The following is a 128446-nucleotide window of genomic DNA, read 5'->3' as shown; positions in this document are numbered from 1 at the left end:
CTCTCCTCCGTCCACTCCATGTCCTTCATCTGCCGCAGGGAGATCGCTGTCGACTCCCTCTACAAGGCCAAGACCCGGTTCGTCTTGCTCGCGCACAGCGATCTCTCCGGCCCCGTCCCCAACTCGATGGGAAACTGCTCCAATCTCGTGGGATTCGACTCCTACAACAATCTCACCGGAGAGTTCCCGTCCTAGATTTGCGAGCCCCCGGACGTCACCTATTTTAACTCCTCTTCGAACGATTTCGTCGGGGGGCTTGGATTCCGGTGGATTAGAGGGTCTTCGGACGATCTCTCCGCCCTCGGCCCCGGGCATTGATGGTCTAATTCCAGTGCAGCTTGGAAATATTGAGCTACTTCAGGTACTGGACCTCATTTAGTAATTTAGCTTGGCTATCTAGATATTAGCTTCAAACTGAGAGAATATTACCATTTATAATAATATATGAGAGTTCTTTGGAGTCCATTTTGGTAGCTTCATCAAAAGAGGTCTCCTCTGTCACATTAGATCCATTAGCTTCATTTTGTGTTCTAGTCACTGATGGAGTAACTGCTTCAGCGATGATGTCCTGCTGAACTTCTGTAAGAAGAATGCAATAGTAATCACTTATTGTTTAAATCTTAATCAAGACCATACTTTCTATATGCCTAATGTTTCTGAACAATAACTTCAAATGATAAGAATGGTTACCACTTGAAGTAACGGGGTTTCAATTCTTCAATGTGTCTTCTTGTTTATTTATATTATTGTTGTCTCTTTCTTTGTTTGGTCTTGTTGATTTCGGTGCAAAATCCCTCTTTTCTTGGTGTAGATTTCAGTTGAAGTTCTTTTTCTTTGATAAATCTGCCAAGTGGGTATTGTAGATCTTCTATGTGATATATCTTGCTTTATGGAAAAGATTCGATTATTATGATTCTTTTTGCAGGTTAGAGAATGAAGATATGAGAGAAGATATTGACATGGAGAAGAAGGCTGCAGAGATAAGTTCAATGCATTTGTTGTTTCCATTTCTTTCTTGTGAAAGAACTTAGGAGAAGAGGTGCCTCAAGGATCGAAGGTGACCATCTGAAGAAGAAGAAGAAGAAGAAGAAAAAAAGGCAGACAAAATGTTTGAAGTGTCTGATCTTTTTAATGTAATGTTTGAAGTTTCTGATCTGTCTAATTACTGTTTATTATTTAATCACTTGTTTTACTACATTATTGTTTAATTACTTATTAGATCTGTTTAATTACTTAGCATCAAATATTTACTATAGTGTTTTTAGTTTAATTACTTAGCATCAAATGTTAAATATACTTTAGTATCTTTTTTCTGAATATTTAAACTTTAAATTTAAATATTATGATTAGTTAGAATTTTTTATTGTCTTCACATTTTAAGATAATACAAAAGTATTTTTTTCAAATTCTAGATCAAAAATATCTATCATCAGATATACCAAGTAAAACTACAACAAGGGTAATTTGCACCAAAACATTTTATAATTTATATTTAATTTTAAACTCATTTCTTATCTTTCTCTCAAATAAGAAGAAGAAATAACAAAATAACAAATATGCATTTATATTCAACAAAGAAAAGACAATAAGGTCAATCTGATCATAGGTTTCCCTTATTCCAACTATCACAACCAAAAATTGTTTTATCCCATACTTTTATTCCAATACTTATTCCTCCTTTTACAACCAAACACCAAGTTAGAATTAGAATAAAATTTTTCTATATTCCATAATAAGTCCTCATTTTATTCCAATTCCACTTTTTCTTTATTCCGCAACCAAATAAGCCCTATACGAAAATGAAAATAAGAGAACATGATTGCTGTTGGAACTATTGCACCCTGCTTAGAGACATGAGATTTTTCCCAAGAGATATGAAGCCAAAGGAAGCAAAATTTATTATAACAGAAATAAAGTCAAAGATTTTAATTCAAAAAAATAATCTAACTAAAATAATATCTAGATCATTTATAAGGTTCAACAAATACTAATCTGACATGAAAAAAAAAATCTAAATAACTAGAACTAATTCATAAACTCTTAATGTGGAGGATTTCCGTTGTGTCAATCTATTTTAGGATTTGATTACTATTTGTGCTTTCGTGTTTTCTCAAGGTTTATCTTAGAGATTCGCAGCCTTCATGTTTCTAAATTGGGGCGTGATAGAAACCTTCGCACACTTCTGTCCATCACATATTGCTCATCGTAGTAGAATGATAGCTCCTAAGATAGTCACTCCTCAGCCTGCGAAGGAGTGAGGCAGCTAGGATACCCTTGATTTAATAGAGGCTACTGCTAGTCTCGGCTAAAATCAAGACCCAGTAGAGTGCGACGTACTGAGAACACTACTCATGGTTGAGGTTAAGACCTTGAGTCTGCATTGGTCTAATGTGTTTTTGTTAAGATCCAGAACTCTCGAATCTTCTTTATTATTTGTGTGGTAGAGAATGCCTTTAGGAGTGTCAACTATCATGCGGCCTTAACCTCGACTTGAATATCACGCCGAAGCCAATGTTGAAATGCTCTTCAAGGTTTAAGTCTATCTAGCCCCTGACTCGGTTGTAAACGTACTCGAACTCCTCCTGGTAGGCTCGAACCATAGTCTTGGGTTAGTTTAGTGAGGACTACCTAGAAATCTTCATAATGACGTGCTAAACTACACACATTAGGTTTCCACAAATTTGCGCCAAACTAAAATGGACGCACTCATTGTGCCGCATGGTACCAGTAGATGACCGTCTTTCTAAGTAGAAAGAGGCCAATAGGACCTTGTGGGTCTCCGGTGTTCCTTGGTATGTAATAAATTGTTCAACATGGTAGATCCAATCTGTCTTTGATCTTTAGAAAATTTAGCTGCATGGTTCTTCCTTGGATCCCCATCTTGTGATATTCTTCATATAGATCCCCTCAGCCTTTATAATAATCATCTACACCTAGAGGTGAAAACGGGTCAGATTAACTCCGACCCAACCTATTATCCAACCCGTTTAGGATCGAATTCGGAAAAATTTACATCCTACCCTGATACGAATTCAGATATAGATAAAATTTTTGAAAAAAATCTCAAATATGGATTTGAATACAGGTAAACAACTCAATACGGATAAGGATACGGGTTGAATAATTTTTCGAATACAGATATGGATATCGGATATCCATTTACCCATGTATTTTTTGAATAATTTACAATTTGTAGTTATTTAAATAATAAATATTGATATTATTACTAATAATGTGCTCTATATGATCTATAGAGATCGGTTTTGCTAAATTTACATGTATTTGACATGCGAATTTTTTTAACTCTTAATATTTTGTGTTAATTGTCTCCAAAAGAAAGGTTATAATTCGTTTAAAATTCAATCCACATCCGTTTAAAATCCAATCTTTTATTCGAAAACTATTTTATCCGTATCCATTTAATTATGATATGGTTTTAAATTTTAATATCCGCCCAATATCCATATCTGAATACAAATTATGAATATAGATATGGGTTAAGCACTATCCGATCTGTATCTGATCCGTTTTCATCCCTATCTACAACTGTTGTTATGGTCGTCGAGGCATTCGATCCTCTATAATAAAAAGGCACAAATATATTTTATAATAACAAATTAAAAATTGCACTTACAAAGAACTCAATCTTCTACGGTAGAAGTAAACATATCCAAGTTAAATATCATTCCATTCGAGATTTGGTCAAAGATGATGAAATCGAGATTAAGTATTGCAATACTAAAAATCAATTAGCAGACATATTCACCAAAACTCCCAAGATGGATACTTTCACCAAATTGAAGAAAAAACTCGACATGAAAATGGTCTAGTTTAAGAGGAGAATGTTGAAATATTAAGTTAGCCCATATGACTAGTCAATTAGATTAATTGGCTAGTGTAGAATTCAAAAATAATTTAACATTGGTTCTTTGGTTTTGAGATGATTCTTAGCCTTCTCTATGCCTTTGAATTATAGCAATCTTTTCAGTTCTTTAGAAGTTAGAAATCAAAGAGTTATATAGTATAACTAAGAATCATGTAAACTACTACTATATATATATGTTTGTATGTGTGTGTGTGTGTGTGATTTTATTTTATGCCAAGTAAGTGAAGTAAGAAAAGTTTAAAGTTTTTATCCACTTCATCTTGTGTTTAGTATCAAAAGATCAATCTTCTCTTGAATTTTCTAGCACTTTCTCCTAACATAGTCAAGTGCACCGGCCGACCAGCACAATCTCCACCTAACACTTTATATCCTTTTTTTTCTTGAGAAAAGAAGTGGATTAATTAGCCCTCCCAAGTGCAACTAAGAACCATATTTCTACCATAATTTGTGAGTTAGTCAGCTGATTGGTTAACTATATATGGTTGATGAATGAAAAAGAAAAAGAAGATAACAAATATAAACAGTCATCAATGATCGCAGTAGTGGTCAAAGGAACCGAATGTTGACCCTTCAAAATATTCATGAACAATAAAGAGTTGATTTCGATAATTAGGTGGGAGATCCCCATTGACGGATATAAAGGAGGGCCTCCCAGTGGCCGATTGCTTCAATAGCCAAAGTGGAGATAAACGCTATACCGATTGCCGCGCTAATTGGGGAACCAAGTGAGGTGCGCAGCATGAAGCTTGCCCTATTAGATTTGTTGGGACCCGAAAAAGAGACATCGATGTTTAGTTTGAGAAAACCAGATAGAGGGGGTTCCCAGCGGATGAGCCTAGAAGGGGTAGAAGGCCCAGTGTTCAGTGGAGCTAAGATCTCATAACATTCTTATATAAGGACGAACATTCTTTCTTACACTATCATAGGAGGTTCACGGAACGAGTTGTATACAATATTGTTACTGTTACGATGCTTCCATATAAGCCAAAACATGATGCCAATGATAACCATGAGTAAGACATGAGAATTGCTTGACAACAAGCTAGCTCTAGGAGCCAAGAACTATTGGCCCACGCAAGGTCTGATGGGCCAATGGGCCAGATTTCCCTGACATCCCATATTCAACATTAGGAGTTGGTGGTCATTTGGATTTTTGTCATGAAATCATATTTCTTGGTTAAAACCTTCAAACAAATAATGCAAAAGAATGTAAAAGAACTAAATCTAAATATAGATGAGGAAGAATCCAAACAAATAATGCAACATAAGTCCTTACAAGCTTTCCATGTTTTTTTTTTGATTTAAAATGAGCTGATATCTCAGCTAATGGTTACATCACGCTCTTATTTTTCCCACAGCTAGGCCATCCAAGGCTGTGGACCCATTCAATGTCCATCCTATCTGAAACAAAAATGTAGTCTAGCTCCAGGGGCAGCTTATTAGTCCTACCCCAAACAGATTTTGTAGCAGATTTCCTCCCTAACATAGATAACCAATCATTCTCTATATGTATGAAGGAATTTAATCTTTCTAAATGATGACAAAACTGAGTAACAATTTTGGATTATCCCTTTTAACTGCCATGGGCCACTGTCCTCCCCTCTGAATATTCTTATCAAGGTAGCAGCATCAGACTCCACAACCAGCTATCCCACTTTCCATAGGCTTTTCTCAGGCCCGCCTGCATGGCCCAAGCCTCATAATAGTTAGCTGAATTTCTAATCGTCAGAACTACCGTTGCCTGTAGGAATTCACCTTTTTCATCTCTGATGGTGAACCAGACACCTTCCTAATATTCTCTCTTTGAAGGACCCATCAATAATTTTCACCCAACCCAAAGGAGGAGGTTCCCATCGCACCTTTATGGTAATGTTTTTCGGTCGACTCACACCGTCAGGCTTCTTCATATATTCTTGATCTAGCACAAGTGCCCTCCTTACCACCACTTTTGCCCTTGATTTTTATCTTGGAAAATTCTGAAATTTTGTTCCTTTCAAATTTCCCCAAATCGTGGCCGTGATAGTAGCCTTAATCATACTATTAGTCCTCGGGTCCATATTCCACCTGTGTGTGATCCATTCCGGTTCAATGACCAAGCCTTGTACCTTTCTGTCTTGATCAGCTCAGCCAGACAAGCCCAAACCTCAAGTGCAAAATGACACATGTAAAATTGATGCGTCCCTGTTTCAGGGAACAAGCCACACATCTCACAGTTATCATTAGGCCCACATCTCAGTCCATAGAGGTATTCATGGGTTGGGACACTATTCAAGAAAAGTTTCCATAGGAAGGCTCAAGAGGGAAACTGGCCACCCAAGTTTTCCATGTTATCGGATCTTAATCATTCCTTTCATATCTATTAGATATAAGAATACAAGGGATCCTAGGAAAAGCCTTATGTAGCCTTTTCAGTTCTGCCTGAAGGCCAAACTGCCTCTTGGATTGGTCCCTTTAACATAGGATATGAGGGAAGTCATCAGGTTACTATTGATGCTCGACGCAAACCATCCACCAACTACCAATCTCACTGCCATTCTAGAAACTATGTTCCCTCTTCTTCCTTACAACTGGAAGTGTAGAACAAAGAGAATAGCTAGCTCTACTTCTACCTATCTTTAGGAAGCCTCGCTCCCCCTTGTCGTCTTTTGTTTGTATGCTTTGTGGAAATGCACACCCAACATGTTCTTTCAGAATGACTCGCACAAGCCGACGTCCGAGATAGAGTTATTACCTCGCTCCTTCCTCAAAACTCAACAATATGAAAACTAGTAGTTTTTCCTCGATATTTAAAGTGTAACAAATAGATAAAATTGTTGGGTTTTGGCTCGTTCCATATAGGACTTAGTCAAGTCCTGTTATAGATTTCCTATTAGTAGATTGAAGTGGGGCCCATATGAAGTATTATAAAAAGAAAATTAGGTTTTCTTTTTTCAAGGGGAATATGCAAAAAAAAGAGAAAGGAAAAGAAATCTATTTCTTAGTTATAATTTAAGATCAATAAGTGTCTAATCTCAATATTTGATAGTATTCACATTAGCTCAAACTAGTGTACACGATGTTAGCCACACGGACCTAGCGACTTTTGGCCGATATAAATATTGATATTAGATATATGCTCTGCCCCGAGTCTAGACTGAGCGAGTAAATGATCATTGTAGCTATTATAAATGAAGTAACAAAATGTTATCATGCAAAATGAAACAATAAAATGTAGTTATGTTGAATATTAAATAAGCATATGTACATGCATGACTTGAGTACCACAAATCCATAAAATATATTATAACTATAGTGTCCTTACTACTCCTAGACTATGAAGGATTCATTTGCCTAACTTGCAGTTGCATGCACTCCTCAATTATCTAAACCTCATGCTCTAAGATCTTTCTCGTACAGTGGTGAATCTACCAAAGTTATGAAAGTAACCATACATAAGAATAATACCTATATAGAACTAAAACATAAATAAGCGCCAATGTCTTATGAGATTAGGTGGATATACTATAAACTCTTCTATTTATAATCCAAATAACAATGATATTAGTATTGCCGGTCTTAGGTGCCACTAGGACCAATTATAGGTACCCCTAATTCACTGCTATGCAAAAATAAAGTTGACTTATAACAATTATTGTGAGTAGATTATAATTCTTGATAATTAATATTTAATGCATTGATCTAATATGGTCACAACTATACATAGCGACTTGGGATGAAAGATAACAAATAAATCCACTTGGTCTAGTCTTAGGCCCAAAATAATATGTTGGCTCCATTGATGGCTTGATGATCGCACGTTGAATTTGAAGAACCCAATATTTTTTTCGTGCCCTTCATCTTGTGTCAAATCTGGTCTCCCATGCAAGAGTCTCATTTTAGGCCAAATATATTGAAGTTAATTACAACCAAGGGCCCAAGGCCCAACCTAGGCATAACTCGGGTTGTGCTGCCCACAACCCACTCATAGGCAACTGGGTTAGGTTAAGACTCAACCCAAGCTTAACTTACCCCCTTCCTCTCTCTTAGCGAGAGGCAAACCAAGAGAAGATAAAGGAGGTGGTTACTGACAATCACCACCAACAACATATGAGGCTAGCTATGCTGGCAACAACTAGTCAAGGAAGGATGCACAAGGCCGAGAGGGTTGATTGGTGTAGTTGACGGCAAGGGAACATCCACTCCATGGTCAACGACCATGGAGATTTCTATTATAACCAAGCAAGCCATGAGGGCTCTAAAGAAAAGGCACCTATAGCTTCATCTAGAGGAAAATAACACAAAAACCAATACAAATACCCTAACAAATCGGCGATAGGGCACCTATGACACAAGGACATTAAGGGAAAGTTTTTCGAGCAGGTGTGGGGTGAACACAAGGTCACAAGACAATCTCTCTAAAAAAGCCAAAACACCACAAAAAAAAAGCTGGAAGACTACATGCAACCAAGTGAAATTATCTCGAGGAGGAGAAAGAGGACTCGTTGATGGTTCAAGAAAAGGGGTCTACTCACACCTACAATGCTCTAGCGATGGGTTTGGCACAACAAAAAGAAAGGGGAAAATGTGGGTGATTACAAGTGGAGCGAAGAGAAGAAAAAAAAAAGAAAATGAAGGATTATTTGGTAAGGATTGTGGCTAGCACAGATGCATTAGTTTTTTTTATTGGGTGTTACATCCTTTATGCACCTTGCAAAAAAATTTGAGCAATGGCATCACTAAAATGTTGGAGTTTCACTATCACTAAGTCGCCTTTCTTTGAAGTCTCGAGGCTTTTGATTCTTGTCTGCTCACTTTTTTATCTTTTGTGCTACCTTCTCAAGATAGATTTTTATAATCTTTACATTTTGATGCCACTCCTTGGCAAGATGATATGTCGAAGTACTGCTGCATATGTGGTTAACCACCAAAGTATGCGGTATGGAAGATTATTGTCTCGTGATAATTTTGAAAAAGTTTTTTATTTTTTTATGTAGAGCTTTACAACATATTGTATGAGAATTGGACAATGTCAGGTAATTTGACCAAATCTCCCTAATTAGCACTTATAAATTGCCACAAATATTGCTCAAGAAGAGTATCCATTTTTTCAGTTTGGCCATAAGTTTAGGGATGACAGCTTGTGGAAAAGTAGAGTTTTGACCATAAGAGCTTGAACAACTCTATCCTAAATTGACCTAAGAATTGAGGATCCCTATTGCTTACGATGTTTTATAGAACTCCCTAATAGTTGGCCACATGACTTAGAAACAAACTAGCTACTTCCTTAGTGATGTAGTATAGCAAATCTAGTGTAAAGGTCGCATACTTTAAAAATTGATCGATCACAACTAATTTAAGGCAATGTCCTAAGCTTTTAGTAAGATTACGATGAAATTTAAAGAGACATTTTCCCATGGTCATCAAGAACGAGGAGCAACTACGACATTCCACATGGAAGCGTGGCGTATTTTATCCTGTTGGCAAATAAAACAAGTGTGAAGTTAGGGAGAAGTTTCTACTTTCAAACAATATTTGTAGATACACAAGGCCTTATATGGCTTCGAAGAGCAGTTCTCCGCTGTGGTATGCAGTGATATCATTGTGCTCTCAAGTTATCTTCTCCTTTTGGTAATGTTCACCTTATTATTCTAATCTTTTTCTATTGAGCATTTATATAATGTGGTTGCGAGCAGTGTCTTACTTGGTTATGCTTAAATGTATTTATTATCTGTAGATAAAAGTTTTTGGAGTCAACCAGGCTGCAATAAATCAACAAGATCGTGGGGGCTTGTCTAGTTAAGTAGTACAGTAACAGCTATTAGCTCTCTTGTATTTCTTGAACCCTTGAGTTCGATAATCTGGTCTTTTCAAGCTTAATTGGAAAAGAATGAAGCTACAAAAATCTTTTGTTTTACCTAAATTCAAGCCCAAACAGGAGTTAGCTTGTGGAAGTCAGTGCACTGTGAGGATAAACTTGAGAATCTTCTTGCCTTGTAACTGTGCTCATCTTTGACGGGGTTGTATGCTAGTTGAGATCATATTTAGTTCTTTTCCTGTTTCAGTCTGTCAAGTGGTAATGTCTCAAGCCGTGTAACTAGTCTCTCGAGTAATAGAGGCAAGATTGCATATATTCTTCCTTTGCCAGATCCTGCATTTGTGGGAGCTTCGTGCACCTGGAGATGCTTTCTCTTAATCTTCTGTCTGATTAGTACTAATGTTATATCTCTGGCATAATAACAGAATAAGTAAATAATCCTCTGTTAGATTTTCAGTGTTGTCAATTGTATATTATACATATATATGATCATTTATATAAGTCTAGAAAGTATTTGGTTTAAAGAATTGCGAGATTAAAGGAGAAAAGTTTTCGAGTTCACATCGCGATCACACTGCGTTCAGAGCACGTTCGCACAGACAGTAACTAGCATTCACAAGCGCGTTCGAATGTGAGCGCAGACGTTCGCACAGACAAAGAGTAGCGTTCACAAGTGCGTTCAAACGCGAGCGCAGGCGTTTGCACAGATAGAGAGTAGCGGTCACAAGCACATTCCAACGCAAGTGCGGGCGTTTGCACGGACAGAGGGTGTTGTTTCTGCGCGTGTTCGAATGCAGTCATTGGCCGTTCAAATGCACCCTGCTACATTCACAGCGCATTCATACATCCAGAGGAGTGTACTTGCCTGTTCGAACGCACCCTATGAAAATCAAGCCGCCACGTTCGAACGCACTTGGGCCCGTTCGAACGCACCTGAGATCAAGTCAGGCCGTTCGAACGCACCCAAGCCGCGTTCAAACGCACCTACGAAGTTTGTAATTTTAGGACTTTCGTGAGTTTGGATAAGACTTGGATTTGGTTATATCTTGGAGATCTTATATAAGTATTGTGATGTTTTAACTCTAGTGGTGTTGGTGAACCAATTTGAACGAAAATTCTTGAGGCTACATCGCTTCTTCAACGAACAAGGTCCGACTCTTCTACAAAATTTAAACTTTCGTCTTAAGGACTATCTAGATGAAAAATCAATCTTGAGGGCTCCTAAGGTTGGATATCAATCATGAAAAGCAGTGAATCGTGAGTTCTAGCGAGCAAGACTGAGAAGAACAAACTCGTAAGGATCGACGGATTGTTTTGTGAGTCAGTCTTGTAACTATCATTATTCTAGTGATTAGGTTTGATCCGAGTTTGGATCTGTAGTTTTTTTTTCGTTTAGGTTTTTCTACGTTAAAATCTTGACGTTCATCTCTACTTTTGCTTTTTAATATTTCTTTCAATTTTTATTTAAGTAAAGAAGTGATATCATTAACTAGGATTTAGATACATACTGTGTCGGGTGTTGTTTCACCCTCCATCACAATATTGATATCAAATTTACTCAGATTCTGGCATTGGGAAAAAAAAAATCATGCAATGTCTATTTATCTATCTCAAAATATTTTTACTCGTTTCGACTGCACAATCTATTATAGTTTATCACACCCAGTTTCCTAGAATCGATGCATCTACTTCTCACAGTACTTGACAGAACAAACTCAACAAATTCTTGAGATGGTATGTTTTTATTTTAGGCCCATACATGACAAAAGTTTGATGCAGACTGTTTTTCAGCTTTTCTGTACATCATGATACAGCCTCCAACATTTAAAAGCTTTTCAATTCAATACATCCAGATACAGCCCCCAAACATTTATAAGCTTTCAGAATGTGGCAACAAAGATATCGCAGTTCTGGGAATGATGATGCTTTTTCAGTCTCCTTCGACGAGCATTGCTTGCCCTGTCAGCGTGGCATTCTTCTGGCAGGATTCAGTATACATCTTGCATTTCAAGGACAACCTCGAGTGTCCTATGAGGAATCAAGCTCTGTCAACCAATGTTGGTGTAAGTGCTCCCATGCAAGTATCTACTTTCTTTGTTCTGGGATGATTCAAACTTACTGTTCTATTGTCACAATAGGTGTTATAATGATAAGAAGAAAGTTTGGAACATTTAAATGTTGCATTTAAACATAAAACACTGACAAAAGTCCCAAAACTACTCTAGATAGCAACAATAGTTTCTCAATGGCATTAACAAGCAGTATCTTGAGATACAAACTCCTCTCCGGGTATCCAATTTTTGATGTTGTGTAATTGTTTTGTGTCAAATCCAGAAGAAGAAGAAGAAGGAAAAAAAAGAAGAAGTAAATAAAAATAAAATTGGATGATATGAAAATGCAAGAGCCATGCACAGATAATAAAAGGACAATGGGCAGTTTGAGTTCAAAATGACATCCTACTGAAAAAGAAAGATGCAATCAAATGAATTCACTTGCCAATGCATTCTCAAACTCATGTGGGAAAGATTACTTCATTTTCTCTTGAGACTCCTTCGATACTCTTCTCTTATTTCCCATAGCTGTTCTCCAACTACTCTCATGTCAGGTCAATTCAGAGCAATGGAACGCTAAATTAAATATCTTCCACTGCTTCTTCCAACAAAGGATCCAATATATCATGCTATCATTAACCTTAAAGTACCCATGGGTTTATTTCATCAGCAAAGTTACAAAACTAAATTGCGGATCTCAACGGTTTGTGCCATTGGGGTTTTGGATTTAGTGATAGATAGTATGTCTTACATATTAATAGTGAAATTACAATTGGTACCCTATCTTTTATCGATAAAATAAACTACTTTTATTATTGGTGGTTATGAATTGAGCATTTCATTTGCTAAAACTAAACCCCTGTTTTCCTCATCCCTTGATGGTCATCTAAAAACTTACTCCTTCCGTTAGTTCCATTTTCTGAAGGTAAGGAATGCCAAGTCAAGAAATTCTTCGGCAAAAGAGTATCAGGATTCTCTCATGGGGATCCGACGTGTCATGTCATCTGGAAAGAAGGAAAAAAAAATGTATATGAATTCTTGGAATGGATTATAGATTGCACCAAACATTGAATAACTGTTTTATTATATAAATACCCGTCAATTTTGGACTTATATCATAATCCCTCTTGGAACTTACTGACATCCACCTCCTCATCTCGTACACGCCCTCTATCGGAGTGTGATATCTGGGGAAAACGTTGTGAAAAGGCACAGTTTAAAGGAGAGGTAAAACGGTACAAATCAATCTTTATCCAAATTCATAATTGATGGATGGGATTATTTGTGAGAATAAATATTTTGAGGGATTTGGCTGCAACGATTCCTTTTAGAGAAACAATTATCCCTTTAATGTTCTATGTAGTCCATTGTTTGCCAAAGTTGCAGTCTTTGTGAGCTAAGATAAGTACGTGAAAGAAGCATTTACCAGTTGCAAGATTGACAATGATATCAGATATAAAGACCACGATCTTTTACTTTTGAAAGTCATCATGAATTTGGAAGAGGGTAAATAAATACAAGTATCAAATTTCTCACTCGTATTATCTTTAATACAACTTGAAATGTGCCACTCGGAGATGTTGAATAACAAAGTATGTAATAATCATTTCACTCTTGCTTTGATCTTCTCAGAAGACTTACAATTAATTAACTTGAAAAATTCCACAAAACCACTACATGAAAATGGATCGGTACAGTTTCCGTCACTCCAGTTTAACATCTGGAGTTTATTTTTTTTCTAAAGGAAAAACATAAACATTATAACCCCACACCAAATAAATTCAACATCCAAAACAACAATATCACATCATTTCACCATAAAACTGAACAAAATAAAACAAGCAAAATAGTATCACCATCAAAACTAAGACAACAAAAACTACACATAAGCAATCAGGATGGAAGAAAAAAAATTCCAGAGATCAGCAGAATCATTTCTTCTGGTTCTTCTGAATAATTTCTTCTGGTTCTTCTTTCATTCCTCTGCTCTAGAGCGTTCGCATTCTTCATTCCTGCCCAGCAAAGTAACATAGTATTAATCTGATGTAGAAGCTCGACAAGTCCCTTCTAGTTGGGAGATTGAAATTCTTTTATTATCTCTACTAGCACTTGTCTTTTCAGCATCATGAGTTGATGGTCTTTTGGGATTTTGTCATGAAATCACACTACTTGTTTAAAACCTTCAATATAGAGCCATAATCAATATCGGTTTTTCAAACCTAATTAAAACAAAGAAGCAAATCTTTTGATCTGGATCTATCCTATAGTGTCATTCAAATATGGTTTTCGTACTATTCTGAACCGTATTAAGTGAAACTATGAAAGCATGACATCAAGCCAAACTATTTCACTACCATATAAACACGGTAGGAATTGTACAATTCTTTGGAATAGGATCATAAAAATCCACTTTTATTTCAACAAAAATAAGGATGAACTATTGATATCAACTATAAGTAAGTTTCTATATTTTGGAAAAGCATGTGAATCTCATAAAGTTCTCATTAGTGTTACTGAACTTGAAATTAAAATTTGCTACATCATTTCTGAATTGCAAACTGGTTATTGATCAAACAGAAAAATCCAAGTAGTATTGATGTTACTGAAACATCTAATGTGTAACATGTTTCTCAGTAATCTAAAATGACCAACAAGGGAAATAGTTAATGAGAGAGAACGTGCTACGATCTTGCCTATACGAATTTAACTAACTAAAAATTTAAGAAGAATGGGCATCCTGGTGCACTAGACTACAGGGAATGCTATGAAGGCACATGAAAGTTTCATTGGATATAGAAAAAGAAAAGACAATGGAGAAATGTAAATATAAGGACGAATAGAAAAATCATTGTGATATCCCGAGGAATTAAATATTAAGGGGATGGTGAAAGAACTCATACCCGGGTTCGGCGATTGTGTTCTTGTAGAGTAATAGCTGCTAATGTCTCCTTATCGTATTTGCCTATTTGTACCTTAGGGATGTGCTGAATGTTGGGCCAATCCGGACCTGAATCTTGTAGGCACCTCTCCTCCAACTCTGGAGGACAGTCATCCAACCACAGTGTTTTTAGCGATGATGGAAGTTTTGGTAGTGACTGGAGCTCTCTGCAGTGAAATACCTCTAGAACTTGGAGACAACAGAGGCTTTGCAGTTCTTCAAGCGGGAACTGCCAAGAGGATACATCTCTTATATATAGCGCTTGCAGCAAGGTGCGGTTCTTCAACGCCCATTCTTCTAGTGCTGAGGATCGGATTCCCATACAGCATTCAAGATGCAGATTTCGGGCGGAGATGCTTTTTAATGGCACAGTGCATAACAGAGAGGGATCGTCGATGTGAATCTCGTCCAATATTAAGGAAGTTGAGGAAGAGGGATGTTCCGCTAGCGACGTTGACAATGATGATGAAGCATCTGCAACTAAACTGGGGCATTTGATCACTTTCAAATACTTGAGGGATGGGAGTGCTTGCAGACCCCCCAGGGATTCTAGCTGTGAGCAATCCTTAATCGACAGATGTTCCAGAGCTTTCCATCTTTCAAGCACTTCTGCCAAGGGAAGGGATTTGATGTTTGTACAGCCAACGATAATCACTCTAGGGAGAAAGTCGAGGTCTTGCAGAGCTTTGTTAGGTAATGGATCCAGTGCATAGCAATCAAATATATAAAGGTAGTGCAGCGACGAAGGAAGGAACCTTCCTGATGTTGAGCCGTTCCGCAGTTTCGGACAACCCGTTACCATGAGTTCCTTGAGAGAGGTGAATTTCCCGAATCCTCCGATAGGTAAATGTGTCAGCTCACTACAACACCGGATGTCCAACTTCACGAGAGACGTAAAAAGCTGAGGATGCAGTAACAAACCCTCGGCTAAGGACACGAGGTCTCCACAAGAGTAGATTTCCAGTGAGGAAAGAGATGATGATGACGATGATGCCTCTCCTTGGTCGTGCCACAGTTGTGGAAGAGTAACCCAACTCACATTGTTAATAGACAATTTACTTAAGCCACAAGGCAGATTTGGAAACACTCTCAACTTGGGGCAATTAGAAACCTCTAGAGTTTTCAAACATGGAAGCCATTGGGTCGCTCCTCCATAAAACTCTTCTAGTGCCAGCATGTTTTCAATTCTTAGCTCTTTCAGCGATGGGAAAACGCAAACCTCAGTTCCCCTGTCGGGTGCACTGCCAACCGACTTTAATGAACGCATGCCATATAATTGTAGAGACTCAAGGTAGGGTAGCTGTCCAAGAGGTGATAGGTCTTCCCATCCATCGCAATTCTCAAGTTGAATAGATACTAACTTTGATAGAGATTGAAGAGACATCCAATGTGGACTCCTGCGGCCCATATAATATTCTATTATCAATTTCTTGAGATTGGAATGTGGTTCAACAGTGTCAAGTACCTGCTCATCAACCTCAGGGCTTCGACTACATTTATTATATCCCTCAGTCCACTTTAAAGTCAGTTTTTGGATGTGCTCTTTTTCCTTCAAATTGGCTTCAAAGATATCTTCTACCCTTGATACGTTTTTGAGGTTCTCAATACCTAGTTCACGGAGCTCTCGCAAGTTTTTCAACTCCAAAAAGTTATTCCCATTCACTGCAACAATGAACCTTTCCAAAATCTGAAGTGAGGTTAGTCTCCCTATACCTGATGTTTTGCCCCTCCGAGTATTCGGAGTACTTAGGATTCTAAGATTAATAAGGTTGCCGATTGAATCTGCTGTTAAATTTGAGAAATCAGGGGAGAAACTACCATGATAATACAAGAACTGGAGGTGGTAAAGCTTATTCACTGATTTAGGGACATAAGAAATATCATGATTAGCTAAGTAGCGGAGGTGTATTAGGCTACTAATACAGTCATCAATGATATTAAAATTTCTCACTACCAATATGCACAGGCTTTTCAGACCTTTGAGCACCTTAAGAATGTCATCTTCACTGGAATCTGAATTTATCAAAAGTGTGCGCAAGTTTTTGAGTTTGATGATCTCAGGTATTGGAAGAGCAACAGAATTACTGATTGATAAGTGACGAATACTTGTAGGTATACTTTTGGACCCAGAGCTCTCATCAATTCTAAAGCATTCACCCTGGGAAACAAGTTCTGCAAGCTCATGGAGTAGATCATGCATAACATAGTGCTCTCTTGCATAACGGGTTTTTTTATAATCAAAAAATGATTTTTTCACCAGATCATCGAAGTACTCATGTCCTATATCCTCTGGTCGTCTATTTCCTTTCATAGGCTTCCGAACCAGACCTAGAGCCACCCACATGTAGATAATTTGCTCCTTATCAAACTCATAATCTTGATGAAATATGCTACAAAACCTAAAGCAAGGCTTCAAGTGTGAAGAGAGATGCTGATAACTTAGTCTCAGAGCTGGCATTATGTCATTCTGGCTTTGTTCTAGTTCCCAAATTTCACTATTTAAGATATCTTCCCAGTGCTCATCATCTAAATTGTTCCTCAATATCCCTCCCACAGTCTTCGCAGCTAAGGGGGACCCTTTTAACTTTTCTACAATTTTCTTTCCAATGTCTTGCAGTTTGTTATAATTCCTGGGGTCCTCACCACCAAATGCACAGTTCTTAAAGAAATCCCAGTAATTTTCTTCACTCAAACCCCTCAAGAATATAGGTTCCATGGTACCTGTCATCATCTTTGTAATTTTTTCCATTCGTGTTGTTAATAAGACCATGCTTCCACCCTCTACTAAACTGAAAGGTGCTAGTAACTTACCCCAACTTTCTCTATCATCATCATTCCAGACATCATCCAACACAAGCAGAATTTTTTTCGACTTCAAACTTTCTAAAATCTCCCGTTGAAGCAAATCAAGATTATTGATGGTATGATTTTGATGAAGCTTTAAACTTTCATAAATCTTCTTTGTAACTGAGAGAACATCAAAATTATTAGAGACACACACCCATATCCTCGGGCTAAAGTGCTTCTCTATTCTCTCGTCGTTGTACACAAATTGTGCAAGGGTAGTCTTCCCAATCCCTCCAACCCCAACTATAGGTAGAATGGAAAAATTCCTCCTAACAGATGCAGAACTGAAACTTAGCAATTTGTTTATTATGTTGTCTTTCTCATCATCTCGCCCAACCACTTTGTGTTCAACAGGTAAAAGGGAACTAGTATCACGGTTACTCGTGTTCGAAGGTTGCTTGTGCTTTAATTTGCCCACCAAATGAACAAAATGCCCTACATCAGCTGCAACCTCATCTAATCCCTTAACTATATTCTTCAACCTTTCTAAAGTGGTATCCTTACGCACGGCACGTTCAAAAATAGTTTTGAGGCGGGAGGCAGCATGACTCACCTTGCTCTTCTTCCCCTTGATTTCTTCTTCCAGTTGGTAGTAGTCCATCTCATCTATGAAGTCCTCTGCCTCGTTAACCACATCTCTAAACTGCCACAACCAACGCGCCAGCTCTGGGTTCTCCTCCTTGATATGGCCGCTATCGACCACGTCCATCACTGCTTGGATCTTGGGAAGGGCCTTCTCTAGCCTTTTCAGCTCTGCCTTAAGGCCGAGCTGCCTCTTGGACTGGTCCTCTTTAACATAGGATATGAGGGAAGTGATGAGGTTACTAACGATGCTCGACGCGAACCATCCACCGACTACCGATCCCACCGCCATTGTAGAAGCTCTGTTCCTCCTTCTTCCTTACAACTGGAGGAGTAGAACAAAGAGAATAGCTAGCTCTCCTTCTATCATATATTTAGGAAGCCCAGTTCCGGCTTGCCGTCTTCCGTTTGTACGCTTTGTGCAAATGCGCAGCAAATACGTTCTTTCATCAGAACCACTCGTACAAGCCGACGTCAAGGATAGTGTCGTTGAATAAAGCGGCCATTGAGTGGCCCTGCTCCTTCCTCCTAACTCCATGATAGGGAAACTAGTAGTTTTTCCTCGATATTTAAGTGTGACAAATAGAGGAAACTGTTGGGTTTTGGCTCGTTCCACAGCCTCACTTCACTTGTAGCCGCCTCCCACTCCCACTCCCACTCCCACTCTTCTCCTCCTCCGACGAACCCCTCGTCCCCTTTATCGGCCACAAGATCGAGCCCCTTCTTGGTCCGTCAACACCACCCTCGGCGAGCTCCTCTCCTCCGTCCACTCCATGTCCTTCATCTGCCGCAGGGAGATCGCCGTCGACTCCCTCTACAAGGCCAAGACCCGGTTCGTCTTGCTCGCGCACAGCGATCTCTCCGGCCCCGTCCCCAACTCGATGGGAAACTGCTCCAATCTCGTGGGATTCGACTCCTACAACAATCTCACCGGAGAGTTCCCGTCCTAGATTTGCGAGCCCCCGGACGTCACCTATTTTAACTCCTCTTCGAATGATTTCGTCGGGGAGCTTGGATTCCAGTGGATTAGAGGGTCTTCGGACGATCTCTCCGACCTCGGCCCCGGGCATTGATGGTCTAATTCCAGTGCAGCTTGGAAATATTGAGCTACTTCAGGTACTGGACCTCATTTAGTAATTTAGCTTGGTTATCTAGATATTAGCTTCAAACTGAGAGAATATTACCATTTATAATAATATATGAGAGTTCTTTGGAGTCCATTTTGGTAGCTTCATCAAAAGAGGTCTCCTCTGTCACATTAGATCCATTAGCTTCATTTTGTGTTCTAGTCACTGATGGAGTAACTGATTCAGCGATGATGTCCTGCTGAACTTCTGTAAGAAGAATGCAATAGTAATCACTTATTGTTTAAATCTTAATCAAGACCATACTTTCTATATGCCTAATGTTTCTGAACAATAACTTCAAATGATAAGAATGGTTACCACTTGAAGTAACGGGGGGTCAATTCTTCAATGTGTCTTCTTGTTTATTTATATTATTGTTGTCTCTTTCTTTGTTTGGTCTTGTTGATTTCGGTGCAAAATCCCTCTTTTCTTGGTGTAGATTTCAGTTGAAATTCTTTTTCTTTGATAAATCTGCCAAGTGGGTATTGTAGATCTTCTATGTGATATATCTTGCTTTATGGAAAAGATTCGATTATTATGATTCTTTTTGCAGGTTAGAGAATGAAGATATGAGAGAAGATATTGACATGGAGAAGAAGGCTGCAGAGATAAGTTCAATGCATTTGTTGTTTCCATTTCTTTCTTGTGAAAGAACTTAGGAGAAGAGGTGCCTGAAGGATCGAAGGTGACCATCTGAAGAAGAAGAAGAAGAAGAAAAAGGCAGACAAAAGATCTTTTTAATGTAATGTTTGAAGTTTCTGATCTGTCTAATTACTGTTTATTATTTAATCACTTGTTTTACTACATTATTGTTTAATTACTTATTAGATATGTTTAATTACTTAGCATCAAATGTTTACTATAGTGTTTTTAGTTTAATTACTTAGCATCAAATGTTAAATATACTTTAGTATCTTTTTTCTGAATATTTAAACTTTAAATTTAAATATTATGATTAGTTAGAATTTTTTATTGTCTTCACATTTTAAGATAATAAAAAAAGTATTTTTTTCAAATTCTAGATCAAAAATATTTATCATCAGATATACCAAGTAAAACTATAACAAGGGTAATTTGCACCAAAACACACTGTTTTTGTTTTTGGGTCAGATCCATTTTATATTTTCCTTGCTTGAGAGGGTTTTCTTATTATTATCTTCCAACTTTGTTCTCATTTTATAATTTATATTTAATTTTAAACTCATTTCTTATCTTTTTCTCAAATAAGAAGAAGAAATAATAAAATAGCAAATATGCATTTATATTCAACAAAGAAAAGACAATAAGGTCAATCCGATCATATGTTTCCCTTATTCCAACTATCACAACCAAAAATTGTTTTATCCCATATTTTTATTCCAATACTTATTCCCCCTTTTACAACCAAACACCAAGTTAGAATTGGAAAAAAAAATTTCTATATTCCAGAATAAGTCCTCATTTTATTCCAATTCCATTTTTTCTTTATTCCGCAACCAAATAAGCTCTATACGAAAACGAAAATAAGAGAACAAGATTGTTGTTGGAACTATCGCACCCTACCTAGAGACATGATATAACCCGAGAAAACAATCTCAAGAGACATGAAGCCAAAGGAAGCAAAATTAACAGAAATAATTCAAAAAAATAATCTAACTAAAATAATACCTAGATCATTCATAAGGTTCAACAAATACTAATTTGACATAAATAAAAAATCTAAATAACTAGAACTAATTTATAAACTCCTAATGTGGAGGATTTTCGTTGTTCAATCTATTTTAGGATTTGATTACTATTTGGGTTTCCTTGTTTTCTTAAGGTTTTATCCTAGAGATTCGCAGCCATCATATTCCCAGATTGGGGCGTGACAAAAACCTTCGCGCACTTCAATCCATCACATATTGCTCATTGTAGTAGAATGATAGCTCCTAAGATCGTCACTCCTCAGCCTGCAAAGGAGTGAGGCAGCTAGGATACCCTTGATTTAATAGAGGTTACTGCTAGTCTCGGCTAAAATCAAGACACAGTAGAGTGCGACGTACTAAGAACACTACTCATGGTTGAGGTTAAGACCTTGAGTCTGCAGTGGTCCAATGTGTTTTTGTCAAGATCCGGAACTCTCGAATCTTCTTTATTATTTGTGTGGTAGAAAATGCCTTTAGGAGTGTAAACTATCATGCGGCCTTGACCTCGACTTGAATATCACGCCGAAGCCGATGTTGAAATGCTCTTCAAGGCTAAGTCTGACCAGCCCCCAACTCAATTGTAAACGTGCTCGAACTCCTCCTGGTAGGCTCGAACCATAGTCTTCTGGGTTAGTTTAGTGAGGACTACCTAGAAATCTTCATAATGACGGGTTAAACTACACGCATTAGGGTTCCACGAATTTGTGCCAAACTAAAATGGACACACTCATTGTGTCGCATGGTACCAATAGATGACCGTCTTTTTAAGTGGAAAGAGGCCAATAGGACCTTGTGGTTCTCCGGTGTTCCTTGGTATGCAATAAATTGTTCAACATGGTAGATCCAATTTGTAGTTGATCTTTAGAAAATTTAGTTGCATGGTTCTTCCTTGGATCCCTATCTTGTGATATTCTTCATATAGATCCCCTCCTCAGCCTTTATAATAATCATTTACAGCTAGAGGTGAAAACGGGTCAGATTAACTCCGACCCAACCCGTTATCCAACCCGATTAGGATCGAATTCGGAATAATTTACTTCCTACCCTAATACGGATTTAGATACAAATAAATTTTTTGAAAAAATCTCAAATATGGATTTGAATACAGGTAAAAACTCAATACAGATAAGGATATGGGTCGGATAATTTTTCGAATACAAATATGGATATCGGATATCCATTTACCCGTGTATTTTTTGAATAATTTATAATTTATAGTTATTTAAATATTGAATATTGATATTGTTACTAATAATGTGGTCTATATGATCTATAGAGATCGGTTTTGCTAAATTTACATGTATTTGACATGCGAATTTTTTTAACTCTTAATATTTTGTGTTAATTGTCTCCAAAAGAAAGGTTATAATTCGTTTAAAATTCGATCCACATTCGTTTAAAATCCAATCTTCTATTCGAAAACTATCTGATCCGTATTCATTTAGTTATGATATGGTTTTAAATTTTAATATCCGCCCAATATCCATATCTGAATCCGTATCTGGATACAAAATATGAATATAGATATGGGTTAAGCACTATCCGATCCGTATCTGATTCGTTTTCATCCCTATCTGCAACTGTTGTTATGGTCACCGAGGTATTGGATCCTCTATAATAAAAGGCACAAGTATATTTTATAATAACAAATTAAAAATTGCACTTACAAAGAACTCAATCTTCTATGGTAGAAGCAAACATATTCAAGTTAAATATCATTTTATTCGAGATTTGGTCAAAGATGATGAAATCGAGATTAAGTATTGCAATACTTAAAATCAATTAGCAGACATATTCACCGAAGCTCCCAAGATAGATACTTTCACCAAATTGAAGAAAAAGCTCAGCATGAAAATGGCCTAGTTTAAGAGGAAAATGTTGAAATATTAAGTTAGCCCATTTGACTAGTCAATTAGATTAATTGGCTAGTGTAGAATTAAAAAAATATTTAACATTGGTACTTTGGTTTTGAGATGATTCTTAGCCTTCTTTATGCCTTTGAATTATAGCAATCTTTTGAGTTCTTTAGAAGTTAGAAATCAAAGAGTTATATAGTATAACTAAGAATCATGTAAACTACTACTATATATGTGTGTGTGTGTGATTTTATTTTATGCCAAGTAAGTGAAGTAAGAAAAGTTTAAAATTTTTATCCACTTTATCTTGTGTTAAGTATCAAAAGATCAATCTTCTCTTGAATTTTCTAGCACCTTCTCCTAACATAGTCAAGTGCACCGGATACAAGCCGACCAGCACAATCTCCACCTAACACTTTATATCCTTTTTTTTCTTGAGAAAAGAAGTAGATTAATTAGCCCTCCCAAGTGCAACTAAGAACTATATTTCTACCATAATTTGTGAGCTAGTCAGCTGATTAGTTAACTATATATGGTTGATGAATGAAAAAGAAAAAGAAGATAACAAATATAAACAGTCATCAATGATCGCAGTAGCAGTCCACAGAGCCGAATTTGACCCTTCAAAATATTCATGAACAGTAAGGTGTTGATTTCAATAATTAGGTGGGAGATCCCCATTGACGGATGTAAAGGAGGGCCTCCTAGTGGCCAATTGCTTCAATAGCCAAAGTGGAATGATAGACGCAATACCGACTGTCGCGCTAATTGGGGAACCAAGTGAGGTGCGCAGCATGAAGCTTGCCCTATTGGATTTGTTGGGACTCGAAAAAGAGGCATCGATGTTTAGTTTGAGAAAACCAAATAGAAGGGGTTCCCAGCGGACGAGCCTAGAAGGGGTAGAAGGCCTAGTGTTCAGTGGAGCCAAGATCTCATAACATTCTTATGCAAGGACGAGCATTCTTTTCTACACTATCATTGGAGGTTCACGGAACGAGTTGTATACAATATTGTTACGGTGCATCCATACAAGCCAAAACATGATGCCAATGACAGCCATGAGTAAGGCGTGAGAATTGCTTGACAACAAGCTAGCTCAAGGAGCCAAGAACTATCGGCCCACGCAAGGTCTGATGGGCCAATGGGCCAGATTTCCCTGACATCCCATATTCAACATTAGGAGTTGGTGGTCATTTGGATTTTTGTCATGAAATCATATTTCTTGGTTAAAACCTTCAAACAAATAATGCAAAAGAATGTAAAAGAACTAAATCTAAAAATAGATGAGGAAGAATCCAAACAAATAATGCAACATAAGTCCTTACAAGTTTTCCATGTTTTTTTGATTGAAAATGAGCTGATATCTTAGCTAATGGTTACATCACGCTCTTATTTTTCCAACAGCTAGGCCATCCAAGGCTGTGGACCCATTCAATGCCCATCCTATCTGAAACAAAAATGGAGTCTAGCTCTGGGGGCAGCTTATTAGTCCTACCCCAAATAGATTTGGTAGCAGATTTCCTCCCTTAGATAACCAATCTACTGCCATGTTTCATTCTCTATATGTATGAAGGAATTTAATCTTTCTAAATGATGACAAAACTGAGTAACAATTTTGGATTATCCCTTTTAACTGCCATAGGCCACTGTCCTCCCCTCTGAATATTCTTATCAAGGTAATAGCATTAGACTCCACAATTATCTCATCCCACTTTCCATAGGCTTCTCTCAGGCCCGCCTGCATGGCCTAAACCTCATAATAGTTAGCTGAATCTCTAATCGTCAGAACTACCGCTGCCTGTAGCAGTTCACCTTTTTCATCTCTGATGGTGAACCGAACACCTTCCTGATATTCTCCCTCTTTGAAGGACCCATCAATAATTTTCACCCAGCCCAAAGGAGGAGGTTACCATCGCACCTTTATGGTAATGTTTTTCTCACACTGTCAGGCTTCTTCATATATTCTTAATCTAGCATGAGTGCCCTCCTTGCCACCACTTTTGCCCTTGATTTCTTATCTTAGAAAATTCTGAAATTTCGTTCCTTTCAAATTTCCCCAAATCGTGGCCACGATAGTAGCCTTAATCATACTATTAGTCCTCTAGTCCATATTCCACCTATGTGCGATCCATTCCGGTTCGACGACCAAGCCTTGCTACCTTTCTGTCTTGATCAGCTCAGCCAAACAAGCCCAAACCTCTAGTGCAAAATGACACATGTAAAATAGATGCGTCCCTGTTTCAGGGAACAAGCCAGACATCTCACAGTTGTCATTAGGCCCACATCTCAGTCCATAGAGGTATTCATGGGTTGGGACACTATTCTATAAAAGTTTCCATAAGAAGGCTCAAAGAGGGAAACTGGCCACCCAAGTTTTCCATGTTACTGGATCTTAATCATATCTATCAGATATAAAAATACAAGGGATCCTAGGAAGGGCCTGTTGTAGCCTTTTCAATTCTGCCTGAAGGCCAAGCTGCCTCTTGGATTGGTCCCTTTAACATAGGATATGAGGGAAGTCATCAGGTTACTATTGATGCTCGATGCGAACCATCCACCAACTACCAATCTCACTGCCATTCTAGAAACTATGTTCCCTCTTCTTCCTTACAATTGGAAGTGTAGAACAAAGAGAATAGCTAGCTCTGCATCTACCTATCTTCAGGAAGCCTCGCTCCCCCTTGCTGTCTTTCGTTTGTATGCTTTGTGGAAATGCACACCCAACATGTTCTTTCATAATGACTCGCACAAGCCGACATCGAAGATAGTGTTATTGCCTTGCTCCTTCCTCAAAACTCAACAATAGGAAAACTTGTAGTTTTTCCTCGATATTTGAAGTGTAACAAATAGAGAAAACTGTTGGGTTTTGGCTCGTTCCATTTAAGACTTAGCCAAGTCCTGTTATAGATTTCCTATTCGTAGATTGAAGTGGGGCCCATATGAAGCATTATAAAAAGAAAATTAGATTTTCTTTTTTCAGGGGGAAAAATAGAAAAAGGAAAAGAAATCTATTTCTTAGTTATAATTTAAGATGAATAAGTGTCTAATCTCAATATTTAATAGTATTCACATCAGCTCAAACTAGCATACACGATGTTAGCCACATGGACCTAGCGACTTTTGGCCGTGCTCTACCCCGAGTCAGTCTCTAGACTGAGCGAGTAAATGATCATTGTAGCTATCATAAATGAAATAACAAAATGTTATCATGCAAAATGAAACAATAAAATGTAGTTACCTTGAATATTAAATAAGCATATGTATATGCATGACTTGAGTACCATAAACCCATAAAATATATTATAACTATAGTGTCCATACTACTCCTAGACTACGGAGGATTTATTTGCCTGACTTGTCAGTTGCATGCACTCCTCAATTATCTAAACCTCAAGCTCTAAGATCTTTCTCGTACAGTGGTGAATCTACTAAAGTTATAAAAGTAACCTCCTTACACCATAAACTCTTCTATATAGAACTAAAACATAACTAAGCGCCAATGTCTTATGAGATTAGGTGGATACACCATAAACTCTTCTATTTATAATCCAAATAACAATGATATTAGTATTGCCGGTCTTAGGTGCCATTAGGACCAATTATAGGTACCCCCAATTCACTACTACGCAAAAATAAAGTTGACTTATAACAATTATTGTGAGTAGACTATAATTCTTGATAATTAATATTTAATGCATTGATCTAATATGGTCACAACTATACATAGAGACTTAGGATGAAAGATAACAAATAAATCCACTTGGTCTTGCCTTAGGCCCAAAATAATATGTTGGCTCCATTGGTGACTTGATGATCACACGTTGAATTTGAAGACCTGAATTTTTTTTCGTGCCCTTCATCTTGTGTCAAATCTGGTCTCTCATGCAAGAGTCTCATTTTAGGCCAAATATATTGAAGTTAATTGCAACCAAGGGCCCAAGGCCCAACCTAGGCATAACACAGGTTGTGCTGCCCGCAACCCACTCATAGGCAACTAGGTTAGGTTAAGACTAAAACCCAAGCTTAACTTACCCCTTCCTCTCTCTTAGCGATAGGCAAACCAAGAGAAGATAAGGAGGTGGTTACTCACAATCACCAACAACAACATACGAGGCTAGCTATGCTGCCAACTAGTCAACGAAGGATGCACAAGGCCGAGAGGGTCGATTGGTGTAGTTGACGGCAAGGGAACATCCACTCCATGGTCAACAACCATGGAGATTTATATTATAACCAAGCAAGCAATGAGGGCTCTAAAGAAAAGGCACCTATAGCTTCATCTAGAGGAAAATAACACAAAAACTAATGCAAATACCCTAAGAAACCAGCGATAGGGCACTTATGACACAAAGGACATTGAGGGAAAGTTTTTCGAGCAAGTGTGGGGTGAACACGAGGTCATAAGACAATCTATCTAAAAAGCCAAAACACTACAACAACAAAAAAAAAAGCTGGAAGACTACATGCAACCAAGTGAAATTATCTCGAGGAGGAGAAAGAGGACTCATTGATGGTTCAAGAAAATGGGTCTACTCACACCTACAATGCTCTAGCGATGGGTTTGGCACAACAAGAAGAAAGGGGAAAATGTGGGTGATTACAAGTGGAGCGAAGAGAAGAAAAACAAGAAAATGAAGGATAATTTGATAATGATTGTGGCTAGCATAGGTGCATTAGTTTTTCCTATTGGGTGTTACATCCTTAATGCACCTTGCAAAAAAAATTTGAGCAATAGCATCACTGAAATGTTGGAGTTTCACTATCACTAAGTCGCCTTTCTTTGAAGTCTCGAGGCTTTTGATTCTTGTCTGCTCACTTTTTTATCTTTTGTGATGCCTTCTCAAGATAGATTTTTATAATATTTACATTTTGATGCCACTCCTTGGCAAGATTATATGTCGAAGTACTACTGCATTTGTGGTCAACCACCAAAGTATGCGGTATGGAAGATTATTGTCTCGTGATAATTTTGAAAAAGTTTTTTTTTCTTTTATGCAGAGCTTTACAACATGTTGTATGAGAATTGGACAATGTCAAGTAATTTGACCAAATCTCCCTAATTAGCACTTATAAAATGCCACAAATATTGCTCAAGAAGAGTATCCATTCTTTCAGTTTGGCCATAAGTTTGGGGATGGCAATTTGTGGAAAAGTAAAGTTTTGACCATAAGAGCTTGAACAACTCTATCCTAAATTGACCTAAGAATTGGGGATCCCTATTGCTCACGATGTTTTATAGAACTCCCCAATAGTTGGCCACATGACTTAGAAACAAACTAGCTACTTCCTTAGTGATGTAGTATAGCATATCTAGTGTAAAGGTCACATAATTTAAAATCGATCCATCACAACTAATTTGAGGCAATGTCCTAGGCTTTTAGTAAGATCACGATGAAATTTAAAAAGACATTTTCCCATGGTCATCAAGAACGAGGAGCAACTACGATATTCCACATGGAAGCGTGGCCTATTTTATCCTGTTGGCAAATAAAACAAGTGTGAAGTTAGGGAGAAATTTCTACTTTCAAACCATATTTGTAGATACACAACGCCTAATGCCGTGATATCATTGTGCTCTCAAGTTATCTTCTCCTTTTGGTAATGTTCACCTTATTATTCTAATATTTTTCTATTCAGCATTTATATAATGTAGTTGCTAACAATGTCTTACTTGGTTATGCTTAAATGTATTTATTATCTGTTTTGGTAATGGGAAGCCTGTGCCAACTGATCTTGTTGTATTTCACAACCAATACTGGTGAGTTTAACGGACTCCGGTAGAAAAATATTTTAACTTTTTGGTTGCCGGGTTTATGAAAATAAAGTTTCACTGAAACCTGAAATTTACTGAAAACAAGTTGCTTTCTCTTAATCTTCTGTCTGATTAGTACTAACATTATATCTCTCGCATAATAACAGAATAAGTAAATAACCCTCCATCACAAAATTGATATCAAATTTACTGAGATTCTGGCATTGGGAAAAAGAAATCATGCAATGTCTATTTATCTTTCTCAAAATATTTTTACTCTTGTCAACTGATCAAAATGATTTGCCACGCTGACAGGGCAAGCAATGCTCGTCGAAGGAGACTGAAAAAGCATCATCATTCCCAGAACTGCGATATCTTTGTTGCCACATTCTGAAAGATTATAAATGTTTGGGGGCTGTATCAGGATGTATTGAATTGAAAAGCTTCTAAATGTTGGAGGCTGTATCAGGATGTACTGAAAAGCTGAAAAACAGTCTGCATCAAACTTTTCTCATGTATGGGCCGAAAATAAAAACATACCGTCTCAAGAAGTTGTTGAGTTTGTTCTGTTAAGTACTGTGAGAAGTAGATGCATCGATTCTAGGAAACTGGGTGTAATAAACTATAATAGATTGTGCAACATTCCTCTGGCAGGATTCAGTATACATCTTGCATTTCAAGGACAACCTTGAGTGTCCTATGAGGAATCAAACTCTGTCAACCAATGTTGGTGCAAGTGCTCCCATGCAAGCTCTGTCAACCAATGGAACGCTAAATTAAATATCTTCCACTGCTTCTTCCAACAAAGGATCCAATATATCAGGCCATCATTAACCTTAAAGTACCCATGGGTTTATTTCATCAGCAAAGTTACAAAACTAAATTGCGGATCTCAACGGTTTGTGGCATTGGGGTTTTGGATTTAGTGATAGATAGTATGTCTTACATATTAATAGTGAAATTACAATTGGTACCCTATATATTTTACCAATAAAATAAACTACTTTTATTATTATTGGTTATCAATAGAGCATTTCATTCGCTAAAAATAAACCCCGTTTTCCTCATCCCTTGATGGTGATCTAAAAACTTACTCCTTCCGCTAGTTCCATTTTCTGAAGGTAAGGAATGCCAAGTCAAGAAATTCTTCGGCAAAAGAGTGTAAGGTTTCTCTCCTGGGATCCGACGTGTCGTGTCATCCGGAAAGAAGGAAAAAAAATGTATATAAATTCTTGGAATGGATTTAGGGGTGAAAACGGGTCGGATTAACTCCGACCTGACCTGACTCGGATCGAATTCAGATAAAAATTTCTATTCGATTCGGATACGGATAGAATTTTTGAAAAAAATTCGGATACGGATTCAGTTACCGGTCGGATATATTTTTCGGATTTGGATACGGATATCGGATATTCGTTTACTTACATATTTTTTTAAATGATTTATAATTTTTAGTTTGCTTATTTAAATAGTAAATATTAATATTATTACTAATAATACGTTATATATTATTTATAGAGATTAATTTCTGTAATTTTATATACTTGGCATATAAAAAAATTATTTGTTGTAAAACTCTTAATAATTTTTTGTTTAATTATATCTAAATAAAATATTATAATTATTTTAAATTTAATCAATATTCATTTAAGATCCGATCCTCTATCCGAAAATTATCTAAATCTGTTTAGTTAGGATATAGTTTTAAATTTTGTTATCCGTCCAATATCTGTATTCGAATCCGTATCCGGACTAAAAATATGAATTCGGATATGAGTTAAGTACTATCCGATCCGTATCCAATTCGTTTTCACCCCTAAATAGATTGCACCAAACACTGAATAACTATTTTATTATTAAAATACCCATCAATTTTGGATTTATATCATAATTCCTCTTGGAACTTATTGACATCCATCTCATCTCGCACACGTCCTCTATCGGAGTGTGATATCTGGGAAAAAGGCTGTGAAAAGGCACAGTTTAAAGGAGAGTTAAAGTGGTACAAATCAATCTTTATTTAAGAAATTGATGGGTTATTTGTGAGAATAAATATTTTGAGGGATTTGGCTGCAATGATTCTTTTTAGATAAATAATTATCCCTTTAATGTTTTATGTAGTCCATTGTTTGCCAAAATTGCAGTATTTGAGAGCTAAGATAATACGTAAAAGAAGCATTTACCAGTTGCAAGATTGACAATGATATCAGATATAAAGACGACGATGGTTTTACTTCTGAAAATCATCGTGAATCTGGAAGAGCGTAAATACAAGTATCAAATTTCTCACTCGTATTATCTTTAATACAACTTGAAATGTGCCACTCGGAGATGTTGAATAACAAGGTATGCAATAATCATTTCACTCTTGCTTTGATCTTCTCGGAAGACTTACAATTAATTAACTTGAAAAATTCCACAAAACCACTACATGAAAATGGATCGGTACAGTTTCGTCACTCCTGTTCAACATCAGGAGTTTATTTTTTTTCTAAAGGAAAAACATAAACATTATAACCCCACACCAAATAAATTCAACATCCAAAACAACAATATCACATCATTTCACCATAAGACTGAACAAAATAAACCAAGCAAAAGAGTATCACCATCAAAACTAAGACAACAAAAACTACACATAAGCAATCAGGATGGAAGAAAAAAAAAAAATCCAGAGATCAGCAGAATCATTTCTTCTGGTTCTTCTTTCATTGAATTATCGGCTTCCTCTGCTCTAGAGCGTCTGCGTTCTTCATTCCTGCCCAGCAAAGTAACATAGTATTAATATTAATCTGATGTAGAAGCTCGACATGTCCCTTCTTGTTGGGAAATTGAAAATTTTTACTATTTCTATCTAGCCAAGTGCACCAGATACAAGCTGATCACCACAATCTCTGCTTAACACTTCTTATCTTTTCAACATCATGAGTTGATGGTCTTTTGGGTTTTTGTCATGAAATCACACTTCTTGTTTAAAACCTTCAAAAAGATTGAAATCTATATAGAGCAATAATCAATATCGGTTTTTCAAACCTAATTAAAACAAAGAAGCAAATCATTTGATATGGATCTATCCTGTAGTGTCATCACCGTATAAACACGGTAGGAATTGTACAATTCTTTGGAATAGGATCATAAAAAAATCCACTTTTATTTCAACAAATATAAGGATGAAGAGGCATCGTCGTGATTAGTTGAATTATTGACATCAACTATAAGTAAGTTTCTATTTTTCGGAAAAACATGTGAATCTCATAAAGTTCTCACAAGACTAATCTGAAATGTGAACTCGAAATTAAAATTTGCCACATCATTTCTGAATTGCAAACTGGTTATTGACCAAACAGAAAAATCCAAGTAGTATTGATGTTACTGAAACACCTAATGTGTAACATGTTTGTCAGTAATCTAAAATGACCAACCAGGAAAATAGTTAATGAGAGAGAACGTACTACGATCTTGCCTATACGAATTTAACTAACTAAAAATTTAAGAAGAATGGGCACATCTTGGTGCACTAGACTACAGGGAATGCTATAAAGGCACCGAAAAGTTTCATTGGATATATAAAAAGAACAGACAATTGAGAAATGTAAATATAAGGACGGACGAACGGGAAATTCATTGTTATATCCCGAGGAATTAAATATTAAGGGGACGGTGAAAGAACTCATACCCGGATTTGGCAATTGTGTTCTTCTAGAGTAATAGTTGCTAATTTCTTCTTGTTGTAACTGCCTATTTGTACATCAGGGATGTGTTGAATCTTGGGCCAATCCGGACCGGAATGTCGTAGGCACCTCTCTACCAACTCTGGGGAACAATCATGTAACCGCAGTTCTTTTAGCGATGATGGAAGTTTTGGCAGTGACTGGAGCTCTCTGGAGTGGTATACCCGTAGAACTAGGAGACAAGAGAGGCTTTGCTGTTCTTCAAGCAGGAACTGCCAAGAGGATACTTCTCTTATATATAGCGCTTGCAGCGAGGTGCGGTTCTTCAACGCCCATTCTTCTAGTGCTGAGGATCGGATTCCAATACAACATTCAAGATGCAGATTTCGGGCGGAGATGCTTTTCAATGGCACAGTGCATAACAGCGAGGGATCGTCGATGCGAATCGCGTCCAATATTAAGGAAGTTGAGGAAGAGGGGTGTTCCGCTAGAGACGTTGACAATGATGATGAAGCATCTGCAACTAAACTGGGGCATTTCTTCACTTCCAAATACTTGAGGGATGGGAGTGCTTGCAGACCCCCTAGGGATTCTAGCTGTGAGCAATCCTTAATCGACAAATGGTCTAGAGCTTTCCATCTTCCAAGCACTTCTGCCGAGGGAAGGGATTTGATGTTTGCACAGCCAACGATAATCACTCTAGTGAGAATGTCGAGGTCTTGCGGAGCTTTGTTAGGTAATGGATCCAGTGCATCGCAATGCTGTATAACAAGGGTGTGCAGCGACGAAGGAAGGAACCTTCCTGATGTTGAGTCGTTCCGCAGTTTCGGACAACCCGTTACCATGAGTTCCTTGAGAGAGGTGAATTTCCCGAATCCTCCAATAGGTAAATGTGTCAACTCACCACAGTTCTGGATCAACAACTCCACGAGAGATGTAAAAAGCTGAGGATGCAGCAACAAACCCTCGGCTAAGGACACGAGGTCTCCACAAGAGTAGATTTCCAGTAAGGAAAGAGATGATGATAACGATGATTCCTCTACCTGGTCGTGCCACAGTTGTGGAAGAGTAACCCAACTCACATTGTTAATAGACAATTTACTTAAGCCACAAGGCAGATTAGGAAACACTCTCAGCTTGGGGCAATAAAAAACATCTAGAGCTTTCAAATATGGAAGCCATTGGGTCGCTCCTCCGTAAAACTCTTCTAGTGCCGGCATGTTTTCAATTCTTAGCTCTTTCAGCGATGGGAAAACGCAAACCTCGGTTTCCCTGTCGGGTGCACTGCCAATCAACTTTAACGAATCCATGCCAGATATATGTAGAGACTCAAGGTAGGGTAGCTGTCCAATAGGTGATAGGTCTTCCCATCCATCGCATTTGCAAAGTTTAATAGATACTAACTTTGATAGAGATTGAAGAGACATCCAATGTGGACTCCTGCGGCCCATATAATATTCTATTATCAATTTCTTGAGATTGGAATGTGGTTCAACGGTGTCAAGTACCCGCTCATCAAACTTAGGGCTTCTACTACAATTATCATATCCCTCAGTCCACTTTAAAGTCAGTGTTTGGATGTGCTCTTTTTCCTTCAAATTGGCTTCAAAGATATCTTCAACCCTTGATACGTTTTTGAGGCTCTCAATACCTAGTTCACGGAGCTCTCGCAAGTTTTTCAACTCCAAAAAGTTATTCCCATTCGCTGCAACAACGAACTTCTTCAAAATCTGAAGTGAGGTTAGTCTCCCTATACCAGATGTTTTGCCGCACCGAGTATTCGGAGTACTTAGGATTCTAAGGTTAATAAGGTTGTCGATTGAATCTGCTGGTAAATCTGAGAAATGACGGTAGAAACTTTCATGATAATACAAGAACCGGAGGTGGTAAAGCTTATTCACTGATTTAGGGACATGAGAAATATCATGATTAGCTAAGTAGCGGAGGTGTATTAGGCTACTAATACAGTCATCAATGATATTAAAATTTCTCACTACCAATATGCACAGGCGTTTCAGACCTTTGAGCACCTTAAGAATGTCATCTTCACTGGAATCTGAATTTATCAAAAGTGTGCGCAAGTTTTTGAGTTTGATGATCTCAGGTATAGGAAGAGCAACAGAATTACTGATTGATAAGTGACGAATACTTGTAGGTATACTTTTGGGCCCAGAGCTCTCATCAATTCTAAAGCATTCACCCTGGGAAACAAATTTTGCAAGCTCGTGGAGTAGATCATGCATAACATAGTGCTCTCTTGCGTAACTCGTTTTTTTACAATCAAAAAATGATTTTTTCACCAGATCATCGAAGTACTCATGTCCTATATCCTCTGGTCGTCTATTTCCTTTCATAGGCTTCCGAACCAGACCTAGAGCCATCCACATGTAGATAATTTGCTCCTTATCAAACTCATAATCTTGATGAAATATGCTACAAAACCTAAAGCAAGGCTTCAAGTGTGAAGAGAGATGCTGATAACTTAGTCTCAGAGCTGGCATTATGTCATTCTGGCTTTGTTCTAGTTCCCAAATTTCACTATTTAAGATATCTTCCCAGTGCTCATCATCTAAATTGTTCCTCAATATCCCTCCCACAGTCTTCGCAGCTAAGGGGGACCCTTTTAACTTTTCTACAATTTTTTTTCCAATGTCTTGCAATTTGTTATAATTCTTGGGGTCCTCACCACCAAATGCACAGTTCTTAAAGAAATCCCAGTAATTTTCTTCACTCAAACCCCTCAAGAATATAGGTTCCATGGTACCTGTCATCATCTTTGTAATATTTTCCATTCGTGTTGTTAACAAGACCATGCTTCCACGCTCTACTGAACTAAAAGGTGCTAGTAACTTACCCCAACTTTCTCTATCATCATCATTCCAGACATCATCCAACACAAGCAGAATTTTTTTCGACTTCAAACTTTCTAAAATCTCCCGTTGAAGCAAATCAAGATTATTGATGGTATGATTTTGATGAAGCTTTAAACTTTCATAAATCTTCTTTGTAAGTGAGAGAACATCAAAATTATTAGAGACACACACCCATATCCTCGGCCAAAAGTGCTTCTCTATTCTCTCGTCGTTGTATACAAATTGTGCAAGAGTAGTCTTCCCAATCCCTCCAACCCCAACTATAGGTAGAATGGAAAAATTCCTCCTAACAGATGCAGAACTGAAACTTAGCAATTTGTTTATTAAGTTGTCTTTCTCATCATCTCGCCCAACCACTTTGTGTTCAACAGGTAAAAGGGAACTAGTATCACGGTTACTCGTGTTCGAAGGTTGCTTGTGCTTTAATTTGCCCACCAAATGAACAAAATGCCCTACATCAGCTGCAACCTCATCTAATCCCTTAACTATATTCTTCAACCTTTCTAAAGTGGTATCCTTACGCACGGCACGCTGAAAAATAGTTTTGAGGCGGGAGGCAGCATGACTAACCTTGCTCTTCTTCCCCTTGATTTCTTCTTCCAGTTGGTAGTAGTCCATCTCATCTATGAAGTCCTCTGCCTCGTTAACCGCATCTCTAAACTGCCACAACCAACGCGCCAGCTCTGGGTTCTCCTCCTTGATATGGCCGCTATCGACCACGTCCATCACTGCTTGGATCTTGGGAAGGGCCTTCTCTAGCCTTTTCAGCTCTGCCTTAAGGCTGAGCTGCCTCTTGGACTGGTCCTCTGTAACATAGAATAGGAGGGAAGTGACGAGGTTACTAACGATGCTCGACTCTAACCATCCACCGACTACCAAGCTCACCGTCATTGTAGAAGCTCTGTTCCTCCTCCTTCCTTACAACAGGAGGAGTAGAACAAAGAGAATAGCTAGCTCTCCTTCTATCTTATCTTTAGGAAGCCCAGTTCCGGCTTGCCGTCTCCCGTTTGTACGCTTTGTGCAAATGCGCAGCAAATACGTTCTTTCATCAGAACCACTCGTACAAGCCGACGTCAAGGATAGTGTCGTTGAATAAAGCGGCCATTGAGTGGCCCTGCTCCTTCCTCGTAACTCCATGATAGGGAAACTAGTAGTTTTTCCTCGATATTTAAGTGTGACAAATAGAGGAAACTGTTGGGTTTTGGCTCGTTCCACACCCTCACTTCACTTGTAGCCGCCTCCCACTCCCACTCCCACTCTTCTCCGACGACGACGAACCCCTCGTCCCCTTCATCGGCTACAAGATCGATTCCCTTCTTGCTCCGTCAACACCACCCTCGGCGAGCTCCTCCCCTCCTTCCACACCATGTCCTTCATCTGCCGCAGGGAGATCGCCGTCGACTCCCTCTACAAGGCCAAGACCCGGTTCGTCTTGCTCGCGCACAGCGATCTCTCCGGCCCCGTCCCCAACTCGATGGGAAACTGCTCCAATCTCGTGGGATTCGACTCCTACAACAATCTCACCGGAGAGTTCCCGTCCTAGATTTGCGAGCCCCCGGACGTCACCTATTTTAACTCCTCTTCGAACGATTTCGTCGGGGGGCTTGGATTCCGGTGGATTAGAGGGTCTTCGGACGATCTCTCCGACCTCAGCCCCGGGCATTGATGGTCTAATTCCAGTGCAGCTTGGAAATATTGAGCTACTTCAGGTACTGGACCTCATTTAGTAATTTAGCTTGGTTATCTAGATATTAGCTTCAAACTGAGAGAATATTACCATTTATAATAATATATGAGAGTTCTTTGGAGTCCATTTTGGTAGCTTCATCAAAAGAGGTCTCCTCTGTCACATTAGATCCATTAGCTTCATTTTGTGTTCTAGTCACTGATGGAGTAACTGCTTCAGCGATGATGTCCTGCTAAACTTCTGTAAGAAGAATGCAATAGTAATCACTTATCGTTTAAATCTTAATCAAGACCATACTTTCTATATGCCTAATGTTTCTGAACAATAACTTCAAATGATAAGAATGGTTACCACTTGAAGTAACGGGGGGTCAATTCTTCAATGTGTCTTCTTGTTTATTTATATTATTGTTGTCTCTTTCTTTGTTTGGTCTTGTTGATTTCGGTGCAAAATCCCTCTTTTCTTGGTGTAGATTTCAGTTGAAATTCTTTTTCTTTGATAAATCTGCCAAGTGGGTATTGTAGATCTTCTATGTGATATATCTTGCTTTATGGAAAAGATTCGATTATTATGATTCTTTTTGCAGGTTAGAGAATGAAGATATGAGAGAAGATATTGACATGGAGAAGAAGGCTGCAGAGATAAGTTCAATGCATTTGTTGTTTCCATTTCTTTCTTGTGAAAGAACTTAGGAGAAGAGGTGCCTGAAGGATCGAAGGTGACCATCTGAAGAAGAAGAAGAAGAAAAAGGCAGACAAAAGATCTTTTTAATGTAATGTTTGAAGTTTCTGATCTGTCTAATTACTGTTTATTATTTAATCACTTGTTTTACTACATTATTGTTTAATTACTTATTAGATATGTTTAATTACTTAGCATCAAATGTTTACTATAGTGTTTTTAGTTTAATTACTTAGCATCAAATGTTAAATATACTTTAGTATCTTTTTTCTGAATATTTAAACTTTAAATTTAAATATTATGATTAGTTAGAATTTTTTATTGTCTTCACATTTTAAGATAATAAAAAAAGTATTTTTTTCAAATTCTAGATCAAAAATATTTATCATCAGATATACCAAGTAAAACTATAACAAGGGTAATTTGCACCAAAACACACTGTTTTTGTTTTTGGGTCAGATCCATTTTATATTTTCCTTGCTTGAGAGGGTTTTCTTATTATTATCTTCCAACTTTGTTCTCATTTTATAATTTATATTTAATTTTAAACTCATTTCTTATCTTTTTCTCAAATAAGAAGAAGAAATAATAAAATAGCAAATATGCATTTATATTCAACAAAGAAAAGACAATAAGGTCAATCCGATCATATGTTTCCCTTATTCCAACTATCACAACCAAAAATTGTTTTATCCCATATTTTTATTCCAATACTTATTCCCCCTTTTACAACCAAACACCAAGTTAGAATTGGAAAAAAAAAATTTCTATATTCCAGAATAAGTCCTCATTTTATTCCAATTCCATTTTTTCTTTATTCCGCAACCAAATAAGCTCTATACGAAAACGAAAATAAGAGAACAAGATTGCTATTGGAACTATCGCACCTTGCCTAGAGACATGACATAACCCGAGAAAACAATCTCAAGAGACATGAAGCCAAAGGAAGCAAAATTAACAGAAATAATTCAAAAAACTAATCTAACTAAAATAATACCTAGATCATTCATAAGGTTCAACAAATACTAATCTGACATAAATAAAAAATCTAAATAACTAGAACTAATTCATAAACTCCTAATGTGGAGGATTTTCATTGTTCAATCTATTTTAGAATTTGATTACTATTTGGGTTTCCTTGTTTTCTCAAGGTTTTATCTTAGAGATTCGCAGCCATCATATTCCTAGATTGGGGCGTGACAAAAACCTTCGCGCACTTCAATCCATCACATATTGCTCATTGTAGTAGAATGATAGCTCCTAAGATCGTCACTCCTCAGCCTGCAAAGGAGTGAGGCAGCTAGGATACCCTTGATTTAATAGAGGTTACTGCTAGTCTCGGCTAAAATCAAGACACAGTAGAGTGCGACGTACTAAGAACACTACTCATGGTTGAGGTTAAGACCTTGAGTCCGCAGTGGTCCAATGTGTTTTTGTCAAGATCCGGAACTCTCGAATCTTCTTTAATATTTGTGTGGTAGAAAATGCCTTTAGGAGTGTAAACTATCATGCGGCCTTGACCTCGACTTGAATATCACGCCGAAGCCGATGTTGAAATGCTCTTCAAGGCTAAGTCTGACCAGCCCCCAACTCAATTGTAAACGTGCTCGAACTCCTCCTGGTAGGCTCGAACCATAGTCTTCTGGGTTAGTTTAGTGAGGACTACCTAGAAATCTTCATAATGACGGGCTAAACTACACGCATTAGGGTTCCACGAATTTGTGCCAAACTAAAATGGACACACTCATTGTGTCGCATGGTACCAATAGATGACCGTCTTTTTAAGTGGAAAGAGGCCAATAGGACCTTGTGGGTCTCCGGTGTTCCTTGGTATGCAATAAATTGTTCAACATGGTAGATCCAATTTGTAGTTGATCTTTAGAAAATTTAGTTGCATGGTTCTTCCTTGGATCCCTATCTTGTGATATTCTTCATATAGATCCCCTCCTCAGCTTTTATAATAATCATTTACAGCTAGAGGTGAAAACGGGTCAGATTAACTCCGACCCAACCCGTTATCCAACCCAATTAGGATCGAATTCGGAATAATTTACTTCCTACCCTAATACGGATTTAGATACAAATAAATTTTTTGAAAAAATCTCAAATATGGATTTGAATACAGGTAAAAACTCAATACGGATAAGGATATGGGTCGGATAATTTTTCGAATACAGATATGGATATCGGATATCCATTTACCTGTGTATTTTTTGAATAATTTATAATTTATAGTTATTTAAATATTGAATATTGATATTGTTACTAATAATGTGGTCTATATGATCTATAAGGATCGGTTTTGCTAAATTTACATGTATTTGACATGCGAATTTTTTTAACTCTTAATATTTTGTGTTAATTGTCTCCAAAAGAAAGGTTATAATTCGTTTAAAATTCGATCCACATTCGTTTAAAATCCAATCTTCTATTCGAAAACTATCTGATCCGTATTCATTTAGTTATGATATGGTTTTAAATTTTAATATCCGCCCAATATCCATATCTGAATCCGTATCTGGATACAAAATATGAATATAGATATGGGTTAAGCACTATCCGATCCGTATCTGATCCGTTTTCATCTCTATCTGCAACTGTTGTTATCGTCACCGAGGTATTGGATCCTCTATAATAAAAGGCACAAATATATTTTATAATAACAAATTAAAAATTGCACTTACAAAGAACTCAATCTTCTATGGTAGAAGCAAACATATTCAAGTTAAATATCATTTTATTCGAGATTTGGTCAAAGATGATGAAATCGAGATTAAGTATTGCAATACTTAAAATCAATTAGCAGACATATTCACCAAAGCTCCCAAGATGGATACTTTCACCAAATTGAAGAAAAAGCTCAGCATGAAAATGGTCTAGTTTAAGAGGAAAATGTTGAAATATTAAGTTAGCCCATTTGACTAGTCAATTAGATTAATTGGCTAGTGTAGAATTAAAAAAATATTTAACATTGGTACTTTGGTTTTGAGATGATTCTTAGCCTTCTTTATGCCTTTGAATTATAGCAATCTTTTGAGTTCTTTAGAAGTTAGAAATCAAAGAGTTATATAGTATAACTAAGAATCATGTAAACTACTACTATATATGTGTGTGTGTGTGATTTTATTTTATGCCAAGTAAGTGAAGTAAGAAAAGTTTAAAATTTTTATCCACTTTATCTTGTGTTAAGTATCAAAAGATCAATCTTCTCTTGAATTTTCTAGCACCTTCTCCTAACATAGTCAAGTGCACCGGATACAAGCCGACCAGCACAATCTCCACCTAACACTTTATATCCTTTTTTTTCTTGAGAAAAGAAGTGGATTAATTAGCCCTCCCAAGTGCAACTAAGAACTATATTTCTACCATAATTTGTGAGCTAGTCAGCTGATTAGTTAACTATATATGGTTGATGAATGAAAAAGAAAAAGAAGATAACAAATATAAACAGTCATCAATGATCGCAGTAGCGGTCCACAGAGCCGAATTTGACCCTTCAAAATATTCATGAATAGTAAGGTGTTGATTTCAATAATTAGGTGGGAGATCCCCATTGACGGATGTAAAGGAGGGCCTCCTAGTGGCCGATTGCTTCAATAGCCAAAGTGGAATGATAGACGCAATACCGACTGTCGCGCTAATTGGGGAACCAAGTGAGGTGCGCAGCATGAAGCTTGCCCTATTGGATTCGTTGGGACTCGAAAAAGAGGCATCGATGTTTAGTTTGAGAAAACCAAATAGAGGGGGTTCCCAGCGGATGAGCCTAGAAGGGGTAGAAGGCCTAGTGTTCAGTGGAGCCAAGATCTCATAACATTCTTATGCAAGGACGAGCATTCTTTTCTACACTATCATTGGAGGTTCACGGAACGAGTTGTATACAATATTGCTACGGTGCATCCATACAAGCCAAAACATGATGCCAATGACAGCCATGAGTAAGGCGTGAGAATTGCTTGACAACAAGCTAGCTCAAGGAGCCAAGAACTATCAGCCCACGCAAGGTCTGATGGGCCAATGGGCCAGATTTCCCTGACATCCCATATTCAACATTAGGAGTTGGTGGTCATTTGGATTTTTGTCATGAAATCATATTTCTTGGTTAAAACCTTCAAACAAATAATGCAAAAGAATGTAAAAGAACTAAATCTAAAAATAGATGAGGAAGAATCCAAACAAATAATGCAACATAAGTCCTTACAAGTTTTCCATGTTTTTTTGATTGAAAATGAGCTGATATCTCAGCTAATGGTTACATCACGCTCTTATTTTTCCAACAGCTAGGCCATCCAAGGCTGTGGACCCATTTAATGCCCATCCTATCTGAAACAAAAATGGAGTCTAGCTCCGGGGGCAGCTTATTAGTCCTACCCCAAATAGATTTGGTAGCAGATTTCCTCCCTTAGATAACCAATCTACTGCCATGTTTCATTCTCTATATGTATGAAGGAATTTAATCTTTCTAAATGATGACAAAACTGAGTAACAATTTTGGATTATCCCTTTTAACTGCCATGGGCCACTGTCCTCCCCTCTGAATATTCTTATCAAGGTAACAGCATCAGACTCCACAACCAGCTATCCCACTTTCCATAGGCTTTTCTCAGGCCCGCCTGCATGGCCCAAGCCTCATAATAGTTAGCTGAATCTCTAATCGTCAGAACTACCGTTGCTTGTAGGAATTCACCTTTTTCATCTCTGATGGTGAACCAGACACCTTCCTAATATTCTCTCTTTGAAGGACCCATCAATAATTTTCACCCAGCCCAAAGGAGGAGGTTCCCATCGCACCTTTATGGTAATGTTTTTCGGTCGACTCACACCGTCAGGCTTCTTCATATATTCTTGATCTAGCACAAGTGCCCTCCTTACCACCACTTTTGCCCTTGATTTTTATCTTGGAAAATTCTGAAATTTTGTTCCTTTCAAATTTCCCCAAATCGTGGCCGTGATAGTAGCCTTAATCATACTATTAGTCCTCGGGTCCATATTCCACTTGTGTGTGATCCATTCCGATTCAACGACCAAGCCTTGTACCTTTCTGTCTTGATCAGCTCAGCCAGACAAGCCCAAACCTCAAGTGCAAAATGACACATGTAAAATTGATGCGTCCCTGTTTCAGGGAACAAGCCACACATCTCACAGTTATCATTAGGCCCACATCTCAGTCCATAAAGGTATTCATGGGTTGGGACACTATTCGAGAAAAGTTTCCATAGGAAGGCTCAAGAGGGAAACTGGCCACCCAAGTTTTCCATGTTACCGGATCTTAATCATTCCTTTCATATCTATCAGATATAAGAATACAAGGGATCCTAGGAAAAGCATTATGTAGCCTTTTCAGTTCTGCCTGAAGGCCAAGCTGCCTCTTGGATTGGTCCTTTTAACATAGGATATGAGGGAAGTCATCAGGTTACTATTGATGCTCGATGCGAACCATCCAGCAACTACCAATCTCGATGCGAACCATCCAGCAACTACCAATCTCACTGTCATTCTAGAAACTATGTTCCCTCTTCTTCCTTACAACTGGAAGTGTAGAACAAAAAGAATAGCTAGCTCTACTTCTACCTATCTTTAGGAAGCCTCGCTCCCCCTTATCGTCTTTCGTTTGTATGCTTTGTGGAAATGCACACCCAACATGTTCTTTCAGAATGACTCGCACAAGCCGACGTCCGAGATAGTGTTATTGCCTTGCTCCTTCCTCAAAACTCAACAATATGAAAACTAGTAGTTTTTCTTCGATATTTAAAGTGTAACAAATAGAGAAAACTGTTGGGTTTTGGCTCGTTCCATATAGGACTTAGCCAAGTCCTGTTATAGATTTCCTATTAGTAGATTGAAGTGGGGCCCATATGAAGCATTATAAAAAGAAAATTAGGTTTTCTTTTTTCAAGGGGAATTTGCAAAAAATAGAGAAAGGAAAAGAAATCTATTTCTTTGTTATAATTTAAGATCAATAAGTGTCTAATCTCAACATTTGATAGTATTCACATTAGCTCAAACTAGCGTACACGATGTTAGCCACACGGACCTAGCGACTTTTGGCCGATATAAATATTGATATTAGATATATGCTCTGCCCCGAGTCTAGACTGAGCGAGTAAATGATCATTGTAGCTATTATAAATGAAGTAACAAAATGTTATCATGCAAAATGAAACAATAAAATGTAGTTATGTTGAATATTAAATAAGCATATGTACATGCATGACTTGAGTACCACAAACCCATAAAATATATTATAACTATAGTGTCCATACTACTCCTAGACTACGAAGGATTCATTTGCCTGACTTACAGTTGCATGCACTCCTCAATTATCTAAACCTCATGCTCTAAGATCTTTCTCGTACAGTGGTGAATCTACCAAAGTTATGAAAGTAACCATACATAAGAATAATACTTATATAGAACTAAAACATAAATAAGCGCCAATGTCTTATGAGATTAGGTGGATACACTATAAACTCTTCTATTTATAATCCAAATAACAACGATATTAGTATTGCCGGTCTTAGGTGCCATTAGGACCAATTATACCAATTCACTACTATGCAAAAATAAAGTTGACTTATAACAATTATTGTGAGTAGATTATAATTCTTGATAATTAATATTTAATGCATTGATCTAATATGGTCACAACTATACATAGCGACTTAAGATGAAAGATAACAAATAAATCCACTTGGTCTAGCCTTAGGCCCAAAATAATATGTTGGCTCCATTGGTGGCTTGATGATCGCACGTTGAATTTGAAGACCCCAATTTTTTTTCGTGCCCTTCATCTTGTGTCAAATCTGGTCTCTCATGCAAGAGTCTCATTTTAGGCCAAATATATTGAAGTTAATTGCAACCAAGGGCCCAAGGCCCAACCTAGGCATAACTTGGGTTGTGTTGCCCGCAACCCACTCATAGGCAACTGGGTTAGGTTAAGACTCAACCCAAGCTTAACTTACCCCCTTCCTCTCTCTTAGCGAGAGGCAAACCAAGAGAAGATAAAGGAGGTGGTTACTTACAATCATCACCAACAACATATGAGGCTAGCTCTGCTGCCAACAACTAGTCAAGGAAGGATGCGCAAGGCCGAGAGGGTTGAGGCAAGGGAACATCCACTCCATGGTCAACGACCATGGAGATTTCTATTATAACCAAGCAAGCCATGAGGGCTCTAAAGAAAAGGCACCTATAGCTTCATCTAGAGGAAAATAACACAAAAACCAATACAAATACCCTAAGAAACCAGCGATAGGGCACCTATGACACAAAGACATTGAGGGAAAGTTTTTCGAGTAGGTGTAGGGTGAACACGAGGTCACAAGACAATCTCTCTAAAAAAGGCAAAACACCACACAAAAAAAGCTGGAAGACTACATGCAACCAAGTGAAATTATCTTGAGGAGGAGAAAGAGGACTCATTGATGGTTCAAGAAAAGGGGTCTACTCACACCTACAATGCTCTAGCGATGGGTTTGGCACAACAAGAAGAAAGGGGAAAATGTGGGTGATTACAAGTGGAGCCAAGAGAAGAAAAAAAAGAAAATGAAGGATAATTTGGTAAGGATTGTGGCTAGCACAGGTGCATTAGTTTTTTTTTATTGGGTGTTACATCCTTTATGCACCTTGCAAAAAAAATTTAAGCAATGGCATCACTAAAATGTTGCAGTTTCACTATCACTAAGTCACCTTTCTTTGAAATCTCGAGGCTTTTGATTCTTGTCTGCTCACTTTTATATCTTTTGTGATACCTTCTCAAGATAGATTTTTATAATCTTTACATTTTGATGCCACTCCTTGGCAAGATAATATGTCGAAGTACTGCTGCATATGTGGTTAACCACCAAATTATGCGGTATGGAAGATTATTGTCTCGTGATAATTTTGAAAAAGTTTTTTTTTCTTTTATGTAGAGCTTTACAACATGTTGTATGAGAATTGGACAATGTCAAGTAATTTGACCAAATCTCCCTAATTAGCACTTATAAAATGCCACAAATATTGATCAAGAAGAGTATCCATTTTTTCAGTTTGGCCATAAGTTTAGGGATGACAGCTTATGGAAAAGTAGAGTTTTGACCATAAGAGCTAGAACAACTCTATCCTAAATTGACCTAAGAATTGGGGATCCCCATTGCTTACGATGTTTTATAGAACTCCCCAATAGTTGGCCACATGACTTAGAAAGAAACTAGCTACTTCCTTAGTGATGTAGTATAGCAAATCTAGTGTAAAGGTCGCATACTTTAAAAATCGATCAATCACAACTAATTTAAGGCAATGTCCTAGGCTTTTAGTAAGATTACAATGAAATTTAAAGAGACATTTTTCCATGGTCATCAAGAACGAGGAGCAACTACGACATTCCACATGGAAGCGTGGCGTATTTTATCATGTTGGCAAATAAAACAAGTGTGAAGTTAGGGAGAAGTTTCTACTTTCAAACAATATTTATAGATACACAACGCCTTATATGGCTTCGAAGAGCAGTTCTCCACTGTGGTATGCAATGCTATCATTGTGCTCTCAAGTTATCTTCTCCTTTTGGTAATGTTCACCTTATTATTCTAATCTTTTTCTATTGAGCATTTATATAATGTGGTTGCTAACAGTGTCTTACTTGGTTATGCTTAAATGTATTTATTATCTGTAGATAAAAGTTTCTGGAGTCAACCAGGCTGCAATAAATCAACAAGGTCGCGGGGACTTGTCTACTTTAGTAGTACAGTAACAGCTATTAGCTCTCTTGTATTTCTTGAACCCTTGAGTTCGATAATCTTGTCTTTTCAAGCTTAATTGGAAGAGAATGAAGCTACAAAAATCTTTTGTTTTAGATAAATTCAAGCCCAAACAGGAGTTAGCTTGTGGAAGTCAGTGCACTGTGAGGATAAACTTGAGAATCTTCTTGCCTTGTAACTGTGCTGATCTTTGACGGGGTTGTATGCTAGTTGAGATCATATTTAGTTCTTTTCCTGTTTCAGTCTGTCAAGTGGTAATGTCTCAAGCCGTGTAACCACTCTCTCGAGTAATAGAGGCAAGATTGCATATATTCTTCCTTTGCCACAGACCCTGCATTAGTGGGAGCTTGGTACACCTGGAGACGCTAAAAGATTACTACGACATGATTTTATTCGTGCATTCTCTTACATCATGCTGTCATCATATGATTTCTTTCAAGTTGTTTTTCTCCGAACTTTCTTCATCCATGCACTGAATGTGGCAGGTAACTTGGAATTAGTTAAATACACTCCTCAATGGCATTGGCTTCTGAGGGAACTGCAACGAGTGGACAGGGAGAAGACACCATGGCTAATCGTGCTCATGCATGCGCCGCTTTACAACAGCAATGAAGCACACTATATGGAGGGTGAAAGCCTGAGAGCTGCTTTTGAGAGTTGGTTTGTACAGTATAAAGTTGACATCATCTTTGCAGGCCATGTCCATGCCTATGAGAGATCGGTGATTTCCTCAACCATATCTTTAAGTAGATATGCTGATTTTACTTTCCACTAAAAAGATGCATCTTATGCTTGTTGGGTTTATTTAACCAAGTTGGTTTGGGCTAGCCCAATGAGCCGATTTACTTGGCTAATAATTGGTTGAGTAAGACTTTTGTTAAGGGGTACTTTTGCTCATGCCACCTAGTGAAAAAGAGAAGACAAGAGAAAAAGAGATTTTTTTCTCTACATACAATAAGAATTTACAACTAAAGGATTTTTTGGTTGGGATCAAGGTACAAAGATTTTCTTCTTCACATCTACAAGAGTGTTCTTGTTTTAAAAAGGTTTGGGTTTCTCTACTTGAGGTGTTCTCTAAACTTATTAATTTGAAGCTAGGGTTATTGGTTTCTTGTGGATGACATTCTTGTGACTTTGAGAGACTTGTTGTGGTAATCTTTTTTGTACCAATTCTTTTGATAGTGGATTCAATTTCACGCTCCATGAATTTTCCTTTTGAGAAAGGTTTTACACATAAATTCGGTGTTTTAGCTTTCTTTGGTGCTCGGTGTTGTTAATTGCATATCTTTCTTAATTGGCATCAATTTTAAGTTTTCATTGTCATAGATCTCTTGAGTGGGAAAAAGAGCTCCTTTCCAATAAGTGGTACCAGAGCCTTGGTTGGTGCACATAAGGTGTTTGACAAAATTCCCTAGAGAGCTATAGAAGTAAATACAAGTAAAATGATGAGCTTAAATAGTGCCAATTGGAGGACATGAAAAGGCAAGATGCTAGACTTACTTTATTGCAAAGAAATGCATGTTACATTGGAAGATGATGCTAAGCCAAAGGATATGTCAGAAGATAAGTGGAAGCTCTTGAACCGGCAATGTGTTGGTTTCATTCGGCAGTGGTTGGAGGATAATGTCTACCATCATATGGAGAATGAGACATCGGCTAGCACATTATGGAAAAAGCTATAAGACTTGTATGAGAGGAAAAGTGCAAATAACAAACTTTATGTCTTTAAGAATGTTAGGTTTTTTAATTGTTGGCAAGTGTGTACAAAATATTCTAAGTGTATTTTTTACATGTATATGAGCTTTACACAAGTCTAAAATATCACTGGTGTGAAGAATTGCAAAGTCATTGGAGAAAAGCCGTCGCGTTCTCACCGCGTTCTCAAATGCGTTCGAACGCGAAATCTGCGTTCACACAGACAGAGAACCGCGTTCACAAGCCCGTTCGAATGCGAGCACTGCGTTCACAAGCGCGTTCGAACGCGGGCACTGCGTTCACACAGACAGAGAGCCGCGTTCACAAACGCGTTCGAACGCGGGCACTGCGTTCACACAAACCGAGAGCAGCGTTCACAAACGCGTTCGAACGCAACCTGAAGAATTCAAGCTATTGCGTTGGAACGCACTTGGGCCCGTTCGAACGCACCCGGGCCCGTTCGAACGCACCTATGAAGTTTGCAATTTATTGGATTTTCGTGAGTACGGATAAGACTCAGATTTGGCTCTATCTTGAAGATCATATATAAGGATTGTGAAACCCTAACTTTAGGGTAGTAGAAGAACATTATTGAAGGAGACTTCTTGAGGCTACATCGGTTCTTCAACGAACAAGGTTCTTCTCATCTACAAATATTAATCTTTCGTCTTAAGGGCTATCTAGACGAAAGATCAATCTCGAGGGCTACGAAAATTGGACTTCAATCACAAGAAGCAGTGAATCGTGGGTTCTAGCGATCAAGACTGAGAGGAACAAAGTCGTTTGGATCGACGGGTTGTTTTGTGAGTCAGTCTTGTAACTGCTATTATCATAGTGATTGGTTTTGATCCGAGTTTGGATCCGTGGTTTTTTCTCGTTTTAGGTTTTTCCACGTTAAAATCTTGGCGTTCATCTCTGCTTTCGTTCTTAATATTTTTTCAGACTTTTACTTAAGCGAACGAGTGATATCATTGCCTAGTGTTTAGATACATACGTGTGTCTAGGGGATTTTTCAAAGAAGTTTGTTAATTTGAAGTACAAGGAGGGCACACCAATGGCGGATCACTTGAATGAAATGCAGAGTTTAGTGAATGAGCTTGCAACCATGAAGATGGTATGGGATGATGAATTCCGAGCACTTATACTCTTAAGTTCTCTTCCGAAAAGTTATGAAACATTGGTGGTTACTCTCATAACAACGACATTGAACGGAGTAGTGACAATGAACATGGTGAAAGCTAGTTTGCTTGAGAATAAAACAAGAAAGAAGAATATAGATTCTTCACATTCACAAGTTTGTGTTTCGAAAAATAGAGGGAGGAGCAAAAGTCATTTTTCTCATAATTGTGATAAATCTAAAGGTAGATCCAAGTCAAGAAAAGATATACATTGTTGCAATTGTGATAGACCCGACCACATAAAGAGAGATTGTAAGTTTCCACGAAAAAAGAATGAAAAGAAAAGTGAAAGCAAACAAGAGGATAATGATACCACCGCGATTTTGGATAAAGAATTGATGATATTATCTGCTTGTGACGAAACTTGTGTTGCCATTGCAAACCAAGACTTGGATTGGACTATTGATAGTGGAGCCTCATGTCATGCTACTCCAAGGTTGGATTTCTTCATTTCTTACAAGATGGGAGACTTTGGTTTTATGAAGATAGGCAACAATGGAGTTGCAAAAATTATGGGCTTGGGTGATATACATCTTAAGACTAGTTTAGGCAATAAGCTAGTACTTAAGGATGTGAGGCATATTCCGGATCTTCGTTTGAATTTAATCTCCACCGACAAATTTGACGATGATGGTTTTGAAAATTGGTTTGTTAATGGAAATTGGAAGCTACTCAACGGTGCACTTATCTTAGCAAGGGGGAGAAAATATTGTTCACTTTACTGGACTCAAACTAGGGTGTACAATGGGTAAATTAATACCATAGAGAAAGAGACATCTATGGATCTATGGCATAAATAACTTGGTCATATGAGCAAGTGAGGCCTCCAAGTACTTGCAAAGAAAGCACTCATTTCCAATATCAAAGGTATGCCATTAAATCGGTGTTCTCATTGTATTATTGGAAAGCAAAGTAGAATTTCATTTTCATATACTTCTAGTAGAAAGCATGATTTATTGGAGTTAGTGCATTCTGATGTATATGAGCCCATGAGAAAACAATCTATGGGTGGTATATTTTACTTTGTCACTTTTGTAGATGATGCTTCTAGAAAGGTGTGGGCATATACAATGAAGCACAAGAATGAAGTATTTGGCATTTTCAAGTACTTTTATGCGAAAGTTGAAAGGGAAATCAGAAAGCGTTTGAAATGTATTCGGACGGACAATGGTGGAGAATATAGAGGTCCATTTGAAATCTATTGCAAGGAGCATGGTATCCGATATGAGAAGACGGAAAGCGATACTCCTCAACATAATGGTGTAGCGGAGCGGATCAATCGCACTATTTGTGAAAAAGTGAGGCGTATGTTATCACATGCCAAATTATCAAGATCATTTTGGGGAGAGGCAATGCGGACCGCATGCTATTTGATCAATCGGTCTCCTTCCAAGCCTTTGAATGGTGATTATCCGGAAAAGGTGTGGACCAGTAAAGATGCCTCTTTCAAGCACTTGAAGGTATTTGGGTGCAAAGTTTTTGTTCATGTTCCAAAAGGTCAAAGAAGTAAACTTGATAACAAGTCAAGGCCAAGTATCTTCTTGGGTTATGGAGGTGAAGAGTTTGGTTATCGTCTTTGGGATCCAAAAACTAAGAAGTTAGTTAGAAGCTGAGATGTTGTGTTTTTTGAAGACCAAACTATTAAAGATGTTGACAAGGTTGAGAAGTCACAACCTAGTGAAGGTGAACTTATTGATTTGAGGCCTATTTCTCTTTTGGTGATTCATGATGAAGGGGAGATATTCAAGAAGATGAACATGAAATGTTTGGTGAAAATCCTCTTGAAGATTCTAGCCAACAAGGAGAACCTACACATGAGCAATCTTCTCAAAATCAACCTCCACCGATACTACAAGTTAGAAGATCTATAAGGGTCTCACAACCACCAAGAAAATACTCTTCTAATGAGTATGTGATGCTTAATGATGTTGGAGAGATAGAAATATTTCAAGAAGCAAATATGTATGAACAAAAGGACAAATGGCAAAGGGCTATGCAAGAGGAGATTGATTCTTTGCATAAAATTAAGACATATGATTTGGTGAAGCTACCAAAGGGCCGAAAAGCTTTGAAGAATAAATTGGTGTTCCGATTGAAGAATGAAAGTGATAATCAAGTCAAGTTCAAGGCACGACTAGTTGTCAAAGGCTTTGAGCAACGGAAAGGTATTGACTTTAATGAAAAAATTTCACCGGTTGTTAAAATGTCTTCTATCCTGATTATTCTAAGTCTTGTTGCATGCCTAGACTTAGAATTGGAGCAATTAGATGTCAAAACCGTTTTTCGTCATGGTGATTTAAAGGAGGAGATCTACATGGAGCAACCCCAAGGTTTTGTTCATAAGGGCAAAGAAAACTTGGTTTGTAAACTAATGAAGAGTTTGTATGGATTGAAGCAAGCACCTCGGCAATGGTATAAGAAGTTTGATGGTTTTATGATGAGCCACAAATCTGCTCCAACGTCAACTACGATATAACATCTAGTAACCCTTATCCTGTACATGATAAATCTGCTCCTATTTATGTAATCGTTGGTGATGGAGGCAATCAAGAAGCTCTTGCTTTGCGGTAAAGGAAGTTTGCAGAAGAAAACCTTTCAATGTTTCTCAGTTAATTCTATACCTGCATATAATCACATTCTTTTCATCCTAATTGATAGGTTCTCTGACCCGCAACCAGACTACTCTGCATTTAGAGAGGCCAGTTATGGACATTCTACATTAGAATTGAAAAACAGAACTCATGCTTTCTACAGATGGAATAGAAATGATGATGGGAAGCCTGTGCCAACCGATCTTGTTGTATTTCACAACCAATACTGGTGAGTTTAATGGACTCCGCTAGAAAAATATTTTAACTTTTTGACTGATTTTAAGCAATCTATATCTACTACAACATCTTAGTGGCCACATTCTAAAAGATTATAAATGTTTGGGGGCTGTATCAGGATGTATTGAATTGAAAAGCTTTTAAATGTTGGAGGCTGTATCAGGATTACTGAAAAGCTGAAAAACAGTCTGCATCAAACTTTTCTCATGTATGGGCCTAAAATAAAAACATACCATCTCAAGAAGTTGTTGAGTTGATCCTATGAAGGATTGATATATTGACGAAAAAAAACAAAGTGAGATGAGTGACGAAGAGGGGAAAGACCCACCCATCCCTCAGGGTGGGGAAGATGTTCATCTAAGAAGAGCGTCAGCATCCAAAGTCTCAGAGCCTGAGCCAACTAGGGAGAAGAACTATCCATCGGCCACCACCCAACGGTCTTGGGCGTCTGTGGCAGTTGGGCCACAGCGGCGAGGAGGATACGGGAAGATCCGAGAGGACATCTTAGAAAAGCTGAGAGCTCAAACTAAGGATTGCATAATACTACCACCGGAAGTCTTGGCAGGATGTAGGGAACGATGGAAACGCTCCATTTTCGGGCGTTTCCTCAGCCGAGGCATCCCTCTGGCAAGACTAAAAAGTATCCTTGCTACCCTTTGGAATGGCATTGAGGGGTTCTCAGTATCAGACATGGAAGACGGCTTCTACGTATTTAGATTTGAGGAGGAAGATATGAGCTATGCACTCACCAATGGGCCGTGGACGATCCAAGGCATGGTGTTGAATAGGATACCGTGGCGAAACAACTTCAGATCGACGTCGGATGCTTTCGCAACCGCACCGGTATGCATCCAACTGTACAACCTCCCGAAAGAGTACTGGGAGCTCGAAGCTCTTATTCTGGTGGCGGCATATTTTGGCAAACCACTTAGGGTGGACGAAACAACGTTAGATCACACCAGGAGCCGATTTGCGCGAGTGTGTGTGGAGGTTAACCTCAAAGAGCTGCTCAAATCAGCAGTTTGGCTGGGACTGAAATCGGATCAGGTGGACCAAAGAGTCATATACGAAAACATCCCACTATTCTGCTATCTATGCGGACGTATAGGCCACTCAGCGACAAGGTGCCAAGCCGCTGACCAAGATGCTCATATGCATGAAGGCCCTAATACAACACCATGCACTGAGCAAGAAGAACAGGAGAAACCGGAGGATGGGGGCCAAATTGAAAAGGTGAGAACGGACCCAAGGTGAATCAAGATACAGTCACGCGAGGCCGAAAAGGCAACTTGGGAACGCCACACCATGGAGGAACTCAAACCTCAGAAGAAACCAGCATGCAATAGGGAACCATACCCGTCCCATCGCGACAGACAATGGGAAGAGCAAACCAGGCACTAGAGCAGGAGGAGCTTATGCGAAGAAGCCTATGGTCATGGAAGAATATGATAATACACACGGAGGACAATGTCAGGCCCATGGTCAACACGCTAACCAGTAGGGCAGAAGGCCTTCTACTGCCTTACTAGACGTGGGCAAAGGAAAAACGAAAGTGGATGACCCTCAAACGGCAACGGATACGACCTTATCAGACAAGGACAAGGCCAAAGGAAAGAGAGGTGACACCCAAGAGAAACCAGGGCATGGCGTGAGCCAGTCCGGTAGCCTGGACCGGGGGAGCATGGGTCAAATCAACATACCAACATCATCTAGCTCGAAGCTCCATTCGGGAGGGGTGGGGAAACCTATGGACACGCCAAAGTCAGGACACACCGAGGAGGTACCTACTCTTGAATCTGGCACTGCTGTAATTAATGGGCTGTCCTTCCGGCCAGGCTCAAGCAGTTGATGAGCAACGAGATCACCTTATGTCAGAACGAACAAGGCCAAACAGCATGGGAACGAAATGTACCCACCGGAGCTCATGCAGGATGGCTTGGCCTCAGCAAGCGAGGGACCAGCATCGGAGAAGGATATTAACCCATCTAGGGCGCATGTGGAGGCAGTAAGGTCACTCAAACTAGCACTCTTGTCGTCTCTAGCACCCATGCTATCTCCAACTGGACTGAAGGAGGCAGTCATGGAGTCGATGTCACCCAGAATCACTTGGCGCTGGTGGTTAGTGTGGTGAGACACCAGCACGAGGTAATCGCCATGGAAGCGAAAGACGAGGGCAATGGACAACACGAAGGGGAGACGCGCTCTTCCGCCCCCAAGTGGGGAAGACTCAACTGAGTTTGCCCACTCCTTTATTAGTAGTTGCCAATGTTTAAAGCCTTTTCTCGGAATCATAGAGGGCACTCAAAAAGGAAGTGTTGGATCGATGCAGAGATTTGAATAGAAGTCATAAACTAGACATCCTCATCTTGCTTGAAACTCATGCAGATTGGAATGCGGCGAAGATTGTCGCCAAACCGTTAGGTAGATGCTGGAAATGGTTTGCTGTCCCGACGGTGGGCAGCTCAGGCAGGATTATTGTTTTATGGAAGAACACCTTAGGATGGGTAGAAACGGTGGCGGCCTCCTAATATGCCTTCCACATGGTTATTACGACCATAACAGGGCATACCTGGATATGGTCGGTCATCTATGCCAGCAACAACCTTGGGTTGCAAAAGAAGTTGAAAAAACCCCTAGACACATGTATGTATCTAACCTTTAGGCAATAATATCGTTCGTTCGCTTAAGTAAAAGTCGGAAAAAATATTAAAAACGAAAGTAGAGATGAACGCCAAGATTTTAACGTGGAAAAACCAAAAACGGGAAAAAAATCACGGATCCGAACTCGGATCAAAACCAATCACTATGATAGTAGCAGTTACAAGACTGACTCACAAAATAACCCGTTGATCCAAAAATCTTTGTTCCTCTCAGTCTTGATCGCTAGAACCCACGATTTACTACTTCTTGTGATTGAAGTCCAGTCTCGGTAGCCTTCGAGATTGATCTTTCGTCTAGATAGCCCTTAAGACGAAAGATTAAATTCTTGTAGATGAGTGGAACCTTGTTAGTTGAAGAACCGATGTAGCCTCAAGAAGTCTCCTTTAATAATATTTCTTCAACCACCCTAGAGTTAGGGCAACACAATCCTTATATATGATCTCCAAGATAGAGCCAAATCCAAGTCTTATTCGTACTCATGAAAATCTAATAAATTGGAAACTTCATAGGTGCGTTTGAACGCGGACCGGGTGCGTTCGAACAGCCTGACTTAATCTCAGGTGCGTTCGAACGGGCCCAAGTGCGTTCGAACGCGACAGCTTGAATTCTTCAGGTTGCGTTCGAACGCATTTGTCAACGCTGCTCTCGGTCTATGTGAACGCAGTACCCGCGTTCGAATACGTTTGTGAATGCGGCTCTCTGTCTGTGTGAACGTAGTACCCACGTTCGAACGCGTTTGTGAACGCGGCTCTCTGCTTGTGTGAACGTAGTACCCGTGTTCGAACGCGTTTGTGAACGCGGCTCTTTGTCTGTGTGAACGCAGATTCCGCGTTCGAACGCGTTTGTGAACGCGGTGTGAAACTCAACAGCTTTTCTCCAATAATCTTGCAATTCTTCAAACCAGAGATATTCTAGACTTGTGTAAAGCTCATATAAATAAAAAAATACACTTAGAATATTTTGTACACAATTGCCAACAAATAAAAACCTAACAATCTCCCCCTTTGGCAATTTGTGACAAAACACCTAGGTTACAAGATATTACAAAGACTTCAAACTGAGCAATCAACAAGTCTAGAATATTTTGCACATCAATCCCTGCAAAGAAACATATACCAATCCAAGATCAAGTGAAAATAACTTGAAATGAATAAACAATCCAAACACAAGTTATGAATGGAGTATAAGTTCAAAAGTACTTAAGCAGACAAAGTTCACAATTACTCCAAGCAAAGTTATAAGCAAGGTTATAAAGACTCTTAAAAACTCTAATAAACTCCCCCTATTCTCATACTCCCCCTACACACCTAGACACCTAGACACTCTCCCCCTTTTTGATACGAATGCCAAAGACTAGGAACTCGGAGGGAACTAACGATGAAGAATCGTCAACACGGAGTCGAGGTAGGTGACGAAGGTGGCCTTGGTTTCTTAGTAACTGTAGCTTTTTTTAAGCATTCTAGAAAAGAAAAAAAGTCGTAAGATTCAACATATGCCCAAAGCATACAAAAAAAATAACAAGAAATCCAAAAATTATAGAAACCATGAAGACCCTAAGTGAAATCCATCTTCCACTTGAAAATGCTAAGTTATCACGTTCAATCGCACAAGAAACATCAAGATATTAACTTTAACGTGATCAAAACTCGAAACCGTACGAAATCAATCAAGATCAAGAGACTTTGGAGATGCACTTCTATAAATTCAAAATAGATTCAAGACATAGAATATGACAATCAAATGAAATAAGTCATACACAGATCAATCAAATCATCAAAATTATATTATAATCAATTCTAATGCATCACTCAAAATTAAATTAATCTTGATTGATCATAACGATATGCATATGTAAGATGAGCATAGATAACATGAACCAATCTTCTTAAACAAACTTTCCTATATAAACAATGATGCAACACAGTAGTCAAATCGACTTAGTATTAAAATTTTACACTTTTCGACTTATTCTCCATAACATAACAGGAATTTTTCCTATATTTTTTTTACTGAAACATATATGTGCAATGATGGCTTTCACACATGAGTAGGTAGCCCTTTTCTTGTTTTACAAATCAAACAATGTGTAAGAAGAAATTCACATATGTCATTTTTGGAGAATTTTACCTCATAACCTTCATCACAAAATTGACTGATACTTAGTAGATTTACTTTCAAGCCCTTAACATAAAAAACATTTTCAAGAATAGGAACACCTAGAGTACTTACCTTTCTTTTACCTATTACCTTGGATGAGTTACCATCTCCAAATGTCACAACTCCCCCTTCATGTTCTTCGAGATTAGAAAATAAGGATTTGTCGCTTGACATATATCTTGAACAGCCACTGTCTAAATATCACAAGTCAGAATTTAAAGCTTTCAAGGCAGTATGTATAATATAACATTTCAAGTCACTTTTCTTGACCCATATAGCCTTTGTTTTCATCCCATAAATGAAAGCACCTCCAGGATTTTGCAAAAAATTGCAATGGGGTCGAATATGCCCTAGAATGCCGCAATAAAAGCATATTGGAACAAACCCTTTTTTACTCACCTTTTGTTGAGGAGTGTGACTAAGGTTTACCTTTGGTGCCGTTGAAGAGTTACTAGTTTGTTGATTGAACTTCAGTTTAGAGACATTAATCCAGGATTGTTTTGAAAAAGCGGTTGATGACCTCAGGTTTTCTTCATTTTGTATACCTGCAGAAACAAAGACAGTTTTATTATTATTTGAATTACCAGTGTATCCAATACCATACCTGTCTTTTCTAGAAATCTGAGCTTTTAATATCTCATTAAGTTTGTTCTTCCCTTTAAGAAATATCACTTCCTTCTGCAATCGCTCTAGTTCAATTTCATCAGCCTTCATCTTATTTTTTGCATTGTCAAGTTGTTCAGAAAGGTCTTTGACACGTTCAAATTCCAATTTGTACTTCTCCTCAAATTGATTTCTTTCTAGTTCGATTACCTTGAGTCGTTGAAGTAGTATAAGATTGCTTTTCTTGAGTTTAAACGACTCCAGGTACAAGTCATTATATGCCTTTTGAATTTCAGATTCATCTTCCTCAACTGGTAACATATTCTGATCATCTGAACTATAGGTATCAACAATAGAGTCAGTATTAAGTAGAGAAGAGACAAAGGCTACAAAGTTTTCTTCATCTTTTTCAAAATCATCATCAGATTCATCTGAGTCATCCTAAGTAACTTTCATAGCTTTACCCTTCCTCTTAAGACGATTAGGGCATTCTTGTGCGATGTGTCCAAAACCAGAACATTCAAAACATTGAATTTTATTCTCAGAATTCTTATTTTTCTATTTGACATTGTTGTTGCTCACACCTGTATTCGAACTCACAGAATTCTTCTTTTTCACAAATGCTTTGCTTTTCTCAAGTTTTTCAGCATTCAACTTGTTTGGCTTTCGAAAAAATTTATTAAACTTTTTGACAAACATGGCCAACATCTCAACATCTAAATCACTTTCATCATCAGACTCCTCTAAATTTTATTCAATTGTGGATAGGGCCATCCCTTTGGACTTCCTCGGTTTTGAAAGACTGGACTCAAATGTTTGTAGATTTCCTACCAATTGTTCAACTTTCATAGAGTCGATGTTCTTACTTTTCTCAATAGCTGTAACTTTCACTTGAAACCTTTCTGGAAGAGACGTAAGGATCTTACGGACAATTCAGTTTTCAGGAATTTTCTCTCTTAGGTTGAAACTGGAGTTGACTATATCACTCAGCTTTGCATAGAACTCATCAAATGTCTCATTCTCCTCCATACGTAGAGTTTCAAAACTAGTAGTCAACCTCTGAAGTTTCGAAAGTTTTACAGCCATAGTTCCTTCATGAGTTGTTTCTAAGATCGTCCAGGCTTCTTTTGCTATCTCACAAGTAAAAATTCTTCTAAATTCTTCCGAGAAAACACAACTAAAAATTACATTTATTACTTTGCTATTCCAACCAACTTTTTCATAATCTGTCTTATCCCATGACTCAATCGATTTCTCAATAAATTTATCATTCACCATGTACATTGGTGGACTCCAACCGTTCACAATGGTCATCCATACTCGCTCATCTATAGACTTCAAATAAGCTCTCATCCTAGCTTTCCAATATCCATAATTTGATCCATCTAGAATAAGAGGTCTAATAGATAATGGTCAATCTCTATGAAAATCCATGCCTATCTGATCTCTCTCAAAGGGTGAGAGAACTTGCTCTCATACCAATTGAAAAAACCCCTAGACACACGTATGTATCTAACCTTTAGGTAATAATATCGTTCGTTCGCTTAAGTAAAAGTCGGAAAAAATATTAAAAACGAAAGTAGAGATGAACGCCAAGATTTTAACGTGGAAAAACCCAAAACAGGAAAAAAACCACGGATCCAAACTCGAATCAAAACCAATCACTATGATAGTAGCAGTTACAAGACTGACTCACAAAACAACCCGTCGATCCAAACAACTTTGTTCCTCTCAGTCTTGATCGCTAGAACCCACGATTCATTACTTCTTGTGATTAAAGTCCAATCTCAGTAGCCCTCGAGATTGATCTTTCGTCTAGATAGCCCTTAAGACGAAAGATTAAATTCTTGTAGATGAGTGGAACCTTGTTAGTTGAAGAACCGATGTAGCCTCAAGAAATCTCCTTCAATAATATTTCTTCAACCACCCTAGAGTTAAGGCAACACAATCCTTATATATGATCTTCAAGATAGAGTCAAATCCAAGTCTTATCTGTACTCACGAAAATCTAATAAATTGCAAACTTCATAAGTGCGTTCGAACGCGGATTGGGTGCATTCGAACGACCTGACTTAATCTTAGATGCATTCGAACGAGCCCAAGTGCGTTCGAACGCGACAGCTTGAATTCTTCAGGTTGCGTTCGAACGCGTTTGTGAATGCTGCTCTCTATCTGTGTGAACGCAGTACCCGCGTTCGAACGCGTTTGTGAACGCGGTGTGAACTCAACGGCTTTTCTCCAATAATCTTGCAATTGTTCAAACTAGAGATATTCTAGACTTGTGTAAACCTTATATACATGAAAAAATACACTTAGAATATTTTGTACACAATTGCTAACAAATAAAAACCTAACAGAAGTTATGGAAGGAACTGGTGCAACTTGCCAATCTCAAACTCCCATGGCTCATTGTTGGTGATTTCAACGCATACGTAACAACGGATGAAAAGAAATCCAGCAGAGTGGTCGAGCTCGGCCCCAAGTGCAGGGCATTTGTGGAATTCATAGACCAGGCGGGCCTCTGCGACCTAGGATACGAGGGACTACCATTCACATGGTGCAACAACCAATAAGGGGATCGGAGGATATGGGTCTGGCTAGATCGAGTTATGGCCAACGGTGAATGGCTGTCGGCTCACCCTCACAACAGGATCTTTCACTTAGATCGTGCTGCGTCGGACCACGCCCCACTACTAATGACGGTGCAGCTCTCCCCCCTCAAGCTCAATCACCCGTTTCGGTTTGAGCTACTTTGGCTCGAGTATAAGGATTGCGAACGTGTGGTGCGTGAGGTATGGGAGAAGACGGCCCATGGAACCCCCTCCATGCATTCATGCACAAAGTATGTCTCCTGCCAAAGGCATTCCGCAGCTGGCATAGGAAGGTGGTGGGGAACCTTGAGACCAACCTAGAAGAAGCCGCAACGACCGTCAAGTAGCTAGAGGAGCAAGATGCAGCGGGTCAACTGGATGCGATGGGGAGGCAATTCCTTAGCAGTCAGTATCATCGGAAGTTGGCGTTGAGCCGCCAAATCAACATCAAATGGGCTCAACGGGGATTGAAATGGGTACGGGAGGGAGATTGTAATACCAAGTTCTTCCACCTTACCACAACTATTCATAAACAACGCAATCGGATTACAGGAATCATGAAAGCGGAAGGGAGTTGGACGCAAGACTCGGCGGAGGTGAGGACGACCTTCATGGAGTTCTATAATAGGCTATGGGGGCCAGATGAGTTGGACAACATGGATGGATCACAGTGGCCGGAACTACCGAAAATCTCACCAGAAGATGCCCATCAGATAGAGGCCCCAGTCTCCATGGAGGAGATAAAAGCGGGCATTATGGAGCATGCCGCGAGGGAAGGCGCCGGGGCCGGACGGTATTCAAGCAAAAGTGTACATCCAGTTCTGGGATACCATGGGTGCAAGCCTTTGTGCCTCGGTCAAGCACTTTTTCACGACGGCCACCCTTCCGAGCAGGTGGGAGAACACCTTCCTGAACCTTATACCCAAGGTGGAAAACCCGTTGCATGTGCATAAATTTCGTCCGATAGCCCTCTGCAACGTGGCTTACAAAATCATCTCGAAGGTGTTGGTGGCTCGCCTCAAGCCTCTTCTAGCAAAGGTGGTCGAACCAGAACAAGCCGCCTTCGTCGCTGGGCGAAGTATCGTGGACAATACCTTGGCGGCCCAGGAAGTCACGCACTCCCTCATGCATGATAAACACCGGCCGCCAGAGATGATGGCAAAGATAGACATGGAAAAGGCCTACGACCAAGTTAGCTGGATGGCGATTCTTGGCACTCTCGAGCGCATGGGATTTTCGGAGAAATGGCGTACGTGGATCCAGGTATGCATCACATTGCCGAGGTTCGCGATCCTTATCAACGGAAGTCCGTCGGAATGGTTCTCGACACACCGTGGCCTACGGCAGGGCGACCCGTTGTCGCCGTACCTGTTTATCTTGGTATCCCAAGTGCTCACTGGGCTACTCAATGCGAAAACCAACTCCGGTGAGCTCCAAGGGTACAGGGAGGGAGCAGTGCACCTATCTCACCTGCTCTACGCAGATGACCTCTTGATAGTGGCCCAAGCGACCCGCTCTAATGCGGAATGCATCCTAGCTTGCATGGAAAGCTATTCAGCCTTGACAAACCAAAAGATGAACATGGCAAATTCGGCTCTCTACCTCCTTCAATGGATAGATCAGGACTTGGCTCTGCATCTGGAAGAAGGGCTAGGCTTGCCATTGGCGGCAATGCCTTTTACCTACCTTGGAGTCATTATATCGGGCAGAAGGGTCAAGGTTAGAGAACACCAACCACTGGTGGATAGAGTGGTGAGGCGCCTCGCTGGATGGAAAAGAAGTCTCCTCTCAACTGCGGGGAGGGCTACGCTGGTGAAGGCAACGCTATCAGCCATACCGTCATATTGGCTTGGTAGCACGTGGTTGTCGGATTTCGTCCTTGATGTGATCACAAGCAAGGCTAGGGAGTTCCTATGGAGCAACGGGTGCCCCCGCAGCATGCACCTGATTAACTGGGATAAGGTCACTACGGCGAAAGAGGATGGGGGTTTGGGCATTTGTAGGCTCAGGCTGGCCAGATCGGTGATGCTGGGGAAGCTCATCTTCAAAGTTTTAAATCACGCCGATATACCATGGGTGCAACTGCTATTGGCTAAATATGGCAACATCGACCCTTGGGAACCAAGGGCACCAAGGGCAGCCTTGTGGGTATGGCAGGCACTAACCAGGACTGCAGCAACTTTGCGGCTAGGATGCTGCGTGCTCATCGGAAACGGCCAGACAACGAAGGCGTCCTCTGCCCCGTGGGTATCGACGATCCCGTGGTGCAGGCAACCTAGAGCCATGCATCCGGCATTGTCGGACGAAGACTTAGTAGTCGCGGACCTCCTCGACAACCGCAGATGGCCATCGGATCGTCTACTTCAGGCGGGGGGTGCCGACTTAGCTTTTGATATCCTCTCACTCTCTTTGGGTGCTGCCACCACTGCCGACTCTTGGATCTGGTGGCCGCACCCAAAGGGCGAACCGATCGCTAGGTCGATATACAAATATCTTGCACCATCACACCAGAATAGATGGGAGGGATGGCGGCTTTTGTGGCAGGTTCCGGCGGAGCCAAAGGTGAGAACCTTCTGTTGGAAACTAGCGTGGAATCGGTTGCCGGCGAGAAGTTACCTCCAAGCGCCGGAGGAGAGCTGCGCGTTGTGTGGGATGTTTGGTGAGACATGCATGCATCTTTTCTTCCAATGCAGGTTCAGTGAAAGAGTGTAGCAAAGCCTACGTGAGGCTTTGCACTTACCCAACTTGGTTGTAGACATGAATGGATCACATGTGCATGGCCTAGGGAAGCGGGCCATGCAAGGAGGCTGAAGGGTGTCATTGCGGCAACACTATGGCAAATATGGAAGCAACGAAATGCGATGGTTTTCGGCGAGACCCCGGCGACCCCAAGGACAATTGTGATGCGGGCGCAGCAGCTAGCCAAAGATTACGCATGTGAAGGAAAGGGAAAACCCATTCTGGGGAATGCTAGGAGGCTAGCCAAGTGGGTGGACCCGGAAACGGGTTGGACAAAAATCAATACAGATGGGGCTTGCTCGGCAGAGGAATATCAAGGTGGCTTGGGCGCTGTGGCCAGAAATGACAAAGGTGATCTAGTGTGGGCAGCTTGGGAACCTTGCGCAAAGGTGTTTGCTATCAATTTGGAAATCTAGGCTATTAGAATGGGTCTCCGGGCCACGGATCCTAATACGGATGTCACCCCGGAAACAGACTCCGTAGGGCTGGCGCGAATCCTTCGGGAAGAGGAAACTATGTATCGGTCTCCTGAGAGGACTCAGGAAGGTTAGCATTTTGCACGTGTTCCGAGAGGCGAACCGGACAGCTGACTGGGCAGCCAGCCAGGGGTCGCTTGGAACAAATTGGTTGAGGAGCAAAGCTTAATATAGCTCTCCATTTCAAAAAAAAAAAAAAAAAAAAGAAAAAAGAAGAAGAAGTTGTTGAGTTTGTTCTTAGAGAGTTAGAGGTAGCATTTTCAATTTCAAGTTCTCATTTCAGATAATTCATGTGAGAACTTTACATAGAGATTAGCATGTTTTTCCAAAAAAATAGAAACTTACTATTAGTTGATATCAATAATTCAGATAATTAGGACGATGCCTCTTCATCCTTATTTTTGTTGAAGTAAAAATGGATTGTTGTGATACTATTCCAAAGAATTGCAAAATTCCTACTGTCAGATAGATTTTGTGTCTATACGGTGGTGAAATAGTTGGCTTGGACTCATGCTGTCATAGTTTCACTTAAAAACGATTCAGAATGGTGAGAAAAACACATATCAATGAGACTCCTGGATAGATGATCCATATCAAATAATTGCTTCGTTGATTCGATTAAGTTTTGAAAACAGAAATATATTATTGTGAACATTAGTTGTTATATAAAATTCGACTCTTTTGATGGTTTTAACCAAGAAATGTGATTGCATGACAAAAACCTAAATGACCAACTCATGATGTTGAAAAGATGAGAAAGTGTTAGCAGAGGTTGTGGTGGTCGGCTTGTATGTAGTGCACTTGGCTAGATAGATATAGTAAAAATTTTCAATCTCCCAACAAGAAGGGACCTGTGCTAGGCAGGAATGAAGAATGCGGACGCACTGGAGTAGAAGAAGCTGATAATTCAAGGAAAGGAGAAATAGAATAAACGATTCTATTGATCTTTGGAATTTTTCCTCTCTTTCATCCTGGTTGCTTATGTGTAGTTTTTTTTGTCTTAGTTTTGATGGTGATATTGTTTTGCTTGCTTTAGTTTGTTCAGTTTTATGGTGAAATGATGTGATATTATTGTTTTGGATGTTGAAATTTTATTTGGTGTAGGGTTATAATGTTTAAACAGTGGACTAGGAGGTGCGGGGTTGTAATGTTTATGGTTTTTATTTAAAAAAATAAAAATAAACTCCTAATGTTGAACAGGAGCGAGGAAAACTATACCAATCCATTTTCATATGGTGGTTTTGCAGAATTTTTCAAGTTAATTATTTGTAGAAGATGAAGATAAAAGCAAGTGTGAAATGATTATTGCATACTTTGTTTATTCAGCATCTCAGAGTGGCACATTTCAAGTTGTATTAAAGATAATACAAGTGAGAAATTTGATACTTGTATTCCCGATTCATGATGACCTTCAAAAGTAAAAGATGGTCGTCTTTATATCTGATATCATTGTCAATCTTGCAACTGGTAAATGCTTCTTTCGCGTACTTATTTTAGCTCTCAAATACTGCAACTTTGGCAAACAATGGATTACATAGAACAGTAAAGGGATAATTATTTATCTAAAAAGAATCATTGCAGCCAAATCCCTGAAAATATATATTCTCAGAAATAACCCCATCCATCAATTATGAATTTGGATAAAGATTGTTTTGTACCGTTTTACCTCTCCTCTAAACTGTGCCTTTTCCCAGCCTTCTCCCCAGATATCACACTCGGATAGAGGGCGTGTACGAGATGAGGTGGATGTAAGTTCCAAGAGGGATTATGATTTAAATCCAAAATTGATGGGTATTTTTATAATAAAACAGTTATTCAGTGTTCGGTGCAATCCAACCCAAGAATTCATATACGTTTTTCTTCCTTCTTTCCCAATGACATGACCGTCAGATCCTCATGAGAGAAACCTGACACTCTTTTGACAAAGAATTTCCTGACTTCACATTCCTTACCAAAGGGATGAGGGAAAAGGGGTTTATTTTTAGCAAATGAAATGCTCTATTGATAACCAATAGTAATAAAAGTAGTTTATTTTATGATAATACGGGTAAAATACAGGGTGCCAATTGTAATTTCTATTAATATGTAAGACATACTATCTATCACTAAATCCAAAACCCCAATGGCACAAACCGTTGAGATCCGCAATTTAGTTTTGTAACTTTGCTGATGAAATAAACCCATGGGTACTTTAAGGTCAATGATAGCATGATATATTGGATCCTTTGTTGGAAGAAGCAGTGGAAGATATTTAATTTAACGTTCCATTGCTCTGAATTGACCTGACATGAGAGTAGTTGGAGAACAGCTATGGGAAATAAGAGAAGAGTATCGAAGGAGTCTCAAGAGAAAATGAAGTAATCTTTCCCACATGAGTTTGAGAATGCATTGGCAAGTGAATTCATTTGATTGCATCTTTCTTTTTCAGTAGGATGTCATTTTGAACTCAAACTGCCCATTGTCCTTTTATTATCTGTGCATGGCTCTTTCATTTTCTTATCATCCAATTTTATTTTTATTTACTTCTTCTTCTTTTTTCCTTCTTCTTCTGGATTTGCTACAAAACAATTACACAACATCAAAATTGGATACCTGGAGAGGAGTTTGTATCTCAAGATACTGCTTGTTAATGCCATTGAGAAACTATTGTTGCTATCTAGTAGTTTTGGGACTTTTGTCTGTGTTTTATGTTTAAATGCAACATTTAAATGTTCCAAACTTTCTTCTTATCATTATAACACCTATGGTGACAATAGAACAGTAAGTTAGAATCATAGCAGAACAAAGAAAGTAGCTACTTGCATGGGAGCACTTGCACCAACATTGGTTGACAGAGTTTGATTCCTCATAGGACACTCGAGGTTGTCCTTGAAATGCAAGATGTATACTGAATCCTGCCAGAAGAATGTTGCACAATCTATTATAGTTTATCACACCCAGTTTCCTAGGATTGATGCATCTACTTCTCACAGTACTTAACAGCCAAGTTACAAGCTGCTGAATCAAGATTTTGAACTGCAAACTGGTTACTGACCAAACAGCAAAATCCAAGTAGTATTGATGTTATTGAAATATTTAATGTGCAACATGTTTCTCATTATTTCGAAAAATGCCCAACCAGAAAGTCAGTTGAGAATAAACGTGCTATGATCTTGCCTATATGAATATAAGTAACAAAAAATTTAAGAAGAATGGGCATCCTGGTGCACTATACTACAGGGAATGCTATGAAGGCACCTGAAAATTTCATTGGATATAGAAAAAGAAAAGACAATGGAGAAATGTAAATATAAGGACGAACAGAAAAATCATTGTGATATCCAGAGGAGCTAAGGGGATGGAGAAAGAACCCATACCCGGGTTAGGCGCTTGTGTTCTTCTAGAGTAATAGTTGCTAATTTCATCTTGCTGTAATCGTCTATTTGTACATCAGGGATGTGCTGAATCTTGCACCAATCCGGACCAGAATCTAGTAGGCACCGCTCTACCAACTCTGTAGTACAATCATATAACTCCAATTCTTTTAGCGACGATGGAAGTTCTGGCAGTGACTGGAGCTCTCTGCAGTAGTGTACCCGTAGAACTTGGAGACAATAGAACGTTTGCAGTTCATCAAGCCAGAACTGGCAAGAGGATACATCTGTTATACTTAGTGCTTGCAGCAAGGTGCGGTTATTCAACACCCATTCTTCTAGTGCTGAGGATCCGACTTCATCACAACATCTGATATGCATTTGTCGGGAGGAGATGCTTTTCAATGGCACAATGCATAGCAGCGAGAGATCGTCGATGCGAATCTCATCCAATATTAAGGAAGATGACGAGGAGGATGAATGACCTGCTTCCACGAACATTGATAGTGATGTTCCGCGAGCGCGAGGGTGTCGATCCGAATCTCGTCCAATGTGAAGGGAGCAAGAGATCGTCGATCTTCCAATTTCAGTTCCAACGGACATCGAAGAGGAGAGATGTTCCACTAGCGACGTTGACAATGATAATGATGCAACCGCTGCAACTAACTTGGGGCATTCGTTCACTTCCAAATACTTGAGGGATGGAACTGCTTGCAGAGCCCCCAGGGATTCTAGCTGTGAGCATTTCTCGATCGACAAGTGTTTTAGAGCTTTCCATCTTCCAAGCACTTCTGCAGAGGGAAGGGATTTGATGCTTGCGCAGCCACTGATATCCACTTCAGTGAGAAAGTTGAGGTCTTCCGGAGCTTCGTTGGGTAATGGATCTAGTGCATCGCAATCCTTTATAGCAAGGGATTGCAGCGACAAAGGAAGGAACCTTTCTGATGTTGAGCGCCTCCGCAGCTTCGGACAACGAACTATACTGAGTTTCTTGATAGAGGTGAATTTTCCAAATCCTCCGATGGGTAAATGTGTCAAGCTCTTTACAGTCCTCGATGGTCAACTCCTTGAGAGATGTAAAAAGTTGAGGGTGCAGTAAAAAACCCTCGGCTAGGGACGCAAGGTCTCCACAATAGTAGATGCGCAGTGAGGAAAGAGATGATGATGATGATGATGATGATGATGATGATGCCTCTCGCTGGTCTTGCCACAGTTGTGGAAGAGTAACCAAACTCACATTGTAAATACGCAAAACACTTAAGCCACAAGGCAGACTTGGAAACACTCGCAGCTTGGGGCAGTTCCAAATGGTTAGAGTTTTCAAACATGGAAGCCAGCTCGCTCCTCCACAAAACTCTTCTAGTGCCGGCATGTATTGAATAGATAGCAGTTTCAGCGATGGGAAAACGCAAACCTCAGTTCCCCTGTCAGGTGCACTCCCGACCAACTTTACCGAACGCATGGAAAATATTTGTAGAGACTCAAGGTAGGGTAGCTGTCCAAGAGGTGATAGGTCTTCCCATCCTTCGCAATTCCGAAGTTCAATAGATACTAACTTCGATAGAGATAGAGATTGAGGAGCCATCCAATGTGGACTCTTGAGGCCCATATAACATTCTATTTTCAGATTCTTGAGATTGGAATGTGGTTCGAGGGCGTCAAGTACCTGCTCTTCAACCTCTGGGCTTCCACTACTGCTATCATTATGATGTCCCTCAGTCCACTTTAAAGTCAGTTTCCGAATGTGCTGTTTTTCCTTCAAATTGACTTCAATAATATCTTCAACCCTTGATACTTTTTTGATATTCTCAATACCTAGTTCACGGAGCTCTCTCAAGTTTTTCAACTCCAAAATGTTATTCCCATTTACCGCAACAATGAACTTTTCCAAAATCTGGAGTGAGGTTAGTCTCCCTATACCAGATGCATTGCCCCTCCAAGTATTCGGAGTACTTAGGAATCTAAGGTTAATAAGGTTGTCGATTGAATCTGCTGGATATGGGAAAGGACGGAACAAACCATGATAATATAAGAATTGGAGGTGGTAAAGCTTATTAACTGATTCAGGGACATGAGAAATTTCATGATTATCTAAGTAGCGGAGGTGTATTAGGTTACTAATACAGTCATCAATGATATTAAAATCAATCACTACCAATATGCGCAGGCTTTTCAGACCTTTGAGCACCTTAAGAATGTCATCATGTCTGTAACGTGACTTTATGAAAAGTGTGCGCAAATTTTTGAGTTTGCAGGTAATATCATGTATAGGAAGAGCAACAGAATTATTGATTGATAAGTGACGAACACTTGTAGATATACTTTTGGACCCAGAGCTCTCTTCAATTCTAAAACATTCACCCTGGGAAACAAATTCTGCAAGCTCATGAATTAGATCATGCATAACATACCACTCTCCTTTGTAACCGGTTTTACAATCAAAAAATGATTTTTTCACCAGATCATCGAAGTACTCATGTCCTATATCCTCTGGTCGTTTATTTCCTTCCATAGGCTTCTGAACCAGACCTAGAGCCATCCACATGTAGATAATTTGCCCCTTATCGAACTCATAATCTCGAGGAAATATGCTACAAAACCTAAAGCAAGGCTTCAGGTGTGGAGAGAGATGCTGATAACTTAGTCTCAGAGCTGGCATTATGTCATTCTGGCTTTGTCCTATTTCCCAAATTTCACTATTTAAGACATCTGCCCAGTGATCATCATCTAAATTGCTCCTCAACATCCCTCCCACAGTCTTTGCAGCTAAGGGGGACCCTTTTAACTTTTCTACAATTTTTTTTCCAATGTTTTGCAGTTTGTTATGATTCTTGGGGTCCTTATCACCAAATGCACAGTTCTTAAAGAAATCCCAGTAATTTTCTTCATTCAAACCCCTTAAGAATATAGGTTGCATGGTACCCGTCATCATATTTGCAACCCCTTTCATTCGTGTTGTTAATAAGATCATGCTTCGACACTCTACTGAACTGAAAGGTGCTAGTAATTTATCCCAACTTTCTCTATCATCATCATTCCAGACATCATCCAACACAAGCAGGACATTTTTTGACTTCAAACTTTCTGAAATCTCCCTTTGAAGCTGATCAAAGTTATCCACGGTATGTTCTTTATCAACTACCAATCCATGAATCTTCTTGGTAAGTGAGAGCACGTTAAAACTATTAGAGACACACACCCATATCCTCTGGCTAAAGTGCTTCTCTATTTTCTCGTCGTTGTATACAAATTGTGCAAGAGTAGTCTTCCCAATCCCTCCAACCCCAACTATAGGTAGAATGGAAAAATTCCTCCTAACAGATGTAGAATTGAAATTTAGCAATTTGTTTATTATGTCGTTTTTCTCATCATCTCGCCCCACCACTTTGTGTAAAACAGGTAAAAGGGAAGTAGTATCACGGTTAGGGGGGATCAAAGCTTGGTTGTGTTTTAATATGTCCACCAAATTAATAAAATCTCCCATACCAGCGATAGTGCTGTCTAAACTCTTGACGACCTCTTTTAACCTCTCTAAATTAGGATCCTGATACGCCGCACGCTTAAATATAGTTTTGAGGCGAGGTGCAGCATGACTCACCTTGCTCCTTTCCCCCTTGATTTCTTCTTCCAGTCGGTAGTACTCAACCTCATCGATGAAGTCCTCTGCCTCTTCAACCGCATCTCTGAACTGCCACATCCATTCCTCGAGTGCTGGGTTCTTCTCCTTGAGGACGTGGCCTCCATCGACGGCCTCTAGCAAAGCTTGGATGAGGGGAAGGGCCTTCTCCAGCCTTTGCCGCTCCGCCTGAAGGCCACGCTGCTGCTTGAACTGGTCTTTGGCGTAGGATATGAGGGAAGTGATCACATTTCTAGCGATGCCCGATGCAATTGCTCCAACAATAATCGATCCCACTGGCATTGTGGAAGCCCTCCTCTCCTTCTTCCTCACAACAAATCAAGAGGAGAACAAACAGAATCAGCAAATAGAAGAAAGCACACACTTGACTTCCTCTCACCCTCTCTCTTTTATGCATGCGCTGGGCAAATGCACACCATCCTCCCTTCATTTATAACTCTACGTGCAACCTGGCATGGAGGTCAATCGAAGGAGGAGGGCTTAGTCCAAATTTATTTGCATTACGTGTCTAACACTCGCGTTGTCATCCTTGTCTAGCTAATGGATAATTCGTGGCTCACAAACTATAAACAACAGGCAATTAAATAGAAAAGGCAATTAAATAATGTATAGTTCATCGAGGGCTCACTGCCTCACACCTTTCGTAGTTTCTACACCAAGAAGGCCAGAAAGACATGCGCTCCATTTTCTAACCAATGGCTCGTTGACATTAGCTATAGAAGCCGGGTCAAGTTGGCAATAAGTTTAATAGTCTACAAAGACTTGAAACCAGACAGCTACGCGTTGACATTAGCTGTTGGCATTAAATTTTAAATTTACAAAGATTTGAAGGCAGACAGCTACGCAGTGCAAGTTGGTGTGCATTACTCGGGCAAAGTTTGAACTGATGCATAGAAGATAAGCTCAAAAACAAGATAAGATATTGATGAACCGAAAGAGACAATGTATTATTAATTTTATTATTGGAGTAAATATTTTTAAGATAATTAAAATTATTAAATTTAAAAATATTATACAGAGACTAAATTTACTTAGAAGAAGAGGAAAATTATGAAAAAAATTTAATTACAGATTATAATTTATTTTTACGATCCGACCACATGGGTTGAGTCGAATAAAATTAGTTACTTAGCTTTATCTGATAATCCGCATATAAATCCGATCCGCTAGGAATTTTACTCATATAAATACGGGTGGACATATGTTGATAATATTCATTAAAAAAATTTGAGTTTAGCCAAGTTATTATTTTCATCCTTATCTTTTATCGTAGCTGTTAGATTATTTTATCTTTCTAGGAGTAGATCATAGCCGTAGAAATATCCCAATCTTTTAAACCCTAGCCACCTTCTTCCACCAGTAGGCACCCTACCCTACGGATGCCCACCACCACCCTTGGCAGTCTGCTACTCTCCGACAACCACCGCAACGTCGAATATTTACCGTTCTACCCTATTCTGATCTATCTCCACTGTTTTATTTTTAACTTTTCATCCCGACCTCCGATTTAGGTGAAACTAAAGTCATTAGAATCCTAACTCACGAGGCTACTAACCTAAATTTTTATAATTTTCTTACATCTGGATTAGTCTATATTTGGTTTGTAATATTGGTATTAGAGCCAATGTTCCTCGAACGATGATTAACACGCGATCCAAGATGAACGAGGAAGAAGCGATCATGGAGGGTTAGGAACTCATCTCTGTTAATGTGGAAGTATCTCTGGCGTCCCCTCTACCATGAGCAACCGTCGACGATGAGCCGCCAGTGTGGGCAAAGGCATTTTTTTTTAGTCAAAGCAAAGGAGAGTTTCAAAAGGATTGAGAAGACAATCCAAACCTTGACGGCTGTTCTCCTAGCCCAATGTAGCTAGCCCGTGCCACCAGCGTTGCCAACGCCGCCAACTGCAGCAGAAATAGTCCAACCACGGCCACCAACTTCAAATCGTGAAGAAGGTGGAGAGGAGGTCCAACCGTCGGTGAAAACCCCTTCTCTGGTTGAGAAAGAATGCCTTTCTCCCTATAGACTAAGCTCGCCGCCGCAGCGACACTGGAGCAGCTGCTAGAGATGGCCCCCGAGTTGTCTTGCCCACCTACGGTGGGAGCTAGGGCTAAAAATCCTAGCCTCCCATCAGTGGCCATCCGATCACTCCCGACCCCCGCTGCCACGTCTAGTCCCTTCCACGGGACCCCCGCTGTTGAGCTCAGGCCGTCGTTCGCGCACCGATTGGAAGATCGCGAGCTATGGCGGTTTATGTTGCAGCAAACCCTCGACTGGTGGCTGCGGGTCCAGTGCTTCCATGACCACCGATAGCCACGGCTAGCTTTCTTAGGCCGACTGCCAACCCGTGGTGGCTGTCGTAGTTATTAGCGATCGTTGGGTGGCTAAACTAGACAACCACCACCTTGGGAAGCTATTCCTACCTGGGGTGGCTCCGTCGTAGCTTCCCGCCATCGTCGCTCCCCTGTAGTGGGGCCACTAGTCCCTTCCGCAGCCGCCTAGGGTTGGTGGACTTGTCGGCGATGCACCATGGCCGCCGCTACAGCAGCTTGAGCTCGAGCTCGAGTTCGGCCTTCCAACGCAGCTTGGTGCCATTCCACCACTGTGAGGACCAGCTAGGGCTTGACTGCTGGCGACCCACGATCAAACCCAATCGTCGTCGTCCCCCATGCAACCTATGGTGGTGCCCCTAGGTCGAATTTCAAATTTAGCTATAGGGTTAGGGTTAGGTTATTTGAATGAAGGTGATGAAGTCACGATTTTTGAGGAATGCCAAATTTTTACGAACTAGTTTGACCACCTTGTGCGAACTAGTTTGGAACCCATGAATATGACCCCGCGCACGAGTATGAACCCAAGGATGAATGGTGGAATGTCCCACTGGGCTCGCGTCATCAAACTAAGTCGAACCCGTGGGCCTATGACCCACGTGACCAACCTCGACCATGAGGTCACTTTGCCGGCAATGATAGACCACATTTTAGGATCTAAGCTCAGACCATTAAGCTTGATTTCTCAAAATTTTTTAGAGGAGACCCACTAGATTGGATCTATCTAGTAGAGCAATTTTTCATATACCATGGCACACCCGACCACTAGAAGGTCCAGCTAGCCTCGTTCCACTTGGAGGGCGTGGCGATTAGGTGGTACCAGTTGGCTGAGTGGACTCGACTATTTGAGTATTGGCAGGACTTTGAGGATGCGATTTGTGCTCGGTTCGGTCCGACCCAGTACGAAGACATTTAGGCCATGTTGACTAAGCTGACTTAGTCAACAATAGTTTGAGCTTATCAGGAGGAGTTCGAGTGAATATGCAACCGAGTCACTAATTGGTCTGACTCGGCCTTGAAGAGTACCTTCATTAGTGGGCTCAGACCTGACATTCAAGCTGAGGTCAAGGCTTTGAGGCCCACTACTTCTGACGAGGCCTTCTCTTTAGCTGTTCTGATGGAGTCTAAGTTGGATCAGCTGAATCAGATCTGCAAGGAGGAGAGAAGAAAGACGGCCCAAGCCCATGGGCCACTAGAGAAGGCATCTACCTTGACTCAACCTACACCAACGGCTCAATCTAACCGATAGATGATCACACGCCGCTTTGTACCCAACAACTTGGAAGAGCATCGAAGAAAGGCTTGTGTTTTTACTATGATGATCGATTTACCCCCAGTCATAAATACAAACGCCAGCCAGCCCACGTCATGTTCTTGGGCAAACTCAAGGAAGAACCTGAATTCACTAGTTGGCATGACAAGTTGTATGAGTACAAGGATGTGAGAGACTAGTCACCTTGAGGACAAGGTGTCGGAAGTGTGATGGATTGTTATGATTAGACCACATGGGTTAAGTCGAGTCAAAGTTAAGTTAGTTACTTAACTTTATCTTATTTTTTGAATTTCAAATAAATCGGATAATTCGGATGTGGATGCGATCTGCTAGAGATTTTACTCCTATAATACAGGTGGACATGTGTTGATAATTATCATTAAAGAAATTTAAGTTTAGCCAAGTTATTATTTTCGTCCTTATCTTTTATCATAGCAGTTAGATCGCTTTATCTTTTTAAGAGTAGATCATAGTCGTAGAAGTATCTCGATCTTCCAAACCCTAACCACCTTCTTCTACTAGAAGCCACCCTACCCTACGGCCATCCACCACGATCCTTGCCGTCCGCTACCCTCCAACGACTGCCACAACATCAGATATTTATCGTTCTGCCATTTTCTGACCTATCTCTACTATTTTATTTTTAACTTTTCATCCCGATCTCTGATTTAGGTGAAACTAGAGAATTAGAACCCTAGCTCATGAGGCTACTACCATTTAAATTTTCATAATCTTTTTACATCTGAATCAGTCCAGATCTGGTTTGTGACATTTACCCTTTATTTTATTTGCCTCCCTATTAAAGAACCATTTGTCATTTTTTCTATATCTTATCTTGGTCTTCTTTTCTATTCCCTATAATGTCGTCCCCACATAATCAATATTTGTCTATACCCTATCTCATTTTTTTTATTTTAGGAAAGCCCATAGATGCAGGTTTTAATCATTCAATAGAAACTTTTGATACAGAAATTAAGAGAGATAGAATAATGACTCTTGATATACAAGATCTCCACTTAGTTACAACAGTAAATATGCTAACAAAAAAAAAATCAAGATGTCAAGAACTAGAGCTTACACAAAATACAATAAGAAAAACAGCCAAGCAAAATGCACAGATGCATAAAGGCCTAAGATTAGCCTGCGTCTCCGTCACGATCCAATTGTCATAGGTGCACAACTTTGTGAATTTCTTCTAATCGAAGAAGAATCCCAAACCATCAACCTAAACATACCTAACAAACAAGAAAAAAAGAAGAAGATAGAATAGAGGTGGTTGTAGAACAAAAAGGGTGTGAATCCACAACCACAATAGAAGGTGTGCAACAGAAATGATGATGGATAATATTGAGTTGGGCCCAAGGCCCAACCTAGGCATAACTCAAGTTGTGCTTCTCGTAACCCACTCATAGGCAATTGGGTTAGGTTAAGACTCAACCCAAGCTTAACTTAACCCCTTCTCTCTTAGCGAGAGGCAAACCAAGAGAGGATAAGGAGGTGGTTACTAACAATCACCAACAACAACATACGAGGCTAGCTATGCTACCAACAACTAGTCAAGAAAGGATGCACAAGGCCGGGAGGGTCGATTGGTGTAGTCGACGGCAAGGGAATATCCACTCCATGGTCAACGACTATGGAGATTTCTATTATAACCAAGCAAGCCATGAGGGCTCTAAAGAAAAGGCAACTATAGCTTCATCTAGAGGAAAATAACACAGCAACCAATGAAAATATCCTAAGAAACTAGCGATACGACACCTGTGACATAAGGACATTGAGAGAAGGTTTTTTGAGCAGGTGTGGGGTGAACATGAGGTCACAAAACAATCTCTCTGAAAAAGCCAAATCACCCAAAAAAAAAAGCTGGAAGACTACATGTAACCAAGTGAAATTATCTTGAGGAGGAGAAAGAGGATTCATTGATGGTTAAAGAAAAGGGGTCTGCTCACACTTGCAATGCTCTAGCGATGGGTGTGGCACAACAAGAAGAAAGGGGAAAATGTGGGTGATTACAAGTGGAGGGAAGAGAAGAAAAAAAAAGAAAATGAAGGATAATTTGGTATGGATTGTGGCTAGCACAGGTGGATTAATTTTTTTTTATTGGGTGTTACATCCTTTATGCACCTTGCAAAAAAAATTTGAGCAATGGCATCACTAAAATGTTGGAGTTTCACTATCACTAAGTTGCCTTTCTTTGAAGTCTCGAGGCTTTTGATTCTTGTCTCCTCACTTTTTTATCTTTTGTGATGCCTTCTCAAGATAGACTTTTATAATCTTTACATTTTAATGCCACTCCTTGGCAAGACATGTTGAAGTACTACTGCATATGTGGTCAACCACCAAAGTATGTGGTATGAAAGATTATTGTCTTGTGATAATTTTGAAAAAGTTTTTTTTTTCTTTTATGCATAGCTTTACAACATGTTGTATTCTCTTGTATGAGAATTGGACAATGTCAAGTAATTTGACCAAATCTCCCTAATTAGCACTTATAAAATGCCACAAATATTGCTCAAGAAGAGTATCCACTCTTTCAGTTTGGCCATAAGTTTGGGGATGACGGCTTGTGAAAAAGTAAGGTTTTGACCTTAAGAGCTTGAACAACTCTATCCTAAATCGATCTAAGAATTGGGGATCCCTATTGCTCACGATGTTTTGTAGAACTCCCCAATAGTTGACCACATGACTTAGAAACAAACTAGCTATTTCCTTAGTGATGTACTATAGCAAATCTAGTGTAAAGATTGCATACTTTAAAAATCGATCCATCACAACTAATTTGAGGCAATGTCCTAGGCTTTTAGTAAGATCACGATGAAATTTAAAAAGATATTTTCCCATGGTCATCAAGAACGAGGAGCAACTACGATATTCCACATGGAAGCGTGGCCTATTTTATCCTGTTGGCAAATAAAACAAGTGTGAAGTTAGGGAGAAGTTTCTACTTTCAAACCATATTTGTAGATACACAACGCCTAATGCCGTGATATCATTGTGCTCTCAAGTTATCTTCTCCTTTCGGTAATGTTCACCTTATTATTCTAATCTTTTTCTATTGAGCATTTATATAATGTGGTTACTAACAATGTCTTACTTGGTTATGCTTAAATGTATTTATTATCTGTAGACAAAAGTTTCAGGAGTCAACCAGGCTGCAATAAATCAACAAGGTCGCGGGGGCTTGTCTAGTTTAGTAGTACCAGTAACAGCTATTAGCTCTCTTGTATTTCTTGAACCCCTGAGTTCGATAATCTGGTCTTTTCAAGCTTAATTGGAAGAGAATGAAGCTACAAAAATCTTTTGTTTTAGATAAATTCAAGCCCAAACAGGAGTTAGCTTGTGGAAGTCAGTGCACTGTGAGGATAAACTTGAGAATCTTCTTGCCTTGTAATTGTGCTGATCTTTGACGGAGTTGTATGCTAGTTGAGATCATATTTAGTTCCTTTCCTGTTTCAGTCTGTCAAGTGGTAATATCTCAAGCTCAAGCCGTGTAACCAGTCTCTCTAGTAATAGAGGCAAGATTGCATATATTCTTCCTTTGCCAGACCCTGCATTAGTGGGAGCTTGATGCACCTGGAGACGCTAAAAGATTACTACTACATGATTTTATTCGTGCATTCTCTTACATCATGCTGTCATCATATGATTTCTTTCAAGTTGTTTTTCTCCGAACTTTCTTCATCCATGCACTGAATGTGCAGGTAACTTGGAATTAGTTAAATACACTCCTCAATGGCATTGGCTTCTGAGGGAACTGCAACCAGTGGACAGGGAGAAGACACCATGGCTAATCTCGCTCATGCATGCGCCGCTTTACAACAGCAATGAAGCACACTATATGGAGGGTGAAAGCATGAGAGCTGCTTTTGAGAGTTGGTTTGTACAGTACAAAGTTGACATCATCTTTGCAGGCCATGTCCATGCCTATGAGAGATCGGTGATTTCCTCAGCTATATCTTTAAGTAGATATGCTGATTTTACTTTCCACTAAAAAGATGCATCTTATGCTCTTTCTCAATTATACTACATATTCTTTAGTTTGGGAGATTAAATAGTATCTCCTTTAAATAATTGTTTAACATTTTTCATCTAATTGAGATTTCTATTCTTCTACAGTATCGAATCTCTAACGTCAACTACAATATAACATCTGGTAATCCTGTACCTAATAAATCTGCTCCTATTTATGTAACCGTTGGTGATGGAGGCAATCAGGAAGGTCTTGCTTTGCGGTAAAGGAAGTTTGCAGAAGAAAACCTTTCAATGTTTCTCAGTTAATTCTATACCTGAATGATCATCACATTCTTTTCTTCCTAATTGATAGGTTCTCTGACCCGCAACCAGACTACTCTGCATTTAGAGAGGCCAGTTATGGACATTCTACATTAGAATTGAAAAACAGAACTCATGCTTTCTACAGATGGAATAGAAATGATGATGGGAAGCCTGTGCCAACTGATCTTGTTGTATTTCACAACCAATACTGGTGAGTTTAACGGACTCCGGTAGAAAAATATTTTAACTTTTTGGTTGCCGGGTTTATGAAAATAAAGTTTCACTGAAACCTGAAATTTACTGAAAACAAGTTGCTTTCTCTTAATCTTCTGTCTGATTAGTACTAACATTATATCTCTCGCATAATAACAGAATAAGTAAATAACCCTCCATCACAAAATTGATATCAAATTTACTGAGATTCTGGCATTGGGAAAAAGAAATCATGCAATGTCTATTTATCTTTCTCAAAATATTTTTACTCTTGTCAACTGATCAAAATGATTTGCCACGCTGACAGGGCAAGCAATGCTCGTCGAAGGAGACTGAAAAAGCATCATCATTCCCAGAACTGCGATATCTTCGTTGCCACATTCTGAAAGATTATAAATGTTTGGGGGCTGTATCAGGATGTATTGAATTGAAAAGCTTTTAAATGTTGGAGGCTGTATCAGGATGTACTGAAAAGCTGAAAAACAGTCTGCATCAAACTTTTCTCATGTATGGGCCGAAAATAAAAACATACCATCTCAAGAAGTTGTCGAGTTTGTTCTGTTAAGTACTGTGAGAAGTAGATGCATCAATCCTAGGAAACTGGGTGTGATAAACTATAATAGATTGTGCAACATTCTTCTGGCAGGATTCAGTATACATCTTGCATTTCAAGGACAACCTCGAGTGTCCATTGAGGAATCAAGCTCTGTCAACCAATGTTGGTGCAAGTGCTCCCATGCAAGTAGCTACTTTCTTTGTTCTGGGATGATTCAAACTTACTGTTCTATTGTCACAATAGGTGTTATAATGATAAGAAGAAAGTTTGGAACATTTAAATGTTGCATTTAAACATAAAACACAGACAAAAGTCCCAAAACTTCTCTAGATAGCAACAATAGTTTCTCAATGGCATTAACAAGCAGTATCTTGAGATACAAACTCCTCTCCGGGTATCCAATTTTTGCTGTTGTGTAATTGTTTTGTGTCAAATCCAGAAGAAGAAGAAGAAGAAGGAAAAAAAGAAGAAGTAAATAAAAATAAAATTGGATGATATGAAAATGAAAGAGCCATGCACAGATAATAAAAGGACAATGGGCAGTTTGAGTTCAAAATGACATCCTACTGAAAAAGAAAGATGCAATCAAATGAATTCACTTGTCAATGCATTCTCAAACTCATGTGGGAAAGATTACTTCATTTTCTCTTGAGACTCCTTCGATACTCTTCTCTTATTTCCCATAGCTGTTTTCCAACTACTCTCATGTCAGGTCAATTCAGAGCAATGGAACGCTAAATTAAATATCTTCCACTGCTTCTTCCAACAAAGGATCCAATATATCATGCTATCATTAACCTTAAAGTACCCATGGGTTTATTTCATCAGCAAAGTTACAAAACTAAATTGCGGATGTCAATGGTTTGTGGCATTGGGGTTTTGGATTTAGTGATAGATAGTATGTCTTACATATTAATAGTGAAATTACAATTGGTACCCTATATTTTACCAATAAAATAAACTACATTTATTATTATTGGTTATCAATAGAGCATTTCATTTGCTAAAAATAAACCCCTTTTCCTCATCCCTTGATGGTGATCTAAAAACTTACTCCTTCCACTAGTTTCATTTTTTGAAGGTAAGGAATGTGTCAGGTCAAGAAATTCTTCGGCAAAAGAGTATTAGGTTTCTCTCATGGGGATCCGACGTGTCTTGCATTTGGAAAGAAGGGAAAAAAAAACATATATGAATTCTTGGAATGGATTTAGGGGTGAAAACAGGTCGGATTAACTCCGACCCAACCTGACTCAGATCGAATTCAGATAAAAAATTTCTATTCGATTCAGATACGAATAGAATTTTTGAAAAAAATTCAGATATGGATTCAGTTACTAGTTGGATATATTTTTCAAATTCGGATACGGATATCGGATATCCGTTTACCCACATATTTTTTTAAATTATAGAGATTAATTTCTGTAATTTTATATATTTGGCATACAAAAAAATTATTTGTTGTAAAACTCTTAATAATTTTGTGTTAATTATATAAATAAAATATTATAATTATTTTAAATTTAATTAATATTCGTTTAAGATCCGATCCTCTATCCGAAAATTATTCGTATCCGTTTAGTTAGGATATAGTTTTAAATTTTGCTATCTGTCCATATCCGTAGCCGAATTCATATCCGAACTAAAAGTATGAATACGAATATAGATTGAACACTATTCGATCCGTATCCGATAAAATTACCCATCAATTTTGGATTTATATCATAATCCCTCTTCGAACTTACTGGCATCCACCTCCTCATCTCGTACACGCCCTCTATAGGAGTGTGATATCTGGGGAGAAGGCTGGGAAAAGGCACAGATTAGAGGAGTGGTAAAACGGTACAAATCAATATTTATTCAAATTCATAATTGATGGTTGGGGTCATTTGTGAGAATAAATATTTTGAGGGATTTGGTTGCAATGATTCCTTTTAGAGAAATAATTATCTCTTTAATGTTCTATGTAGTCCATTGTTTGCCAAAGTTGCAGTCTTTGTGAGCTAAGATAAGTACGTGAAAGAAGCATTTACCAGTTGCAAGATTGACAATGATATCAGATATAAAGACAACGATCTTTTACTTTTGAAAGTCATCATGAATCTGGAAGAGGGTAAATACAAGTATCAAATTTCTCACTCGTATTATCTTTAATACAACTTGAAATGTGCCACTCGGAGATGTTGAAAAACAAAGTATGCAATAATCATTTCACCCTTGCTTTGATCTTCTCAGAAGACTTACAATTAATTAACTTGAAAAATTCCACAAAACCACTACATGAAAATGGATCGGTACAGTTTCCGTCACTCCAGTTCAACATCAGGAGTTTATTTTTTTCTAAAGGAAAAACATAAACATTATAACCCTCCACACACCTCCTAGTCCACTGTTTAAACATTATATCCCCACACCAATTAAAGTTTCAACATCCAAAACAACAATATCACATCACTTCACCACAAAACTGAACAAAATAAACCAAGCAAAACAGTATCACTATCAAAATTAAAACAAAAACTAATGAAATTCCATGTCCATCGGCTCCAGACGCGGCCACATTCTTGCTTCCTGCCCAGCAAAGTAATATAGTATTAATATTAGTCCGATGTAGAAGCTCGACTGTCCCTTCTTGTCGGAAAATTGAAAATTTTTACTATTTCTATGTAGCCAAGTGCACCAGATACAGCTGACTATCACAATCTCTACTTAACACTTCTTATCTTTTCAACATCATGAGTTGATGGTCTTTTGGGTTTTTGTCACGAAATCACACTTCTTGTTTAAAATCTTCAGAAAGATTGAAATCTATATAGAGCAATAATCAATATCTGTTTTTCAAACCTAAATCAAATTATTTGATATGGATCTATTCTGTACTGTCATCACCGTATAAACACAGTAGGAATTGTACAATTCTTCGGAATAGGACCATAAAAAAATCCACTTTTATTTCAACAAATATAAGGATGAAGAAGCATCATCCTGATTAGTTGAATTATTGACATCAACTATAAGTAAGTTTCTATTTTTCGGAAAAACATGTGAATCTCATAAAGTTCTCACAAGACTAATATGAAATGTGAACTCGAAATTAAAATTTGCTACATCATTTCTGAATTGCAAACTGGTTATTGACCAAACAGAAAAATCCAAGTAGTATTGATGTTACTGAAACATCTAATGTGTAACATGTTTGTCAGTAATCTAAAATGACCAACCAAGAAAATAGTTAATGAGAGAGAACGTACTACGATCTTGCCTATACGAATTTAACTAACTAAAAATTTAAGAAGAATGGGCACATCCTGGTGCACTAGACTACAGGGAATGCTATAAAGGCACCGAAAAGTTTCATTGGATATATAAAAAGAACAGACAATGGAGAAATGTAAATATAAGGACGAACGAACGGGAAATTCATTGTTATATCCCGAGGAATTAAATATTAAGGGGACGGTGAAAGAACTCATACCCGGGTTTGGCAATTGTGTTCTTCTAGAGTAATAGTTGCTAATTTCTTCTTGTTGTAACTACCTATTTGTACATCAGGGATGTGTTGAATCTTGGGCCAATCCGGACCGGAATGTCGTAGGCACCTCTCTACCAACTCTGGGGAACAATCATGTAACCGCAGTTCTTTTAGCGATGATGGAAGTTTTGGCAGTGACTGGAGCTCTCTGGAGTGGTATACCCGTAGAACTAGGAGACAAGAGAGGCTTTGCTGTTCTTCAAGCAGGAACTGCCAAGAGGATACATCTCTTATATATAGCGCTTGCAGCAAGGTGCGGTTCTTTACCGCCCATTCTTCTAGTGCTGAGGATCGGATTCCAATACAGCATTCAAGATGCAGATTTCGGGCGGAGATGCTTTTCAATGGCACAGTGCATAACAGCGAGGGATCGTCAATGCGAATCGCGTCCAGTATTAAGGAAGTTGAGGAAGAGGGATGTTCCGCTAATGACGTTGACAATGATGATGAAGCATCTGCAACTAAACTGGGGCATTTTTTCACTTCCAAATACTTGAGGGATGGGAGTGCTTGTAGACCCCCTAAGGATTCTAGCTGTGAGCAATCCTTAATCGACAAATGGTCTAGAGCTTTCCATCTTCCAAGCACTTGTGCCAAGGGAAGGGATTTGATGTTTGCACAGCCAACGATAATCACTCTAGTGAGAAAGTCGAGGTCTTGCGGAGCTTTGTTAGGTAATGGATCCAGTGCATCGCAATGCTGTATAACAAGGGTGTGCAGCGACGAAGGAAGGAACCTTCCTGATGTTGAGCCGTTCCGCAGTTTCGAACAACCCGTTACCATGAGTTCCTTGAGAGAGGTGAATTTCCCGAATCCTCCGATAGGTAAATGTGTCAGCTCACTACAGTTCTGGATTAACAACTCCACGAGAGATGTAAAAAGCTGAGGATGCAGTAACAAACCCTCGGCTAAGGACACGAGGTCTCCACAAGAGTGGATTTCCAGTGAGGAAAGAGATGATGATGACGATGATGCCTCTCCCTGGTCGTGCCACAGTTGTGGAAGAGTAACCCAACTCACATTGTCAATATACAATTTACTTAAGCCACAAGGCAGATTTGGAAACACTCTCAGCTTGGGGCAATTATAAACCCCTAGAGTTTTCAAACATGGAAGCCATTGGGTCGCTCCTCCGTAAAACTCTTCTAGTGCCGGCATGTTTATAATAGATAGCTGTTTCAACGATGGGAAAACGCGAACCTCAGTTCCCCTGTTGGGTGCACTGCCAACCGACTTTAACGAACGAATGTCATATAATTCTAGAGACTCAAGGTAGGGTAGCTGTCCAAGAGGTGATAGGTCTTCCCATCCATCGCAATTCCAAAATTGAATAGATACTAACTTTGATAGAGATTGAGGAGACATCCAATGTGGACTTCTGCGGCCCATATAACATCGTATTATCAGTTTCTTGAGATTGGAATGTGGTTCAAGGGCGTCAAGTATCTGCTCATCAACCTCTGGGCTTCCACTACTTCTACATGTATAATATTTGCCAGTCCAGTTTAAAGTCAGTTTTTGGATGTGCTCTTTTTCCTTCAAATTTGCTTCAAAGATATCTTCAACCCTTGATACGTTTTCGAGGCTCTCAATAACTAGTTCACGGAGCTCTCGCAAGTTTTTCAACTCCAAAAAGTTATTCCCATTCACTGCAACAATGAACTTTTCCAAAATCTGAAGTGAGGTTAGTCTCCCTATACCAGATATTTTGCCCCACCGAGTATTCGGAGTACTTAAGATTCTAAGGTTAATAAGGTTGTCGATTGAATCTGCTGAAAAATCTGAGAGAGGGAGGTATCTATCATGATAATACAAGAATCGGAGGTGGTAAAGCTTATTCACTGATTTAGGGACATGAGAAATATCATGATCAGCTAAGTAGCGGAGGTGTATTAGGCTACTAATACAATCATCAATGATATTAAAATTTCCCACTACCAATATGCACAGGCTTTTCAGACCTTTGAGCACCTTAAGAATGTCATCTTCACTGGAATCTGAATTTATCAAAAGTGTGCGCAAGTTTTTGAGTTTGATGATCTCAGGTATAGGAAGAGCAACAGAATTACTGATTGATAAGTGACGAATACTTGTAGGTATACTTTTGGGCCCAGAGCTCTCATCAATTCTAAAGCATTCACCCTGGGAAACAAATTCTGCAAGCTCATGGAGTAAATCATGCATAACATAGACTCCGTAATCCGTTTTACAATCAAAAAATGATTTTTTCACTAGATCATCGAAGTACTCATGTCCTATATCCTCTGGTCGTCTATTTCCTTTCACAGGCTTCTGAACCAGACCTAGAGCCATCCACATGTAGATAATTTGCTCCTTATCAAACTCACAATCTTGAGGAAATATGCTACAAAACCTAAAGCAAGGCTTCAGGTGTGAAGAGAGATGTTGATAACTTAGTCTCAGAGCTGGCATTATGTCATTCTGGCTTTGTTCTAGTTCCCAAATTTCACTATTTAAGATATCTTCCCAGTGCTCATCATCTAAATTGTTCCTCAATATCCCTCCCACAGTCTTTGCAGCTAAGGGGGACCCTTTTAACTTTTTTACAATTTTCTTTCCAATGTCTTGCAGTTTGTTATAATTCTTGGGGTCCTCATCACCAAATGCACAGTTCTTAAAGAAATCCCAGTAATTTTCTTCACTCAAACCCCTTAATAATATAGGTTCCATGGTACCTGTCATCATCTTTGTAATTTTTTCCATTCGTGTTGTTAATAAGACCATGCTTCCACCCTCTACTGAACTGAAAGGTGCTAGTAACTTACCCCAACTTTCTCTATCATCATCATTCCAGACATCATCCAACACAAGCAGAATTTTTTTCGACTTCAAACTTTCTAAAATCTCCCGTTGAAGCAAATCAAGATTATCGATGGTATGATTTTGATGAAGCTTTAAACTTTCATAAATCTTCTTTGTAAGTGAGAGAACATCAAAATTATTAGAGACACACACCCATATCCTCGGGCTAAAGTGCTTCTCTATTCTCTCGTCGTTGTATACAAATTGTGCAAGAGTAGTCTTCCCAATCCCTCCAACCCCAACTATAGGTAGAATGGAAAAATTCCTCCTAACAGATGCAGAACTGAAACATAGCAATTTGTTTATTAAGTTGTCTTTCTCATCATCTCGCCCAACCACTTTGTGTTCAACAGGTAAAAGGGAACTAGTATCACGGTTACTCGTGTTCGAAGGTTGCTTGTGCTTTAATTTGCCCACCAAATGAACAAAATGCCCTACATCAGCTGCAACCTCATCTAATCCCTTAACTATATTCTTCAACCTTTCTAAAGTGGTATCCTTACGCACGGCACGTTCAAAAATAGTTTTGAGGCGGGAGGCAGCATGACTCACCTTGCTCTTCTTCCCCTTGATTTCTTCTTCCAGTTGGTAGTAGTCCATCTCATCTATGAAGTCCTCTGCCTCGTTAACCACATCTCTAAACTGCCACAACCAACGCGCCAGCTCTGGGTTCTCCTCCTTGATATGGCAGCTATCGACCACGTCCATCACTGCTTGGATCTTGGGAAGGGCCTTCTCTAGCCTTTTCAGCTCTGCCTTAAGGCCGAGCTGCCTCTTGGACTGGTCCTCTTTAACATAGGATATGAGGGAAGTGATGAGGTTACTAACGATGCTCGACGCGAACCATCCACCGACTACCGATCCCACCGCCATTGTAGAAGCTCTGTTCCTCCTTCTTCCTTACAACTGGAGGAGTAGAACAAAGAGAATAGCTAGCTCTCCTTCTATCATATATTTAGGAAGCCCAGTTCCGGCTTGCCGTCTTCCGTTTGTACGCTTTGTGCAAATGCGCAGCAAATACGTTCTTTCATCAGAACCACTCGTACAAGCCGACGTCAAGGATAGTGTCGTTGAATAAAGCGGCCATTGAGTGGCCCTGCTCCTTCCTCGTAACTCCATGATAGGGAAACTAGTAGTTTTTCCTCGATATTTAAGTGTGACAAATAGAGGAAACTGTTGGGTTTTGGCTCGTTCCACAGCCTCACTTCACTTGTAGCCGCCTCCCACTCCCACTCCCACTCCCACTCTTCTCCTCCTCTGACGAACCCCTCGTCCCCTTCATCGGCCACAAGATCGAGCTCCTTCTTGGTCCGTCAACACCACCCTCGGCGAGCTCCTCTCCTCCGTCCACTCCATGTCCTTCATCTGCCGCAGGGAGATCGCCGTCGACTCCCTCTACAAGGCCAAGACCCGGTTCGTCTTGCTCGCGCACAGCGATCTCTCCGGCCCCGTCCCCAACTCGATGGGAAACTGCTCCAATCTCGTGGGATTCGACTCCTACAACAATCTCACCGGAGAGTTCCCGTCCTAGATTTGCGAGCCCCCGGACGTCACCTATTTTAACTCCTCTTCGAACGATTTCGTCGGGGGGCTTGGATTCCGGTGGATTAGAGGGTCTTCGGACGATCTCTCCGCCCTCGGCCCCGGGCATTGATGGTCTAATTCCAGTGCAGCTTGGAAATATTGAGCTACTTCAGGTACTGGACCTCATTTAGTAATTTAGCTTGGTTATCTAGATATTAGCTTCAAACTGAGAGAATATTACCATTTATAATAATATATGAGAGTTCTTTGGAGTCCATTTTGGTAGCTTCATCAAAAGAGGTCTCCTCTGTCACATTAGATCCATTAGCTTCATTTTGTGCTCTAGTCACTGATGGAGTAACTGCTTCAGCGATGATGTCCTGCTGAACTTCTGTAAGAAGAATGCAATAGTAATCACTTATCGTTTAAATCTTAATCAAGACCATACTTTCTATATGCCTAATGTTTCTGAACAATAACTTCAAATGATAAGAATGGTTACCACTTGAAGTAACGGGGGGTCAATTCTTCAATGTGTCTTCTTGTTTATTTATATTATTGTTGTCTCTTTCTTTGTTTGGTCTTGTTGATTTCGGTGCAAAATCCCTCTTTTCTTGGTGTAGATTTCAGTTGAAATTCTTTTTCTTTGATAAATCTGCCAAGTGGGTATTGTAGATCTTCTATGTGATATATCTTGCTTTATGGAAAAGATTCGATTATTATGATTCTTTTTGCAGGTTAGAGAATGAAGATATGAGAGAAGATATTGACATGGAGAAGAAGGCTGCAGAGATAAGTTCAATGCATTTGTTGTTTCCATTTCTTTCTTGTGAAAGAACTTAGGAGAAGAGGTGCCTCAAGGATCGAAGGTGACCATCTGAAGAAGAAGAAGAAGAAAAAGGCAGACAAAAGATCTTTTTAATGTAATGTTTGAAGTTTCTGATCTGTCTAATTACTATTTATTATTTAATCACTTGTTTTACTACATTATTGTTTAATTACTTATTAGATCTGTTTAATTACTTAGCATCAAATGTTTACTATAGTGTTTTTAGTTTAATTACTTAGCATCAAACGTTAAATATACTTTAGTATCTTTTTTCTGAATATTTAAACTTTAAATTTAAATATTATGATTAGTTAGAATTTTTTATTGTCTTCACATTTTAAGATAATAAAAAAAGTATTTTTTTCAAATTCTAGATCAAAAATATTTATCATCAGATATACCAAGTAAAACTATAACAAGGGTAATTTGCACCAAAACACACTGTTTTTGTTTTTGGGTTAGATCCATTTTATATTTTCCTTGCTTGAGAGGGTTTTCTTATTATTATCTTCCAACTTTGTTCTCATTTTATAATTTATATTTAATTTTAAACTCATTTCTTATCTTTTTCTCAAATAAGAAGAAGAAATAATAAAATAGCAAATATGCATTTATATTCAACAAAGAAAAGACAATAAGGTCAATCCGATCATATGTTTCCCTTATTCCAACTATCACAACCAAAAATTGTTTTATCCCATATTTTTATTCCAATACTTATTCCCCCTTTTACAACCAAACACCAAGTTAGAATTGGAAAAAAAAAATTTCTATATTCCAGAATAAGTCCTCATTTTATTCCAATTCCATTTTTTCTTTATTCCGCAACCAAATAAGCTCTATACGAAAACGAAAATAAGAGAACAAGATTGTTGTTGGAACTATCGCACCCTGCCTAGAGACATGATATAACCCGAGAAAACAATCTCAAGAGACATGAAGCCAAAGGAAGCAAAATTAACAGAAATAATTCAAAAAAATAATCTAACTAAAATAATACCTAGATCATTCATAAGGTTCAACAAATACTAATCTGACATAAATAAAAAATCTAAATAACTAGAACTAATTCATAAACTCCTAATGTGGAGGATTTTCGTTGTTCAATCTATTTTAGGATTTGATTACTATTTGGGTTTCCTTGTTTTCTTAAGGTTTTATCTTAGAGATTCGCAGCCATCATATTCCCAGATTGGGGCGTGACAAAAACCTTCGCGCACTTCAATCCATCACATATTGCTCATTGTAGTAGAATGATAGCTCCTAAGATCGTCACTCCTCAGCCTGCAAAGGAGTGAGGCAGCTAGGATACCCTTGATTTAATAGAGGTTACTGCTAGTCTCGGCTAAAATCATGACACAGTAGAGTGCGACGTACTAAGAACACTACTCATGGTTGAGGTTAAGACCTTGAGTCCGCAGTGGTCCAATGTGTTTTTGTCAAGATCCGGAACTCTCGAATCTTCTTTATTATTTGTGTGGTAGAAAATGCCTTTAGGAGTGTAAACTATCATGCGGCCTTGACCTCGACTTGAATATCACGCCGAAGCCGATGTTGAAATGCTCTTCAAGGCTAAGTCTGACCAGCCCCCAACTCAATTGTAAACGTGCTCGAACTCCTCCTGGTAGGCTCGAACCATAGTCTTCTGGGTTAGTTTAGTGAGGACTACCTAGAAATCTTCATAATGACGGGTTAAACTACACGCATTAGGGTTCCACGAATTTGTGCCAAACTAAAATGGACACACTCATTGTGTCGCATGGTACCAATAGATGACCGTCTTTTTAAGTGGAAAGAGGCCAATAGGACCTTGTGGTTCTCCGGTGTTCCTTGGTATGCAATAAATTGTTCAACATGGTAGATCCAATTTGTAGTTGATCTTTAGAAAATTTAGTTGCATGGTTCTTCCTTGGATCCATATCTTGTGATATTGTTCATATAGATCCCCTCCTCAGCCTTTATAATAATCATTTACAGCTAGAGGTGAAAACGGGTCAGATTAACTCCGACCCAACCCGTTATCCAACCCGATTAGGATCGAATTCGGAATAATTTACTTCCTACCCTAATACGGATTTAGATACAAATAAATTTTTTGAAAAAATCTCAAATATGGATTTGAATACAGGTAAAAACTCAATACAGATAAGGATATGGGTCGGATAATTTTTCGAATACAAATATGGATATCGGATATCCATTTACCCGTGTATTTTTTGAATAATTTATAATTTATAGTTATTTAAATATTGAATATTGATATTGTTACTAATAATGTGGTCTATATGATCTATAGAGATCGGTTTTGCTAAATTTATATGTATTTGACATGCGAATTTTTTTAACTCTTAATATTTTGTGTTAATTGTCTCCAAAAGAAAGGTTATAATTCGTTTAAAATTCGATCCACATTCGTTTAAAATCCAATCTTCTATTCGAAAACTATCTGATCCGTATTCATTTAGTTATGATATGGTTTTAAATTTTAATATCCGCCCAATATCCATATCTGAATCCGTATCTGGATACAAAATATGAATATAGATATGGGTTAAGCACTATCCGATCCGTATCTGATTCGTTTTCATCCCTATCTGCAACTGTTGTTATGGTCACCGAGGTATTGGATCCTCTATAATAAAAGGCACAAGTATATTTTATAATAACAAATTAAAAATTGCACTTACAAAGAACTCAATCTTCTATGGTAGAAGCAAACATATTCAAGTTAAATATCATTTTATTCGAGATTTGGTCAAAGATGATGAAATCGAGATTAAGTATTGCAATACTTAAAATCAATTAGCAGACATATTCACCAAAGCTCCCAAGATAGATACTTTCACCAAATTGAAGAAAAAGCTCAGCATGAAAATGGCCTAGTTTAAGAGGAAAATGTTGAAATATTAAGTTAGCCCATTTGACTAGTCAATTAGATTAATTGGCTAGTGTAGAATTAAAAAAATATTTAACATTGGTACTTTGGTTTTGAGATGATTCTTAGCCTTCTTTATGCCTTTGAATTATAGCAATCTTTTGAGTTCTTTAGAAGTTAGAAATCAAAGAGTTATATAGTATAACTAAGAATCATGTAAACTACTACTATATATATGTGTGTGTGTGATTTTATTTTATGCCAAGTAAGTGAAGTAAGAAAAGTTTAAAATTTTTATCCACTTTATCTTGTGTTAAGTATCAAAAGATCAATCTTCTCTTGAATTTTCTAGCACCTTCTCCTAACATAGTCAAGTGCACCGGATACAAGCCGACCAGCACAATCTCCACCTAACACTTTATATCCTTTTTTTTCTTGAGAAAAGAAGTAGATTAATTAGCCCTCCCAAGTGCAACTAAGAACTATATTTCTACCATAATTTGTGAGCTAGTCAGCTGATTAGTTAACTATATATGGTTGATGAATGAAAAAGAAAAAGAAGATAACAAATATAAACAGTCATCAATGATCGCAGTAGCGGTCCACAGAGCCGAATTTGACCCTTCAAAATATTCATGAACAGTAAGGTGTTGATTTCAATAATTAGGTGGGAGATCCCCATTGACGGATGTAAAGGAGGGCCTCCTAGTGGCCGATTGCTTCAATAGCCAAAGTGGAATGATAGACGCAATACCGACTGTCGCGCTAATTGGGGAACCAAGTGAGGTGCGCAGCATGAAGCTTGCCCTATTGGATTTGTTGGGACTCGAAAAAGAGGCATCGATGTTTAGTTTGAGAAAACCAAATAGAAGGGGTTCCCAGCGGACGAGCCTAGAAGGGGTAGAAGGCCTAGTGTTCAGTGGAGCCAAGATCTCATAACATTCTTATGCAAGGACGAGCATTCTTTTCTACACTATCATTGGAGGTTCACGGAACGAGTTGTATACAATATTGTTACGGTGCATCCATACAAGCCAAAACATGATGCCAATGACAGCCATGAGTAAGGCGTGAGAATTGCTTGACAACAAGCTAGCTCAAGGAGCCAAGAACTATCGGCCCATGCAAGGTCTGATGGGCCAATGGGCCAGATTTCCCTGACATCCCATATTCAACATTAGGAGTTGGTGGTCATTTGGATTTTTGTCATGAAATCATATTTCTTGGTTAAAACCTTCAAACAAATAATGCAAAAGAATGTAAAAGAACTAAATCTAAAAATAGATGAGGAAGAATCCAAACAAATAATGCAACATAAGTCCTTACAAGTTTTCCATGTTTTTTTGATTGAAAATGAGCTGATATCTTAGCTAATGGTTACATCACGCTCTTATTTTTCCAACAGCTAGGCCATCCAAGGCTGTGGACCCATTCAATGCCCATCCTATCTGAAACAAAAATGGAGTCTAGCTCCGGGGGCAGCTTATTAGTCCTACCCCAAATAGATTTGGTAGCAGATTTCCTCCCTTAGATAACCAATCTACTGCCATGTTTCATTCTCTATATGTATGAAGGAATTTAATCTTTCTAAATGATGACAAAACTGAGTAACAATTTTGGATTATCCCTTTTAACTACCATAGGCCACTGTCCTCCCCTCTGAATATTCTTATCAAGGTAATAGCATCAGACTCCACAATTATCTCATCCCACTTTCCATAGGCTTCTCTCAGGCCCGCCTGCATGGCCTAAACCTCATAATAGTTAGCTGAATCTCTAATCGTCAGAACTGCCGCTGCCTGTAGCAGTTCACCTTTTTCATCTCTGATGGTGAACCGGACACCTTCCTGATATTCTCCCTCTTTGAAGGACCCATCAATAATTTTCACCCAGCCCAAAGGAGGAGGTTACCATCGCACCTTTATGGTAATGTTTTTCTCACACTGTCAGGCTTCTTCATATATTTTTAATCTAGCATGAGTGCCCTCCTTGCCACCACTTTTGCCCTTGATTTCTTATCGTAGAAAATTCTGAAATTTCGTTCCTTTCAAATTTCCCCAAATCGTGGCCACAATAGTAGCCTTAATCATACTATTAGTCCTCTAGTCCATATTCCACCTGTGTGCGATCATTCCGGTTCGACGACCAAGCCCAAACCTCTAGTGCAAAATGACACATGTAAAATAGATGCATCCCTGTTTCAGGGAACAAGCCAGACATCTCACAGTTGTCATTAGGCCCACATCTCAGTCCATAGAGGTATTCATGGGTTGGGACACTATTCTATAAAAGTTTCCATAGGAAGGCTCAAAGAGGGAAACTGGCCACCTAAGTTTTCCATGTTACTGGATCTTAATCATATCTATCAGATATAAAAATACAAGGGATCCTAGGAAGGGCCTGTTGTAGCCTTTTCAATTCTGCCTGAAGGCCAAGCTGCCTCTTGGATTGGTCCCTTTAACATAGGATATGAGGGAAGTCATCAGGTTACTATTGATGCTCGATGCGAACCATCCACCAACTACCAATCTCACTGCCATTCTAGAAACTATGTTCCCTCTTCTTCCTTACAATTGGAAGTGTAGAACAAAGAGAATAGCTAGCTCTGCATCTACCTATCTTCAGGAAGCCTCGCTCCCCCTTGCTGTCTTTCGTTTGTATGCTTTGTGGAAATGCACACCCAACATGTTCTTTCATAATGACTCGCACAAGCCGACGTCGAAGATAGTGTTATTGCCTTGCTCCTTCCTCAAAACTCAACAATAGGAAAACTAGTAGTTTTTCCTCGATATTTGAAGTGTAACAAATAGAGAAAACTGTTGGGTTTTGGCTCGTTCCATTTAAGACTTAGCCAAGTCCTGTTATAGATTTCCTATTCGTAGATTGAAGTGGGGCCCATATGAAGCATTATAAAAAGAAAATTAGATTTTCTTTTTTCAGGGGGAAAAATAGAAAAAGGAAAAGAAATCTATTTCTTAGTTATAATTTAAGATGAATAAGTGTCTAATCTCAATATTTAATAGTATTCACATCAGCTCAAACTAGCATACACGATGTTAGCCACATGGACCTAGCGACTTTTGGCCGTGCTCTGCCCCGAGTCAGTCTCTAGACTGAGCGAGTAAATGATCATTGTAGCTATCATAAATGAAATAACAAAATGTTATCATGCAAAATGAAACAATAAAATGTAGTTACCTTGAATATTAAATAAGCATATGTACATGCATGACTTGAGTACCATAAACCCATAAAATATATTATAACTATAGTGTCCATACTACTCCTAGACTACGGAGGATTTATTTGCCTGACTTGTCAGTTGCATGCACTCCTCAATTATCTAAACCTCAAGCTCTAAGATCTTTCTCGTACAGTGGTGAATCTACTAAAGTTATGAAAGTAACCTCCTTACACCATAAACTCTTCTATATAGAACTAAAACATAACTAAGCGCCAATGTCTTATGAGATTAGGTGGATACACCATAAACTCTTCTATTTATAATCCAAATAACAATGATATTAGTATTGCCGGTCTTAGGTGCCATTAGGACCAATTATAGGTACCCCCAATTCACTACTACGCAAAAATAAAGTTGACTTATAACAATTATTGTGAGTAGACTATAATTCTTGATAATTAATATTTAATGCATTGATCTAATATGGTCACAACTATACATAGAGACTTAGGATGAAAGATAACAAATAAATCCACTTGGTCTTGCCTTAGGCCCAAAATAATATGTTGGCTCCATTGGTGACTTGATGATCACACGTTGAATTTGAAGACCTGAATTTTTTTTCGTGCCCTTCATCTTGTGTCAAATCTGGTCTCTCATGCAAGAGTCTCATTTTAGGCCAAATATATTGAAGTTAATTGCAACCAAGGGCCCAAGGCCCAACCTAGGCATAACACAGGTTGTGCTGCCCGCAACCCACTCATAGGCAACTAGGTTAGGTTAAGACTAAAACCCAAGCTTAACTTACCCCTTCCTCTCTCTTAGCGATAGGCAAACCAAGAGAAGATAAGGAGGTGGTTACTCACAATCACCAACAACAACATACGAGGCTAGCTATGCTGCCAACTAGTCAACGAAGGATGCACAAGGCCGAGAGGGTCGATTGGTGTAGTTGACGGTAAGGGAACATCCACTCCATGGTCAACAACCATGGAGATTTATATTATAACCAAGCAAGCAATGAGGGCTCTAAAGAAAAGGCACCTATAGCTTCATCTAGAGGAAAATAACACAAAAACTAATGCAAATACCCTAAGAAACCAGCGATAGGGCACTTATGACACAAAGGACATTGAGGGAAAGTTTTTCGAGCAGGTGTGGGGTGAACACGAGGTCATAAGACAATCTATCTAAAAAGCCAAAACACTACAACAACAAAAAAAAAAGCTGGAAGACTACATGCAACCAAGTGAAATTATCTCGAGGAGGAGAAAGAGGACTCATTGATGGTTCAAGAAAATGGGTCTACTCACACCTACAATGCTCTAGCGATGGGTTTGGCACAACAAGAAGAAAGGGGAAAATGTGGGTGATTACAAGTGGAGCGAAGAGAAGAAAAACAAGAAAATGAAGGATAATTTGGTAATGATTGTGGCTAGCATAGGTGCATTAGTTTTTCCTATTGGGTGTTACATCCTTAATGCACCTTGCAAAAAAAATTTGAGCAATAGCATCACTGAAATGTTGGAGTTTCACTATCACTAAGTCGCCTTTCTTTGAAGTCTCGAGGCTTTTGATTCTTGTCTGCTCACTTTTTTATCTTTTGTGATGCCTTCTCAAGATAGATTTTTATAATTTTTACATTTTGATGCCACTCCTTGGCAAGATTATATGTCGAAGTACTACTGCATTTGTGGTCAACCACCAAAGTATGCGGTATGGAAGATTATTGTCTCGTGATAATTTTGAAAAAGTTTTTTTTTCTTTTATGCAGAGCTTTACAACATGTTGTATGAGAATTGGACAATGTCAAGTAATTTGACCAAATCTCCCTAATTAGCACTTATAAAATGCCACAAATATTGCTCAAGAAGAGTATCTATTCTTTCAGTTTGGCCATAAGTTTGGGGATGGCAATTTGTGGAAAAGTAAAGTTTTGACCATAAGAGCTTGAACAACTCTATCCTAAATTGACCTAAGAATTGGGGATCCCTATTGCTCACGATGTTTTATAGAACTCCCCAATAGTTGGCCACATGACTTAGAAACAAACTAGCTACTTCCTTAGTGATGTAGTATAGCATATCTAGTGTAAAGGTCACATAATTTAAAATCGATCCATCACAACTAATTTGAGGCAATGTCCTAGGCTTTTAGTAAGATCACGATGAAATTTAAAAAGACATTTTCCCATGGTCATCAAGAACGAGGAGCAACTACGATATTCCACATGGAAGCGTGGCCTATTTTATCCTGTTGGCAAATAAAACAAGTGTGAAGTTACGGAGAAATTTCTACTTTCAAACCATATTTGTAGATACACAACGCCTAATGCCGTGATATCATTGTGCTCTCAAGTTATCTTCTCCTTTTGGTAATGTTCACCTTATTATTCTAATATTTTTCTATTCAGCATTTATATAATGTAGTTGCTAACAATGTCTTACTTGGTTATGCTTAAATGTATTTATTATCTGTTTTGGTAATGGGAAGCCTGTGCCAACTGATCTTGTTGTATTTCACAACCAATACTGGTGAGTTTAACGGACTCCGGTAGAAAAATATTTTAACTTTTTGGTTGCCGGGTTTATGAAAATAAAGTTTCACTGAAACCTGAAATTTACTGAAAACAAGTTGCTTTCTCTTAATCTTCTGTCTGATTAGTACTAACATTATATCTCTCGCATAATAACAGAATAAGTAAATAACCCTCCATCACAAAATTGATATCAAATTTACTGAGATTCTGGCATTGGGAAAAAGAAATCATGCAATGTCTATTTATCTTTCTCAAAATATTTTTACTCTTGTCAACTGATCAAAATGATTTGCCACGCTGACAGGGCAAGCAATGCTCGTCGAAGGAGACTGAAAAAGCATCATCATTCCCAGAACTGCGATATCTTCGTTGCCACATTCTGAAAGATTATAAATGTTTGGGGGCTGTATCAGGATGTATTGAATTGAAAAGCTTTTAAATGTTGGAGGCTGTATCAGGATGTACTGAAAAGCTGAAAAACAGTCTGCATCAAACTTTTCTCATGTATGGGCCGAAAATAAAAACATACCATCTCAAGAAGTTGTCGAGTTTGTTCTGTTAAGTACTGTGAGAAGTAGATGCATCAATCCTAGGAAACTGGGTGTGATAAACTATAATAGATTGTGCAACATTCTTCTGGCAGGATTCAGTATACATCTTGCATTTCAAGGACAACCTCGAGTGTCCATTGAGGAATCAAGCTCTGTCAACCAATGTTGGTGCAAGTGCTCCCATGCAAGTAGCTACTTTCTTTGTTCTGGGATGATTCAAACTTACTGTTCTATTGTCACAATAGGTGTTATAATGATAAGAAGAAAGTTTGGAACATTTAAATGTTGCATTTAAACATAAAACACAGACAAAAGTCCCAAAACTTCTCTAGATAGCAACAATAGTTTCTCAATGGCATTAACAAGCAGTATCTTGAGATACAAACTCCTCTCCGGGTATCCAATTTTTGCTGTTGTGTAATTGTTTTGTGTCAAATCCAGAAGAAGAAGAAGAAGGAAAAAAAGAAGAAGTAAATAAAAATAAAATTGGATGATATGAAAATGAAAGAGCCATGCACAGATAATAAAAGGACAATGGGCAGTTTGAGTTCAAAATGACATCCTACTGAAAAAGAAAGATGCAATCAAATGAATTCACTTGCCAATGCATTCTCAAACTCATGTGGGAAAGATTACTTCATTTTCTCTTGAGACTCCTTCGATACTCTTCTCTTATTTCCCATAGCTGTTCTCCAACTACTCTCATGTCAGGTCAATTCAGAGCAATGGAACGTTAAATTAAATATCTTCCACTGCTTCTTCCAACAAAGGATCCAATATATCATGCTATCATTGACCTTAAAGTACCCATGGGTTTATTTCATCAGCAAAGTTACAAAACTAAATTGCGGATCTCAACGGTTTGTGCCATTGGGGTTTTGGATTTAGTGATAGATAGTATGTCTTACATCTTAATAGTGAAATTACAATTGGTACCCTATCTTTTACCAATAAAATAAACTACTTTTATTATTGGTGGTAATGAATTGAGCATTTCATTTGCTAAAAATAAACCCTGTTTTCCTCGTTCCTTGATGGTGATCTAAAAACTTACTCCTTCCGCTAGTTCCATTTTCTGAAGGTAAGGAATGCCAAGTCAAGAAATTCTTCGGCAAAAGAGTGTCAGGTTTCTCTCATGGGGATCCGACATGTCATGTCATCCGGAAAGAAGGAAAAAAAAAATGTATATGAATTCTTGGAATGGATTTAGGGGTGAAAACGGGTCGGATTAACTCCGATCCGATCTGACTTGGATCGGATTCGGATAAAAATTTTTTATCCGATTCGGATACGAATAGAATTTTTGAAATAAATTCGGATACGGATTCGAATACGGGTCGAATATATTTTTCGAATTTGGATACAGATATCGGATATCCATTTACCCACATATTTTTTTAAATTATAGAGATTAATTTCTGTAATTTTATATATTTGGCATACAAAAAAATTATTTGTTGTAAAACTCTTAATAATTTTGTGTTAATTATATAAATAAAATGTTATAATTATTTTAAATTTAATTAATATTCGTTTAAGATCCGATCCTCTATCCGAAAATTATTCGTATCCGTTTAGTTAGGATATAGTTTTAAATTTTGCTATCTGTATCAAATTTCTCACTCGTATTATCTTTAATACAACTTGAAATGTGCCACTCGGAGATGTTGAATAACAAAGTATGTAATAATCATTTCACTCTTGCTTTGATCTTCTCAGAAGACTTACAATTAATTAACTTGAAAAATTCCACAAAACCACTACATGAAAATGGATCGGTACAGTTTCCGTCACTCCAGTTTAACATCTGGAGTTTATTTTTTTTCTAAAGGAAAAACATAAACATTATAACCCCACACCAAATAAATTCAACATCCAAAACAACAATATCACATCATTTCACCATAAAACTGAACAAAATAAAACAAGCAAAATAGTATCACCATCAAAACTAAGACAACAAAAACTACACATAAGCAATCAGGATGGAAGAAAAAAAATTCCAGAGATCAGCAGAATCATTTCTTCTGGTTCTTCTGAATAATTTCTTCTGGTTCTTCTTTCATTCCTCTGCTCTAGAGCGTTCGCATTCTTCATTCCTGCCCAGCAAAGTAACATAGTATTAATCTGATGTAGAAGCTCGACAAGTCCCTTCTAGTTGGGAGATTGAAATTCTTTTATTATCTCTACTAGCACTTGTCTTTTCAGCATCATGAGTTGATGGTCTTTTGGGATTTTGTCATGAAATCACACTACTTGTTTAAAACCTTCAATATAGAGCCATAATCAATATCGGTTTTTCAAACCTAATTAAAACAAAGAAGCAAATCTTTTGATCTGGATCTATCCTATAGTGTCATTCAAATATGGTTTTCGTACTATTCTGAACCGTATTAAGTGAAACTATGAAAGCATGACATCAAGCCAAACTATTTAACTACCATATAAACACGGTAGGAATTGTACAATTCTTTGGAATAGGATCATAAAAATCCACTTTTATTTCAACAAAAATAAGGATGAACTATTGATATCAACTATAAGTAAGTTTCTATATTTTGGAAAAGCATGTGAATCTCATAAAGTTCTCATTAGTGTTACTGAACTTGAAATTAAAATTTGCTACATCATTTCTGAATTGCAAACTGGTTATTGATCAAACAGAAAAATCCAAGTAGTATTGATGTTACTGAAACATCTAATGTGTAACATGTTTCTCAGTAATCTAAAATGACCAACTAGGGAAATAGTTAATGAGAGAGAACGTGCTACGATCTTGCCTATACGAATTTAACTAACTAAAAATTTAAGAAGAATGGGCATCCTGGTGCACTAGACTACAGGGAATGCTATGAAGGCACATGAAAGTTTCATTGGATATAGAAAAAGAAAAGACAATGGAGAAATGTAAATATAAGGACGAATAGAAAAATCATTGTGATATCCCGAGGAATTAAATATTAAGGGGATGGTGAAATAACTCATACCCGGGTTCGGCGATTGTGTTCTTGTAGAGTAATAGCTGCTAATGTCTCCTTATCGTATTTGCCTATTTGTACCTTAGGGATGTGCTGAATGTTGGGCCAATCCGGACCTGAATCTTGTAGGCACCTCTCCTCCAACTCTGGAGGACAGTCATCCAACCACAGTGTTTTTAGCGATGATGGAAGTTTTGGTAGTGACTGGAGCTCTCTGCAGTGGAATACCTCTAGAACTTGGAGACAACAGAGGCTTTGCAGTTCTTCAAGCGGGAACTGCCAAGAGGATACATCTCTTATATATAGCGCTTGCAGCAAGGTGCGGTTCTTCAATGCCCATTCTTCTAGTGCTGAGGATCGGATTCCCATACAGCATTCAAGATGCAGATTTCGGGCGGAGATGCTTTTTAATGGCACAGTGCATAACAGAGAGGGATCGTCGATGTGAATCTCGTCCAATATTAAGGAAGTTGAGGAAGAGGGATGTTCCGCTAGCGACGTTGACAATGATGATGAAGCATCTGCAACTAAACTGGGGCATTTGATCACTTTCAAATACTTGAGGGATGGGAGTGCTTGCAGACCCCCTAGGGATTCTAGCTGTGAGCAATCCTTAATCGACAGATGTTCCAGAGCTTTCCATCTTTCAAGCACTTCTGCCAAGGGAAGGGATTTGATGTTTGTACAGCCAACGATAATCACTCTAGGGAGAAAGTCGAGGTCTTGCGGAGCTTTGTTAGGTAATGGATCCAGTGCATAGCAATCAAATATATAAAGGTAGTGCAGCGACGAAGGAAGGAACCTTCCTGATGTTGAGCTGTTCCGCAGTTTCGGACAACCCGTTACCATGAGTTCCTTGAGAGAGGTGAATTTCCCGAATCCTCCGATAGGTAAATGTGTCAGCTCACTACAGCACCGGATGTCCAACTTCACGAGAGACGTAAAAAGCTGAGGATGCAGTAACAAACCCTCGGCTAAGGACACGAGGTCTCCACAAGAGTAGATTTCCAGTGAGGAAAGAGATGATGATGACGATGATGCCTCTCCCTGGTCGTGCCACAGTTGTGGAAGAGTAACCCAACTCACATTGTTAATAGACAATTTACTTAAGCCACAAGGCAGATTTGGAAACACTCTCAACTTGGGGCAATTAGAAACCTCTAGAGTTTTCAAACATGGAAGCCATTGGGTCGCTCCTCCATAAAACTCTTCTAGTGCCAGCATGTTTTCAATTCTTAGCTCTTTCAGCGATGGGAAAACGCAAACCTCAGTTCCCCTGTCGGGTGCACTGCCAACCGACTTTAATGAACGCATGCCATATAATTGTAGAGACTCAAGGTAGGGTAGCTGTCCAAGAGGTGATAGGTCTTCCCATCCATCGCAATTCTCAAGTTGAATAGATACTAACTTTGATAGAGATTGAAGAGACATCCAATGTGGACTCCTGCGGCCCATATAATATTCTATTATCAATTTCTTGAGATTGGAATGTGGTTCAACAGTGTCAAGTACCTGCTCATCAACCTCAGGGCTTCGACTACATTTATTATATCCCTCAGTCCACTTTAAAGTCAGTTTTTGGATGTGCTCTTTTTCCTTCAAATTGGCTTCAAAGATATCTTCAACCCTTGATACGTTTTTGAGGTTCTCAATACCTAGTTCACGGAGCTCTCGCAAGTTTTTCAACTCCAAAAAGTTATTCCCATTCACTGCAACAATGAACCTTTCCAAAATCTGAAGTGAGGTTAGTCTCCCTATACCTGATGTTTTGCCCCTCCGAGTATTCGGAGTACTTAGGATTCTAAGATTAATAAGGTTGCCGATTGAATCTGCTGTTAAATTTGAGAAATCAGGGGAGAAACTACCATGATAATACAAGAACTGGAGGTGGTAAAGCTTATTCACTGATTTAGGGACATAAGAAATATCATGATTAGCTAAGTAGCGGAGGTGTATTAGGCTACTAATACAGTCATCAATGATATTAAAATTTCTCACTACCAATATGCACAGGCTTTTCAGACCTTTGAGCACCTTAAGAATGTCTTCTTCACTGGAATCTGAATTTATCAAAAGTGTGCGCAAGTTTTTGAGTTTGATGATCTCAGGTATTGGAAGAGCAACAGAATTACTGATTGATAAGTGACGAATACTTGTAGGTATACTTTTGGACCCAGAGCTCTCATCAATTCTAAAGCATTCACCCTGGGAAACAAGTTCTGCAAGCTCATGGAGTAGATCATGCATAACATAGTGCTCTCTTGCATAACGGGTTTTTTTACAATCAAAAAATGATTTTTTCACCAGATCATCGAAGTACTCATGTCCTATATCCTCTGGTCGTCTATTTCCTTTCATAGGCTTCCGAACCAGACCTAGAGCCACCCACATGTAGATAATTTGCTCCTTATCAAACTCATAATCTTGATGAAATATGCTACAAAACCTAAAGCAAGGCTTCAAGTGTGAAGAGAGATGCTGATAACTTAGTCTCAGAGCTGGCATTATGTCATTCTGGCTTTGTTCTAGTTCCCAAATTTCACTATTTAAGATATCTTCCCAGTGCTCATCATCTAAATTGTTCCTCAATATCCCTCCCACAGTCTTCGCAGCTAAGGGGGACCCTTTTAACTTTTTTACAATTTTCTTTCCAATATCTTGCAGTTTGTTATAATTCTTGGGGTCCTCACCACCAAATGCACAGTTCTTAAAGAAATCCCAGTAATTTTTTTCACTCAAACCCCTCAAGAATATAGGTTCCATGGTACCTGTCATCATCTTTGTAATTTTTCCCATTCGTGTTGTTAATAAGACCATGCTTCCACCCTCTACTGAACTGAAAGGTGCTAGTAACTTACCCCAACTTTCTCTATCATCATCATTCCAGACATCATCCAACACAAGCGGAATTGTTTTCGACTTCAAACTTTCTAAAATCTCCCGTTGAAGCAAATCAAGATTATCGATGGTATGATTTTGATGAAGCTTTAAACTTTCATAAATCTTCTTTGTAAGTGAGAGAACATCAAAATTATTAGAGACACACACCCATATCCTCCGCCTAAAGTGCTTCTCTATTCTCTTGTCGTTGTATACAAATTGTGCAAGAGTAGTCTTCCCAATCCCTCCAACCCCAACTATAGGTAGAATGGAAAAATTCCTCCTAACAGATGCAGAACTGAAACTTAGCAATTTGTTTATTAAGTTGTCTTTCTCATCATCTCGCCCAACCACTTTGTGTTCAACAGGTAAAAGGGAACTAGTATCACGGTTACTCGTGTTCGAAGGTTGCTTGTGCTTTAATTTGTCCACCAAATTAACAAAATGCCCTACATCAGCTGCAACCTCATCTAATCCCTTAACTATATTCTTCAACCTTTCTAAAGTGGTATCCTTACGCACGGCACGCTCAAAAATAGTTTTGAGGCGGGAGGCAGCATGACTCACCTTGCTCTTCTTCCCCTTGATTTCTTCTTCCAGTTGGTAGTAGTCCATCTCATCTATGAAGTCCTCTGCCTCGTTAACCGCATCTCTAAACTGCCACAACCAACGCGCCAGCTCTGGGTTCTCCTCCTTGATATGGCAGCTATCGACCACGTCCATCACTGCTTGGATCTTGGGAAGGGCCTTCTCTAGCCTTTTCAGCTCTGCCTTAAGGCCGAGCTGCCTCTTGGACTGGTCCTCTTTAACATAGGATATGAGGGAAGTGATGAGGTTACTAACGATGCTCGACGCGAACCATCCACCGACTACCAATCCCGTCGCCATTGTAGAAGCTCTATTCCTCCTTCTTCCTTACAACTGGAGGAGTAGAACAAAGAGAATAGCTAGCTCTCCTTCTATCATATATTTAGGAAGCCCAGTTCCGGCTTGCCGTCTTCCGTTTGTACGCTTTGTGCAAATGCGCAGCAAATACGTTCTTTCATCAGAACCACTCGTACAAGCCGACGTCAAGGATAGTGTCGTTGAATAAAGCGGCCATTGAGTGGCCCTGCTCCTTCCTCCTAACTCCATGATAGGGAAACTAGTAGTTTTTCCTCGATATTTAAGTGTGACAAATAGAGGAAACTGTTGGGTTTTGGCTCGTTCCACAGCCTCACTTCACTTGTAGCCGCCTCCCACTCCCACTCCCACTCCCACTCTTCTCCTCCTCCGACGAACCCCTCGTCCCCTTTATCGGCCACAAGATCGAGCCCCTTCTTGGTCCGTCAACACCACCCTCGGCGAGCTCCTCTCCTCCGTCCACTCCATGTCCTTCATCTGCCGCAGGGAGATCGCCGTCGACTCCCTCTACAAGGCCAAGACCCGGTTCGTCTTGCTCGCGCACAGCGATCTCTCCGGCCCCGTCCCCAACTCGATGGGAAACTGCTCCAATCTCGTGGGATTCGACTCCTACAACAATCTCACCGGAGAGTTCCCGTCCTAGATTTGCGAGCCCCCGGACGTCACCTATTTTAACTCCTCTTCGAATGATTTCGTCGGGGAGCTTGGATTCCGGTGGATTAGAGGGTCTTCGGACGATCTCTCCGACCTCGGCCCCGGGCATTGATGGTCTAATTCCAGTGCAGCTTGGAAATATTGAGCTACTTCAGGTACTGGACCTCATTTAGTAATTTAGCTTGGCTATCTAGATATTAGCTTCAAACTGAGAGAATATTACCATTTATAATAATATATGAGAGTTCTTTGGAGTCCATTTTGGTAGCTTCATCAAAAGAGGTCTCCTCTGTCACATTAGATCCATTAGCTTCATTTTGTGTTCTAGTCACTGATGGAGTAACTGCTTCAGCGATGATGTCCTGCTGAACTTCTGTAAGAAGAATGCAATAGTAATCACTTATTGTTTAAATCTTTATCAAGACCATACTTTCTATATGCCTAATGTTTCTGAACAATAACTTCAAATGATAAGAATGGTTACCACTTGAAGTAACGGGGGGGTCAATTCTTCAATGTGTCTTCTTGTTTATTTATATTATTGTTGTCTCTTTCTTTGCTTGGTCTTGTTGATTTCGGTGCAAAATCCCTCTTTTCTTGGTGTAGATTTCAGTTGAAGTTCTTTTTCTTTGATAAATCTGCCAAGTGGGTATTGTAGATCTTCTATGTGATATATCTTGCTTTATGGAAAAGATTCGATTATTATGATTCTTTTTGCAGGTTAGAGAATGAAGATATGAGAGAAGATATTGACATGGAGAAGAAGGCTGCAGAGATAAGTTCAATGCATTTGTTGTTTCCATTTCTTTCTTGTGAAAGAACTTAGGAGAAGAGGTGCCTCAAGGATCGAAGGTGACCATCTGAAGAAGAAGAAGAAGAAGAAGAAAAAGGCAGACAAAATGTTTGAAGTGTCTGATCTTTTTAATGTAATGTTTGAAGTTTCTGATCTGTCTAATTACTGTTTATTATTTAATCACTTGTTTTACTACATTATTGTTTAATTACTTATTAGATCTGTTTAATTACTTAGCATCAAATATTTACTATAGTGTTTTTAGTTTAATTACTTAGCATCAAATGTTAAATATACTTTAGTATCTTTTTTCTGAATATTTAAACTTTAAATTTAAATATTATGATTAGTTAGAATTTTTTATTGTCTTCACATTTTAAGATAATAAAAAAGTATTTTTTTCAAATTCTAGATCAAAAATATCTATCATCAGATATACCAAGTAAAACTACAACAAGGGTAATTTGCACCAAAACATTTTATAATTTATATTTAATTTTAAACTCATTTCTTATCTTTCTCTCAAATAAGAAAAAGAAATAACAAAATAACAAATATGCATTTATATTCAACAAAGAAAAGACAATAAGGTCAATCTGATCATAGGTTTCCCTTATTCCAACTATCACAACCAAAAATTGTTTTATCCCATACTTTTATTCCAATACTTATTCCTCCTTTTACAACCAAACACCAAGTTAGAATTAGAATAAAATTTTTCTATATTCCATAATAAGTCCTCATTTTATTCCAATTCCACTTTTTCTTTATTCCGCAACCAAATAAGCCCTATACGAAAATGAAAATAAGAGAATATGATTGCTGTTGGAACTATTGCACCCTGCTTAGAGACATGAGATTTTTCCCAAGAGATATGAAGCCAAAGGAAGCAAAATTTATTATAACAGAAATAAAGTCAAAGATTTTAATTCAAAAAAATAATCTAACTAAAATAATATCTAGATCATTTATAAGGTTCAACAAATACTAATCTGACATGAAAAAAAAAATCTAAATAACTAGAACTAATTCATAAACTCTTAATGTGGAGGATTTCCGTTGTGTCAATCTATTTTAGGATTTGATTACTATTTGTGCTTTCGTGTTTTCTCAAGGTTTATCTTAGAGATTCGCAGCCTTCATGTTTCTAAATTGGGGCGTGATAGAAACCTTCGCACACTTCTGTCCATCACATATTGCTCATCGTAGTAGAATGATAGCTCCTAAGATAGTCACTCCTCAGCCTGCGAAGGAGTGAGGCAGCTAGGATACCCTTGATTTAATAGAGGCTACTACTAGTCTCGGCTAAAATCAAGACCCAGTAGAGTGCGACGTACTGAGAACACTACTCATGGTTGAGGTTAAGACCTTGAGTCTGCATTGGTCTAATGTGTTTTTGTTAAGATCCAGAACTCTCGAATCTTCTTTATTATTTGTGTGGTAGAGAATGCCTTTAGGAGTGTCAACTATCATGCGGCCTTAACCTCGACTTGAATATCACGCCGAAGCCAATGTTGAAATGCTCTTCAAGGTTTAAGTCTATCTAGCCCCTGACTCGGTTGTAAACGTACTCGAACTCCTCCTGGTAGGCTCGAACCATAGTCTTGGGTTAGTTTAGTGAGGACTACCTAGAAATCTTCATAATGACGTGCTAAACTACACACATTAGGTTTCCACAAATTTGCGCCAAACTAAAATGGACGCACTCATTGTGCCGCATGGTACCAGTAGATGACCGTCTTTCTAAGTAGAAAGAGGCCAATAGGACCTTGTGGGTCTCCGGTGTTCCTTGGTATGTAATAAATTGTTCAACATGGTAGATCCAATCTGTCTTTGATCTTTAGAAAATTTAGCTGCATGGTTCTTCCTTGGATCCCCATCTTGTGATATTCTTCATATAGATCCCCTCAGCCTTTATAATAATCATCTACACCTAGAGGTGAAAACGGGTCAGATTAACTCCGACCCAACCTATTATCCAACCCGTTTAGGATCGAATTCGGAAAAATTTACATCCTACCCTGATACGAATTCAGATATAGATAAAATTTTTGAAAAAAATCTCAAATATGGATTTGAATACAGGTAAACAACTCAATACGGATAAGGATACGGGTTGAATAATTTTTCGAATACAGATATGGATATCGGATATCCATTTACCCATGTATTTTTTGAATAATTTACAATTTGTAGTTATTTAAATAATAAATATTGATATTATTACTAATAATGTGCTCTATATGATCTATAGAGATCGGTTTTGCTAAATTTACATGTATTTGACATGCGAATTTTTTTAACTCTTAATATTTTGTGTTAATTGTCTCCAAAAGAAAGGTTATAATTCGTTTAAAATTCAATCCACATCCGTTTAAAATCCAATCTTTTATTCGAAAACTATTTTATCCGTATCCATTTAATTATGATATGGTTTTAAATTTTAATATCCGCCCAATATCCATATCTGAATACAAATTATGAATATAGATATGGGTTAAGCACTATCCGATCTGTATCTGATCCGTTTTCATCCCTATCTACAACTGTTGTTATAGTCGTCGAGGCATTCGATCCTCTATAATAAAAAGGCACAAATATATTTTATAATAACAAATTAAAAATTGCACTTACAAAGAACTCAATCTTCTACGGTAGAAGTAAACATATTCAAGTTAAATATCATTCCATTCGAGATTTGGTCAAAGATGATGAAATCGAGATTAAGTATTGCAATACTAAAAATCAATTAGCAGACATATTCACCAAAGCTCCCAAGATGGATACTTTCACCAAATTGAAGAAAAAACTCGACATGAAAATGGTCTAGTTTAAGAGGAGAATGTTGAAATATTAAGTTAGCCCATATGACTAGTCAATTAGATTAATTGGCTAGTGTAGAATTCAAAAATAATTTAACATTGGTTCTTTGGTTTTGAGATGATTCTTAGCCTTCTCTATGCCTTTGAATTATAGCAATCTTTTCAGTTCTTTAGAAGTTAGAAATCAAAGAGTTATATAGTATAACTAAGAATCATGTAAACTACTACTATATATATATGTTTGTATGTGTGTGTGTGTGTGTGATTTTATTTTATGCCAAGTAAGTGAAGTAAGAAAAGTTTAAAGTTTTTATCCACTTCATCTTGTGTTTAGTATCAAAAGATCAATCTTCTCTTGAATTTTCTAGCACTTTCTCCTAACATAGTCAAGTGCACCGGCCGACCAGCACAATCTCCACCTAACACTTTATATCCTTTTTTTTCTTGAGAAAAGAAGTGGATTAATTAGCCCTCCCAAGTGCAACTAAGAACCATATTTCTACCATAATTTGTGAGTTAGTCAGCTGATTGGTTAACTATATATGGTTGATGAATGAAAAAGAAAAAGAAGATAACAAATATAAACAGTCATCAATGATCGCAGTAGTGGTCAAAGGAACCGAATGTTGACCCTTCAAAATATTCATGAACAATAAAGAGTTGATTTCGATAATTAGGTGGGAGATCCCCATTGACGGATATAAAGGAGGGCCTCCCAGTGGCCGATTGCTTCAATAGCCAAAGTGGAGATAAACGCTATACCGATTGCCGCGCTAATTGGGGAACCAAGTGAGGTGCGCAGCATGAAGCTTGCCCTATTAGATTTGTTGGGACCCGAAAAAGAGACATCGATGTTTAGTTTGAGAAAACCAGATAGAGGGGGTTCCCAGCGGATGAGCCTAGAAGGGGTAGAAGGCCCAGTGTTCAGTGGAGCTAAGATCTCATAACATTCTTATATAAGGACGAACATTCTTTCTTACACTATCATAGGAGGTTCACGGAACGAGTTGTATACAATATTGTTACTGTTACGGTGCTTCCATATAAGCCAAAACATGATGCCAATGATAACCATGAGTAAGACATGAGAATTGCTTGACAACAAGCTAGCTCTAGGAGCCAGGAACTATTGGCCCACGCAAGGTCTGATGGGCCAATGGGCCAGATTTCCCTGACATCCCATATTCAACATTAGGAGTTGGTGGTCATTTGGATTTTTGTCATGAAATCATATTTCTTGGTTAAAACCTTCAAACAAATAATGCAAAAGAATGTAAAAGAACTAAATCTAAATATAGATGAGGAAGAATCCAAACAAATAATGCAACATAAGTCCTTACAAGCTTTCCATGTTTTTTTTTTTATTTAAAATGAGCTGATATCTCAGCTAATGGTTACATCACGCTCTTATTTTTCCCACAGCTAGGCCATCCAAGGCTGTGGACCCATTCAATGTCCATCCTATCTGAAACAAAAATGTAGTCTAGCTCCAGGGGCAGCTTATTAGTCCTACCCCAAACAGATTTTGTAGCAGATTTCCTCCCTAACATAGATAACCAATCATTCTCTATATGTATGAAGGAATTTAATCTTTCTAAATGATGACAAAACTGAGTAACAATTTTGGATTATCCCTTTTAACTGCCATGGGCCACTGTCCTCCCCTCTGAATATTCTTATCAAGGTAACAGCATCAGACTCCACAACCAGCTATCCCACTTTCCATAGGCTTTTCTCAGGCCCGCCTGCATGGCCCAAGCCTCATAATAGTTAGCTGAATCTCTAATCGTCAGAACTACCGTTGCCTGTAGGAATTCACCTTTTTCATCTCTGATGGTGAACCAGACACCTTCCTAATATTCTCTCTCTTTGAAGGACCCATCAATAATTTTCACCCAACCCAAAGGAGGAGGTTCCCATCGCACCTTTATGGTAATGTTTTTCGGTCGACTCACACCGTCAGGCTTCTTCATATATTCTTGATCTAGCACAAGTGCCCTCCTTACCACCACTTTTGCCCTTGATTTTTATCTTGGAAAATTCTGAAATTTTGTTCCTTTCAAATTTCCCCAAATCGTGGCCGTGATAGTAGCCTTAATCATACTATTAGTCCTCGGGTCCATATTCCACCTGTGTGTGATCCATTCCGGTTCAATGACCAAGCCTTGTACCTTTCTGTCTTGATCAGCTCAGCCAGACAAGCCCAAACCTCAAGTGCAAAATGACACATGTAAAATTGATGCGTCCCTGTTTCAGGGAACAAGCCACACATCTCACAGTTATCATTAGGCCCACATCTCAGTCCATAGAGGTATTCATGGGTTGGGACACTATTCGAGAAAAGTTTCCATAGGAAGGCTCAAGAGGGAAACTGGCCACCCAAGTTTTCCATGTTATCGGATCTTAATCATTCCTTTCATATCTATTAGATATAAGAATACAAGGGATCCTAGGAAAAGCCTTATGTAGCCTTTTCAGTTCTGCCTGAAGGCCAAGCTGCCTCTTGGATTGGTCCCTTTAACATAGGATATGAGGGAAGTCATCAGGTTACTATTGATGCTCGACGCAAACCATCCACCAACTACCAATCTCACTGCCATTCTAGAAACTATGTTCCCTCTTCTTCCTTACAACTGGAAGTGTAGAACAAAGAGAATAGCTAGCTCTACTTCTACCTATCTTTAGGAAGCCTCGCTCCCCCTTGTCGTCTTTTGTTTGTATGCTTTGTGGAAATGCACACCCAACATGTTCTTTCAGAATGACTCGCACAAGCCGACGTCCGAGATAGAGTTATTACCTCGCTCCTTCCTCAAAACTCAACAATATGAAAACTAGTAGTTTTTCCTCGATATTTAAAGTGTAACAAATAGAGAAAATTGTTGGGTTTTGGCTCGTTCCATATAGGACTTAGTCAAGTCCTGTTATAGATTTCCTATTAGTAGATTGAAGTGGGGCCCATATGAAGTATTATAAAAAGAAAATTAGGTTTTCTTTTTTCAAGGGGAATATGCAAAAAAAAGAGAAAGGAAAAGAAATCTATTTCTTAGTTATAATTTAAGATCAATAAGTGTCTAATCTAAATATTTGATAGTATTCACATTAGCTCAAACTAGCGTACACGATGTTAGCCACACGGACCTAGCGACTTTTGGCCGATATAAATATTGATATTAGATATATGCTCTGCCCCGAGTCTAGACTGAGCGAGTAAATGATCATTGTAGCTATTATAAATGAAGTAACAAAATGTTATCATGCAAAATGAAACAATAAAATGTAGTTATGTTGAATATTAAATAAGCATATGTACATGCATGACTTGAGTACCACAAATCCATAAAATATATTATAACTATAGTGTCCTTACTACTCCTAGACTATGAAGGATTCATTTGCCTAACTTGCAGTTGCATGCACTCCTCAATTATCTAAACCTCATGCTCTAAGATCTTTCTCGTACAGTGGTGAATTTACCAAAGTTATGAAAGTAACCATACATAAGAATAATACCTATATAGAACTAAAACATAAATAAGCGCCAATGTCTTATGAGATTAGGTGGATATACTATAAACTCTTCTATTTATAATCCAAATAACAATGATATTAGTATTGCCGGTCTTAGGTGCCACTAGGACCAATTATAGGTACCCCTAATTCACTGCTATGCAAAAATAAAGTTGACTTATAACAATTATTGTGAGTAGATTATAATTCTTGATAATTAATATTTAATGCATTGATCTAATATGGTCACAACTATACATAGCGACTTGGGATGAAAGATAACAAATAAATCCACTTGGTCTAGTCTTAGGCCCAAAATAATATGTTGGCTCCATTGATGGCTTGATGATCGCACGTTGAATTTGAAGAACCCAATATTTTTTTCGTGCCCTTCATCTTGTGTCAAATCTGGTCTCCCATGCAAGAGTCTCATTTTAGGCCAAATATATTGAAGTTAATTACAACCAAGGGCCCAAGGCCCAACCTAGGCATAACTCGGGTTGTGCTGCCCACAACCCACTCATAGGCAACTGGGTTAGGTTAAGACTCAACCCAAGCTTAACTTACCCCCTTCCTCTCTCTTAGCGAGAGGCAAACCAAGAGAAGATAAAGGAGGTGGTTACTGACAATCACCACCAACAACATATGAGGCTAGCTATGCTGGCAACAACTAGTCAAGGAAGGATGCACAAGGCCGAGAGGGTTGATTGGTGTAGTTGACGGCAAGGGAACATCCACTCCATGGTCAACGACCATGGAGATTTCTATTATAACCAAGCAAGCCATGAGGGCTCTAAAGAAAAGGCACCTATAGCTTCATCTAGAGGAAAATAACACAAAAACCAATACAAATACCCTAACAAACCGGCGATAGGGCACCTATGACACAAGGACATTAAGGGAAAGTTTTTCGAGCAGGTGTGGGGTGAACACAAGGTCACAAGACAATCTCTCTAAAAAAGCCAAAACACCACAAAAAAAAAGCTGGAAGACTACATGCAACCAAGTGAAATTATCTCGAGGAGGAGAAAGAGGACTCGTTGATGGTTCAAGAAAAGGGGTCTACTCACACCTACAATGCTCTAGCGATGGGTTTGGCACAACAAAAAGAAAGGGGAAAATGTGGGTGATTACAAGTGGAGCGAAGAGAAGAAAAAAAAAAGAAAATGAAGGATTATTTGGTAAGGATTGTGGCTAGCACAGATGCATTAGTTTTTTTTATTGGGTGTTACATCCTTTATGCACCTTGCAAAAAAATTTGAGCAATGGCATCACTAAAATGTTGGAGTTTCACTATCACTAAGTCGCCTTTCTTTGAAGTCTCGAGGCTTTTGATTCTTGTCTGCTCACTTTTTTATCTTTTGTGCTACCTTCTCAAGATAGATTTTTATAATCTTTACATTTTGATGCCACTCCTTGGCAAGATGATATGTCGAAGTACTGCTGCATATGTGGTTAACCACCAAAGTATGCGGTATGGAAGATTATTGTCTCGTGATAATTTTGAAAAAGTTTTTTATTTTTTTATGTAGAGCTTTACAACATATTGTATGAGAATTGGACAATGTCAGGTAATTTGACCAAATCTCCCTAATTAGCACTTATAAATTGCCACAAATATTGCTCAAGAAGAGTATCCATTTTTTCAGTTTGGCCATAAGTTTAGGGATGACAGCTTGTGGAAAAGTAGAGTTTTGACCATAAGAGCTTGAACAACTCTATCCTAAATTGACCTAAGAATTGAGGATCCCTATTGCTTACGATGTTTTATAGAACTCCCTAATAGTTGGCCACATGACTTAGAAACAAACTAGCTACTTCCTTAGTGATGTAGTATAGCAAATCTAGTGTAAAAGTCGCATACTTTAAAAATTGATCGATCACAACTAATTTAAGGCAATGTCCTAAGCTTTTAGTAAGATTACGATGAAATTTAAAGAGACATTTTCCCATGGTCATCAAGAACGAGGAGCAACTACGACATTCCACATGGAAGCGTGGCGTATTTTATCCTGTTGGCAAATAAAACAAGTGTGAAGTTAGGGAGAAGTTTCTACTTTCAAACAATATTTGTAGATACACAACGCCTTATATGGCTTCGAAGAGCAGTTCTCCGCTGTGGTATGCAGTGATATCATTGTGCTCTCAAGTTATCTTCTCCTTTTGGTAATGTTCACCTTATTATTCTAATCTTTTTCTATTGAGCATTTATATAATGTGGTTGCGAGCAGTGTCTTACTTGGTTATGCTTAAATGTATTTATTATCTGTAGATAAAAGTTTTTGGAGTCAACCAGGCTGCAATAAATCAACAAGATCGTGGGGGCTTGTCTAGTTAAGTAGTACAGTAACAGCTATTAGCTCTCTTGTATTTCTTGAACCCTTGAGTTCGATAATCTGGTCTTTTCAAGCTTAATTGGAAAAGAATGAAGCTACAAAAATCTTTTGTTTTACCTAAATTCAAGCCCAAACAGGAGTTAGCTTGTGGAAGTCAGTGCACTGTGAGGATAAACTTGAGAATCTTCTTGCCTTGTAACTGTGCTCATCTTTGACGGGGTTGTATGCTAGTTGAGATCATATTTAGTTCTTTTCCTGTTTCAGTCTGTCAAGTGGTAATGTCTCAAGCCGTGTAACTAGTCTCTCGAGTAATAGAGGCAAGATTGCATATATTCTTCCTTTGCCAGATCCTGCATTTGTGGGAGCTTCGTGCACCTGGAGATGCTTTCTCTTAATCTTCTGTCTGATTAGTACTAATGTTATATCTCTGGCATAATAACAGAATAAGTAAATAATCCTCTGTTAGATTTTCAGTGTTGTCAATTGTATATTATACATATATATGATCATTTATATAAGTCTAGAAAGTATTTGGTTTAAAGAATTGCGAGATTAAAGGAGAAAAGTTTTCGAGTTCACATCGCGATCACACTACGTTCAGAGCACGTTCGCACAGACAGTAACTAGCGTTCACAAGCGCGTTCGAATGTGAGCGCAGACGTTCGCACAGACAAAGAGTAGCGTTCACAAGTGCGTTCAAACGCGAGCGCAGGCGTTTGCACAGATAGAGAGTAGCGGTCACAAGCACATTCCAACGCAAGTGCGGGCGTTTGCACAGACAGAGGGTGTTGTTTCTGCGCGTGTTCGAATGCAGTCATTGGCCGTTCAAATGCACCCTGCTACATTCACAGCGCATTCATACATCCAGAGGAGTGTACTTGCCTGTTCGAACGCACCCTATGAAAATCAAGCCGCCACGTTCGAACGCACTTGGGCCCGTTCGAACGCACCTGAGATCAAGTCAGGCCGTTCGAACGCACCCAAGCCGCGTTCAAACGCACCTACGAAGTTTGTAATTTTAGGACTTTCGTGAGTTTGGATAAGACTTGGATTTGGTTATATCTTGGAGATCTTATATAAGTATTGTGATGTTTTAACTCTAGTGGTGTTGGTGAACCAATTTGAACGAAAATTCTTGAGGCTACATCGCTTCTTCAACGAACAAGGTCCGACTCTTCTACAAAATTTAAACTTTCGTCTTAAGGACTATCTAGATGAAAAATCAATCTTGAGGGCTCCTAAGGTTGGATATCAATCATGAAAAGCAGTGAATCGTGAGTTCTAGCGAGCAAGACTGAGAAGAACAAACTCGTGAGGATCGACGGATTGTTTTGTGAGTCAGTCTTGTAACTATCATTATTCTAGTGATTAGGTTTGATCCGAGTTTGGATCCGTAGTTTTTTTTTCGTTTAGGTTTTTCTACGTTAAAATCTTGACGTTCATCTCTACTTTTGCTTTTTAATATTTCTTTCAATTTTTATTTAAGTAAAGAAGTGATATCATTAACTAGGATTTAGATACATACTGTGTCGGGTGTTGTTTCACCCTCCATCACAATATTGATATCAAATTTACTCAGATTCTGGCATTGGGAAAAAAAAAATCATGCAATGTCTATTTATCTATCTCAAAATATTTTTACTCGTTTCGACTGCACAATCTATTATAGTTTATCACACCCAGTTTCCTAGAATCGATGCATCTACTTCTCACAGTACTTGACAGAACAAACTCAACAAATTCTTGAGATGGTATGTTTTTATTTTAGGCCCATACATGACAAAAGTTTGATGCAGACTGTTTTTCAGCTTTTCTGTACATCATGATACAGCCTCCAACATTTAAAAGCTTTTCAATTCAATACATCCAGATACAGCCCCCAAACATTTATAAGCTTTCAGAATGTGGCAACAAAGATATCGCAGTTCTGGGAATGATGATGCTTTTTCAGTCTCCTTCGACGAGCATTGCTTGCCCTGTCAGCGTGGCATTCTTCTGGCAGGATTCAGTATACATCTTGCATTTCAAGGACAACCTCGTGTGTCCTATGAGGAATCAAGCTCTGTCAACCAATGTTGGTGTAAGTGCTCCCAAGCAAGTATCTACTTTCTTTGTTCTGGGATGATTCAAACTTACTGTTCTATTGTCACAATAGGTGTTATAATGATAAGAAGAAAGTTTGGAACATTTAAATGTTGCATTTAAACATAAAACACAGACAAAAGTCCCAAAACTACTCTAGATAGCAACAATAGTTTCTCAATGGCATTAACAAGCAGTATCTTGAGATGCAAACTCCTCACCGGGTATCCAATTTTTGATGTTGTGTAATTGTTTTGTGTCAAATCCAGAAGAAGAAGAAGAAGAAGGAAAAAAAAGAAGAAGTAAATAAAAATAAAATTGGATGATATGAAAATGAAAGAGCCATGCACAGATAATAAAAGGACAATGGGCAGTTTGAGTTCAAAATGACATCCTACTGAAAAAGAAAGATGCAATCAAATGAATTCACTTGCCAATGCATTCTCAAACTCATGTGGGAAAGATTTCTTCATTTTCTCTTGAGACTCCTTCGATACTCTTCTCTTATTTCCCATAGATGTTCTCCAACTACTCTCATGTCAGGTCAATTCAGAGCAATGGAACGCTAAATTAAATATCTTCCACTGCTTCTTCCAACAAAGGATCCAATATATCATGCTATCATTAACCTTAAAGTACCCATGGGTTTATTTCATCAGCAAAGTTGCAAAACTAAATTGCGGATCTCAATGGTTTGTGGCATTGGGGTTTTGGATTTAGTGATAGATAGTATGTCTTACATATTAATAGTGAAATTACAATTGGTACCCTATATATTTTACCAATAAAATAAACTACTTTTATTATTATTGGTTATCAATAGAGCATTTCATTCGCTAAAAATAAACCCCGTTTTCCTCATCCCTTGATGGTGATCTAAAAACTTACTCCTTCCGCTAGTTCCATTTTCTGAAGGTAAGGAATGCCAAGTCAAGAAATTCTTCGGCAAAAGAGTGTAAGGTTTCTCTCCTGGGATCCGACGTGTCGTGTCATCCGGAAAGAAGGAAAAAAAAATGTATATAAATTCTTGGAATGGATTTAGGGGTGAAAACAGGTCGGATTAACTCCGACCTGACCTGACTCGGATCGAATTCAGATAAAAATTTCTATTCGATTCGGATACGGATAGAATTTTTGAAAAAAATTCGGATACGGATTCAGTTACCGGTCGGATATATTTTTCGGATTTGGATACGGATATCGGATATTCGTTTACTCACATATTTTTTTAAATGATTTATAATTTTTAGTTTGCTTATTTAAATAGTAAATATTAATATTATTACTAATAATACGTTATGTATTATTTATAGAGATTAATTTCTGTAATTTTATATATTTGGCATATAAAAAAATTATTTGTTGTAAAACTCTTAATAATTTTTTGTTTAATTATATCTAAATAAAATATTATAATTATTTTAAATTTAATCAATATTCATTTAAGATCCGATCCTCTATCCGAAAATTATCCAAATCTGTTTTGTTAGGATATAGTTTTAAATTTTGTTATCCGTCCAATATCTGTATTCGAATCCGTATCCGGACTAAAAATATGAATTCGGATATGAGTTAAGTACTATCCGATCCGTATCCAATTCGTTTTCACCCCTAAATAGATTGCACCAAACACTGAATAACTATTTTATTATTAAAATACCCATCAATTTTGGATTTATATCATAATTCCTCTTGGAACTTATTGACATCCATCTCATCTCGCACACGTCCTCTATCGGAGTGTGATATCTGGGAAAAAGGCTGTGAAAAGGCACAGTTTAAAGGAGAGTTAAAGTGGTACAAATCAATCTTTATTTAAGAAATTGATGGGTTATTTGTGAGAATAAATATTTTGAGGGATTTGGCTGCAATGATTCTTTTTAGATAAATAATTATCCCTTTAATGTTCTATGTAGTCCATTGTTTGCCAAAATTGCAGTATTTGAGAGCTAAGATAATACGTAAAAGAAGCATTTACCAGTTGCAAGATTGACAATGATATCAGATATAAAGACGACGATGGTTTTACTTCTGAAAATCATCGTGAATCTGGAAGAGCGTAAATACAAGTATCAAATTTCTCACTCGTATTATCTTTAATACAACTTGAAATGTGCCACTCGGAGATGTTGAATAACAAGGTATGCAATAATCATTTCACTCTTGCTTTGATCTTCTCGGAAGACTTACAATTAATTAACTTGAAAAATTCCACAAAACCACTACATGAAAATGGATCGGTACAGTTTTCGTCACTCCTGTTCAACATCAGGAGTTTATTTTATTCTAAAGGAAAAACATAAACATTATAACCCCACACCAAATAAATTCAACATCCAAAACAACAATATCACATCATTTCACCATAAGACTGAACAAAATAAACCAAGCAAAAGAGTATCACCATCAAAACTAAGACAACAAAAACTACACATAAGCAATCAGGATGGAAGAAAAAAAAAAAATCCAGAGATCAGCAGAATCATTTCTTCTGGTTCTTCTTTCATTGAATTATCGGCTTCCTCTGCTCTAGAGCGTCTGCGTTCTTCATTCCTGCCCAGCAAAGTAACATAGTATTAATATTAATCTGATGTAGAAGCTCGACATGTCCCTTCTTGTTGGGAAATTGAAAATTTTTACTATTTCTATCTAGCCAAGTGCACCAGATACAAGCTGATCACCACAATCTCTGCTTAACACTTCTTATCTTTTCAACATCATGAGTTGATGGTCTTTTGGGTTTTTGTCATGAAATCACACTTCTTGTTTAAAACCTTCAAAAAGATTGAAATCTATAAAGAGCAATAACCAATATCTGTATTTCTAACCTAATTGAAACAAAGAATCAAATTATCTGATATGGATCTATCTTGTAGTGTCATCACTGTATAAGCACAGTTGGAATTGTATAATTCTTTGGAATAGGATTACAACAATCCACTTTTTTTTCAACAAATATAAGGATGAAGAGGCATCATCGTGATTAGTTGAATTATTGACATCAACTATAAGTAAGTTCCTATTTTTCGGAAAAACATGTGAATCTCATAAAGTTCTCACAAGACTAATCTGAAATGAGAACTTGAAATTAAAATTTGCTACATCATTTCTGAATTGCAAACTGGTTATTGACCAAACAGAAAAATCCAAGTAGTATTGATGTTACTGAAACATCTAATGTGTAGCATGTTTCTCAGTAATCTAAAATGATCAACTAGGAAAATAGTTAATGAGAGAGAATGTGCTACGATCTCGCCTATACGAATTTAACTAACTAAAAATTTAAGAAGAATGGGCATCCTGGTGCACTAGACTACAGGGAATGCTATGAAGGCACCTGATTGGATATAGAAAAAGAAAAGACAATGGAGAAATGTAAATATAAGGACGAACAGAAAAATCATTGAGCTATCCCGAGGAATTAAATATTAAGAGGATGGTGAAAGAACTCATACCCGGGTTCGGCGATTGTGTTCTTCTAGAATAATAGCTGCTAATGTCTCCTTATCATAATTGCCTATTTGTACTGTAGGGATGTGCTGAATCTTGGGCCAATCCGGACCTAAATCTTGTAGGCACCTCTCCTTCAACTCTGGGGAACAGTCATATAATCGCAGTGCTTTTAGCGATGATGGAAGTTTTGTAAATAATAAATCTCGTCCACTAATGAGGAAGTAAAGTTGAAGGGACGTCTCGCTAGCGACGTTGACAATAATGATGAAGCATCTGCATCTAAATTGGGGCATTTGTCCACTGACAAATTCTTGAGGGATGGGAGTGCTTGTAGACCCCCCAGGGATTTGACGTTTGCACAGTCCTTGATAACCACTGTAGTGAGAAAATTGAGGTCTTGCGGAGCTTTGTTGGGGAATGGATCCAGTGCATCGCAATGCTGTATAGCAAGGGTGTGCAGCGACGAAGGAAGGAACCTTCCTGATGTTGAGTCGTTCCGCAGTTTCGGACAACCGGTTACTCTGAGTTCTTTGAGAGAGGTGAATTTTCTGAATCCTCCGATAGGTAAATATGTCAGCTCACTACAACATTGGATGGACAACTCTACGAGAGACGTAAAAAGCTGAGGATGCAGTAACAAACCCTCGCCTAAGGACACGAGGTCTCCACAAGAGTAGATTTTCAGTGAGGAAAGAGATGATGATGACGATGATGCCTCTACCTGGTCGTGCCACAGTTGTGGAAGAGTAACCCAACTCACATTGTTAATAGACAATTTACTTAAGCCACAAGACAGATTTGGAAACACTCTCAGCTTGGGGCAATTAGAAACCTCTAGAGTTTTCAAACATAGAAGCCATTGGGTCGCTCCTCCATAGAACTCTTCTAGTGCCGGCATGTTTTCAATAGATAGCAGTTTCAACGATGGGAAAACAGTTCCTCTGTCGGGTGCACAGCCAACTGACTTTAACGAACGCATGCCATATAATTGTAGAGACTCAAGGTAGGGTAGCTGTCCAAGAGGTGATAGGTCTTCCCATCCATCGCATTTGCGAAGTTTAATAGATACTAAGTTTGATAGAGATTGAGGAGACATCCAATGTGGACTCCTGCGGCCGATATAATTACTTATTATCAAATTCTTTAGATTGGAATGTGGTTCAAGGGCGTCAAGTATCTCCTCATCAACATCAGGGCTTCTACTACAGTCCTCATATCTCCCAGTCCAATCTAAAGTCAGTTTCTGGATGTGCTCTTTTTCCTTCAAATTGGCTTCAAAGATATCTTCAACCCTTGATACGTTTTTGAGGCTCTCAATAACTAGTCCACGGAGCTCTCGCAAGTTTTTCAACTCCAAAAAGTTATTCCCATTCACTGCAACAATGAACCTTTCCAAAATCTTAAGTGAGGTTAGTCTCCATATACCTGATGTTTTGCCCCTCCGAGTATTCGGAGTACTTAGGATTCTAAGGTTAATAAGGTTGTCGATTGAATCTGCTGGTATATCTGAGAAATCAGAGTTGAAACTATCATGATAATACAAGAACTGGAGGTGGTAAAGCTTATTCACTGATTTAGGGACATGAGAAATATCATGAATAGCTAAGTAGCGGAGGTGTATTAGGCTACTAATACAGTCATCAATGATATTAAAATTTCTCACTACCAATATGCACAGGCTTTTCAGACCTTTGAGCACCTTAAGAATGTCATCTTCACTGGAATCTGAATTTATCCAAAGTGTGTGCAAGTTTTTGAGTTTGATGATCTCAGGTATAGGAAGAGCAACAGAATTATGGATTGATAAGTGACGAATACTTGTAGGTATACTTTTGGACCCAGAGCTCTCATCAATTCTAAAGCATTCACCCTGGGAAACAAATTCTGCAAGCTCATGGAGTAAATCATGCATAACATAGACTCCGTAATCCGTTATACAATCAAAAAATGATTTTTTCACCAGATCATCGAAGTACTCATGTCCTATATCCTCTGGTCGTCTATTTCCTTTCATAGGCTTCTGAACCAGACCTAGAGCCATCCACATGTAGATAGTTTCCTCCTTATCAAACTCACAATCTTGAGGAAATATGCTACAAAACCTAAAGCAAGGCTTCAAGTGTGAAGAGAGATGCTGATAACTTAGTCTCAGAGCTGGCATTATGTCATTCTGGTTTTGTTCTAGTTCCCAAATTTCACTATTTAAGATATCTTCCCAGTGCTCATCATCTAAATTGTTCCTCAATATCCCTCCCACAGTCTTCGCAGCTAAGGGGGACCCTTTTAACTTTTTTACAATTTTCTTTCCAATGTCTTGCAGTTTGTTATAATTCTTGGGGTCCTCATCACCAAATGCACATATCTTAAAGAAATCCCAGTAATTTTCTCCACTCAAACCCGTTAAGAATATAGGTTCCATGGTACCTATCATCATCTTTGTAATTTCTTTCATTCGTGTTGTTAATAAGACCATGCTTCCACCCTCTACTGAACTGAAAGGTGCTAGTAACTTACCCCAACTTTCTCTATCATTAACATTCCAGACATCATCCAACACAAACAGAATTTTTTTCGACTTCAAACTTTCTAAAATCTCCCGCTGAAGCAAATCAAGATTATCCATGGTATGTTCTTTATCAACTACCAATCCATGAATCTTCTTGGTAAGTGAGAGCACATTAAAATTATTAGAGACACACACCCATATCCTCTTGTTAAAGTGCTTCTCTATTTTCTCGTCGTTGTATACAAATTGTGCAAGAGTAGTCTTCCCAATCCCTCCAACCCCAACTATAGCTAGAATGGAAAATTTCCTCCTAATAGATGCAGAACTGAAACTTAGCAATTTGTTTATTATGTTGTCTTTCTCATCATCTCGCCCAACCACTTTGTGTTCAACAGGTAAAAGGGAACTAGTATCACGGTTACTCGTGTTCGAAGGTTGCTTGTGCTTTAATTTGCCCACCAAATGAACAAAATGCCCTACATCAGCTGCAACCTCATCTAATCCCTTAACTATATTCTTCAACCTTTCTAAAGTGGTATCCTTACGCATGGCACGTTCAAAAATAGTTTTGAGGCGGGAGGCAGCATGACTCACCTTGCTCTTCTTCCCCTTGATTTCTTCTTCCAGTTGGTAGTAGTCCATCTCATCTATGAAGTCCTCTGCCTCGTTAACCGCATCTCTAAACTGCCACAGCCAACGCGCCAGCTCTGGGTTCTCCTCCTTGATATGGCAGCTATCGACCACGTCCATCACTGCTTGGATCTTGGGAAGGGCCTTCTCTAGCCTTTTCAGCTCTGCCTTAAGGCCGAGCTGCCTCTTGGACTGGTCCTCTTTAACATAGGATATGAGGGAAGTGATGAGGTTACTAACGATGCTCGACGCGAACCATCCACCGACTACCGATCCCACCGCCATTGTGGAAGCCACGAAGAGAAGAACAAAGAGAAGTGCTAGCTTTGCTTCTCTCTATCTTTTAGGATTAACAAACAGAAGAGAGCGTACCTCCTCCCCCTTGCCCTCTCCCTTCTTTTATACACGTTAACAACTTGAAAGCTTGACTGCAGACATCATTGTCAGTGCCCCCATATCCTATTTGCTACAGTTCAAATATCATGGAGAGAATAAGTGCATTAATTAAAGCATTGAGTGTAACAATTGAAACATCGATGTCAGTCCCCCGTTGCACCTTCCTCGCAACTTCGCAACTCAATAATGATAGGCAAACAAAGTATAGTTTTTCCACTATATTTAAGTGTGACAGAAGGAGGGAATCCCATACCTTTCGTAGCCAGGAAGACATGCGTTGACGAGGAGTCCTCAAGTTGAATATTGTGAATGAGCTGCCTCATGTTAAAGCATTTGTGGCTTTACTTTAAAAAGTAGATGTCTTCTCTCTCTCTCTCTCTCTCTCTCTCTCTCTCTCTCTCTCTCTCTCTCTTCAGTTTGACTGTGCTGGTGGATGGTATATGCCAAAGTGGTTAGCTAGGGTAGCACTCGGGTTGGCATTCCTTCACTTGCTAATGAATAGTTCGTGGCTCACAAACACTATAAACGAAGTGTTTGATAGTTTCCAAGAACCTAATTCAAAGCTTTCCACTTCGTTGTCGGTTCGCAGCAAGACTTCAATGAGAAGTCGTCCATGCAGGGCTTGGAGAGACTCGACTCAGTGAAGTATTTTATTTTGCTAAAGTTAAAATATTAGGGAGAAAAGGTCATACATTGTTTTAAGTATTAGTGCATTAATTAAAGCCCTGCTCCTTCCTCGCAACTCATAATGGGCAAATTAGTATTTGTCTTTTTCCCTCTATATTTAAGTGTAAGAAAAATAGAGGAAACCGATCAGCTTTCGTCCCCCACTAATCTCATAGATTATTTGAAAATTTTAGCCTCACCCTAATCTAGAAAATAATAGCTTATCACGAAAACTTAAATATAGGCAAATAACTAGAAGTAAATATCAAAGTAAACTCATAACGATTTTTACATTAATAATCCCAAATATACGTAAAAATTACGAATTCTTTTCATTAGGATTAAATCTACCACTAATAATATACGAATACAAGAATCACTTACAGACTACTCATTGAATTTCATAACTATATCTAAAACTAAAACCCGCGATGAATTGCTTTTTGTGATTGATGAGTCCACTCTCTGTGAATCTCGAGATTGGATAAATCTGTCTCAGTGCCTCTTAAGACAGTTACTTGTTTCAAAGATGGGCATAGCAGCAACAATTAGAAAATTTCTAAAAAAGCTAAAAATTTTAATCTTCAAAACATGTTCTCTCGTCCTCTAACGTACTAGGGTTTAATGACTCATATATTTATGAGAAAAATCACTAGAAAATCTCTTTAAGTCATACTCTAATAAGTCATCTACGGCTTTAGCGTTCGAATGTCCGAAAAGTCATTCAAACACCTTGCAATCTTCCTGGTCTCTGCCAAAAGCGTTTGAACTCCCGAAGGTCTATTCGAACGGCGGAGTAGTTAATTGAATATAGAATGGTCATTTCAATACTTATAAGTATTTGCCATACTACTCCAAACGTTATGATACGGTTTGAACACTTCAAAGATGATTTTATACTATTTGAAATGTTATAAAATCGTTCAAACACCCTTTTAATGATTTAGAAGATATCTTTTAACTCATCCCAATATAAGTTCAAGCCTTTGATAATTATTATTATACAAAATATTCTAAATACATCCTGACATATTCTTTTATACACGAATTGCTAATATAAAAAATCTAACAATTTCCTCCTTCGGCAATTCGATGACAAAAACTTGCATCCTTCTAGAAATATTTAAATTACAAAGTTGCCAATTGAGCACGATACAAACATCTAGAATTTTTCAATAAACATAAAACAATCACAAACGCTAGATACACATGAAATGCATGTGTGAAAGAAAAAATAATATTAAGTACTGTTCACATAAGCATCACATAGAAAATCACATTACATGCAGTTCTTCACATTAACCAAGTCAAGTGCAGAACAGTCCAAATCCAAAACATTCTCTCCCTTTTTATCAGAAATCATAAACCAAGTAGGAGATAAACAGAAAATCTTCAGTCATAAATTTTAACTGCAAATCTCTAGGTCACATCAGAACAATTTCATTCATTTTAGTCCAAAGAGTTGCATTCATATCTGCTCTTTTTTGTTCTCAAAATAATTTTATAGACGTAAAAATACTTAATGTGACAAGTCCCTCATAATTATGAAATCCAAAACAAATAGATCCACATGTGTAAGAAAACGCATATTAAGTAGTGGACGATATATTCACACCTATCCGTCTTGATACTTCAACCTAGTAAGACACTCAAACATGAGATAGATTTTAAGACTGAATTAAATAGAATGAAACTTTATATTGTAGTCAAACCTAATTTAATTCACTTCACACACAATTGGCAAGTATTATTTCATTTTTTTTATTCATCAAAAAAGATAAAGCAACTAATTTAATTCACTTCACACACATGCAATGATAACTTTCACATTCATATTGGATAGTCATTTCCTTGTGACACATTACATTTATTTGCACTTTGCCAATAATATAAGAATACAAGGGATGCAAGAAAGCAGCTAATCTTTTATTAATTACCTCCTCAGACATCAGGGCACAGAGAATATGCACAGAATTTTCAACAATGATGGAAGTACCAGCAGGTACACAGGTGAGATGTAGGGAAATAGTCATAGAAGCTATTAGCCGCAGAATGCCCTAAGGGGTGTCAGTCTCTTTTTATAGACAATGATACATGGTAGGGTGTACAATAGAATATATCTTCATGATCCTATACAATCAGATCCTTTTATCTATCAGTAGAATCAATCCCTTCAATTATGCTACGCCATAATTCGCATGCATAATAGATCGCTATCTACTATGTTTACATTCCCCCTCAATCTTAATTGTAACAAGGTTGAGATTGCGTCGTAGGTGATCAAGCATGTAGCGTGTAGCCGGTTTGGTGAAACCATCTGCTACCTGGTCATTAGACGATACAAAGTGGACATCAAATGCACCCAATGCAACCTTCTCCTCGACGAAGTGGAAATCCACCTCTATAGGCTTTGTCCGTGCATGAAAAACTGGATTGGCTGTTAGATATGTAGCTCCAAGATTATTGCACCATAAGACTGGAGGTCGTGGCTGGCATATGCCCAAATCTTTTAGCAAAGATTGCACCCACGTTGCTTCAGCCTTGCCATTCGCCAAGGCCTTGTATTCAGCTTCAGTGCTAGACCAGGACACTGTGGGTTATTTGCAAGAACTCCATGAGATCAGGTTAGGGCATAACAATACTGCAAAGTCTTTCGTAGACTTGCGATCATCTACACAACCAGCCCAATTTGCGTCCGTGAACACACTCAGGAGGGTGGAGTTGGAACGCCGAATGTTGAGTCCCATAGCAGCTGTGCCTTTGATGTATCTTAAGATATGTTTGACTGCCTCCCAATGCACATCAGTGGGTTTGGAAAGATATTGACATACCTTATTTACAGCAAAAGAAATGTTTGGCCTTATTACGTAAGATATTGCAATCCCCTAACTATGCTTCGATAATTGAAAATATCATCATCACCAAGAGCTGTACCACAATCGCGTGCAAGTTTGTCCGTAACAAACATGGGGGTTGAGACGCTCTTACAATTCTCAATGTGAGCTCGTTGAAGAAGGTCAGAGGCATACTTGTGCTGCATCAAGGTGATTCCCCCTGAATTGTACACGACTTCAATCCCCAGAAAATAGTGCAACCAACCAAGATCTTTGATCGAAAAAGAGGAAAACAGGGCGCACAACAAATGATCAACACCCTTCTGGGAAGAACTAGCAATAACAATGTCGTCCATGTACACAAGCATATAGATGGTGATGTCCCCATGGCGAAACAGAAAGAGTGAAGTATCTGCCTTGGAGGACTAAAACCCAAGTTGATGCAAACAGTCGTTGAGGCGAGAAAACCAAGCATGAGACGACTGTTTTAGACCATATAGCACTTTCTGTAGTTTGCACACATAGGATGGATGCTGAGAATCTTCAAAACCCGGTGGTTACTGCATATAAACATCCTCATCCAGAAAACTGTGAACGAAGGCATTACTCACATCAATTTGGCGAAGATGCCATCCCCTGGAGATAGCCAAAGCAATTTACGAACAGTGACTGGCTTAATAATAGGGCGGAAAGTATCCTGATAATCGATACCATACTGCTGTGTGAACCCCCGAGCAACCAGACACGCCTTATGTTTATCAATGGAACCATCCGAACGCTGTTTAAGCTTGAAAACCCACTTACTGCCAACAATGTTGATGCCTGGTGGACGTGGCACAAGTGTCCAGGTACAATTCTTTTGAAGGGCAACAAACTCATCCTCCATCGCGGAGAAAGCATGATTGTAACACCCCAAATATTAAAGAAAAAAAAAATACCGTGACGCACTCACAAGCGCCTGCCACTCTGCCCCCCTCCTCTTCTTCTTCTTCTTCCCCTTCCCTTGCCGTGCACGCCACCTTTCTCATCTTCTTATCTCCTTCCCATCACCGCAGCCACCTCGATTCTCCCCCCCATTTTTCTCCTCCACCGCATTGCCTCTCTCCCTCTCTCTCGTGGCTGCCGACGCCGGAGCCGACAGCCTCGAAGCCCCGGACCGAGAGCCTTCGAGCTTGCCGACCAACCCCCCCTTTTTCGGTAAGCCATCCTACCCCCCCTGCCATTAAATTCTGTAGTATAACCCCCCCCTCCCTCGCCGTCGTCGGAGTCCACGGCGGCCAATGACCTCGTGTCTGGCCGCCGATCCGAGGAGCTCCAGTGGAGGGAGAGAAGCCCACTCTGGGCTTCGGGCCCTCTTTGAGGAGAGGAGGCACCTCCATGGCCGCTAGCCATGGAGCGCTGCCCGTCGCCGTCGGCCCTCCTCCTCCCCTCTTTCTTTTCCTTTCCCCTCTTTCCTTTTTCTTTCCCTTTTCCCCCTTTCACTTACCCGTCGGTCTCGTGCCCACCGCCGGCCTTGTGCTACGCCGCCGGCCTCGTGGCCGTGTCGTCAGCCTCGCGCTGCAACGCCAGGTTGTGGGGCTGCGGGGGGCCCAACCACAGCCCACCAAGGCCCTCTTGCCATTTGGGTTGTGTTTGAACCTACCCATTGTCTCTAGCCTAGCCCATTTGGGTCCATTTGGACCCTATAACCCTGTTTATCTTTTTCACCTGATTTGATTAACCTGGTCCCTCGTAATGATAACCTAGTATCATGTGAATTTTAGGATAACATAAGACTCGCCTTAGGAGACCCTTGACTCATATACTTTACCAAACATAAATGCGCTAATAAGATAATTAATTATATTAGTTCGCTAATCTTACGTATGGCATTACTTGCGTGAATTCATAGGATTGACACCGCGTGAGGAGGATTTTGGGATTCCGGAGGAGCCGGCTAGCTAACGAGGTTTACCATACTATGGAGACCCCCCCGGGCGAGTAGAGTTATACAAACCTAGAATAATATAATTACAGTCATTATACATGTCATGACACTGTAGGAAATGTCGGTATTAATGCATGCAGTTAGTACACCATGTTATATCTTGGCATATGCAGTCATTGATAACTTGCTCATCATAATATTATGAGAATGTTAATGTAACATAAACATTAGTGTGATAATGCTTTACATATATCCTGTATGGTATACCATTGCATAGATGTATGATTACTGTGAATATAGAATGTAATGATCATGATGACTATAACATGCTTTATACACTCATAGACACTGCACCACTTCCACCTATCATTAGTAGTCGAATTCTGACTAGGCAGTACCCTTACTCACTCAGCCCAGGATTAAGGGTAGAGTGTATCTTATATGACTATACTATTAGCGGCCTACACTTTAGGTCGGGAAGCCTGTGTGGCATTCAGGTAGTTATACTGC

The 128446-nt window shown here is 38.7% G+C and overlaps 7 protein-coding genes and 1 long non-coding RNA gene across 13 annotated transcripts; 2 read left to right on the top strand and 6 right to left on the bottom strand.

The window, feature by feature from the left end:
- Window positions 1–13322: 13322 nt before the first annotated feature.
- LOC140767695 (putative disease resistance protein RGA1) lies at window positions 13323–18535 on the bottom strand. Of its 3 annotated transcripts, XR_012105605.1 has the most exons (3): window positions 14851–18535; window positions 14632–14768; window positions 13323–13743 (listed from the first exon to the last, which is right to left on the bottom strand). XR_012105605.1 is itself a non-coding variant. In XM_073107691.1 (2 exons), exons 1-2 carry the CDS (start codon window positions 18388–18390, stop codon window positions 13738–13740), a joined length of 3765 nt encoding a protein of 1254 aa, XP_072963792.1. In that variant the 5' UTR covers window positions 18391–18535; the 3' UTR covers window positions 13323–13737. The 3 variants fall into 3 exon arrangements, 2 of the variants coding, with proteins under 2 accessions (XP_072963792.1, XP_072963793.1); XM_073107691.1 differs by having other exon boundaries at window positions 14632–18535; XM_073107692.1 differs by lacking the exon at window positions 13323–13743 and having other exon boundaries at window positions 13750–14768.
- A 12333-nt stretch (window positions 18536–30868) lies between these two features.
- Window positions 30869–36061, bottom strand: LOC140767795 (putative disease resistance protein RGA1). 2 transcript variants are annotated; one of them, XM_073107838.1, is made up of 3 exons: window positions 35930–36056; window positions 32177–35850; window positions 30869–31258 (listed from the first exon to the last, which is right to left on the bottom strand). In XM_073107838.1, the coding sequence occupies exons 2-3, from the start codon at window positions 35768–35770 to the stop codon at window positions 31253–31255; spliced, it is 3600 nt and encodes a 1199-aa protein (XP_072963939.1). In that variant the 5' UTR covers window positions 35771–35850; window positions 35930–36056; the 3' UTR covers window positions 30869–31252. The 2 variants fall into 2 exon arrangements, with proteins under 2 accessions (XP_072963939.1, XP_072963938.1); XM_073107837.1 differs by having other exon boundaries at window positions 32177–36061.
- A 10498-nt stretch (window positions 36062–46559) lies between these two features.
- LOC140767654 (phosphoenolpyruvate phosphatase-like) lies at window positions 46560–78837 on the top strand. Its single transcript, XM_073107649.1, has 4 exons — window positions 46560–46868; window positions 77788–77903; window positions 77996–78157; window positions 78467–78837. The coding sequence occupies exons 1-4, from the start codon at window positions 46560–46562 to the stop codon at window positions 78543–78545; spliced, it is 666 nt and encodes a 221-aa protein (XP_072963750.1). The 3' UTR covers window positions 78546–78837.
- A 2092-nt stretch (window positions 78838–80929) lies between these two features.
- Window positions 80930–86075, bottom strand: LOC140767672 (putative disease resistance protein RGA1). Its single transcript, XM_073107665.1, has 2 exons — window positions 82188–86075; window positions 80930–81283 (listed from the first exon to the last, which is right to left on the bottom strand). The coding sequence occupies exons 1-2, from the start codon at window positions 85938–85940 to the stop codon at window positions 81233–81235; spliced, it is 3804 nt and encodes a 1267-aa protein (XP_072963766.1). The 5' UTR covers window positions 85941–86075; the 3' UTR covers window positions 80930–81232.
- A 9883-nt stretch (window positions 86076–95958) lies between these two features.
- Window positions 95959–96693, top strand: LOC140767496 (uncharacterized). Its single transcript, XR_012105583.1, has 2 exons — window positions 95959–96013; window positions 96323–96693. It is a non-coding gene; the product is annotated as an uncharacterized lncRNA (long non-coding RNA).
- Window positions 96694–98246: 1553 nt separating this feature from the next.
- On the bottom strand, window positions 98247–103447 carry LOC140767642 (putative disease resistance RPP13-like protein 1). 2 transcript variants are annotated; one of them, XM_073107637.1, is made up of 3 exons: window positions 101167–103447; window positions 99557–101094; window positions 98247–98668 (listed from the first exon to the last, which is right to left on the bottom strand). In XM_073107637.1, the coding sequence occupies exons 1-3, from the start codon at window positions 103313–103315 to the stop codon at window positions 98663–98665; spliced, it is 3693 nt and encodes a 1230-aa protein (XP_072963738.1). In that variant the 5' UTR covers window positions 103316–103447; the 3' UTR covers window positions 98247–98662. The 2 variants fall into 2 exon arrangements, with proteins under 2 accessions (XP_072963738.1, XP_072963737.1); XM_073107636.1 differs by having other exon boundaries at window positions 99557–103447.
- A 14229-nt stretch (window positions 103448–117676) lies between these two features.
- LOC140766725 (uncharacterized) lies at window positions 117677–122553 on the bottom strand. Of its 2 annotated transcripts, XR_012105488.1 has the most exons (4): window positions 122078–122553; window positions 118980–119525; window positions 118188–118298; window positions 117677–118077 (listed from the first exon to the last, which is right to left on the bottom strand). XR_012105488.1 is itself a non-coding variant. In XM_073106303.1 (3 exons), exons 1-3 carry the CDS (start codon window positions 122396–122398, stop codon window positions 118072–118074), a joined length of 873 nt encoding a protein of 290 aa, XP_072962404.1. In that variant the 5' UTR covers window positions 122399–122551; the 3' UTR covers window positions 117677–118071. The 2 variants fall into 2 exon arrangements, 1 of the variants encoding a protein (XP_072962404.1); XM_073106303.1 differs by lacking the exon at window positions 118188–118298 and having other exon boundaries at window positions 122078–122551.
- Window positions 119531–122071, bottom strand: LOC140766775 (putative disease resistance protein RGA1; the record flags this gene model as incomplete). Its single annotated transcript, XM_073106414.1, has 1 exon — window positions 119531–122071. A coding segment is annotated over exon 1 (2502 nt), but the record flags the coding sequence as incomplete, so codon positions are not given.
- Window positions 122554–128446: the final 5893 nt, after the last annotated feature.

This window comes from Typha angustifolia, chromosome 9 (genome assembly GCF_048772165.1).
Source record: "Typha angustifolia cultivar Huaian chromosome 9, ASM4877216v1, whole genome shotgun sequence".
NCBI lineage: Eukaryota > Viridiplantae > Streptophyta > Magnoliopsida > Poales > Typhaceae > Typha > Typha angustifolia.
The sequence above is the reverse complement of the archived record's forward strand: the minus strand, read 5'-3'. Positions and strand labels throughout refer to the sequence as shown.

Coding starts and splice junctions, on each gene's coding strand:
- LOC140767672 (XM_073107665.1), bottom strand. CDS start 85,940: ATGGCGGTGGGATCGGTAGTCGGTGGATGGTTCGCGTCGAGCATCGTT. Junction 81,284..82,187: donor AACACAATTGCCAAACCCGG/GTATGAGTTCTT, acceptor TTTGCTGGGCAG/GAAGCAAGAATGTGGCCGCG.
- LOC140767642 (XM_073107636.1), bottom strand. CDS start 103,315: ATGGCGACGGGATTGGTAGTCGGTGGATGGTTCGCGTCGAGCATCGTT.
- LOC140767795 (XM_073107837.1), bottom strand. CDS start 35,935: ATGACGGTGAGCTTGGTAGTCGGTGGATGGTTAGAGTCGAGCATCGTT.
- LOC140767695 (XM_073107691.1), bottom strand. CDS start 18,390: ATGGCGGTGGGATCGGTAGTCGGTGGATGGTTCGCGTCGAGCATCGTT.
- LOC140766725 (XM_073106303.1), bottom strand. CDS start 122,398: ATGGCGGTGGGATCGGTAGTCGGTGGATGGTTCGCGTCGAGCATCGTT. Junction 119,526..122,077: donor TCAAGGGGAAGAAGAGCAAG/GTGAGTCATGCT, acceptor CGGAGGATTCAG/AAAATTCACCTCTCTCAAAG.
- LOC140767654 (XM_073107649.1), top strand. CDS start 46,560: ATGCTGTCATCATATGATTTCTTTCAAGTTGTTTTTCTCCGAACTTTC. Junction 46,869..77,787: donor TCCATGCCTATGAGAGATCG/GTGATTTCCTCA, acceptor ATTCTTCTACAG/TATCGAATCTCTAACGTCAA. Junction 77,904..77,995: donor CAGGAAGGTCTTGCTTTGCG/GTAAAGGAAGTT, acceptor CCTAATTGATAG/GTTCTCTGACCCGCAACCAG.